Source organism: Sebastes fasciatus, chromosome 1 (genome assembly GCF_043250625.1).
Source record: "Sebastes fasciatus isolate fSebFas1 chromosome 1, fSebFas1.pri, whole genome shotgun sequence".
In the NCBI taxonomy this organism is placed as follows: Eukaryota; Metazoa; Chordata; class Actinopteri; order Perciformes; family Sebastidae; genus Sebastes; species Sebastes fasciatus.
The window spans coordinates 21,209,845-21,354,023 of record NC_133795.1 but is presented as its reverse complement, the minus strand read 5'-3'; the positions used below and the strand labels follow the sequence as shown (position 1 = coordinate 21,354,023).

The 144,179-nt window shown below is 39.9% G+C and overlaps 5 protein-coding genes across 7 annotated transcripts; 1 reads left to right on the top strand and 4 right to left on the bottom strand.

Moving 5' to 3' along the window:
* Positions 1–28,407: 28,407 nt before the first annotated feature.
* Positions 28,408–40,527, bottom strand: gdf5 (growth differentiation factor 5). The gene is made up of 2 exons (XM_074636738.1): positions 39,084–40,527; positions 28,408–31,334 (listed from the first exon to the last, which is right to left on the bottom strand). Exons 1-2 carry the CDS (start codon positions 39,862–39,864, stop codon positions 30,355–30,357), a joined length of 1,761 nt encoding a protein of 586 aa, XP_074492839.1. The 5' UTR covers positions 39,865–40,527; the 3' UTR covers positions 28,408–30,354.
* A 17,337-nt stretch (positions 40,528–57,864) lies between these two features.
* On the bottom strand, positions 57,865–59,398 carry LOC141777321 (nuclear factor 7, ovary-like). The gene has a single exon (XM_074651464.1). The coding sequence runs from the start codon at positions 59,349–59,351 to the stop codon at positions 57,963–57,965; it is 1,389 nt and encodes a 462-aa protein (XP_074507565.1). The 5' UTR covers positions 59,352–59,398; the 3' UTR covers positions 57,865–57,962.
* A 9,576-nt stretch (positions 59,399–68,974) lies between these two features.
* Positions 68,975–73,452, bottom strand: LOC141768804 (E3 ubiquitin-protein ligase TRIM39-like). The gene has a single exon (XM_074637179.1). It carries the CDS (start codon positions 73,450–73,452, stop codon positions 72,055–72,057), a length of 1,398 nt encoding a protein of 465 aa, XP_074493280.1. The 3' UTR covers positions 68,975–72,054.
* Positions 68,975–80,249, bottom strand: LOC141768812 (zinc-binding protein A33-like). 2 transcript variants are annotated; one of them, XR_012594219.1, is made up of 3 exons: positions 80,110–80,249; positions 77,604–80,000; positions 68,975–71,209 (listed from the first exon to the last, which is right to left on the bottom strand). XR_012594219.1 is itself a non-coding variant. In XM_074637190.1 (2 exons), exon 2 carries the CDS (start codon positions 79,981–79,983, stop codon positions 78,595–78,597), a length of 1,389 nt encoding a protein of 462 aa, XP_074493291.1. In that variant the 5' UTR covers positions 79,984–80,000; positions 80,110–80,249; the 3' UTR covers positions 77,542–78,594. The 2 variants fall into 2 exon arrangements, 1 of the variants encoding a protein (XP_074493291.1); XM_074637190.1 differs by lacking the exon at positions 68,975–71,209 and having other exon boundaries at positions 77,542–80,000.
* Positions 80,250–96,714: 16,465 nt separating this feature from the next.
* On the top strand, positions 96,715–122,774 carry sdc4 (syndecan 4). 2 transcript variants are annotated; one of them, XM_074637308.1, is made up of 5 exons: positions 96,715–97,005; positions 116,369–116,615; positions 116,739–116,782; positions 117,632–117,830; positions 119,283–122,774. In XM_074637308.1, exons 1-5 carry the CDS (start codon positions 96,949–96,951, stop codon positions 119,432–119,434), a joined length of 699 nt encoding a protein of 232 aa, XP_074493409.1. In that variant the 5' UTR covers positions 96,715–96,948; the 3' UTR covers positions 119,435–122,774. The 2 variants fall into 2 exon arrangements, with proteins under 2 accessions (XP_074493409.1, XP_074493418.1); XM_074637317.1 differs by having other exon boundaries at positions 96,717–97,005; positions 116,372–116,615.
* The last annotated feature ends 21,405 nt before the right edge of the window (positions 122,775–144,179 follow it).

Sequence of the window (144,179 nt, the reverse complement as noted above, 5' to 3'; positions counted from 1 at the left end):
AATTAGGAGTTATCTGTACGATATCCCCTCATTTCACAAATACCTAAATAAGGAGGCAACTGGTTGGATGGAGATCACCAAGAGATCACCTAAAAGTTTACTCAGGCAACTGTTGGCTGTATTGTATATCATTTTCAGTAAATATCGCAGTATAAAACCTGTGTTTTCTGTTTAAGAAACACAAATGTCGGAAGAGAGCAAGTAGCCTACTACTGGCTATGTCTGTCGTCTGATCTTGACTGCACAGCTAAAAGGTACGTGGTTTGTTTACATCGTGTAACAGACAGTGCATATTTAACGGATTCAGTGTGGACAGAGAGCATCCTATGTTCTTATACTGTAAGTAAATAAAAAGACCACACATTTATTTTCTTATCTTGTTGGTTTCTTATTCTGTCGATATGAAGACACAACAAGGTCGATGTTATTCATTATTACAATAAATGATTAGTTCTGCATTATTATAAAAAATATAAGATGCATTTCTTGGGGGTTCCTCTGAGCCCCCTGAACCAACACAAACTGCACCTGTGACCAAAACATTCTTAGTCTCTTAGGTCACTTAACAAACATGTTCTCATCTCAACACGTCACATACGGCTGCTTTTTCACGCCCCTTGGCATCACTCTAGGTTTAAGCAACAAAACCACAATTAGGTTTAGGAAAGAAATACATGGTTGGGCTCAAAACTACTACGTTTGTACAGTGAAATTAACACTGAACGTTGTGAACACGGGACACAAACAAACAACTGATTGTAACGTGATGCCCGGGACATGAACAGCGGCCTCCTGGATGAAAGCCTTGTTTGTTGGTCCCATCCCGCCCGGTGTGTATCTTTTCGCTCTTAAAACTACCACGATGGGTTTACATTATAGTTAATGTAAAGCTCTGTGCATTTCATACCAGCGGTAAAGGGTGCCTGGTGCGGTGAAATAACTGTTCAAGGTGCAAAGAAAGACAGGCTTTGTTTTATCCATATTTCATTTTATTTTATTTTTTTATGAGGAAAAGAAAAAAAAAAAGAAAATAAGGAAATATATATATATATATATACATACATATATATCCAATATAAAAAATAAAAAAACAAGAAAATAAAAAAATAAAAATAAATCCTCAACTGGCCGGGCATGGACCATGATGCCTCAACACCAACTGGGCTCCTCCTTCATCTCCTCTCTCCTCCCTCCAACGATTTCCTATGGATAGAAAAGTGCATAAGCCCTGAGCTATCAAACCAGGCTCACGAATTTACGAGTTACGAGTTACGAAAGACAGGCTGTCAAAGTTAAAAGCCACTTTTTGCTCAGTCCTTCTCTCATCTTATGTCTCTCTGCGCTGACAAATAACAGTCAAACTCTCCCTCGCTATAAATCATGTTAGAAAAGCCTCTTTCTCTCTCTTTCTTTGGCACCGTCTGCCGAACATGGGGGCGACAGGCGAGGTGACTGAAGCCGGGACTTCAGAGCCTAACATTCGAGGAAAACTCTGCTGAAGGAAATTGCCTCGGAGAGACCTGATATTTTCTTATATGGCGGCGGCTGTGTTTGCCCAGCACCTTGCAGAGAGAGGAACATTGTTTTCTTAATGATGAGCAACGGGTGAAAATGTCAGTGGGATCGGGATCGCCAGGAGGCCCCTCCGCTTTTCTCTAGAAGGAGTAGTAGAAGAAGAAAGAGAAAGTGAGAAATTTGTATTTATTCGAGGCTGAGTGAGAGGGAGAAAAGAAAGGAGAAGAGAAGGAGAAGAGAGACTTTAATAGCCAGAGGAGAAAAAAAAGGAAATAGAGAGAGTGAGGATTACAAATGAGAGACCAAGAGCAGATGAAAAATGAGATGAGAGATTAATCCATCCATCCAATTCTTAATTTGGTCTAAATTGCATGTGGGAGCTGACTAAGCAGAGACGCCCAACTTTCTATTTCCCACAGTATGTCTTCCCAACTCAGCGCACAGCAGTTCTTGAAATAGTCACAAAATTGAATGTATTGATTTGTGTACATAGACACAAATTTCAAATTTTTTTCATGATGGTCAGTACAAAATCAATCAGTATGTAATCCATGTAATCGTGAACCTGGAAGTATTGAGAGTGGCAAATGCAGCGTAGGGAGGAGGTCAGGGTGGATGGGTGGGTCATTAAACACAGGACTTTCGCCCAGGAGACCGGTGTCCATGTCCTGTGTGAAACCATAAGTCAAAGTTGGTTTATTTGTCACATAACCGCCGTACTTAAATTACACTTCCGGTATTATTGTAACCCAAAACATGATCTTTTCCTAAACCTAAGTAGTTTTATTTTGAAAAGACTGGAGTGGATATTCATACATGCGTCACGTTGCTGGACATTCGTAGGAAAACGCATGGAAAATACATTGTTGAAAGTCGTGCTGTCTTTCCAATGGTGCCTGTGATGTCATAGGTATACACTTAAAGCAGCAGTGGGCAGAAATGTAAATATGATTTTAAAAAAAGTTATTTTTATAAAACGGTCACTATATCCTGACAGTAGTGCATGAGACAGGTAATCTGAAAAAAAGCATGTGCCTCTGTGTCCTCCGGTGTCCTCCGGTGTCCTCCGGTGTCCTCCGGTGCTCCTAATGGCATCTGCAAGATTTCACAGACTGGAGGAAAACAACCAATCAGAGCCGAGCTGGAGCCTTGCCGTCTATCAACTGTCAATCACTTGCAAACTCCGATCAAACAGTCAATGTTTTCAGAAACATGTTGTAGTGTACAGTTTAGCTGTAAAATAAGAAAGTTTGTGCAGCCATGTTGAGATCAGTTGAGGAAATAACAAGCACCGCCCACCAGCCGGAGCAAACTTTCTTGAATGACATTCTGCTTTCAATTCCTAAATATTTGTAAGACTCAGCAAGAGTAATGTGAGTGCCATTTAAAGTTTTAATGGCATGAAAGTCAGAGTCACTGGTGGAGGTGGAGAATACCATGTACGAGACAGGGCCTAGGCTGGAGTGGAGCCTAGGGCATATAAAATGGTATCATCAGCAAAGAAATGGACATTGAAATATTGGTAAGAATTATGTTATTTATGTATAATGTAAACAGCAATGGACCAAGTATAGACACCTGTGGCAACCCATTTCTGATGGTAAACTGGCTTGACTGAGTACCATCAGCAATGACAGTCTGAGTTCTCTCTGTAAAGTAAGAGTGTAACCATTAATTGTCATCCAGACCTATAGACTGTAGTATGTGGAGTAGGATTTTATGATCAACGGTATCAAGAGCATTTGATACTGTCATGCCCTAGCCTTTCACCTTTCTAATCTTAATCTCAGGAGTTTAGATGTCCTGCCACGGGGACAGACAGAAGGGAGGCCACAGCAGCCACCTGGCCCTGGTTTGCCCCGATTCATGAGGCCATTGGGGGAGGCCTTCTGTTGTGCCTCCTCTCCTAATGGACTCATGCGGTGGGGAAAACCAGGCACCTGTTGATGCTCTGGGCTCTGAAGGCAGTGGCCTTCTGCGGTGGCCACCTGTCAACCAGCATGTGAAGAGGAGGAGGAGGATGATGAGGAAGAGGCACTAAGCCGGGGACAACTGAGAGACAAGAGGATGGCGAGCCCTGTCCTTCGGCCTGTCCCCGCCCCCTCCAAAAGGAGCAGAAGCAGGCTGGTCCAGGTGCTGGAGGAGCAGGCCCAGAAAGAGGAGGAGCATTTTCACAGACAAACTGAGCATTTTGTAGACCTCTTTGAAGAATTTGTTTGCAAGACTGCAATTGGAATAACCGTTAATTTATTGTTTTAATAGCCTACAGTAGACCCCAAATACTTAAATTTATTACATTGTTTTATTTTTAACCATGTGGCATTTCATTTATTTTGTGCAATCCTTTGTTGTGGTCAATGCAGTTCAGTGCTGAACAACTTAAATAATCTCAATATTCGTCAAAATGTATAAATTTCACGTTTGCAGTGTACAATACAAACAACTTTGACACTTTGTTTGGAGAAGCTTGTTATACTCACAACACATATAAACAGGAGATATAATTTAATATACAGCAACAAAATTAATCAAAAAAACCTGGGTGTTGTATGTGGAATATAATAATAATAATACAAAACTATAAATAGACTTGATAAACACACAAAAAAATAGGCCAAATGCACTTGATGCAGGACCCTGTTCAACCTCATGTTTGTAATGCAAACTGTTTTCAGTTGCTACTTGAATTGTTGCTGCTTAAAGGTATAATACTGTATGTAACCGTTGTCGGTTGTTGATTGTAAACTCACGGCATTAAAAGTTTCCCCATTCTCCTCGGTTCAACGAGCGAACGAGGGAGAGAGAGCAGCGAGGGTAGTGAATGAAGAGAGGGAGCGGCGTTAGTGAGAAGAAAGCAGTGAATCAGAGAAATAAAACATTATAGTCTGATTGTCTAGAAGCATCCCTAGTAAAGCAAAATAAGAAGAGAAAATACAGGCTGGCTCTCTGCAGAAACAGACACCACCACACACTTCTAGCGGGGCAAAAGTGATGATCAAGAGGGATTATTTTTGTCTACATACAGTCTATACATAGTTTTTTAGGAAATTCTTGCATATTATACCTTTAACTGAGCTACAGTACCGTGTCCAGACTTTGGCTTTGTCTGGCTCAGGAACAGCAGTGACCTTCTAAACAACGTACATTGCAAAGCATAGTTCGAGTCACACACAGTGGCATTTTAAAAAAAACTTTTCCTCTAAACTTGAGTTTGCAGCCCGTGTGTCATTCCTGCAGGCGACTGTGTTTTCATTGTGGCATTTTATTATGACAACAACACAATGTTATACAGCACAGCGGAAAAAAGGTTATTGACGGTGAAGGACAAAGTGGGCTTTGTTGGGCTCTGAACGCTGGAAAACACTCACATGGAACAACTTTTGGAAAACATTTTAAACATCATTCAGTATCTCCAAATACCAAAAAACCCAGGTTGAAACAGCAGTGAGTGAGAGCAGGTGCAACATTGTGTTCACCCCACATATTTAATTTTGAAGTTGAACTTTTCTCTGACCATGATGTTGGAGGTCTGAATTCAACAATAGAACACTGTTAGAGAAGTGGGGGTAACAGAAAGGAAAGCCTGTCGACAGGAAGGGATAAAGCGGGCTTTGTTGGGGCAAAGCTCTAAGGAACAGCAACTGCAGGCTGCAAGGTTCAGATGAACAGATAAAAACACTTATCCTGCTCTTTAGCAGTTACCCTCTGATGGAGTCTCCCCTTCATAACAACAGCCATTTCACTTTACTGTTTGAGGTGCAGGGTCGCTGCAGTTAAGGGTTCATCGCAGGTTCTCCAGAGGTCCAAATGTAGCCGATCAAATGGCTGAAGGCTTCTAGCCAGTGCCTGTATGTGTGTGTGTGTGTGTGTGCGTGTGTGTGTGTGTGTGTGTTACCAATAATAATTTTTTTAAAAAGTAGGCGATATCCAAAAGAAAATATATGAGTTGTGTTTGGGGTCATAAAAATAATAGGGGTGCGGAAAGAAGTCTGACGACGTACGTACTGAGTCATGTAAAGTCTAATACATCAGTAATTGTCAGGCATTCCTTGTTAATTTTTTTCCAGCAACCCAAAAATCAAAGAATTAAGACATTTCCCTCACAAATTAATGGCATTTTCATTATAATTTATTTCTTTATAATTTTTAATGATGTTTAAATTATAATATATATAATAATTTCTAATGTTTAATAAACTATTGCCACAACCCAAACCCCCCCCCCCCCAAAAACAGTAAAGCCATAATTTACTTTACAAAATGAAATAGTCTTACTCTTGCAGAGGTGAGGGACACCGGTTTGGTGACACCTTTGCTGCCACTCTCACCCTGTACTGCTGACCTGGTGGTGGCATTGGATCCTCTTCTTCAGCCGACTCCAGGATGTCCCCATGCAGCAGTGATGCAGATGTTATGGGGCACTGTACACACTGCGACGACATTCGGAGCAAAGATGTGATCCACTTCCAGGGCTTTGAAGAAGATCCCTCGCCACCGTGCCTTCATCATGCCAAAGGCACTCTCTATGATGGATCGGGATCTGGCATGGTGAGCGTTGAAGCATACTCTTCCCCTCACCGGCTAATGAGGATGACTGGTGCACTCAGACATGGGTATCCCCAATCCCCCACGATGAAGTAACCAGCTGGTGGGTAACAGTCCCTGACAAACACTGAACTATTTCTTAGTAACCTGGTACCGAACCAGGGTAACCAACAAATATGTCCAGATATTTGCCAATGCTTTCACAGATTGCCTGAAGCTGCAGTGGAAGATTTTTCTGTTCAAGTAATCTTGTGCATGTGGATCATTGGGAAGCCATGGCCAACTTCAGCACACTGTGCCATTGTGGGGATGGTAACCACTTTGTCCAGGGCAAACAGGATTGAATCACACATGCAATGTACAATATCAAACACAGTCGTCTTTGGCACATCAACTACCTGGGAGACAACAGTGTATGACAGACCATGTGTCAATTAGAGTGTAAGTGTTTTCATGTGTGTGTTGCCAATTTCAGGTATGTTTTGCATTTTGAATGGAAGTGTTTTCTCAATGATTGCAAGAGATTTCATTCTTGACTGTCTGTGTCTAATGTAAGAAACAGCATGATAGTGTTTCGCAAGAAGTGTGTTGCAGAATCGGAAAAAAATTGCAAAGCAGAAAATGTGTTTGTACTTTTGGTTACAAAAGTTAAGGTTTTGATGCTTTTGTCCAAGCATTCACTTTTAGTGTGAAAGCAATCGTAAAAAAGCTGTAAGAGGTCATGGTCATTTCATGTTTTTCTGTGTGTGAAGGCCAACTATAACAAACAAAGCAGTGAATGTTGTTAGAAAGTCTCGGGAGTGACTTGGTTTCTTTGGGTTAGGGTTAGGACTTTCGCATTGGAGACTGGTATTCATGTCCAGTGTGAAACCACATGTCAAAGTTGATTTATTTGTCACATAACTTCCGTACTTAAGTTACGGCACTTCCAGAGTTATTTTAATCCAAACTGCGATCTTTTCCTAAACCTAACTAAGTAGCTTTTGTCACGTAACTTCCGTACTCAAGTTACTCCACTTCCGGGGTTATTTAAACCCAAACTACGACGGGAAAAAAAAGGGCAATTTGTTTCTATGTACACAAACTGCTGTGAGACTGTGTTGGCCTATGTGTGTGCTCTTTATTATACCTGTGCCTGTCTTTGTATGTGTGTGTGCATATTATTTGGCTCTTCATTACACCAGTGCCCATACTGTATGTGTGTGTGTGTGTGTGTAGTTGGATGTGTATTTTCTCTCCTCTCTTCCTCTCTATGTTTTTCTAAACATTTGCGACTATAAATCAGATAATCTCACTATAAATAACAGATAAGTTTGTGTTGGTTCGCTTGAGACAAGTCAGTGGATTTATACTCACATAAGGTCATTCATAACTATCAGGAAACGCTTTTTTTTCTTTCGTGACTTTTGAAAAGCTTTTCCCACAATCCTCCATCTTTCCTGGTGTTGCCTTAAGCCAGAGTTCATTCAGTCGAAACATCATTCACTCAAATCTGAGTTATTGTTGCTCGATTGGTTCTGCTCTACACATAAGTGCATGCGGTATATACGGTCCCAGTTACAGATGGAGTCTGTGTGGACGTTGATGTGGCCGTGACTGCAGACCCTCAGTTGCTCTTAGTAGTTTCCTTTACAGCCTGCTCATGTTGAACTTTTAGCCTTTAGCTCCTTCCTGACATTAAGGGGTTTTTAAAGCCATTTTGATGCCAGAAAAGGATCTGCTGCCACTGCACGAAACGCTCAAGTCGAGGACGTTCATCAATATTTCGTTGACTGAGTTGAACTGTGAGGCTCGGGGGCACGCAGTCACATTTAATGCAGGAAGTGACATAATTGTGTACGTGGACTTTGAGCAGTCGTTCAGCCGGTAACGGGAGGGCATTATTGAAAATGGCATGACTCTGTATTTACCCACTGGGCTTAGGTTTCACGCATGGGCCACGTGCAATAAAATTTAACAAAACATACCTGTATTCTGTTTAAGTCCCAATATGGGCGACACTGGGGTTCATTTGAAAGTTGATACTGCTGCAAACGCTCCCAGAGGAAGTGATTTTGTTTCTTTTTGTTACCTTCTCTCCTCGCTGAAATACAGGAAGTTATCGTGTTAGTGCCACAGCGGTCTCATGTTTAATATAGTTCCCTGTGCTGGCACTGAGGGTGATCCCCAATGACATATTTCGGAGGTGAAAAGGGAATTTAGCACCATTAAAATGATATGAATGAAATATCTGCTGCCAATCCTTAATTTTAAAACAAATCCATCCAGAAAATGTTTTGCTAATGATATTCTGTGCACTGGAGCAGACCGGTTGCACGGAAAGGCGTATGAATGGAACGATAAAGCGCAAGGCAAAAATGTGCAATAAGAACGCCGTTCTTGCTTTTGGCACGTCATGTATACGCCATGTAGTCTGTATTGACTGCAAAGTAAATGCATCTGCTCAGAGCTAGTGATATAGAATAAAAAGTGAGACCGCTTATGGCGGGCGGGAGGGGAGGTGGATGGGTCCAACAAACAGACTTTAAACCAGGAGACCGGTGTTACAAGTTATGTTAGTGATGTTTGTGACGTGTTTTTGACGTGTTTTCCATACTTATGTTATGTCGTTTCCGTTTCCGTTTTTTTGCCCACTGCTGCTACTGCACCTTCATACACGTATGTAATATTCATGCCTCAGCAAGGCAAAATGTCACTTATGCGCTATCCTCTGGTGGGCCGGGTCTATTACATGCTTTGCTGTGATATTGGGTTGACTGGAGAGTAAATTGTGTGCTAATAGATATCTTACTTTACATATGACTGAAATCTTTAGCCATCATTGGTTGTATCATAATGCCGAACTGGACTGACTGAGAGGGATCCCTCCTCAGTTGCTCTCCTGATGTTTCTTCAATTTTTTCCTCCCAATATTTACGATCGGATATCCTGTTGTGTGTAGGGAACCCCTAGGACAGCTGATGACGCAGTCACGTGGGAAAGAACGACAGCTAATTGGGGACCAAGCTGACTGAAGCTGGAGGACAACCACTGCCGTCGTGGCGGCCGTGGCTAATGCATGAGCTAATGCAAAATGTGAAGCATAAAGTAGCAGTAAGATGGAGCTCAGAAATGGAGGACCAACTTGTTGATTTATGGCAACAACGCAAGTGTTTATCCGCTAATTCTTGCTGCCCGTCGTTTGCCATGTTTGTTTACACTAAAGTCACGTTTGATTGTGAGAGATTATGCAAGATTTCTGTTTTTTTTAGTCAGGACTCTTGTCATCATGACATGAAGTTCATGAATGAATCTGTTAGTGTGTGGTGTGGTGTGCTGTTTTGACACAAATCGTTGCTCACCACACACTATTGGAAGAAACTTTTAAATTTAACATAACATGTCGTTATGTGTGGGGTCTCTCACATTTTCCAAATCTGTTAAGATTTGAAAAATGTGGGCCAGCCTTAATCCAACGTCAAAACGCAACAAGAGTCTACATATGCATTTAAATGACTTCATGTATACTCTGTTGTATGCTCGTAGCTTCAGTCAACTTTCCAGAAGCTTAGGAAACCTTTCCTTGTGACACTCAAAGGCTTTTGATGTTATGCAACTTATTGTTGGGTGGTTTTGGGGAATTTAAGGGTTCTTAAAAAATGGAGCAATGACTAAAGAAGATGCATACAATATGGTTGAAAAGAAAAAGCTGGAAAACATTATTATATTATCAGGAAATGGTCACATTTCAGCAGAGAGAGACAAAAGAGCTGCGGTTCAGTTACACAAACCAGAGATGGAATCCTTTAATGAGGCTAAAGGTCGGCTAACGAAGAGTGCATGTGGGTAGATGTAACCAGAACTCTGTGTTTCATTTCTTAATCAGTGTTTCGTGTTACGCAATGAGGAGAGAATAGGAGTCTGGAAATGAAAAGTGCCATCCAGAGGCTTCTTTGTGTGCCTCTAAATGTGTGGTTGAGAGTTTATGTCGAATCAAATTTCTCTACTTATGAGAATGAAATGGGCTTCATGAAAGAGCAACTCGTGTAGACAGATTCATTCTGACGTGGCACATACGAGTTATTTTAGAAAACTTGAGGCGTTCACTAAAATGTTCTTGTACTTCCGTACGAAATTCACAAGTGGACCTTTCATACAAGTCGTATACAGCACAAATAGTCTGCCTGTCTGTTTTAAGACATAAAAACACTCTTGGAATAATAATGTGTCCAATATGGTTTTCATACAAAAAAAGTTCAATTATCTAATCAAAAATTTGTATCAATACATCTATTCCTTCTCCCTCATTAAAAGATCCAGAATATGAAATAATGCAAATCATATTCATTTCAAAGGTTTAACTACTGGACACAAGATGAGTCCTACTTCACTGTATGTGCACATTACACTTTAAGTTGCATATTGCACCATGATTGGCTCCAAACTAGGTCTTAAAATTAGTACATAAACAACGTAACAGAAGTACAGAAAACACGTCACAAAAGTGACTCACGTAACTTCAAAATGACTCACCAACACTTTGGAACACAAAGTCCGATGTCTTAGTTGAAAGTCCTGTGTTTGTTGGACAAATCCTCCTCCCCTCCCGCCCTCCACAAGCTGTCTTTCTCAGTTGTTATGCTACATGACTAGAGCATAGCATATTTACACGGATGTGTTTACATTGCAGTACAAATGATAGGCCAAAGGCAAAAACGGCGTTCTTATTGCACGCAAAATGACTTGCGAATTACCGTGTAATTCATGCGCCATTTAGGGCAACTGGGCTGCAGATTTCTTACCCTGTACGGCAGATGTCACGAGATCACGCGAGAATCACAGGATCACATATCACACAAAAATTAATCTTGCCAGGCTTCAAGTAATGCATTTGGTATAGGTAATGCCACTTAAAATCTATATAAGGGCAGGTATTAACATAGGTAACGCCTCCTTAACACTATAATATAAAGGTCGGTATTGGCAAAGGTAATGCCGCCGAAGCACTATAATATAAGGGCAGGTAATAAAATAGGCAACGCCCACTAAACAGTATATAAGGGCAGGTGTTAGCATAAGTAACGCCCCCTAAACACTAGAGAAGGGCATGTGTTAACATAGATAACGACCCTGAAACACTATATAAGGTTAGGTGTTAGCACAAGTATCACCCCTGAAACACTATATAAGGACAGTTGTTAGCATAGGTAAAGCCCCCTAAACACTATGAAATAAGGACATGTATTAATATAGGTAACACCCCCTAAACACTGTAATATAAAGGCAGGTGTTAGCATAGGTAACGCCCCCTGAACACTATATAAGGGCAGGTATTAACATAAGTAATGCCCCATAAACACTGTAATATAAAGGCAGGTGTTGGTATAGGTAACGAACCCTAAACACAATAATACAAGGGCAGGTGTTAGCATAGGTAACGGCCCTAACACAATATAAGGGCAGGTGCTAAAATAGGAAACGCCCCCTAAACACTATATAAGGGTAGGTATTTACATAGGTAATGCCCCCTTAACACTATAATATAAAGGCAGGTGGTAAAATAGCTTACAACCCCTCAAAACTACATAGGGACAGGTGTTGGCATAGGAAATGCCCCTAAACACTACATAAGGGCGGGTGTTGAAATGAGCAATTTACAACAAGTTTGTGCAGTAACGAGAGTTTGGTGAATCTGACTTGGAACACTCGTATAAGCAAACCTCATGCAAGAAAAGATTTAAGAAAAAAATGTTCTTGCATGAAGCCCAATGTCCTCAGAAGGATAGAAAGAGGAGGACAGGTCTCATGTCTTCGGGATTTAGTGTCAGTTATTAACATTAGAGAATAACTGTAATCAAATATGTTCTGCAGTTGTACTGTGATACAGTTACTGTATGTGTGCATGTATTTAATTCAAGTATGTGTGTATAAAAACGTGTGCACGCATGGGAGCAGTCCAATCCTAACCTGTATATAGAAACCTCAGGATATTGGACACGGCCTTTTGATCTGTCTGCACACTTCAGTGCTCTGCCTAAACAAGGAAAAAGTCGGAAATAAATTGTGGTAAGGTGCAGGACTGTGACACCGCGGCCCACACTCCAGATGGCCGGAGAGGCCTGAATATACAGTAGAAGTGAAAATTATAGGTGTGATCATCCACCTTTAAATAAGACCATGATTAGGAGTCTCCCGGTGACTCAGCGGGTTATGGTGCGTGTCCTGTACGTCAGCCGTCTGAGCTCGAAACTTTTGCTGCGAGTCACACGCTCATCAGGACCAATTCAACATTTTGGGAAATACACTTGTTTGTTTTCTTGCTGTGCATCAGATGAGAATACCTCAGTATACAGCCAGCAGATGTTTAGCTTAGCTTAGTATAAAGACGGGAAACTAATTAACACATTATCTTGGTTGTTTAATTTGCACAAAAAACGAAAATATAAGAGCAATTTCATGAATTGATGAATGATATTTTATTTTGCATTCACTGTCACAGACCGCTCTCACACACACTCACACCATACTTGCCAGCCTTCCCAATATTCCCGGGGCAGGGAATATTATAGGCAGAGGGACAGACTTTCCAAATTTGGCCTCTCATTCACCCCGACTCCAGGTCGTCTAGTTTCATATCATACCAAGTATCTTCACTCTAGCTTTAATAATGAGCCCACTACAGCGGGTTTTGCTAGTCGGCCTAGCTCCTCACCTTTGTACGTTCAACTTCGCCTTTCATACCTGGTGCTTTTTTGAATGAGTTTAACGAGTTTGTAGCCAGGCAGCCATGTTGAGCTCAGTTGAGGAAATACCAATCATCGCCCACCAGCCGACCAAATTTTCTCATTTTTTTCATATTTGATCAGCGTTCCCTAGTTTGACCGTTCGATCGGAGTTCACGAGTGATTGACAGCTGCCTCCGTTGAATGAACAGCCAATAGGAACGCTCTCTCTCTTAAATGACTTGTGATTGGCCACAGTCTACCGTCACGGGCTATTTTTTTAAGCCTGAAAACAGAGCCATGAGGAGGTGCAGAAGTTTAGTTTTCTCTCAGAACACTTGAATAACAATTTGCTTTTGCCCAGTGTTGCCAAAAACGTTCTGCCTACTGCAGGTTTAAAGGTAAAATTAAAAGTTTAACATAAAAATGCTGTTGCATTGTACTTATTATTTTGTTATTTTCATTGTTTTAAAGTCACCAGAATGCAGGAAACAAAGTCTCTGAAACTAAATTTTTTTTATTTTTTATTTGGTTTTGGAATCCTCCCTATTTTGAGGTCTTAAGGTTGGCAAGTTTGAGGGTGGGTGGGCAAGGGAGGTGGATGGGTCCAACAACACAAGACTTTCATCCAGGAGACCGCTGTTCGTGTCCTGTGCGTTACGTTTCATTTTAACTTTACAATTTATTTTGTGTCCCATGTTCACAATAGTAAGTCACATTTTCACTGTACAAACGTAGTCGTTCTAAGCCCAACCATGCTGTTTTTTCCTAAACCTAACTATATGGTTTTGTTGCCTAATCCTAAGCAAGTGTTTTTGTTTAATTCACAACAATAATCAGGTGTTTACTGCGAGTAAAAATTGACGCCGAGGGGTCTGACACAGTGTCAGTATGTGAAGAGTTGGGATGAGAACATGTTGAACACATTCAGCGATATTGTAACGATATAAGTGCATCTACAGGTAGAGAGGCACAAAAAACAGGAATACAAAAACACGCTAAAAACTTAGAAATTCTTACACACACACAGACAGACCTGTGGATATACACACTTAAAGTAACCCAGAGATGTGAGTATCTATGTAACACACACGCACCTTCCATATCCTCCTGTTGTCAGTGAAAACCAGTTTCTTATAATATTTGCAGGCCACCCTGTGGTGATATTTATTTTGCCATTTATGTGGTTTTATTGGATTTATTTTAGCACGCCAGCTCCTCGTGGTTTAACGTTGGAGTAACAGTGTTTATGAAGAAGCTAAGAGTGAGAGAGAGGCGTTCACTTTTGTCCAAAGCTGGCTCTGTGTGGGTGTGTGCAGTCTGTGTTTGTGTATCTAATTGTGCGTTGTGCCGGTGAGAAGGTCCAACATCGAGGGTGTTCAAGTTGGCTGCTGTACAGAACTGCATTCATGGGATATTTGACAGGAAGAGCATCCTGAAGCTTAACGAGTGATTCTAACAAACTACATGTAAACAAACAGAGGAAGCTGAAGATGTATAGAGAACACTGCGTATGTTGTCGCAATGCTGGCTTGTAGAAAACAAAATTGTTTCCATTTCCATTTCCGTTTCAAGGTTAAAGCTTGTCACTGTACCACTTCTTTTACTTTGAAAAGTCACAATCCAAATTTCAATGCTGTTCATGTGAAATTTTCAAAGATAGATAGACAGATAGATAGATAGATAGATAGATAGATAGATAGATAGATAGATAGATAGATAGATAGATAGATTCGCTATTTTCCTTCTTGTCAACACGTCCCATGGTCACACCCAAACCAACAGTGAATGTATCTTCTAACACAACCCGGTCTCACGGGAAGGCATATAAATACCAAGACATTACATGGACATTCTGCGTGTCGTGAGTACGCATTTTTGCATTTTCATGTATCATTGGCCACGTAAACGTTTGCAGTTAGGTTTAGGCAAAAAAAACACTTAGTTAGGGTAAGAGTAAACATCACGGTTGGGCTTAAAATAAGTAAGTAAACTAAGTAAATCACATACAGAAACAGCTACGGGAAACAAGTCACAAACCTCAACAAAAAATGTGACAAAAGTACAATACAAATTAATTTTACGGGATATAGACAAATTGCAGTGCATTACTTTCCGTAAGTATAGTCACGAACAGTGTATGAAAACAGCCTGTTTCTTCGTCTGTGCCATAGAGCTCCATTGTTGTCCAAAAACTACTAAAAACACATCAATGAACCACACTGTTGCACTGGGTATCATGTTCCTTCATCACCATGAATACACACACTGTAGTTTATTTTGACTCAATCCCACATACACCGTCCTGCTGCCACAAATACTCACTACAGCACCAAATGTGGATTAATCCGCCATTGAAAATAGTCCCCAACAAATCATGATTTCCTTCTGTTTTTTCCCTCTTTGCTAAAACCTACAATGACCAGCTGATTACTGAGCATTTTAAAAAATATGAAACTATAGATATTAGTGACACTTTGGGCTTAGAGCTGAGGAACCACAGCGGGGACGGTAGTAAAGAACAATAATGAAAATATAGAATAAATCCATATCCTTTATTGCTGTGAGCTTCAGCTACATGCACAAGTCCCGTGTTCAGTGATAATCAGACAGCCCCAAATTAAGATCTACACAGTGGCACATTAATGCATGTGAGTAAATAAATACATGACGACAGAAAAAAAGAATGTTAAGTGTAAAAAGACACCAAACGGACCAAGTGGAGAAGAGTTATACAGTGTGATGGGTGAAATGAAAGAGTTTCTCAAAATGTGGGCGCATCGTATCCGGTGTACACGACACTAGAGAACGTGTTTATGTGTGTGTGTGTGTGTGTTTGTGTGTGTGTTTGTGTGCGTGTATTTATATGTGTATGTAAGTGTGTGTCTGCACTGTTTCTGCAGGTGCTGGCCATATTGAGACCGAGAAGACAAAAGGCGAAGTCGAGGCGACAGGTACTTGGCAGCTCACAACCAGAGTAATGCTGCTTAAATAGCCCTCTCTCCCACACGCATGGACACACTTTCAAGAGTCAGACGATACACACACACTCAAACACACACACAAACAAAAACATACATACCGTAGTGCACAGAAACATATCTTAGCATGTACGTATAGTTACATAGAAGCATGAACACATACAAAAAACACACATGGGATACATGGAAAGAGACTCGCACAAAAATAAGAAAAGTTGCTGTTTACACACACACACACACACACACACACACACACACACACCACCTCCACACAGATGGGAATCACAGATATATAGTTATATAAGTGTGAAACATGTCTGTTAATGTATGTGGCTGTGACCAGCCCAGTCGCACAGCAGTTCGTGATATAGTCACAAAATTTAATGTATTGATTCGTATACATAGACACGGATTTCAAATTTTTTTCGTGATAGACAGCACGAAATTAATTTGTATGTAATCTACGTAATTGTGAACTGGGAAGTATAAAGAGCAGCCAATGCCACATAAGGAGCAAGTCGGGTTGGATGGTTGGGTCAAAGAACACAGGACTTTCGCCCAGGAGGCCGGTGTTTGTGATCCGGGTGAAACCACAAGTCAAAGTTGATTTATTTGTCACATAACTTCCGTACTTAAGTTCCAGCACTCCTGGAGTTATGTTAACCCCTACCAGGATTCTTTCCTAAGCCTGACTAAGTAGTTTGTTGCCTAAGTATAACCAAGTCAGTCTTTTCCTAGGCCTAACTAAGTAGTTTTGTTGCTTAAGCCTAATCAAGTCGATCTATTCCTAAACCTGAATAAGTAGTTTTGTTGCCTAAGCCTAACCAAGTTGATCTATTCTTAAACCTAACTAAGTTGTTTTATTTTGAAAAGACTAGAGCAGAAATTGACATGTGCGTCACGTGTTGCTGGACATTTGTTGGAAAACACACAAAAAATACGTTGTTGAAAGTCGTCACAAAAAAAGGGAAATTCCTGTCTATGTACATGGATGGAATAGAATAGATTTCGTGACTATTTCACGAACTGCCGTGAGACTGTGTTGCTGTGACAGAGCGATCACTGTACTACCCCGTTGTTGCTTTCTATCTTTCTCACAAACATGTGCACACACCTACAAACTCCAAAAAATGTGAATATGCCCTCACATACTTACTCCTGCACATGTAACGCTCACACTTTCTCTTTCTCATACACCTTCACACCATTATACACACACTCTGTCTGACTTTCTTTCACAAACACACACACATGCACAGAGCAGCAGTGTGGATGCAAATAGGAGGAAACAGACAAATTATCTGTCTCTCCTGGAATGCCTTGATGGAGAAGAGCGTCGGCCAAATGCTGCGACTGGAGACTGTTAAAGAATTCGTACCACCCGTGTTTTCTCTCTGCCCTCGTTCTCGAGGAGGGGGCTCGACATGCTAACGTTCTGAATGAAAACAGCTTGTGTGTGTGAAACTTGGATGTGGTGGAGTCTGGGCTCCTTTTTCTCTATATGCTGACTATGATAAATAGACCAGTCAACCGTTGCCCAGCAGAGTGTTACAGACAGACACGGCGGTGAAGTGGCATAAGTAATTATCTGTAACATTTTCATATAAATAAATGTCTGTTTGGCTACTCGGCGTTTCCGAATTGAACGGTGAGTTACAGCCCACTGATTGATTAACGGCTTGTGTTTGGCAAGATACCACAGCAGGAAGAGCAGAGCACCAAAGGTGTCACCAAGAAAATACTGTGTATGGAACGGTTAGTTTGTGTTTCTGTCGTGCCAAACATTTGGTCCATCCCACATGAGATTACAAGACACAGCTATTTATACATATACAAACTGTGCGTTGAAAAAAGATGGCTCAAGGCTAAAGTTTATCCTGATAGTCCTGATTTTTTTTGTCTCATCTCTCCGCCTTTCTACAAATAACTAATTAAATGTTTCATATGTGAACAGCCAACTCAGTCTTTGTGCATCATCCATATTTACAAAATCATTTTCTGTTTTTATTCACTAAACAAAGTAGTGTCTCTCATCTCATCTGATCTTCAACCGCTTATCCGGGGTCGGGTCGCGGGGGCAACAGCTCCAGCAGGAGACCCCAAACTTCCCTTTCCCGGGCCACATTAACCAGCTCTGACTGGGGGATCCCCAGGCCAGTGTGAAGATATAATCTCTCCACCTAGTTCTGGGTCTTCCCCGTGGCCTCCTCCCAGCTGGTCGTGCCTGGAACACCTCCCTAGGGAGGCGCCCAGGGGGCATCCTTATCAGATGCCCGAACCAACTCAACTGGCTCCTTTCAACGCAAAAGAGTAGCGGCTCTACTCCGAGTCCCTCACGGATGACTGAGCCTCTCACCCTATCTTTAAGGGAGATGCCAGCCACCCTTCTGAGAAAACCCATTTTGGCCGCTTGTACCCGCGATCTAGTTCCTTCGGTCATAATCCAGCCCTCCTGACCATAGGTGAGAGTAGGAACGAAGATTGACCGTTAAATCGAGAGCTTTGCCTTCCGGCTCAGCTCTCTTTTCATCACAACGGTGCGGTAAAGCGAAAATAACTTTTCTTTTTCTCATTCACAGCACCACTGCGCTACGTCTCTCTATTTTCTACCGCTCGCCCTCTCAGCTCGCTCGCTCAATCCCTCTCTCTTTTTCTCTCTGTCTTTTTTTTAAATGAGTCAGGAGGCCGACAGCAGAGCCTAACTTTACTTTCAATGTTATCAAACGAAGAGAAATGGTCTCCTCTTGTCCTCAAATGGTCCTAAATCAATACTAGAGTACTTCCTTATTTTATGAATGAAGTGGTACAGTTGAAGCAGCGACACTGTGTGTGTGTGTGTGTTTATGTGGGTGTATATGTTTGACCAATCAGCGATGGTCATCCCGGCAAACTCCACCCGAAAGTTCTGGTACTTTCAAAAAGTACTACCCCCGAACCAGGGCCTTTTTGGGGGGTAAAAGGTCCCAGAAAATGTCCTAAGTACTTAATTTAGACCCTGGTCCCCGCGGTCAAACTGCAAAGAGTTCCTCAAAAGGTTCTTAGTTCCGGGGGAAAGTTCCTGCGGTCGAAACGGGGCTTTAGGAAACCTGCATGGAAGCTTCTGACAAAGTTTAGTTTGTTCTCTGTTCATTTTGTTGCAGTAGATTTTTTTTTCTCCCATTCATAAGTAACGTCTGGGTATCAGATGTCATGATCTGTTTCCTCTTACCCATAAAATGTTACCTTAACTTGGTCATTTCCTGTACTTGCTTCAGGTTACATTCTCCCTTCTGTCAACTGACACTTGCAAGTGCGGACTCACATTTCAGGCAAATATGATGCGGAGGTTTTTCATTTGGCCAGATGTGCCAAAGTTTGAACAAACTGCTGGAAATGTGGCTGATGGTGTGAATGTGTTTTGTGTCTACGGACCTCAAAGCTCAGAGGTGAAAATAATAAAGAATCTGTTCCCATTCAGCTGCTACCCTGACAAAATAATCACTTTCACACAGTTATTTATACAGTACAAATATAGCATATAATAGCACTTACAGATACTGTATGCATGTTTTGACTTTAAAACTGAAGCTTTATCATGACCTTTGACACCAAAAGAAAAAAAGAAATGCCTTTGCAGGGCAGTTCCTAGAACACTACCTTCTCTATGTTGTGACAAGAACTCATATCCTAATATTCATCTTTTTCCTGACATTTTTAGAAAAGTGAAGAATTAGTTTTGGCCGCATTGAGCCGAAGTGCACAGGTGGTCAAAAATGTTTTACATCTTTTTTTTTTTTTTAAAGAGGGACTTCTGGCAACTGGAGGTGCATATGAGGGGAGTTGCGCTGATTGATGAGCAGCGATATCTCTTCTTTTCAACACCTGGTAATGATAATGGTTCACAGAGTGAGGGTGTGTGTGTGTGTGTGTGTGTGCTTGTACATCTATCTTTGTGGGAACCAATTTGAGATTTAGACCTTCAGTGTGAGGACATTTTTGGAAAGTGAGGACATTTTGGCCGGTCCTCACAGACCTTCAAAGACCTGTTTGAGGGTCCAGCCTTGTTTTTAAAGTTCAGGTTAGAATTAGGTTTAGGTTAGGGTAAGGGTAAGTATTGGGGTCAGGCATTTAGTTGTGATGGTTAAGGTAAGGGGCTAGGGAATGCATTATGTCAATGAGTGTCCTCACAAAGATAGAAGTACACGGCTGTGTGTGTGTGTGTGTGTGCGTGTGTGTGTGTGTGTGTGTGTGTGTGTGTGTGTATCTCCAGTAACTATCAGGCTCTGTGTGTGGCCATGAAAGCATGTATGAGAGGGTGAGAGTGAAGAAGACAGAGAGGGGAAAGAGAGAGTCTCATCCCATCCTCGAGTGATAGTGAGGTGATCTGTTTATGGTTAAAGTTTAGTTTTCGGCTCATAAAACAAAAAGCAGTGGTGGAAAAGGGAATATGATATCCTTTGTTCACTGTAAGTGAAATAAGGTACATTTTAAAATACATTATATATAAAAGTCCTGCAAATTGCACTTGCAACATGAGCGTACGTATCTAAACTAAGGCCCTGTTCAGACCTGGTATTAACATACGTCCTCAGTGAACGGATCACAAGTGGACAGCTCTAAGTACAGGTGTGAACGCACTCAAGACGCATTGAGGACGCATTGAGATTGGATCTTGCAGACCACATTCAGAGGTGGTCTGGGCCACATATGGTCACATTCTTTTAGTAGTGTGTACGCCAATGTGTCGACAATGTATTTGATTCAATGACAGAAACTGATAAAAAGAGACGAGACATAGAAATCCATTGTCTCAGCGGTGGAGGAGAAATTCAAACCAGAAGCACGAGGAAAAGGAATCAAGATGCAGCTGTTGACACTGCCATGGAAACAAGTCTCTTCCTCAAAGGTAACAACATACTGTGGCGTGCTTCTGCTCTTACACTCAACAAGTGAATAAAAGTGAATAGACCTACTGTATCTTAACACGAAACATGTACCCCTCAATCAAATGCTTTCCAGGCCGGGGTTTTTGCTGAAAAGAGAGCTATGTTTTCACAGCAGAACAGAAATTGTGTGTGTGTGTTTTTTTTTTTGAGTGATTCCTGGAGTAGGAGGACGAAGGAGCAGCAGCAGCGCGGCACTAACTCATGATAAAAAGTTGGAGGTTAAAATGGACCGAAAATGTACTCAGCTGCTCCTCTGCCAAGCCTCGGAGATGTTGAACTCTGAAGGAAAATACCCCCCTTCTGAGCTGTACATTTAGACTGTAACCTGGTCTGTGTGCTTTAAAAATCCACCCTGTTCAAGTGCACACACACACACACACACACACACACACACACACAAACACACTGAACAAATCTTACTTAAAATCACATTTTTATGAAAAGGAAATGCATGTACAAGTTCACAGATAATATGCAAATAAAAAACATTTACACACATACTCACACAGATACACACCCACATGCATGCTGGGAAAGACATACACAGCTGTGAATGTAGGTGTCATACACTGCGTGCCAGATAAAACGGCTCTGTTTTTCTTTGAGCAGCTTTTGGCGCGGCCACATGATAAAATTCCTCCCTAACATCTGTCAAGGAAAACCACGACCGCATTTACTAAAAAGTTAAACACCGGTCAGCTCGGCCAAGCCAGATCTGATAGCAATAAAAACCAAACAGCGAAAGAGGTTTGGACGGCGATGTGGTGAAAAACACGGCGGGGCAGAAAGAAAGATCGAGAGAGTTGCAGGGTAAATGGACACTTATGATGGGATTAATGTTATTGTCAGATTATAAAACTGTTAATCATCTCCTAATCTCCTGGGTTTCATTTAATGAAAAGGAATTAAACAAAAAATTGTTCAAAACAATGCAGAAGTGTAAGAATTTTAATTTAAAATTCATAATGTTCAAGGTGTCTTTCATGGTAAATGGCACTTATATAGCGCTTTTCTAGTCTTCCGACCAGTCAAAGAGCTTTACACTGCATGTCAGCATTCACCCACTTCATTCATACACAGATGACAGAGGCCGCCATGCAAGGTACCAACCTGCCCATCAGGATCTAATCTCCTAACCTCTTCACACAGTTTAACAGTCCCTCACTGCTGAGAGCACCTAATGATGAAAACCTGTTGTCACTATCAGTGATTTAGCAGCAGGTCAACACCAACAGACACATAATACACTCAGGGGCCACTTTATTAGGTACACCTGTACAGTGTAATGCAATACAACTGTTAAAAAACAAATTCATAGTCCTTTTTTATGATGCCTTTATGTTCAGTTTTTTTTTGTTGTTGTTGTTTTTTACACCGTCAGGGATTTTAGTTCTTAGTTCTTAATTGTAGTGTACTGGACAGCATTATACTCAGAGGTGTTTCTAATATTCTGTCCCCCTAATGTATGTAAATACCTCTCAGAATAGTGTAATCCAGTATAACACCACCTTTAACTATGACTTCAATAACAAACATATAATAGAATTTACACATTTCCAACAATGTCACCAACATTATAAACTTCATTAAGTTGTTATGGCATTTGTATTGGACTGAATTAGATTGTACAGGCATACCTAATAAAGTGTCCACTGAGTATATGTGGCTGAGTGTGATTTTATCCAGATACAAGACACTTGAAATGACAAGTTTAAATGGGGCCTTTGATCATTACACTTTAATCTTGCCTCCCTTCATTGGCTTCCAGTAGAACACAGAGCTGATTTCAAAATACTCTACTAATTATATACAAGGCCTTGCATGACCTGGCCCCTGCAAATATAGCAGAGCTACTCCGATCATCTGATCAAGGCCTTTTATCTGTTCCCGTTCCTATTTTATATTGAGAAGTGACCGAGCTTTTGCGGTTGTAGCTCCTAAACTTTGGAACAACCTTCCCCATTCCATCAGATCTGCTGAATCTGTGGTTTGCTTTAAGTGGCTGCTGAAAACTCATTTCTCTATGTTAGCCTTTTTAATACTCTCTGGTCACCTTTAGTTTTGTTTATTTTGGTCGTGTGCTTTAATACTTGTCTATGCATCATGCATATGTTTGCATGTATGTAGGTATATATGTATACTTATTTGTATGTGTGTATTTCATCCTATGTGAAGGACTGTAACTATATATATATATATACTATAAATAAATTAAATCATTATCATCGTACGGTTAAAATATGACTACAAATTCCACCCGTAGTTACTTGCTAACTTGAAATAATCTAATTGCAGATAAAGTGGGAGAAAATATGTGATTATCAAACTGCAACACTCCATAAAATTGGAGGAGGTGTTGAAAATTGGTGTGTGTGATGGAAATGTGGAACAGTAACCTTGGAGGTTGTTCAGGTCTGGAGCTCTCGGTAGGAACACAAGCCTTCCGGGTGTGTATGGTCCTCTCATGGGACACGCACACACGCACACACACACACACACACACACACACACACACACACACACACACACACACACACACACACAGAAATGCTTTTGCAAGCCTTCCCGAAACATCATTGTTAAATTGTGTAATAGGGGCGACCATTAAAGTTGTGTTCAATGAAGTTAAGCCCTGTTAAACAAGCCTGCCTTTTCAGCGTTGAAGATGGAGGGCATATGTTTCTGATTACATCTGAGCGGGGAAACACAATAGCCCTCTTCAACCGGGTTCTTGATCCTGCTCACTTGGATTCGGCCTGACACTTTGCCACAATTCCCGGCCACAAACAGCGACAAGGAAACCCGAAACCCGTAAACAATCCATGTTTCTGCTTTACTACAGATTTCTGGGAGAACCGCAGAGTTCACTACAACGTAATCTGATTATAGGCTCTGTGGGCCAAAGGCCGGGCGTAGACGGCTGTGGCACCGGGCCAATAGAACTACATTATGGGATAATATGGAGAGTCCGTTTCCATAATGTCCATTTTGAGAAGAGAAGTACTTTAAGTTCATCATTCATTGCCTCTAAAACCATTCATCCAAACTGTGTCTTCAAGGTACAACTTTATCGTTTTTGATTGACATTGTGGATTCAACTGTTGCTTCACTGGGTGCTGAGATTTCCCAAGAAACAAAAGACACTATTGTTGAACTTTGTGATATATTACGCCTTCTTGAGATGTTTCAATTGCATTGCTGCTCTAATTAGCCAGATTAACTTGTTCTATGGCAGAGATCAGTTGTTGTTGTCGATATGATACCTGATAATGGAGGGAGACTGTCCTCCCAAGAAGAACAAAAGCATCAGTTGTTTAAGCAAATGACCAAAAACAAGCAGCCATAAGGACGAAATAGTGTGATGTTATAGAACCCCAAAGTCTGCGCAGGAAGGAGGTCGAGTTACTTCCTTCTTACTGTGTTTATGATCATTCCCCAATTTTAACCTTAAAATTAAATGAACTTGTATCAACCCAATGTTAACCTTCTGAACCTTACAGGAACAGGTCCACATTTTGGGAATTATACTTATTTGCTTTCTTGCAGAGAGTTAGATGAGAACTTCGATACCACTCATATGTCTGTGCACTACTTATGAAACTACAGCCAACAGCTGGTTAGCTTAGCCTAGCACCAAGACAGGAAACAGCTAGCCTGGCTCTGTCCAAAGTTAACAAAATCCATCTACCAGCATCTCTAAAGCTTTGTATTAATATGTTATTATAGCATTATATTTTGTTTTCTAAATCTGTACAAATCGAAAGTGTATAAATGTTAAAATAAATACATGTTTTATGGGGAGATTATATGCCAGACTATTTCTTGGCCAGGAGAAGTGACTTCTTGGGTTCTTGCTAAGTAACCAATACCCATCCAAGAAATACCTTTGGACAGAGCCAGGCTAGCTTGCAGTCTTTGTGCTAAGATGAGCTAACTGCATGATCGTGGTTGCTTCATATTTACATACAGACATGAGAGTGATATTGATATGCTCATCTAATTCTCAGCAAGAAAGCGTACTTCCCAAAATGTTGAACTAAGCTATTACAGAATCAGGTTGTTATTTCAACCCAAACCATGACATTCCCCCGATCCTAATCAAGCTGCTTTGTGACTCAAAATAATCAAACCTTAACTACAGGGAAGAGAAAATGCTTATATGTATTTCATTTCTAAGACTTGTTGGATAGATGTCATAACATGTCAGGAAGACATAGTGTTTCTTTAAGTTTGTAAACTTAAAGAAAGAAAAGTTAATTTCCAGTTAACTTCTGTGCCAGGTTATAATTTCATTAGAAGGACAGTTATAATCTAAAAAAACTGAGCTTGTTATTAATTTAGAAAACAGTACCTGTCTTTCAAAAGGTTTTCTTTAGGCATATGTGCACATGATCTTTAAAATAACAAGTATGTAAATGTTGAGTGGGAGCTAAGAATGCAAAACTGAAGACATGAGGTTTTCCTCTAGGAGCAGTAACATTATACCCAACAAGAGCCTAGCTTCCAAGCCATTGTGTTTCTCCTTAAAACAATCCTATTCCGTGATAGGAGGAAAAAACATACAAGAAAGCATACCGTGAAGTCAATTTCCCAATTATGTTTCATTTCCTGTCGAGCCAGCACACTTTTACACCATCATAAATCATAAGAAATATCAGTCACCATAAATCATACAGGGAGATTTAAATCAGCTGTTTGTATAATCCAGTGCCTGTATCTCAGATGGGCTAATGTGTGGAAATGTGTGATAATTAAAGCCAGGCGCTCTCTCTGTAGGGAATACTGTTTCCCAATGGCCATTTAACAAAACTACCTCAATACCTCCTTCAACTTGTTACAACTCTGCTTAGAGGGCCGCAGTAGCAGTGATGAATAGTTTGACTTGATAGTGACTTCAGGATTTTCTGTGACCAGAACTTTGAAAGTTCTTTGAAAGATTTTGACAAAGATTGTTGAAACAGGCCTATGTTCATTTTTTTACTTTTTGCTTATTTTATATCTAAATATTTTGCAGCCTATCTTGCATGTTTTTGCAACTTTCTGTTTTTGAGTACTTTTAACAAAACACTGGGTTTCTTATGGCATCAATACATTATTAGCCATGCTAGCAGCACAGCTCTCGGGATGGCAATGCAGGTCTGTCGGTCCAACACTTTGGTCCAGATTGAAATATCTCAACAACTATTGCCCTGAAATTTGGTTCAGACATTCATGTTCCTCTCAGGTTAAATTGTAATTACTTTTCATCTTTGTCTAATTTCTAGGTCTGTCAAAGTTAAAGCGATAACAAGTTAACGCAAATTAATTTTAACGGCACTAATTTCTTTAACGCATTAACGCAACTTGCGATTTTTAATTTTCAGTTTCAGAAGATTTAATATACTGGTATCATATAAAACTAGAAAACCTAAGGATCCGTTGGTACCAACTATGTCATACTAGCTTTTCGCAAAGGAGGCTAAATAGCTCTCCAAATGTATGCAAAATTTTGGCCATTTTCAAAGGGGTCCTTTGACTTCTGACTTCAAGATATGTGAATGAAAATGGGCTCTATGGGTGACATTATACCTGCTTAGCATCAGCATGCTAGCATTGACATTTTGAGTATATTATTTTGCCGATATTTGCATGTAGCTAAAATGTTTTGGACCCGATCACCCCCCGATCGGCTCTAAAGTCCATCCTGGCTGCACCGATTTCAAACTGTAGATACAGTATTAAACATGTTATGATATCCTGTTGTGTGTGGGGAACCCCGAGGACAGCCAATGACCCAGTCACATGGGAAAGAACGATAGCTAATTGAGAACCAAGCTGACTGAAGCAGAAGTACAACCACCACTGTCATGGCGGCCGCAGGTAATGCATGAGCTCATGCATTTCTTTTAGTCGGGACTCTTGTTGTTCATGAATGAAATCTCTGTGTGGTGTGCTTTTTGACCAAATCGTTGCTCACCCCACACTATAGGAACAAAGCTGTTAAATTTATCAGAACATGTCGTTATGTGTGGGGTCTCTCACATTTTGAAAATATGTTAAGATTTGACAAAATCTTTTAATGTAGGCCAGCCTCAAGTCTCACAGAGCAGTTGGCATGACTGTTCACTTTGTTATATAAAAGTACAACATATTACACATGAGAACTTGAAATGTACCAGTGACGGTGTATCTGTATGGCATATCTCATATCTATCGATCTAAATAAAGTATTTTTTTAAAAACATACTAAAAGAAGCAATTTGTTTATATGGACATTCATCCATGGGTTTAGCCTTGAATTTTTAAAATGGGTCTCAGGCTGAGAAAAAGATAACACTGTGAGTACTTCTTATCTCTAACTGGCATTTGTTGTACGCAGCTAAATTTAGGTCCGTCAAGTCTGAGTGAATGGGTTCCTTCCCACATCTGAGAAGAATGAGCTGATTGTTAACCAACACACAAATCACAGGAGCTATAAATCACTGCCTTCGAACAAACATATTTATCCTTTGATTCAAAGTCACGATAAGCAAAATATAAATCTGAAGTTTTACATCTCTAGAATTGATAATGAAAACTGCTGCAGCACTATGACTTTATGTAGTTTTATTATGTGTTAATGAGAAAAAAGGGGACTCCGCAGCTGCTATAGGACACATTACCTCCTGCTACAAGTGCTTTCTAGACTCAACTTGTGTCCCGTGGACAAATGCTCTGGGATTAAAATACAACCTGAACAACGCTGATATTCCCAACCTCCTGTCTTCAAAGTCTGTCTAAATACATCTATCCAGACACTTCCTCAAAGGGTCTGCAGTTTGTAATTTTTAATCCAAGATTCCTGGTTTGGAGCTAGCAGCTAAATTGTTGTTTAAGTCCAGTCCTGCTCAGCTTCTCCCCACCTTCGCCTTGTCAGTTCAGGTTTTGAGAGAGGGGGTAATACCACTGGCATGCCTCAGCTTTGATTAAAGGAAATGCTTACATCACTCTGTCTCCAAGAGAAACAAGCCATTCGCTCGGCGCAGATGGCTCCATCCAATGGTTGAGGAGCTTTACAAGGGGCAGGCAGACAGGTGCGCTCGCTGCTGACTGTATGAAACACAGACAGAGAAGTGTTGCTGCCTTTTTATGTGTGACATAGCAACAATAAAGTTGTCTGTACAGCTTTACAGATAGTCAGGTTATTTCCTAAAACCATGTGCTCTTACTAATAGCTTGACCTGCAAGTCAGGGTCCAAAACAGGCCGTGAGGTTGTCTGATAGATCAAGACTTTAGGAGCCTGATGGTGTGTTTAAAACAGACTGTGTCCTGAGAAAAATTACATTTACTTATATTACATTTGGTTTCTAAAATGTTTTTTTAAAAAGCCAAAGGGGCCTGACTAAAGAGTTGCAGTCTTCTACCTTGGAATGACGCTGTGCATAATTAATAATTGATAATGCAAGTTTGTTTTAACGGCACTAATTTCTTTAACATATTAACACAACTTACTCTCATGCTAAATGCAGTACCTCTGAGGGTTTTTGGACAACATTTGTGATTGTTTTGTGTTGCTAATTGATTTCCAATAATAAAAATATGCATATATTTGCATAAAGCAGCATATTTGTCCACTCCCATGTTGATAAGAGTATTAAGTACTTGACAAATCTCACTTTAAGGTACATTTTGTACAGATACAAAATGTGATTAATTTGCGATTAATCATGATTAACTATGGACAATCATGCATTTTAACCGTGATTAAATATTTTAATCGGTTGACAGCCAAGAATCATATGTACACATGTAGCTCTGCAAGAGAGATGCCTGTAATGCCTGAAGTGAGACACTCCTATTGAATTGAGGTTGAATAGAGCTTCATAGATGTCTACAACATCGTATCACATAACATCATTTTTAGGTTATAGTCCAAATACAGTTCAAACATTTATACGGTATTGCTGTTTAGGACAGTTGCCTAGTGCTAGTGAGCCTTTTAAGAAGACAAACATTGGTGTGCAGCAAGCATATTGTCCAAATGTCAGTTTTAGGCTAACTATATTTTTGTAAGTTAAGCTAAAGCATTTTGACACTATGCAACTTGTGTTTTAGTGGAATGTGGATAAATCAGAAAGCTATGCAATATTATGTTTGCAAGTGCCTTAGCTACCTACGGTGGCTTGCTAACACATAGTTAACATTAGCTTGCTAACAGCTAACTTCATAATCTTCATCATCATTTTAGTTATCAACTGTACCACACATAGGCTTCTAAAATAATGCGTTGACATGCTGAAATCTGATATTTTAGTTAGCGTTTCAGCCCTTGGTTGCATATTGTGGTACATTGCACTCTGTAAACAGGAAACCCGATTGAAGATTCAACCACTTCTTCTGACCAATGAAAGAGAAAATTGATCTACATGCCTACTAACAAGCTTGGCATGATCATGCATGAAGATCGAGACCAAAAACACTGTATTTTGCTGAAAATATTATTGTTTTGGGAGATCATTAACATATAAATGGACAGATGGCAAGTGTAATATGCTGCAGGAGTGGTTTGAGACATTTCTATAAACACTTTAGGGAGCATTCAAGCTGACCACCGTGCTCATGGAGGACGGACCACAAAGTTCAAGCTTACAGGGAATGGGTGTGTTTAATTCAGATCCTAGGTAATGATTACATTAACTTATATAGAAAACATGATAGCTATAAATCCACGTTCTTGGATGCAATTAATTAACAGACAGTAATTGAGAAAGAAATGTGTTTTTTAATACCTGTTCTCATAACTAATTTTCATCACCTAACTTCTTGACCTTCTTGTAACTTTCAACCAACCTTGCAGCAGTTAGTGAAGCCAACCACCAGAACAGTTTAAACCAAACCAAACACAGTCATTTGTGGGTTAAATTGAGATTCGGCATCTGGAAATTTTGTGAATTCCTTCTCTAGTTTAGTCTAAAGGGTCTGGGGGGCAGAGGTTCAGACTGATAGGAGTTTGGAACTCAGTCAGTTAGACATTTTTTATTGAAGAGTAGTTTATGCAACTTTCCCACATTTGGAGCAGGTCAGATTAGCACTTCATCACTGGCCTGTATTTATATATCAGAAATTCTTTACATGCTTCATACAAAAGTCTTGGATAAGACACACAAATTACTCTTCATTGTGCATCTGAATGGGCAAAGGCACAATGGCAGATAAGTGCTGAAAAAAGGGCATTTGGGAGTATAATTCACTAATGTTTCAATAGCATTTTCTGTTACACGAAAACTTTTTACACCAATCAGAACATAGATACAAATCTGAAGAGGGAAAACAAAAGCAGTAAAAATAAGTCGAATATGAGATCAGAACTTTAATCCAAAAGTGTCTCTGGTTGTTTTTGGCTTCTCTCGGATGCATCTTGCTCATCGCCATCAACATCACACACAAGTTTTAGTGAGTGGGTGTTAAAGAGCATCACTTCCATGAGTTTATCTTTCTCTGTTTAGTCTTTAACAGTGTGTAACAGTCTTTGGTATGCAGTCTGATAGTCCACTTGAGTGTGAAGACTAATGTCTGTTGCATAGCAGTGAGTTTGGTCACAATCCGCTGAAATAAGCGCTGTTTTGCTTCCCATATTAGGTATGATCAAACATATCTATCTTCCCTCAAAGTGAGAGGCAAGAACTCTCTTTCTTTCTCTTTCTTGTTCTTTGTCCCACCTTTCTTTGCTACCTGCAGCCACACGACTCCACCACCATGTCCTCGTACTGCTTGTAGACGACGTTATTGGCCGAGTCGATGTAGAGTATGCTGATTGGGCTGAGTCGCGTCGGGACGCAGCAGGTGGGCGGCGTCGACTCCGGGTCCATTGAGTTCATCAGCGTCTGTATGATGGCGTGGTTGGTTGGCTCCAGGTGCGAGCGGATGGGGAAGTCGCAGACGCCGTCGCAGTGAAAAGCCTCGTACTCCAGCGGCGCAATGATCCAGTCGTCCCAGCCCATCTCTTTGAAGTTCACATGGAGTCGTCTCCGGTGACATCGCGGCCTCGTCTGCATCTTCACCACTTGATGTTGGGGGAGGGTCTGTGGCGGCGGCTGCTGCTGCAGTGGTTTTTTAGCCGCCCTTGCAGCAGGAGCTCGGCGCATTCGCCGCTGGGTGAACAGGTATTCGTAGACAGTTTTGTTGTCATGGCCTGACCGCGCTTTGATCTCGTTGTAGAAAAGGTCGCGTTTCTTGCTTTTGCCAAACGCCAAGAGGAATGCCTTTTCCTTGTTGGTCCTGCCGGGTCGGGCGAACCCTAGAGTGCGCAGGTCCACGGGGCGACCGCCTCTGTGCTCCAGGGCCTCCAGTTCAAAGCACAGCTGCTGGGAGTGCTGGTTCTGCCGGTTTTTGAACCCCTTGAAGATTTTCCATATGTCAAACACTTCCCATTTGCTGCCGAATCCGCCTCCGCCGAGCAGATCCTCCATGGTCTTCGTCTGAAGCAGAACAGCCTGTTGTTTACCTGAAGCGCAGGTGTACAGCTTCAGGCACGGGGACGAGATTCCTCCACCCCCTCCGTCAGCGGCTGTGGATCCCATTGAGGTCCTGCGGGGGTCAGACAGGCGCTTCCTCAGGATGCGTAGTTCGGCCCCCAGGAGCCCGTCTCGTTCCAGAGAGCTGACATTGAAGTGATACCTCTGCCGTCTCAGCTGGGGCCCACGCTCATCTGTGAGGGAGGACAGAGAAAGACAAAGACACAGAAATATGATTTCCAACTAACGGAAAGGCAAATACACACACATTGAAGCGGACAAATTACTTACGCGCATGAAAAGTGCAGGTGCAAAGATGACTGGGATGAAAGAAGGGACAAACAGATGTAAATACACAAAAGCATGAATGTATAGCTGCACAGACATACGCACATGCATTAAAACATACAAACACTAATAGTCGACGGTCGATCAAATTAATCAGCAGCTTTTTACTTTTTAAGCAAAACTTTGCAAAACATTTGCTGGCTCCAGATCCTCAGACGTGAGGATTTCAAGCTTTTCATAGTCATACAGTACATGATAGTAAACTGAATATATTTTGGTTTTGGACTGTTGGACATTTGAAAACATCACCTTGGGCTGTGGTAAATGTGGTAGTTAGCTGCAGCCCTAATGCACACACATACCACAGGCAGAAAAACACAGTCAAGGGCAAGAATAACAACAATATTTACACATTTCCTTACAGCATGCTAATAATCTTCTTCTGCAGGTAGGCGCAAAAACATCAGGAGGAATGAACTGAATGGTGTGGTGTGTAATGTTTTCTTTTGTTGTCAGTGAGGGAAACCAGTGAACTTCCATGTCTAAATGGAATCCAGCAATGAAATCCACTAAAGTACACACACACACACACACTCACACACACACACACACACACACACACACACACACACACAAAGACAGCAGCAGCAGATCTCTCCACTCTGCTCACTTCTTCTCACGTCATTCCCCCTCCTTCCTATCCAGGACTTAAGCATGCATTGAAAAGTACATTAGAACCAGACAGGGAGACCACATTGGACTGTAAACAGGCCTGTTATTATGGACCTGCAGCTATTTAACTGCCGATAGACAGTTAACCAGCATCTGCTTTAGAGGAAACAAACCATCGACAAAACACACACACACGCATCCTGGCACTTCTCTGTGGAAGATCTGATTAAAGCTCAAACTGAGAGTCACGTACTTTTAAAACAGAAGGGATGAAAGTGTTGCAAGATGTAAGTTTAGATGAACTATCGGGTGTGGCCTTTATTATCACATCAGTCTGTGTTTTAAAGTCAAACTGAAGTGATTAAGTAATCAGTATGTGCACTCAGTTACCAGTTTATTATCAAATAAAACAGTCCTGCAATAAAGCCTACCTTCATGAAGATTAATAATTAACATTAATATTAACTCATTTGGCAGACGCTTTTCTCCAAAGTGATGTGCAAATGAGGTACAATCCAAGCAACAGTAGATCAAGCAGAAGCCTTGCCTCAGCACCTGCCACAAGTGCCACAAGAATTGCAGGTGCATGAAGTAACATATAAGTGCCTAGCATTTGATTTTTTTTCTTTTTGTATAAAAAAAGAGCGAGAGCAGAATCAAGAGATGGCGAGAGAAAGAGCATATTAGGTAAGTAAGTACTCTCGGAAGAGGTAGATCTTAAGGCCCTGACACACCAAGCCGACGATATTTTCGGACAGTTTGGGGCCGTAGATGAGCATCTGTCGGCCTAGTTTTTTTGGTGTGTCCCACAATGTTGGCTCTGGTCTGCCCGTGTTGGCGGCTTTTCGGCCAATTTAGCATGTTGAATCAACGGCGCAGCCTGTCGGTGAGAGAAATCCCTCTGATTGGCGTCCTCAGACGTGAGGAAAAAAAGCCAACGAGTAAAGTCAAGAGGAAAAACACAGGAGGCTCTTCTCATTTTTCATCTTCATCTCATCTGATCATTCCATTACATGAATATTTTCACAACAATATGGCCATCTGAAATTAAGCTAAGTGGGGAGTGGGAGTGGTGTGAAAATGGTCGGCAGACGCCGCTTAATTTCATGTACGTATCATAACAACGGCTTGTATATCCGCAGTATTCGGTCTTCCAGTTTCCCTTTTTGAAAGACAAATACAGACTACTGCGATCTGCTGGTGTTGAGAGTTATTTCATCTCTCTCAGGCGCAGAGCGTTTGTGGTAACTGGCTGTCTGCTGTAGTCTTTGCGGTGTGTTCGAGTGCAACTATTTGGCCAAGACAAAGGCGACGTGAGGCGACGCAACTGGTGACCTTCGTTGCCGCTAGTACTCTGATATCGGGTTGGTGTGTCTGGTTTTTTTTGAAGACAGAGACGCAGTCTGCAGACTGAATCGAGTTTGTAACTTGTTCCACCGCCACACAGGAGAAGAGATTGGATTGGAATTTCCTGCCTTGCAGTGATTGGACTGGACTTCATAGGACTTTTCCATTTGCAGATCGTAGTAAACGAGAAGGATCATAAACCTGAGTGAAGGACTTAAGGTAGGTGAGTACCAAGCTAGTGGCCACTCTATAGGACAGCCTTAGTAACTTGAACTTAATGCAAGAAGCAAAAAGGAGCCAGTGGAGAGTAATGAAAAGTGGAATGACATGAGCTGTATTTGGTTGCTTGAAGACCAGACCTGATGCTGCATTTTGAACAATTTACAGAGGTTTTACTGTGCATGCTGTCATCCTCTGCCGGAATAATGTTACAGTAGTCAAGGTGAGAGATGACCAGTGGCTGTACAAGGAGTTGAGCGGCATACTCAGATAGGCAGATAGGACCTGATCTTTGTAATGTTATATGGTGTGAAGGGACAGGACCAAGTAACAGATGACATGCTCAGTGAACTTTAGCTGGTCATCAATCACGATGCCCAGATTTTGAGCAGAATTGTTGTTAAGTTGTGAGCTATATTTTGTGCTGAACAGAAGGACGGGATGTTTAGTCTTCGAGAGATTGAGTTGAAGGTGGTGGTCCATCATCCATTTGAGACATCACTGAGGCAGGCTGAGATCCGTACTGAAACAGTTGGGTCGTCTAGACAGATAGAGCTGGGTGTCATCAGCATAGCAGTGGTAAGAAAAACCATGTGAGCTGATAATCACACCAAGGGATTATCAGCTTTACTTGGCATTACTTGAAGCCCGACTAGATGGATTTTCGTGTGACATTAGATCCCACGATTCTTGCGTGGTCTTGTGACATCGCTAGAATCCAGCTGCTGTGCAAGGTTAGGTGGCACCATCTCCCTTGAAGAAGAAGAGTGCTGGAGAGTCTTGCATGGGGGCAAAAAACAATCTGGCAATGAGTAAGTGAAACGGGGAGGCTTAAATACTGGCTTGATGACTGATGATTTGCAGCTGTAAGCTCAGGTGAGCTGAGGAGGGAGAGTGGCTGACTGGTGGGGTGAGGTGAGGGCGGAGTCATGGAAAAACACTGAGTGCAAGCATGAAGAGGAGCAGATTGTGACATTGTTCGATTGCTGCTAGCCCGCCCGATTAATACAGGTGTGTCCTTTGTGTTCAGCGAGTGGGAGAGAAAACAGTTTTTTGACGGTAGTGAAAATGTTGTTTTTGAAAGGCTAAACGCCAACAAATAATGGATTGAAGCAGAATATTGCATTAGACGAAAACATGTTGTGAATTTTGGAAATTATTAATTCTATCTTTTTTCTGTAACTGTTGACTTTTGGACTTAACAGCGCTCTAGAGTTATTGGAAATGTTTGGATCACACAGATACATTCTGAGTCGTGGCTCGCTCGGATATGCTTCGGACTCATGCGAAATTGGAGCAGCTTGGAGCTGGAAGGCGACACTCTAACTTTAAAAAAAAAAAAATTCAAGATCTGGGCACAAAAAGGATGGATTGCAGGTATTGTTTCACTGGAGACATTTTAGATACTACCTAATTATAATGTACAGTTTTTGCTGAAACTGCTGCTGTATTGCATTATACAGAGAGATGTTTCTGTTATTTAGCCTACCTTCATTGATAAGTTGGACAAAATAATTTAAAATTGTTTATTTTTCTTCCTATTCTTTACTTTTATTTTTTGTTTACTTCTTTTGTCCTTATTTTCTTTCTGCTTTCTGTCCTTCTTCCACTGATCTGAAAGTATGAAAACCATCTAAGGAACATGTGACAAAATAAAGGAGAGGTAGAAAGGCAAAGAAATAAATAAATAAAAGGGGAAGTGAGTTAATGTGAACAAGTGAGGGGGAAGTGATGTGTCAGGCCATCGGTTACACCTTTGCTCACCCCCTCAACATGCGCAGGAGGTCACCAGCGATTTGCTGAGGACACACTAAACAAATAAAGCCCAAATTAAAAGTACATTAAGTGCTTGAAATGTAAACCTTTAGCAGGGCTAGAAATATTAAACTATGGTCATTTAAACATTGTTTTAAACAGTTTTACACCGTAAAGATAACATTACACAGGGGGGCCACCCTACTTGTGGCTGCGACGAGTGTTTATTTACCCTCCTGAGGCCGTATATCACTGAAAGCAGCAGTGCTGCCAATGACTGACCAGATGGCTGGAAACACACAGCAACCAAAATACGACAGCACACACATATACAAGTATAAATATACACATCTACATGCATGTGCATGGGCCTCTGGAAACTTGGTTTCAAACCCAAAATTTCTCTAATATTAAATAGTCATGACTGAATGAGAAGCAATCACAGTTTAAGTTCAGGGGAAGAAATCCTCATGTATCATTAAAGAGTTCAACAGTCAAAAACTCTAAGCTAATCTTCATCAAGGTTTTAGGAAATATGCAGAGAGTTGCCGAGAGTTTCATGAGAAGATTGATACCACTTGTTTGTAAATGGTAAGTATGAAGCTATGGATAGCAGCTGCTTAGCTTAGATTGGGAACAGAGGGAAACAGCTAGCCTGGCTCTGTCCAAAGGCAACAACACCCAACTAACAGCACCTCTAAAGCTGACTAATTAACACATTATTTCTGTTTGTATTAATTTATGAAAAAAGGAGTGTAAAAATGTCAAGTTGTGATATGGGTTAGAAATAGTTCGGGATATAACCCCCAATAAAACAGCAACTTGACGTTTTCACTATGGGCTGTCACAGTTAACGCGATAACGCGTTAATGCAAGTTTGTTTTAACATCACTAATTTCTTTAAAGCATTAACGCAACTTGCGATTTTTAGGTTGCAGCGGGCTCAGTTTTAAAGCTAGAAGACACTGGCATCATGTGAAACTAGAAAACCTAAGGAATCCATTGGTACCAACAATGTCATACTAGCTTGTTGTGAAGGAGGCTAAATAACACTCCAAACTTGTGCTAAATTTTGTCGAGGAAAAACTGGCATGGCCATTTTCAAAGGGGTCCCCCTTGACCTCTGACCTCAAGATATGTGAATGAAGATGGGTTCTTTGGGTACCCATGAGTCTCCCCTTTACAGACATGCCCATTTTATGATAATCACATGCAGTTTAGAGCAAGTCATAGTCAAGTCAGCAAACTGACACACTGACAGCTGTTGTTGCCTGTTGGGCTTCAGTTTGCCATGTTATGATATGAACATATTTTTTTGTTTGTTTACTAAATGCAGTACCTGTGAGGGTTTCTGGACAATAATTGTCATTGATTTGTGTTGTTAATTGATTTCCAATAAAAATATATAACAGATTAAAAAATGTGCGATTAATTTGCGATGGACAATCAGGGGATTAATCACAAAGTAAATATTTTAAACGATTGACAGCCCTAGTTTTTATTAATTGATAAAAAAAAAAGGAGTGTAAAAGTGTTAAGTTGTGATATGGGTTAGAAATAGATAGGAACATAACTCACAATAAAACCACAAGTTGACGTTTTTACACTTTGGTTTTGCATGGATTTATCTAATCATATAGCATATTAATTAGTGAGCTTTACAAGTGTTATAGGTGGGTTTTGTTGCCTTTGACCAAAGCAAGGCTAGCGGTTTCCCCCTGTTTCCAGTCTTTATGCTAAGCTAAGCTAAACTAACCGGCAGCTGGCTCCAGCTACATACTTAGCATACAGATTGGTATCAATCTTTTCACATACTAGAGTGACTTTTAGATGTGTGATAGCTCGCTCAGCTCGCAGCAGCTTCATGCAGCTTTGAAGTCAGTCCCAGCACAGTTGTGAGCAACAGAGTCATCTCTTTTCCCATCATTCCCTCTGAATGTGTGTAAACGAGCGGCTGACCTTCCTGACTCCCCTCCAGATGCTCTTACCTCATGGACTCCCGAACACAGACATGTCTACATTTAGACAATTTACAGCCCGGTTTCCTGCGCCGCCCTCTTCTAGTAACCCCCAGACTGGTGTTAACCTCCAGTCCGCTCCCTCTGATCTGCCAGCCCTCTCCACGCTCCCAGCCCAGAAATCAGACATAAAGCCCTCCTCCTCATTCACAACCTTTGGGTCTTCTCGCTCAGCACTCTCCTCTCACCTCAGCTCTTACCCTGATCGTGCGCCAGCTCCTGTTGTGTCCTTTCTTTTGTCAACTTTTTTTTTCTGAGAAATAATTCAGTTAGTCATCATACATTTCTCTGCAGTGACACAGATAACATCAATGTTAAAAATGTTTCAAACCAAAGGAAGATAATCATTAGGCCACACTTGTATTTTACTTCTCTAATGCTGACAAAATTAGCCCTCGGACTATAACATGGGCTTTCCTTTAATGCTGAGGCAGTGGAGGTACGATTGACTGCAGCATCCGTCGTGTTAATGTTTATATATCACCAGGAAAGGCTTGATAGTTTATAATGAGTTCAGAGGTTTATTCCATGTGCGGTGCCCAGTGTTTCTATGTAAACAAAGACAATAAAGATATAAGATTGTGTCACATTTCATCAGTTCCTTGCACAGAAATAACATTTGTGTTAGGGTTCAGCTGAATTTGGAAATTTTAAATGTTTGTCCTATGTGGGGAATTAAACGTGAATTTAGAGCCATACATTGCTCAATAAAACCCAATCACCCCAAAAAAAAAAACGTTGTCTGTAAGTGACAAAACGCGTAATTCAAACACCCAAAACAGCATCATGAAAAACTGCTGTCAGAAACAAGAGGAGAATGGGTCGTCAGTGACAGAATTTGACCCGCATGGAGAGATGGTAAATGGTAAATGGACTTGCATTTATTTAGCGCTTTTCTAGTCTTCCGACCACTCAAAGCGCTTTACACTACATGTCAGTATTCACCCATTCACACAAACATTCATACACTGATGGCAGAGGCTGCTAAGGTGCCAATGGAACTTGATCTTCCAGAGGTTGTAGCGGGCTCAGTTTTAAAGCTAGAGTGAACATACGGGCATCATATAAACTAGAAAACCTAATGATTCCATTGGTACCAACCATGTCATACTGGCATGTCCCTAGTGGTCCCTTGACCTCTGACCTCAAGATATGTGCATGAAAATGGTACCCACGACTCTCCCCTTTACAGATATGTAAAGATAATGATAATCACATGAAGTTTTGGGAAAGTCATAGTCAAGTCAGCACACTGACACACTGACAGCTGTTGAATGGTAAATGCTTTGACTTGCATTTATATAGCCGACCACTCAAAGCGTTTAACACTACATGTCAGCATTCACCCATACATTCATGGCAAAGGCTGCTAAGGTGCCAACTTTGCCCATCAGGATCTAATCTAAATACTCATTCACACACCGATGGCACAGACTTCGGGGGGTTAAGTGACTTGCTCAAGGACACATCGACATGGGGATCGAACCACCGACCTTCCGATTGTTGTCCACCAATCGGAAGGTCGGTGGTTCGATCCCCGGCTGCTGCTCTACCCTCTGAGCCACAGCCGCCCTGAATAGAACTAGAAAGAGAGCGGCTGATGGAGAACTATAGAAAGAAAGAGAGCGGGGTCGTGTTTTTTACCTTGTCCTTTATCCACGAAGCTGGTGATGGTGTTGGCCAGACCGGCTTCATGCAGAGCGCTGCTGCTGTTCAGGTCCCCGTTGGAGAGAGACCAGTAAAGCGACAGCATGTAGTCGTGAGGAATAACCAGCGGCTGTTTATTATGATGCGCTTCTTCCCTGTCGCTCACTTTCTTCTGGGCCGCCTTGCTGCTGCTGCTGCTGAATCCCCGCTGCTGCGCCACCGGAGCTGCGCTCTGATGCTGCTGCTGCTGCTGCTGCTGCTGCTTTTGCGCACGGACGGTCCTTTGGAGAGGCCCGGTGCGCACTGGTACTGGTGCAGAAGCGGCTGCGCTCCTCGCTCTAGAAGCAACCTTGCCCAGTAGTTTTTTCCCCGGTGAGCCTCCACCTCCACCTCCAGCCGCAGTCCCAACAACTCCTTTCCCTGCTGCAGCATGTGCGCCAATGTGAGCATCCCAGGAGGAGCGCACTGCAGCCTCTCTGCGTCCCAAGCTCACCGGTCTGTCTCGTTGTTGCTGCTGCAGCTGTGCACTGTTCACTGCATTAAGTTTGCCTTTAGTAACAGTCGTCGCCTCGGCCTTGATTAACGGAGGTTCTGCAGCGCGGATCCGCGTAATCCTCGCCGGACTCACCGGTTGCCTGTCCGCTGCCTCTCCAAGCCGGTGGTGGTGCTGGTGGTGGTCGGTCGGTCTGCTCCGGCTGAGTGAACCGAGGACCGAGGGATGCAGGTAAATGAGAGTCCAGCAGCTCAGCAGAAGAGAGAGACGCTTCACAACTTTCATCCTTAAAGTCCTTTTGCCTTTTTTTGCCAGGCCGTCATTGTATTTTAAACCTGCAAGTCTGTTTCAGAATTAGTCCTGTTTGGTCCGAGTCTTTTTCATCCTCTGAGTTTACTCTGCCAGGAGGTGTGAAATGAATACAAAAAAGTGCTTCTCCTGTCTGCAATATGTGGCTATAGACATATGCAAGGTTGTAAAAGCAAAAGATGTGGACTATAACTGAGTTTTAAAAGTTGAAGAAACAAATCCTGTAAACCTTTATTCTCCCATCCGTCATCTGTAAGAACCATAGTGCCAAAGAGATCCTGTGTGTGATAGAAGTGCAGAAAATCCAAGAAAAAGGTTAAGAAAAAAAAGTGGACTTGCGTTAAAAACCCTCCACGGCTGCGATTCTGCTGGATATCTTGTAAGAAACTTCTTTAAATCCCACTTTTTTTTTTTCCGAGAGAGGCAAGAATGGCGTAATGCCGCTGCCTCCGTTTCTTTTTTTTCTCTCTCTCTCTTTCCCTTCAAAGTTTGAACCCCGTCCAGTGAAAATATTTCACTCACACACCAACCTGCAGGTGCTCGAGAAGAAAATCCTCCAACAAACCTGAGCGCAGGAATTGGAAACGGAATTCCAGAAAGTTGTTTTAATTACCCCGTGATGTCATGCTGTCCAAAGTCATTTAACAGCAATATTTCTTCTCAAATCTTCCTCCCCTCTTTCCACCAATGACTCACTCGAGCTGTAACACAAAATGGCACAACCCCCCCCCCCCCCCCAAACCAAAGTTAAAAAAGAGAAAAAGAAAAACTTTGCATTATGTCATTTGAAGTGAGCAGTTTTTCTAGGCTTCCACTTTGTCCAAACAAAAGGGTGAGAGGGGTGTCAGGTGATGTCAGGGTAGATATCTCTCTCTCTCTCTCTCTCTCTCTCTCACACACACACACACACACATACACACACACATACCAACTATAAGTATTCAGATCCTTTACTTAAAGGGACTGTTTGTAACTTTCAGAAATGCTTGTTAACAGCGACACCTGTGGCTGTTAAGTCAACGAAAGTCATCGCGGGCTCGCTCTTTGCTTGCTCTAAATAGACATGAACGAGCATCGCTCAAAACAGTGAGGTGACACACGTCAGCTAAAACCACAATATCACTCTATATTTCACCTGCTTGGCAGTAATGTTAGCTGACCAGACGAAGGTCTCTCCATGAATCAATGCTGATCCTAGTGTTGGCTTTTCCTGCTTCAGCAAAAGCAGGTCGGTGCCGGGGCTGAAGTAGGAAGAGAAACGTTATCGCCTCTCGACTGCACCCGCAGGGAGACACCGGCACCCGGTCGGAGGCAATAACGTTTCTCTCTGCGGAGCCCCGTCACTTCACAAGACACGGGAAACCTCTGTTGGTCTGGAGGAGCTGCAGCATTTATTTCTGCACAAACGTCCACTGTACATTCACTAGATATTCTCAGAGCTACTAACTCTGCAGTGTGGAGTGAGCGCGCATGCACGTGAGAGTGGAGCGAGCTGAGTGAAGGCAAGCAGAGGAGCAGAGACTCCAGCCACACGCGAGCGCGTATATGCGAGCGCGCATGGGACACCGACCCGGGTGATTTATACGTGTAAGAAGTTACAAACAGTCCCTTTAACTGGTAATGTTAAATAAATTCAACATTTCAGTCAATGTACTTCAATTTAAAAAATGACTACTTTGTTCAGGTTAGAGGAGCATTGTTGACATTGTTACAATGATAACCACTTATCCACTAAAGTCTGTTTTTTGTTGTTGAATTATACATTCACCTCGAACTCCGCCCTCTGAGGACTTTGTGTCTCTACGTCTCCTGACTGATAAAACAAGAGTCATACTTCCTACATCCTCAAGAGGGCGCTGTCTCTTGAACGTAAACAAATGTTGCTGAAACAACTGACGCGGTCGTTTTTCTTCGGAGGACAGTCTCCAGCTTTAGTTTTCATCAGCCTCAGAAAAGAAATTACAAAAAAAAAAAAATTTAAAAAGTAGGGCTGCAAAGTTAACGCGATAAAAACACGTTCACACAAAATCGTTTTAACGTCACTAATTTCTTTAACGCAATAGAGTGAAGATACTGTCATCATATGAAACTAAACCCAAGGAATCCATTGTTAACAAACAGGTCACACTCGCTTGTCGGGAAGGAGATTGGATAACTTTTGCTAAATTTTGGCGTGGAAAAACTGTCATGGCCATCACCTCTGACCTCCAGATATGTGAATGAAAATGGGTTTTACGGGTACCCACGAGTCTCCCCTTTACAGACATGCACACTTTATGATAATCACATGCAGTTTGGGGCAAGTCATAGTCAAGTCATCACACTGACACACTGACAGCGGTTGTTGTTTGTTGGGCTTGAGTTTGCCATGTTATGATTTGAGCATATTTTTTATGCTAAATGCAGTACCTGTGAGGGTTTCTGGACAATATTTGTCATTGTTTTGTGTTGTTAATTGATTTACAATAATAAATATATACATACATTTGCGTAAAGCAGCATATTTGCCCACTCCCATGTTGATAAGAGTATTCAATATTTGACAAATCTCGCTTTAAGGTACATTTTGAACAGATAAAAAATGTGTGATGAATTTTGATGAATCTTGATTAAATATTTTAATTGATTGACAGCCCTAAAATAAAGTCACCGCTTAGAACCAGAGAGAGTCGGCACTGTGAAAATCCACGATTATATTCTCCACTTTTTAATTTTCCTTCCTTTCGCTGGAGGACAGGGGGCTTGGTTTTGATTCTAAAACTCTTTGCCAGTTTAATTTATGATGCCACAAGGAGCGCCAGCTTAGTGTCATAAATTTAGTTTAGACCATGCTCTAGGAATAATTAGCAGCCAGAAAGCTTGGGTTCAAATTTGGAGATTTTGGCAGTCAAGGAGGGTCTCTGGTGGTTTGTAACAAGAGCTGGTGTTCTGGTGCCGTGTTTCTCTATACCTCTGTCTCTCTTAGCTTTCTTTCCCTTTCTCTCGATCTGTGTCTTTCACCGCTCAGCTCCGTATGAGGGCATGATGGATGAACAGAAGTGATTGGATAATATGAGGCTGTCATGGATCACACATAAAATCAACCTGATCCAGTCAATTCGACTAAGCAGCTAAAGGATGTGAGTAACGGTGACTGGCCAAGTCGCTGCAGCACAGACGAGGCTCAGTAACAGCTTTATGTTTGCTTTAATTGTAAAATACGCCTGAGCGTAATACATCTCTGCTGCATTAACAGAGTATACTGTTGTTTTTCTCTCAGCCCTTCAATTTGTAGTTATAATTTCAGCCCAGACTGTGCCAGACTGACTTTATATGCAGATAATTGTGGCTAAGACACATTAGGAACCACAAGTCAAAGCATCAACTCTCTTTGACTTTAATTTGAGTTTATAGCTACACAAGCAGCTGTGTGACGCGGTAATGCTCTTTACACGGCAGAAAACTTGGCTACAGAGATACCAAGTGTGCTTGTATAGGTGAAGAAAGTCGAAAAAAGGTTCAGTTATATGCTCCTTTTTGTGTAGTGCGAAAGATATAGTTATTTCCATCTCTCAAAGGGGAACAAAGCTGTTTTTGGCTATATTAGAGGAATCAACATTCAAGGTACAGATTCGATCCAATTTTAGATCCAGACTCATTTTAGAATCTGGCTTAATTTCTGCTAGATCACTTGTTAAATGTTCAGTTTGAGGTCGAGACGCCTCATTACTCACCTGAACGACCAACAATGATGATGATCGGACGATCAGATGAATTTGAAGCGGGTCAGCTATTTTGGTCCAATTTCCAACATGGCTGTTGTTGAAAGATCTGTTATATACTGACTTTACATGTATAGTAGAATTACACAAGTAATGTTAACATTGAGAATGCGGTTGCCTTCTTGTCCTCTTTAAATTCCTTCCAAACGCTACATTGTTGTTCAGGAGGTCATACTGTTCAAATAGGTACCTTTTAGTTAAAAAAAATGCAGTATACTGTTTTTAGGTTCCCAGATATTACCCCCTTATTAATGTCACATCTTGGAGTCATACAATATTCCCTGGTACTCAGGTACTCTTTTCTTTTCTTTTTTTGATACCCTTTTAAACAATATTCCCTGTTAGCCTTTCATTCAATATTACCTGGTGCTCTTTCATACAATACTCCTCAGTACCCTTTCATTCAATAGTCCCATGTACCGTTTTATACAATATTCCCTGGTACTCTTTTGTGTCGAAATGCCTTCTTGATTTGAAGGGGTGTTAGATCATTGTGGGCTGCACAGTGGTTAGCACTGTCCCCTCACAGCAAGAGGCTTGCAGGTTCGAACCCGGCTTGGGGCCCTTCTGTGTGGAGTTTGCATGTTCTCCCTGTGTTAGCCCGGGTTTTTTTCCGGGTTCTCCGGCTTCCTCCCACAGTCCAAAGACATGCAGGTTAGGTTAATTGTTGACTCTAAATTGCCCGTAGGTGTGAATGTGAGCGTGAATGGTTGTCTGTCTCTATGTGTCAGCCCTGCGATCGTCTGGCGACCTGTCCAGAGTGTACCCCGCCTTCGCCCAATGTCAGCTGGTATCGGCTCCAGCCCCTCTGCGACCCCTAACGGGATAAGCGGTTGCAGATGATGGATGGATGGTAAGACCATTGTTAAAACTATACTGTTAGCCTATATCTCAGCATTTAATTCATTTCTGTGAATAAAACAAAATTAAATTGTTATTTTTAAAGTTTGGATTATTATTTAAGATATAAACTTCAAAAAATCTCACAGGATAAGGACGTTGTGAAGACCTGAACACAAGTTATATTCACAGAAAAGTACGCAGTGGACTACGGTTTTGAATCACGCTGCATTGAAGAGGACTTGAAATTAGCGATTGAGACCATAAACTCCTGTTTACAATGTTTACTGAGGTAATAAATCAAGTGAGAAGTAGGGTCATTTTCTCATAGACTTCTATACAATCAGACTTCTTTTTGCAACCAGAGAAGTCGCCCCCTGCTGGATAAAAAGAATGCAAGATTAAGGCACTTACACATTGTAATATAATTGTAATTTAGGAATTTTAGTATTCACTTTGTCTGATTAGATAATCCTGAGTCTGCAATAAATAGTTAAAAGCCAGATTCTCAGCAGCCTGTCTTTGAATGTGCTCTGTACTGTGCTCTCCTGTCCGCCCCCGGGCTTTGCCATGCAACGACAATAATAACTCAGTGGGCAGACGGGTGTGTAGGCTGCACTGCTGATATTTAGACAGACAGGGGTGAGTGACACTGCTAAAACCGCACAGCGAGACAGCGTCTGCCGTGAGGTTAGACCAATAAAATAAAGAGTCAATTTGTTACCAGTAATCCTCCTTCCAAAACTTTGAGCCAGTGCTTGGAAACACGTCCTGTTGTCGCTGACACTCGGTGGAAATCTGCTGCTGTGTTTATAAAACATCACACCATAGGCGGAAAAAAAAGTTTGTTTAGATGGCAGGAAATATAGAATATTCATGGTTTGGCTGGACAGATGTGTCGGTGGGCCGATATTGGTCTTTTATTATATAATTGGAAATATTAGTCACATTGTCCACTAATGTAATGGTTCCACTATGATTAAAGTTACAAAATGAGTTGCGCTGAACGTGTGTGAATGTGCTTGATTCCATTTATATGTTGGTGACATTTGCTAAATCTTCCACTGGCAGTTTGGGCTCTTCGTTGGTTTATTTATGCTGTCCAGTTAAGAAGGTTAACCCAGTATTGTATATTTGTGTGACCGGAGTCATTGTTTGTGTATTTTAATTCAGTCTTAAAGATTATTATCCCAGTGGTGTGTTTCCATGGAAGGTGTCATTTAACAAGACTGAGAGGCCAACCCCGTCTGCTACAAAATTATGTTCCCATACATCTAAACGGCATTCGTAATTACGTTTCAAAGGAAATGTATTTTCTCCCAGATTGTGCTTGCAGTTTTAAACACGTGGTTAATGTTAAAAAAAACACACAACAAAACAACTTGATTAGGTTTAGGCAACAAAACTACTCGGTTAGGTTGAGTAAAAACCATCATGGTTTAGCTTAAAATTACTACGAAACTGAAACAAAATAAAACAGTAACGCAACAAAACTACATGATTAGGTTTAGTAAAAAGAAATGAGTATGTTTGTTACGTAAGTTATGGATGAGATTGAAATAGGTGAAAATTGATTTTTAGTTTCACACGGGACACAATACAATGACAAAACATGTTGATGTTTAGCAGGCATAATGTAAGGACATTTACTAATCCATTATATTAGGAATTAAAATTTAAAAAAGGGTCAAATGAAGCTTTTCATGTGTTCCCTGTCCATCTGACCTGGCACAGTTAAGGAGGTTTTGGAACAGCAGCTGAAAGAAGAAAACAGCTTGTTTTGGTGAAGGTTCCCTTTAGGACCAGAATAGTTGTCCCTGGTTGCCTCTCCTTGGTTCCCCCTCCTGACTTCAGTTCCACGTCATATGCTCTGAGTTAAGACTGTGTGTGCATGCATGTATGCGTGTTTGTGTAAATGTAATCCTGTGCGTGTTCACCAGGTGTCACACTGTTAAACAGCGCTTTGATCAAACCAGGAGAAGTTGGGATTTGTCCATTAGGAGGTTGGTTTGTGTGTGAACGGTATCGCGTGACCGTGTTTGTCGCCAGCTGGTTAAATTCATCACGTAATCAAGACATTGCAGGCAACGTTTAGCAGGCTGGAAGGTTAGGATACCTTCTGAATCTGCAAGTTATGTCAAGTTTTGTTTTTACTGTTAGATGATACGCTCTTCTCAGGTTTGTTCAAGGGGAAAGTAACTAATTACATTTACTCAAATACTGTACAAATTTGAGGTTAATTTAAATACATAAGTCCTAAGGCCAATATTTATTTTTTAAAAATGAATACATATGTGTGTATCAGAGTTTACTTTCTTCTCCTGTTAATCATCTCATGACCCCTCAGATTTATCCGGTGACCCTTTGGAGGGGCCTTTTGGTGCCCTAGGCAATTTTCATAAATAACTGTATTTATTATGATATAAATAAATAATTGGTCCCTGATATTATTGGCTTAAAAGTGTTTTTTCACTTTTAATTTACACTTTTATTAACAAATAAGTGCATCCGGGCAGATGAAAAAGTGTGAGAAAGAGAGTTACAGTGGTGAAAAGTGTGTTTCTTTCTTTATTGCTTTCTTTATTTGTTCATTTGTGTCCTCAATGCAAAAAAATGAGGAAGGGTGCCCACCGTTATTTTTTTAAAAATTATTATTGTTTCATTATTTTTCTTTAGAGGGCAACCAGCGCACCCCCGAAGGTGGCGCCTTATGGCGACCGCCTACATGGCCTATGCCTTAAGCCTGCTCTGCCGAGGTTGGGAACCACTGGACAAAACTAGCTAACTGTATATAAAGTAGTTAAACTAGCTCCACCTGCAGCAGCTACAACATTAACATACTGCTCTAACATTGATGCTTCACTATTAATTATCTAATAATGTCATATAGAATCAGATATCAGTCACAGGATACATGTACGACAAGTACTTTAGTTTTGTATATTTTGCTGATAATACTGCACTTTTACATATAGTACATAGGAATTTAAATGCAGGATTTTAGATTTTTTTTGGAGTACATATACATTAATGTATGGGTACTTTTACTTCAATAAAGGACCTGAAGACTTCTTCCACCACTGCTTACTTGTGTTGTCCGTTCTTTCTCTCTGAGGAATAGCAAATTTGGTTTTTACTGTTTATTTCTGTTGTTATCATAGATTTTCTCGAGTTATTTAACATGAATTGAGCAAATCACTTCTTGGAAATGATTCCTTTTTCTTTTCACTCCATCCCTCGAAACATTCGAGCTCTTAAAACCTTCATTGTGCCCTGATCTGCCCCGCTCTCTGACAGAAGTTCTGCTCCCCGTCTTGTGGTTTTTCTGGGACTCGGTAATTGACTTGAAACTGAACCCAGAGCCAGCGAGCGTGCTGCTGTATTTACTGCATGCCGCTCGGACCAGATGCTCTTCCAGTGCCCCCTTTAGGCTAATATAAGCCAGGGCCTCCTCGTGGAACAAATTGAGAACATCCAGTCCATGGTGAGGAGTTTACAGGTTGCAGGTGGGCCAAACAATGTGACACGGATCACAACGAGAGTCTGTTTATTAGTTTCTTCATCGCTCACAGAAAACGGTGGTGGAGGAGGTGGTGGTGGAGAGGGGCTGGAGAACGAGTTAACTCCAGTTCAGGGCCAAGGCTCCTCTGACACGGCAGAGAGACACAGAAAGAGAGCAGTAACTGGCGAGACTGTGGCTCAAACATGGAAACTGTGACAAGTTTGGATACGCTAGGTGAACTGTAAACCTTTCGTGGTGACCCTCGCAGTGAGCGTGGAACACGGTGACTTTTCTCAGGCAGCGCTGGAAAAAAGGAGTTAGGGTTAAAACACAGAGGGAGAAACAAATGTACAATCATACTGACCGCATTTACGTCAGCGTATTTTTGTTGTTGTCATGAAGGAATATGTTGGTTATTGTATATACATTGTGATTGACTTGTTTCCTGCAATATGTCTGGGTTGTTGTTGTTGTGTGTCAGAGGGAGTTTATTTGGTCTTTGACATTGCCAAACCATTCAACTGACACCAGTGGTCACATTCACAAAGGTACAAAAGCTCGGACCAAGCCAGAAACCTTGGTGTAGTCATGGACTCTGACCTGAGCTTTAACAGCCATATTAAGACAATTACAAAGACAGCCTTCTATCACCTGAAGAATATAAGAAGAATTAGAGGACTGATGTCTCAGCAGGATTTGGAAAAACTAGTCCATGCATTTATCTTCAGCCGACTTGACTACTGTAACGGCGTCTTTACTGGTCTTCCTAAAAAATCGATCAGACAGCTGCAGCTGATTCAGAACGCTGCTGCTAGAGTCCTCACTAAGACCAAGAAAGTGGATCACATCAGTCCAGTTCTGAAGTCTCTACACTGGCTGCCTGTCTCTCAGAGAATTGATTTCAAAATACTGCTGCTGGTTTACAAAGCACTAAATGGTTTAGGGCCAAAATACATTTCTGATCTTCTGCTGTGTTATGAACCATCCAGACCTCTCATGTCATCTGGATCAGGTCTGCTTAGTGTACCCAGAGTCAGAACTAAACATGCAGAAGCAGCATTCAGTTTTTATGCACCAAATATCTGGAACAAGCTCCCAGAAACCTGCAGGACCAACTCCAACTCTCAGTTCTTTTAAAACAAAGCTTAAAACGTTCCTGTTTGCGGGTGCCTTTTATTAAACCAGATAATGATCTGACACTGCACTAGAGCTTTTACTCTTTTGAGTTTTATGCAATTTTAGCTTTTATTTTTAGCTTGTTTTTATTTTCTAATCTTTAATGTTTTAATGTTTTTATGTTTTTATAACTGTTTCTTAATGTTCTTTTGCATTTTGTCTCAATGTTCTTGAATGTTTCTGTAAAGCACTTTGAATTGCCCTGTTGTTGAAATGTGCTATACAAATAAAGCTGCCTTGCCTTGCCTTGCCTTACTTCTAAGATTTATATTCAGACAGGAAGTTAAGTTCAAAGCATGTGCAATGGAAACAAGCAGAAAAAGGCAGAAAAAGTATGTTTGATGCAATATGTTATCAAGCAATAATATGAACGACATCAGGAACTACAAGCCTTATTGATCAAACTGCTGAAAAGCTCCTTATAATGCTTGATAATTAGTCATTTTGGAACTTTTGCTTCAAGATAGAGATTCTTGTGAAGGTTTCATGACTTTAGCCTGAGGTTGAGAATAAAAGTCTTAAGAATAAGAAAATATTTGGCGGCACATTTGTCAAGTCTATATTGTTAACAACGCTAAACTAAATGTTTCTTTTGTCACCTTCTGTACCGTCCAGTTGGACAGTCCTGTCTTATGAATACAGAAACTTTTTGATTTGACTGTCCAGCAGGCTGAAAACAACAGTCATAATCTGATCAAATTGATATATCCTTTAAACGCACATAGACCCTTCTGTCTGCTTCTCTCAGAAATTTCTTTTTTGTTTTTCCCAAAAAATTGATAAGGGGAAGGGCTTAGCTGAGGGTCAATTCTAAACGGGCAAAGTTGGTCCTAAAAGATGCCCCTACAGGAAAAATCATGGGGTCATTAAAAGTTTTCCTCATTTTCCAACATTACGATTCATCCTCTGGGGACTACAAATATCATAGCATGTCAGTGTCATCTGTTTGTGACACTGACGTGAACCAAGTGTTGTTAAAGTGGAAAACTGGCACAGGTCAGGGGTCACCAAAGTCTTTCCCCTGGGACCATGAATATGTGACATCTTTTCAACACTCCTTTTGAAAAGTACTTTTTTTGTTGCTATATCTGCTCTGATTTTGCAAAAAATACAGGTGACCATTGGAGAAAAAACTATTAATTAAATATAGGTGCATTTCTGTCGATTGTTCCACTTTGTTTCAGTTCGTGTTTCGACATCAGAGGGTTGAAAGACCGTCCCGACATTCTGCAATAAAATTACAGTTTTCACTCTTAAGCTCCCGTAGTGTCAAGTGGCCATATGCTGAGAGGCTTGATCCTGAGAGAAAGAGCTCCTTCTCTCAGCCAGAGAGGCCTTGCTTTTCCACCTGAGCCACAGGTGTTTGCTTAACGTGCCTGTGGTTTGAGCGGCTGCAGCTCCGTCATTTAGCTTCTCCCTGGAAATGTTGACTTTTAGCTCTCCTCCTCCCTGAAGCCTGCCAGCCCAGGGGAAAAGAAAAACCCACTCTGGCTCCTGATAAACTGTGTGTGTAAACATGTCCCCATATGTGTGTGTGCGTGTTTTATGATGATGATGGTGGTGGTGGTGATGATTGTAGCCTATCACCTTCCACAGGCCCCCTTTCCTTTGACGCACTGTGGAAATGTGTGGATGTGGAAACGGCTGCAGGCAGGCGGAGCTCGGTAACATGATGATGAAAAATGGCAGCGTGTGTGCAGGTGTTTCTGTGTTTTCACAGAGGATAAGTGAGGGCAACTCTGGTGAAGCACACAGCTACTTACTGCGTCTCGATCTTGAGTAAATAATGCTGAGGTTGTCATTTAAAGGAATAGTTTGACAATTCGGGAATTACACATCCGTTTTCTTGCAGGGAGATGAGAAGATCAATACCACTCTCATGGCTTTACAGTAGAGTTGTCAAAAGCAAAGCGATAATGCGTTAACGCAAATTTGTTTTAACGCATTAACAGAACTTATGATTTTTAGGTTCTAGTGGGCTCAGTTTTAACGCCAGAGTGAATATACTGGTAACATATGAAACTAGAAAAACAACAAAGAATCCATTGGTACCAACCATGTCATACTAGCTTGTCGTGAAGGAGACTAAATAACGGTCCAAACTTACGCTTTTGAGAACACCCAGTTTTTTTTTAGCGGGGAAAAGCTGGCATGGGGTCCCTTGACCTCTGATCTCAAGATATATGAATGAAAACGGGTTCTATGGGTACCCACGAGTCTCCCCTTTACAGAAATGCCCACTTTATGATAATCACATGCAGTTTGGGGCAAGTCATAGTCAAGTCAGCTCACTGACACACTGACAGCTGTTGTTGCCTGTTGGGCTTCAGTTTGCCATGTTATGATTTGAGCATATTTTTTATGCTAAATGCAGTACCTGTGAGGGTTTCTGGACAATATTTGTCATTGTGTTGTGTTGTTAATTGATTTCCAAAAATAAATATATACAGACATTTGCATAAAGCAGCATATTTGCCCACTCCCATGTAAATAAGAGCATTAAATACTTGATAAATCTCCCTTTAAGATAGATTTTGAACAGATAAAGAATGTGCGATTAATTTGCAATTAATCTCAATTAACTATGGACAATCATGTAATTAATCACAATTAAATATTTTAATGGATTGACAGCCTTATCTTACAGTAAATATAAAGTATGCCCCCGGCAGCTGGTTAGCTTTGCTTAGAGACTGTAAGCAGGGGAAACAGCTAGTCTGGCTCTGTCCAAAGTTAACAAAATCCATATTTCTTGGCCTCGATCAACAAACAACCAACGGAGACTCCAGGAAATATTGCAAAAAGTTTTTTTTAACATTTGGTTGAGGTGGCAAACTATTGATAAAAACAAAATGCAATAAAGTGCATTGGAACCAGACTTAATGAATACATGATGACATGCAATGCATGAAGCATGTGACTTAAACTTCCAGTAAAGAAAACATAAGATGTGTGTGTAGCGATGAGGAGACTGTAACCTTCCTCACATTAATACATGAAACAAACAGAAATGTCATATTTCCGTCATGTTTTCCACATGGTTTCCAGCGTTTAAGCTTTGACTGGAACTTTTTTAATGACCTCATCTTGTTGTGTCCTCTTCTTCTTTTGCTGTGGTTTAATGGCACCAGAGAATTAGCTCCGTCAACTGTTTGTCTCAATCAACCAATGAACTCATATTTACATTTTCTTTTGCAGATTTTCTGGGAATTCAGTTAACATTTGTGCTACATCTGAAAGGAAACTTGACTATTGCCAACTATAGAGCTAGCATGACTAACAAACAACACTGAGAGTTTGAGAAAAGTTTCGTCATAGGAGGTAGGGGAGATTGTTTAACCCCTTACCATTCCGCTCTCTTTTAGAGGGGTATAGGGTGGAGGACAGGGGATGTTCAGGGGTAAATAATAGTCAACAGTAGATGTCACATAGAGGTGGTGTACATCATCTGAAAGATGGGATCAGCACTGTGTGTCAAGTTGTTCTAATCAGTAATAAGAAATAAAAATGAATTGATAAATTACTTAATTAAGTGTATCAGGGTTTAGAACATTATGATAGAAGTATATGATGTTATCCCCGTGCTCTATTGTTTCTCATAAGTTGTTGCAGCAAATTTGGGGTTGATACCATTTGTTACACAGATTTGGTGCTAATCTTAACCATTTGTTACCACTAGAGAATTGATCAAAATGATCAAAAATCCCTCCAAAATACCACATTAAGACACCAAGACATTGAGGAACACCATATAAAAAGCCATGCTGTGACTTGGTATCAAAAATTTTGGACATTTGGAGATTTCTGCAAGAATTGCAGTTTTTGGCGATTGGATGGCGAGCGCTTCAGTTCTGGAAACTGCTCAAAAACCCCCTTATTGGCAATCTAGCTAGGAAAGCCACCCATCCTCTGAATGCCCTATAGATTTCTAGTTTGTGGATGTCAAGTTTCATGAGGCTGTGATTATCCTAGAGGTCAGCACAGGTCATTTTATACAGTGAGGTCAAATAAAAAAAAAATGGTCTCACTACAATGCAATGGCTATTTTGGGGACTAACATCATCACACATTAATACAATTGGACTCATTGGATCCACAAGAGTCTCAGCTTTACAATGATACCCAATTTATGTAACTCCGAGACTGTTGATGGACCCCAGTATGGAGACATATTCAAACACATCATTTTTAGAATAGGCGAAAACACATTTATACTGCATTCAAAACACTGTATGCTTTTTGCCCCAAACTGCATGTGATTATCATAAATTGGGCATGTCTGTAAAGGGGAGACTCTTTGGTACCCATAGAACCCATTTTCATTCACATATCTTGAGGTCATAGGTCAAGGGGACTACTTTCAAAATGGACATGCCAGTTTTTCCTCACCAAAATTTAACTTTGTAGCATTATTTAGCTTTCTTGCCAACAAGCTAGTATGACATGGTTGGTACCGATGGATTCCTTAGGCTTTCTAGTTCCATATGATATCTTCAGGTTTTAATATCAAAATGTTTGACTTACTTTGAGTAACTTACCTTTGAGTAACCTTTGCTTCTCTGTTCCATAACAGGGTTAGTTTCAAAAGCCAGAACTCTCAGCATATGGAGAGGTAATCAGTGTCATTCGTTATGATCAATAACTCTGGTAGATACTGCAGTATTAAAGGTATTTATGTGTTTTTAAATACTCACTTGCTGTCTTTTTCATCCTTACTCCTTCTTCTTCTTCACCTCACCTGTCTGGCCTCCCCTCCCTCCCTCCCTCTCCACCTCCTCTCTATCTGCCCCCTCAATTTTGCAGCACATGGCCCTTGTGTTACCTGGCATGCGAATGCAGCCGTTTATTTTCACGGGGATACGTTTTCTGGCAATCTCTGCCAGAGACAATATTATGCTGGAAATATACAGGTATTAACTGTTAAGATTTCAGATGGTCAAATAAACCGGAGTTGCCGGGCTCTGGCACGGCCCAACAGAGAAGAGATTGTGTGTGGACAGCCCACTCCTAATGAAACACACGAGGGGGAAGCTGCTCAATCACTAATAATTACTCCTCCCTCCATCCATCCATCCATCCATCCATCCATCGCCCTCTCTGTGTCTCTCTTGCCCCCGGTCCAGGTGATTTCCAACCATATCCAACCATTTATCTTCCCTGCCTTTGATTTCAATGTGACATTCATTTCACGCTCATTTCCTCTCAGCCTCTCGCTCCGCTGCCGCCGAGGCCGTCAAGGCCGGCCTTTCATACGCAGCTCAGAGCCACTAAACAGTCTCTTATGCTCTGACCTTTAGCAGGCGGGGAGCTGCTGAGACAAACAGCGCTCAGCAGGGCGTAAATGATGATGGATCTGTTCTGGCAAACTTCGGGGTCGAGTTACGCAGGACCGGCTGCGGTTTACATCTGGCTGCATATGTTCACATTCAGGGTCTGAGGGCAAGACTGCAGAGCTGTTGTTCCACACACAGATATTTAATGACTCTCCAGGGGTTAAAAGTAAGACAAGGTTAATTGTTGAACTGTTAATTAAGAGGTAATTACTACCTTAAGTAAACTATTAATTTAATAAATGATGCAGTTACTTTAACTGTTGCTAAACTTTTATGTTTACATCTACGTACAGTTGTAAATGGAAAGCATACCACCTCTACTACTCCTACTGCTATAGTATGATCAGGGCCGGCTTATGGCATAGGCCATATAGGCGGTCGCCTAGGGCGCCAACTTCTGGGGGGCGCTGGTCACCCTCTAAAAAATAAATAAGTAGATAAATAAATGAATAAAATAATATTAATAATAATATTAATAATAATTTGTAATTAAAAAATAAATGCCGGTGGTCGCCCTTCCTCATTTTCTGCATTGAGGTAACAAATGAACAAATAAAGAAATAAAGAAAGAAATACACTTTTAAACCTCTGACACTCTTTATCTTACTTCTTCTGCCCGGCTGCCCTTATTTGTTAATAAAAGTGTAAATTGTATCCAAATCCGAAATTTCGCCATGGGGCACCAAAAGGGCTAGAGCTGGCCCTGAGTGATAGTAGTACTACTACTACTACTACAACAAATAATTGTGTTACGGCTCCTATTATTGCTATTACAGTTAATATATTAACACTGCTACTGTTACCACAATTTCTGCTACTTGAGTTCATATTTCTGTCATCACTACTGCAAGTACTACTATGAGTATACAATTGCTGTTGTGTTGATTGCTGGTACAAGGATGCAGTCTACAGACCATCAGGCTGATTTATACCATTTAATCCCAAAACTCACAATAGTGTCCCCGAGCCGGATTCGAACCTGTAACTCTCTCGCTGTGAGGCGACAGTGCTAACCACCGTGCACCCCACAATACAAAATATAATTAACAAATAAATTATCATGTAATATTAAAGATTAAGATACAAATGTATTGACCCCTGGTGGAAATTCACAAGCTACCCAGCAGTATATAAAGTAATTAAAATGAGCCTTTACCAGCTGCAGCATTAAAGTGATGAACACATTAATGCATCAACAACTATAATCCAAGAATATAATATATATTATTCTGAATAACGACTACTTCTACCACCACTGGTAATGAGTTAAATATTAAATATGGACACCTAAAAACAAAACTTAAAAATATAGACTAAAACTAACAACTGTTTTTTGTTTTTCTGACTGTTAAAAGAAAAAAGAGCATTTTGTCATTTGAACACTAACATTTGCATGATAAGCAGTAATGATATCATAGGTATATATTTGGATTGAAACAATCAATTAATTTGATATTTGAGTTTATAAATTAAAGGTAAATTATTTAAATCAGATTATCTATGAAAGCAACTCTACTGATGGTTATCGTCATATTAATATATAGTTAAATTAACTTTTTTATAAACTTTTTATTTTTTTTATTTTTTAATATATAATTATAGTAACTTTTAATAACTACTGGTATAATTGTAGCAGCATACCATATATAAAACAGTGAGTGAACAGGTTTACCACCTCTGAGGGCAGCGCTTGCTGTGAGATGAACAGGCAGCTGTGAATGTAAGAGCAGAGCGCCATCCACAGGCAGTGATATTGCATTAAAATGGGTCTAGTACTTGGTACTCTAAGTATATCTGATGTTAATACTTTTGTACTTTTATTTAAGTACATGTTGTACACAAGACTTAGAGTATTTCTACACTGTGGTATTACTATCTTTACTTTAGTAAAAGATCAGAGTACTTCCTCCACCTCTGTGAAACATAAATTCTGAATCATCACTGGTGCAGCCGAGTGGTTTTAGAAATCAAATCATTAGTTAAATGGAGCTCACCTGTGGTTGGTGAAGGGTGGTTGTGGTATAAATGTACCTGTAACTTTATCAGGACAAATCCTCCAACATGAAGACAAAGAAACTCTCTGTTCAGCTCCATCCTTTGGAGTTGAATCAGTCATGAAGCAATGGAAAGGTAAATAATTGTATAGAATATTCAAACTAAACTCATTGTTATGAAATGTTATTTCATCATTCCAAGTTTTATTGGAGCTCATTTTTATATTATTACAGAATTCTTTATTTTAAAAAGTACTTTTCAAAGCCTTGTTTTGTTTCATGATGGCATTTTTTCCCTTTATTATTATTATTATTATTATTATTATTGGCTGACGATGGAGGGGCCGGTAAATGAGCCATTATGAAAAGTGTCATTCTGAAAAATTATGAAATAAAAACAGACTTATGAAAAATGATGCTGTCAGAAGAATCTTTAATGAACTACTACTGTAATTTATTATGTATGGTAAAGGGTTCAGTACATAATATTACTAATATCAATAATAATAATAATACTAATACTAGACAATAACAGCTATTAGTAGAATACATGTTTCTTTTTCTACAATTTTCATCACTTGTTCTTATACTAAACGTTCTGACCGCAACATTGCAATAATATTATTTTTACACATTTTGGTACCTAAAGCTGTTGCAGTAAAGACATGTTGCGGAAATTACATTTGTGCTGATATTGAAGATAAATGGCAGCCAGCAATTGGTCCTATCATAGCCTAACAGTTTTAATAGCAGTATTCAACCAGGCATCACCCAATTTTGTAAAAATTGGGAAAACTTCCAAATTCAATCAATTGAGTCTCATAACCTCGGAGATGCTACGGAGTTCTTGGGCATAGTGTACTGAGTTGTTCTATATGCACACACATCAATAACCAAGTTCTTTAATGTTTATTTGAATAACTACATGACTAAACTACTAACAGAGGATAATTGAACTATGATGAAACTAAAGGAAAAGGGAATAGAATGAAAAAAATTGTCTTCATAGCATCAAATTTAAACTTGTACATATATTTTGGATAATTTCATATGTCTATATTGTATATATTGTAAACATTTCAAGTAATTAAACATTGATTTTAATGTACTGCAAGCAGCACTTCTAGGGGCCAAGCAACGGGCACGCGCTCCAAACAGGCACTGCAGCAGAAATCAAGATGAACAATCTAAAATGAAACAGTATCGATAAAAAAGAAAAGGCTAAAAAAACAACAACATAAAGATCAGAACCTAGATGAAATAATTTTATATATGAAAACGGCTGACAATCGAAACAAAACAACTAAACAACAACAAAAAGAAAATTATGAAAAAAATATTAAGTGAAACGAAAATGAACATCTCTTTGGAATAATGAGTCAGCAGGAGGACAGGTGCAGGTTAAGAGGTTAAATTCAGTGACTTTCCCATTAAGAAACAAACAACATGATGAATATAATCATCCTCTTTAACTGCTCTGTTCCACTGTCACACAGACCTTCAGTGGTAATATATTCACTTTATCCACAGTGCCCATGATTGGAAACAGCTTCTCAGTGAAAGTGTGTGTGAAGGTGTGTATGTGTGTGTTAGTATCAGGATCAGAGAACGACAGCTTTCCTCTGTTCCAGTCCAGATTCACTCTGATCCTCTGGAGCTTCTTCTGGACTCTGAGATTGGTGGGTGGATCTGGTAGTAACCATGCTGAGTATTTACCTCCGTAGAACTGTATTTCCCATAATCCATACCGTGTGAATCCCTTCCTCTGGACAGACTCTGCTGACACACCCAGAAACCAGCCTGTACTGTCTCCAACCTCGACATCCCAGCTGTGAGTCCCAGAGTTAAAGCCCTCAGAGCCCAGGACAGAGCAGTGTTTATCAAACCTCTCTGGATTATCAGGAAGCTGCTGTTTCTCTCCTCGTCTCACACTGGTCAGATCTTCAGACAGGATGAGTTTTGGACCAGCAGTGTTTGGATCCAGAATCAGAGGAGTGTAGGAGACCATCTCCTTCATCTTGTTCCAGATGTTGAAGGTCAGGTTGCCCAGGTGTTTGGCCTCGTCTATCAGAGCTCCTGAGAGCAGCTGTGGATCCTCCAGCAGGGGGCGCTGCTGGACTCTTTCCACTGCAGCCTTGTAGTTGTCTAGGAATGAGACGTCTTCAGCTCTCAGCTCCTCCTCTGTGGCTCTGAATGTGTCTGAAAGAGCTGCTATCTCTTTGCTTAAAGCCTCCATCTTCTCCTTCATCATCTGGCTCTTCTGCTCCTCTTCCTCCCTCAGAGCAGAGATCCTGGCCTCCTCTTCCTCTTCTAGAAACTGGTGAAGCTTCTTAAACTGCTTCTTAATCTTCATCTCTGTGCGTCGGGCCTGGACCTTCATGTGTTCTGCTGTTTGATCAGACTTCACTTTAACTTGTTCAAAAACCTTTAACTTCTCCTTTAAGGGCTCCAGAGTTTCCTGAAGTTCCTTCTTGTGTTGTCGTGCAGCTTCATCGATGGGTCTGAATCTGTGGTTGGTGTGTTTTTCTGAATCTCTGCAGACGAGACACACTGGCTGCTGATGGTCCAGACAGAAGAGTTTGAGTTTCTCAGAGTGCAGACTGCAGAGAGCCTCTGAAGCTCTCTGATCTCTCTCCTGTAAGAAGGCCTCACACAGGTTCTTTAAGGACCGGTTACAAGGTGGTTCAAACTTTGAAGATCTTCTCTTACAAACTGGACACTCGCGTGTTGGTTTCTCTCTCCACCAGTTCTTCAGACAGTCTTTACAGAAGCTGTGGCTACATGACAGAAGAACAGGATCTCTAAAGACGTCATGACAGACCGGACAGCAGAGATCCTCCTCTGATCTGGAAGCCATTTAGTCTCTGAGTGAAGCTGAAAACACAGCAGACAGAAAGTACAGTCAGTCATGGCTCCCCTCCCTCCTCTACTAGCTTCACTGACATTTACTTTCACGTTGAGTCTTGTTTTTAGTCAAACTCGCCTTCAGTGTGTGGAGCGTCAGCAGGTTGAAGCAGCAGTGTTGTAGTTTTCCACTTTTCTCTCCTGTAGATGAACTCACTCGGATGAAGTTGTTAGTTTGTTCTGAAGGTGAATCTGATCGTCTGGTTTTCAGTCTGTGTGACTCTCTTTAGTGAGGAAGAATAACAAACTGTTTCCTGATTTGTCTCAAGTGAGACTGGTGAGGGTGGAGCTTTGTCAGACCTTCTCTGCTAAATGTTGTTGCTTCACATGTAACACGGGGGTGTGTTTCATGCCAACGTTCTGATCTATTACTGGATGTGTAAACTGATAGGGAGCAGCAGGCTGTTGAAACATGTTAATGCTCAAAAGAAGTTTGAACGCAGGTTGAATGTAGTGGAGTTAAACTATAAATTTGTAAAATCCTGGGAATATTCTGGGAATGGGGAAACATGGAACATTGAGGGAAAAGGGCAGCATGTACAGTCAGGAATAATTTATGTAAGGGGTAATATGGAATGGGTCCCATAGAATAATTCATTGAAGGGGTACCATAGAAAACAGCTGCATGAGACACACACAGTCAGTCGATACAACGACCCCACCTTCAAATATCAAAACTCCAGAGACTCAAAGGAACCCTTCACCAATGGCATTTCCCACTGTGGGGAGGTGGCACGCATCACCAGGCGTTGTCTCCTGACCCCCTGCAGGAACCGCTTTATGAGAGGGTGGCCAAAGACCGGTCTATCGCCAAAACCTTCGTAGCAGAAAGAAATGGCCACTGTATACCCTTTAACAGAGGCATGAGACAGCCCTCTACTCACCAAATACTGCAAAAAGGAGAGAATAAAGTGATCCTACCGCTGCTGGTGTCTAATCTTGGGCAGCGCTCGGCAGGCTGGTGGCTGCTGAACTCGGCTCTCTGCATGGTCTCTGTAAAGATCCGTCCCAGCGATCAGGCCGGGACATGACGGGCCCTGACGAGGTTCTTGAAGCGGCGACTCTCTCCGTGGAGATGAGCAGTCAGTGGGCAAATCGCCGTTTGCTGAAAAGAGAAAAGACAGGTTTGCTACCTTTACTGTAGGTACTGTGGGGTCCTCATGTATTCGGGTTGGTACGTTCTGATTGGCTGGCTACGCTTATGCAAATCTTCAGTGGGTGAATGCATGGTGGTAATTGGAGGATTACCCATAGAGTCCAGTAGAGGCCGGCCTGTGTGAGTTAGAACCATGGTTTCATATCAGCATCTTAAAGGAAGTGGCAACCTAAGCCTATGGATACAAAATAACACTCACAACTTTTTATTTTTTTTGAAGGACTAAACATCTTCTCGTTTTTAACTCTGATGTTTATGAGCTGCTTGGTTTTTTATATAAAACACTTTACAATCAAATGAACATATCTATAATTTTCTAGACTAGACGAGTATATTTGATTCTAAATACAATGTAACTTTTAAGTTTTTAATGTCTTTTTGACAATATTAAATATCTATCTTTGTCTGAGCAGTTTACGAGTAAATGTTTACAAACGGGTTTTCACACGGAACTTACATCTGTACGGAGCGTCTTCCATGATGCACACAAAATGCTATTACACATGGTCAGTGGGCTAAACTTAAACTTCATTCTCAAGCTGCCCAACAGTAGGATAAAGTAAGTCAAATGAGCTCCAGCTTTAACAGCTGAAACATTAAAGTGATGAACACATTAAAGACACAGTCACACATGCGCTAAATTAACATTCACCTCCTGCCATAATGCACCAATAATTTTAATCCAGTGATATACTATATATTATTCTGAAATGGGCCATTCTGCATAATGAGTACTTTTGGTAAGTACAGTTTATTTGTATAGCACCTTTCAGATAAAAAATCACAAAGTGCTTTACATTAATAAAAATAATACATCCAGTCAAAATTAAGATCAGCGATGACAGCGCAGTGCTGACAAGCTAAAATCACATCAAAACAAACAAATGAGGACAGAGACACATAAACAAGTAACAAGTTCCGAATATAGTCAATTAAAGGCCAGTAAAAGCAATAAGTAAAATGGAGCAGTTATTCAGACAGATTAACAAAAGTCTGACTGAATAAAAACATTTTCAGCTGCTCCATAAAAATGTCCCAGGAGTCTCGGGATCGCAGCGATAGGGGGATGGCATTCCATAAATTGGGTGTGACAGCTTGAAAGGTACGGTCACCTCGGGTACTTTAAGCATATTTTGATATTAATACTTTTGTACTTTTTACTTCAGTAAAATTTAGAGTGCAGGACTTTTACTTGTAAAAGAGTGTTTCAGTGTGCTTTTACTATCTTTACTTAAGTAAAAGATCAGAGTACTTCCTCCACCTCTGTGAAACATAAATCCTGAATCATCACTGGTGCAGCTGAGTGGTTTTAGAAATCACATCATTAGTTGTATGGAGATCACCTGTGATTGGTGAAGGGTGATTGTGGTATAAATGCACCTGTAACTTTATCAGGACAAAACCTCCAACATGAAACTCTCAGATCAACTCCATCCTTTGGAGTTGATCAGTCATGAAGAAATGGAAAGGTAAATAATTTAATATAATATTCAAACTAAACTCACGGTTATGAAATGTTATTTCATCATTCCAAATTTTATTGGAGCTCATTTTTATATTATTACAAAATTCTTTATTTTAAAAAGTACTTTTCAAAGCCTTGTTTTGTTTCATGATGGCATTTTTTCCTTTTATTATTATTATTATTATTATTATTATTATTATTATTATTATTATTATTGGCTGAGGATGGAGGGGCCGGTAAATGAGCCATTATGAAAAGTGTCATTCTGAAAAATTATGAAATAAAAACAGACTTATGAAAAATGATGCTGTCAGAAGAATCTTTAATGAACTACTACTGTAATTTATTATGTATGGTAAAGGGTTAAGTACATAATATTACTAATATCAATAATAATAATAATACTAGACAACAACAGCTATTAGTAGAATACATGTTTCTTTTTCTACAATTTTCATCACTTGTTCTTATACTAAACGTTCTGACCGCAACTTTGCAATAATATTCTTTTTATACATTTTGGTACCTAAAGCAGTTGCAGTAAAGACATGTTGCGGAAATTACATTTGTGCTAATATTGAAGATAAATGGCAGCCAGCAATTGGTCCTATCATAGCCTAACAGTTTTAATAAGAGTATTCAACCAGGCATCACCCAATTTTGTAAAAATTGGGAAAACTTTAATCAATTGAGTCTCATAACCTCGGGGGTGCTACGGAGTTCTTCGGCATAGTGTACTGAGTTGTTCTATATGCACACACATTAATAACCAAGTTCTTTAATGTTTATTTGAATAACTACATGACTAAACTACTAACAGAGGATAATTGAATGATGATGAAACTAAAGGAAAAGGGAATAGAATGAAAAAAATTGTCTTCATAGCATCAAATTTAAACTTGTACATATATTTTGGAAAATTTCATATGTCCATATTGTACATATTGTAAACATTTAATGTAATTAAACATTGATTTTAACGTCCTGCAAGCTGCACATCTGGGGGCCAAGCAACGGGCATGCACTCCGAACAGGCACTGCAGCAGGAATCAAGATGAACAATCTAAAATGAAAACAGTATCGATAAAAAAGAAAATGATAAAAAAAAGCATAAAGGTCAGAAACTAAAAGAAAACAATTTACATAAAGAAACAAACAAAAAGAAAACTATGAAAAATACATTAAGTGAAACAAAACATAAAGATCTCTTTGGAATAATGAGTCAGCAGGAGGACAGGTGCAGGTTAAGAGGTTAAATTCAGTGACTTTCCCATTAAGAAACAAACAACATGATGAATATAATCATCCTCTTTAACTGCTCAGTTCCACTGTCACACAGACCTTCAGTGGTAATATATTCAGTTTACCAGCAGATCTAATGTATGGAAACAGCTTCTCAGTGAAAGAGGGTGTGAAGGTGTGTATGTGTGTGTTAGTATCAGGATCAGAGAACGACAGCTTTCCTCTGTTCCAGTCCAGATTCACTCTGATCCTCTGGAGCTTCTTCTGGAATCTGATATCAGTGGATGGATCTGGTAGTGACCGTACCGAGTATTTACCTTTAGAGAACCGTATTCTCCATAATCCAGACTGTATGGGTCCCTTCCTCTGGACAGATTCTGCTAACACACCCAGTACCCACTTTGTACTGTCTCCAACATCGACATCCCAGCTGTGAGTCCCAGAGTTAAAGCCCTCAGAACCCAGGACAGAGCAGAGTTCATCAAACCTCTCTGGATTATCAAGAAGCTGCTGCTCCTCTACTCGTCTCACACTGGTCAGATCTTCAGACAGGATGAGTACTGGATGAGCAGTGTTTGGATCCAGAATCAGAGGAGTGTAGGAGACCATCTCCTTCATCTTAATCCAGATGTTGAAGGTCAGGTTGCCCAGGTGTTTGGCCTCGTCTATCAGAGCTCCTGAGCGCAGCTGTGGATCCTCCAGCAGAGGGCTCAACTGGACTCTTTCCACTGCAGCCTTGTAGTTGTGCAGGAATGAGACGTCTTCAGCTCTCAGCTCCTCCTCTGTGGCTCTGACTGTGTCTGAAAGAGCTGCTATCTCTATTCTTTAAGGCCAGGTTACGAGGTGGTTTTGACGTTGAAGATATTGTTTTACAAATTGGACACTCATGTGTTTGTTTCTCTCTCCACCAGTTCTTCAGACAGTCTTTACAGAAGCTGTGGCTACATGACAGGAGAACAGGATCTCTAAAGACCTCATGACAGACCGGACAGCAGAGATCCTCCTCTGATCTTGAAGCCATTTAGTCTCTGAGTGAAGCTGAAAACACAGCAGACAGAAAGTACAGTCAGTCATGGCTCCCCTCCCTCCTCTACTAGCTTCACTGACATTTACTTTGAGGTTGAGTCGTGTTTTTAGTCAAACTCACCTTCAGTGTGTGGAGCGTCAGCAGGTTGAAGCAGCAGTGTTGTAGTTTTCCACTTTTCTCTCCTGTAGATGAACTCACTCAGATGAAGTTGTTAGTTTGTTCTGAAGGTGAATCTGATCGTCTGGTTTTCAGTCTGTGTGACTCTCTTTAGTGAGGAAGAATAACAAACTGTTTCCTGGTTTGTCTGATTTATCAGGTGAGTCTGGTGAGGGTGGAGCTTTAGTCACACCTCCTCTGCTGAATGTTGTTGCTTCTCACAATAGGTTCGTTGAAGATGAGCCAGGCCTGTGCTGAATCGATCACCGCCGATCGCCGTGCAATGCATGCCAGTTAGATTTGTGTCTGACTTGATGACGACTTGCTCTGACGTCATGCACACGTGGGCAACGATAACCTCACGAGATCGAGGCGGACGCAGTTTTTAGAGCCAGGCGCCGCAGTTGTTCTCCACCGACTGCAAGACCCCAGGGCATTATGGGAAACACCTGGCTGTCGCCTGATCAATGATCAGGGCATTATGGGAAATGCCTGGCTGTCGCCTGATCAATGATCAGGGCATTATGGGAAATGCCTGGCTCGCGCCTGATCAATGAGCTGATTGGCTCTTAGTTTTGACAGCAAACACCACGTGTTGTAGAAAGTCACAACTTTGTTTGTAATTGTAATATTTAACGCTAGATTGTATTAGTTTCATGTTGTGCAATGAAGGTTTCATCTGTTAACAAACATATCTTGTGTGGTTGATAATAATTGTTATAATAATGAAGGTTATCTATATATAACACTATATATAACACACAATCCAATGCCAGACACACAAACATTTCCACATATATTTACAAACAAATATAAATAAATCCCAACGTGGTCTGAAAAATACAAGTAGCCTACAGATCTGATCTAACAGGAAGTAACTTATTCAGTGACTTCCTGTAAATTCTGTGCTGGCTGCTTGAATCGGCTGGAAACTGTCTGACTTGACCGCAGCTTTTAGTCACCACCCCCTGCTGCCGCCTGATCTCGTCTACTTTCCAGGCCAGGCGCAGTTCATCTCCAACGAGCCTATTATCATCCCCCTGCAGAGCCGCAGAGCCTCTCGCAGACACACAGTTGTAGACGTACGCATGCGAGACTTCAACAACCACAATTTTAGACGTATGCCGTCCCTAAACCAACAAAGATTACTAAACTCTTATTAAGGCTTCTAACATTAAAATAATAATCCACGTTTCTACGCTTTTATAACATTAAAGTTGTGAATATTGTAATAAACTAGAAAATGCATTTCCTGCTGAAAATGCGTGGGAATGCTGACGGCTGAAATTTATTGCAAAGCTTTGCTGAAAATGAAGAAATGTGAAATGACTTGCCTAAAAATGTTAAAGCTCAAGTGCATTGTACTGCACTGCTGAAAACCCTAGAAGATGAAATGTATAACTGGCAGAGTTGGAAGCTGAACTGCATTAGCTAAAGAAGCTAAGAGCTGAAATACATTGCTAAAAAAGCTGGAAGCTAAACTGTAATACTGTCAAAAGTGGTAAATTTGAATTTTCCTGAATAGGCGGAAAGAAGAAATGCTTTGTATGTATATCAGACAGATGAACCGCATTGCTAAACACAAACAGAGACAGAGAGAGAGAGAGAGAGAGAGAGAGTAGTATTTGGGTGAAATAAACCTTTAAAACTATAAGTGCTTGGACAGAAATAGTATTTTCACTGAATGAACCTTTAAAATCTATAAGTTGTTACACAGAAAGTGGTATTTGGGTGGAAAGTAGCAGTAGGAGTTGTAGTAATAGTAGTAGTAGTAGCAGAAGGAGTAGGAGCAGTAGTAGTAGTAGTAGTAGTTGAGGCACCAGGAACAGCTGCAGGAGCAGTAGTAATAGTAGCAGTAGTGGTAGTAGTAACATCACTGGTAGTAGTAGTAGCAGTAGTAGTAGTAGTAGTAGTAGTAGTATTAGTAGCAAAAGCAGTAGTAGCAGTAGTAGTAGCAATAGTAGTAGTAGTAGTAGTAGTAGTAGCAGAAGGAGCAGCAGCTGTAGTAGTACTAGTATTAGTAGCAGAAGGAGCAGCAGCCGTAGTACTACTAGTAGTAGTAGTAGTAGCAGCAGCAGCAGCAACAGTATTAGTATTAGTAGCAGAAGGAGCAGCAGCTGTAGTAGTAGTAGTAGTAGTAGTAGCAGCAGCAGCAGCAACAGTATTAGTATTAGGAGCAGAAGGAGCAGCAGCTGTAGTAGTAGTAGTAGAATCAGTAGGAACAGAAGCAGTAGTAGCAGTAGTAGTAGTAGTAGTAGTAGTAGCAGCAGCAACAGTAGTAGTATTGTAATAGTTGTAGTAGTAGTAGCAGCTAAAACATTTAAAACTGTAAGTCGTTAGACAAAATATAGTAGATAGAGTTACTCTGTAGAGATTTTATTTTGAAAAAAAAAACTTGTCCTGAGTTCCCTGTTAAGATACAGTAACCTTCTGTGTTTGTGTGTGTGTGTGTGTGCGCGCGAGTGTGTGTGTTAGTCAGCCTGCTCTGATTGGCTAATGTGAATCAGCTGTCTGCAGCAATCAAAGGTTGCCATGGAGCACCCTCAGTGAGACAGTTTATAATAGGAGTTAACCAGAGACATACATGTCATAAAAGTGTCTCTCAGACAAAAAACGTGAGTCCAATTGGCAAAATAATGTCATCATCAGAGAGAAGCGTCTCTGTCAAACGCATTGAGGTCGTTTTTTTTGTGTGTGGAGTCAAAAATGGGATCATGGGAGCAGGTTAGAAAAGTGCCATTGTCAAAAGATTTCAAAGCTTTCCCGCACTCTAACGATGATGTCACACACTCTAGCCCTTAACGACCCACGCAATACACACCCATTATAAAATCTGAAATGGTCTGAGAATTTCATAAAACGTAAACTGAGATAAATGAAAAACTGTAAAAGTTATCAAAAAGCTGAATCATAGCTTAATAGTTCAAGGACTTGTAACCTGTTTAAAGTTTAAATGAAGTCTGTAGCTGAAAGTATGCGGAAGCAGTAGCATTTCAAAGTGGAGTAGGTTTAAGAGGATTTGAAGATTTTCTCCATTGAGTTACATTGTAAAAAAAATTTGGAAAAAGCTTAATATTTTAAAAAGTATAAATAGTTGAAACAAGTCAAGATATAGCAGTAATGTCCTTAAAGAGGTGAATATTTTGATAGTTGAACGGTTTCTGTAGCTGAAAGTATGCAGGACTAGTTAAAGGCCAAAAAACGTACGGAAGAAATAGTTGAAGTTGAATAAACCTTAGAAGAACAATACTGGGAATGCTGAATCAGCATTCCCACAATGAAGGATTTTTAAATCAATATAAACATTAATCTAAAACAGCTGTATACCTACATACCATAGACTAATATATATATCTGTGTGTATGTGCCGACCAGCCGAAGTTGATATTGACTATATTGCAGAATAAAAATAAAACTCCCAACTTCTTATTTTTTTTTGTAGGCCTAAACATCTTCTCGTTTTGAACTCTGTTTGTGAGCTGCTTGGTTTTTATACAACACTTTACAATCAAATGAACACGTCTATCATTTTCTAGACTAGACGAGTATATTTGATATTGACTATATTGTAGAATAAAGTCATTAAAATGAGCTTCACCTTTACAAGCTGCACCAATAATTTTAATCAGTGATATACTTTATATTATTCTGAAATGGGCCATTCTGCATAATGAGTACTTTTGGTACATTAAGTATATTTTGATTCTAATTCTTTTTTATTTTTACTTAAGTAAAATTTTGAATGAAGGACTTTTACTTGTAACAGAGTATTTCAGTGTGCTATTACTACTTTTAAGTAAAAGATCAGAGTTCTTCTTCCACCTCTGTGAAACATAAATCCTGAATCATCACTGGTGCAGCCGAGTGGCTTTAGAAATCACATCATTAGTTAAATGGAGATCACCTGTGGTTGGTGAAGGGTGATTGTGGTATGAATGCACCTGTAACTTTATCAGGACAAAACCTCCAACATGAAGACAAAGAAACTCTCCGATCAGCTCTGTTAAAAGATGATTGAAAAGTCAAGTCAAGTAAATTTGTTTGTAAAACTAAATATCACAAAAAAAGAGGCTTTACAATCTGTACAGGATACGACACCCTCTGTCCTTTACAGTACGACCCTCTCATCGGATGAGGAAAAACTTAACCAAAAAAAACCTTTTAACAGGAAAAAGCTGTGTGAACAGATTATTGAACAGCTCACATCAGAGGAGAAAATGTCACTGAACTTCCTTTGGAGTTAAATCCATCATTAATTAACATAATATTCAAACTAAACTCATTGTTATTTCATCATTCCAAGTTTTATTGGAGCTCATTTTATTTTAATTACAGAAATCTTTATTTTAATAATCTTTTTCAAAAGTCTGTTTCTGTTTCATGAAGGTATTTTTCTCCTTTATTGTTATTGTCTGAGGATGGAGGGGGGCGCTGACTAGTGACAACGCAGCTGTTGTGAAAAGAGACATTATGAATAAAAGTGTCATTTGGAAAAATTATGAAATAAAAACAGACTTATGAAAAAAGGATGTTTTCAGAAGAATCTTTAATGAACTAAAATCAGCTGTAATCTGATATGCATGTTAAATAATATTAATACTAAGTAAAGACAATAAACTATATTGATCCCAGGAGGGAAATTTAGCTTTACAGCAGCACGAGAATATCAAAGAAAGACAAGAACAGTTATGAGTAGAAAAATATAGACCCATATGCAGATAATAAAACATCACATTTAGAAAGCTATTAAACCAGTGTGCATAAATGTAATGTAATGCAAAACCAATAGTGCTGTTTACTGATTATCCAAATCAAAGTTTCATAGTGGTTACAGTATATTTGGAATGTGTTTATATATGGATTAGTGTATATGCAAAATAAATTAAATTAAGCACCAGATGAAAAAATAAAACATTATTAATAATATTAATATTGAGAATAATAAAATGATTGAAGTTAAACAATTGTGGTGAAATGTTCATCAAATTATATAAATATGAATTGAACATGTAACAATTATTATACAGATATTTTAATCCTGTTCAGTTGAACACACTTTGATCAGCAGATGGCGGTAAAACATCATTAAAAGAAGTCCTGCTGCAGGTTCTTCTCCTCATTACACAACATTTAAAAAGACCTCCAGACTGCAGTTTACCTGCTGAAATTAAAGATGTTAAACTAAAGTCGGTAATACTTCATTTAACAGGTCTGCAAATTTCATGGTAATTAGGTGATAATTAGCAAATAACCTATGTGAAATTTATTTTCAATTACTGCCAAATTACCCCAAAATGTACCTCAAAATCTATCAAAAATTACTTTATTATAAACATTATTTAATAATTATATGCTACAATAGCATATAATGGTTAAAATAGGGCCCTTAGGCTTGAGAAGCGGCTGTGTGCTGCTCTTCATCAGAGGTGGAAAACCAAAACTAATAGAAGACACTTCTGATCAGACACAAATCTCACCATTGTGTGACTTATTGATTACACAAATGTAACCTGGTAGCTAATGTAATGATTCAGGGAGTTTTTAAAGACATTTCAAAGACGATATTTGCTAATTATCATCTATTTATCAGCAGACATGGAAATAAAGCATATCAATCAACTTTGTATTCTTTTCCTGGAAATATATTAAATAAATTACCAGCTATTGGGAAATAGCAGAATATAATTATTAAATAATGTTTATAATAAAGTAATTTTTGATGAATTTTTGAGGTAAATATTGGGGTAATTTGGCAGTAATTCCAAAGGTTATTTGCTAATTATCAACTAATTACCATGAAATTTGCGGACCTGTAAAATGAGGTGTTACCCTAAAGTCATGCCATCGCTTCTCATCATTTGTGGATTATACAGTATGAAGTAAAGACAATATGTTCCAATTCAGTTCCAGTCAGTCGTTTGATATGATTCATTCAGGGAAATTAAGGAATATTAATAAAGGAGATGCTTTCATCTGATAGTCTTCAGCCTCCCTGTCTCAGCCTGTGTCTCGAGCTATTGCATCTATTTTACACTGTGGCGTCAGTTATCTTTTAGTTCCAGTTTGTAGCTTTGTAAAATTTTGGTTTTGTCTAGAAGGTAACCCCCAAATTGCGAAACTCTTGCGAGATAGTTAAGGTTAGGCCAAGGCTTATTTAAAGAGGCTGGGACACGGTCTTGAGCTATGGGGTATGACACATTTGCAGCGTATGAATGAATGAATGAATGAATGAATCATTTATTTTCTTGTCTGGTCATTTACATAACCCATCCCTCATGGGATTATTCAGACACATTAACAAACAACAAAACAAACAAACATCCCAGCATGTTAGACCACCATCATCTAACAGCACAATACACCAGCATCATCCAAACAGAAAATTAAACATCATCCAGACATAATCGCACACGTGAACCTCCCACAAATAATGCTCCAGGATACATCCCACAATGAAAACACAACAAATAAACAGTCACAGATATACAATCACAGCCCCCTAAGCACAAGACACATACACACATCCAATCATGACAAAAAAGGCATCAGAGTCGGAGGAATTTATCTATCGTATGTTGCTTTTCTTCTCCTGTCCCATGCTTTAGAAAGAAATTCAGGAAATACAAAAACATTATCAAAAAGATATTCAGTTAAGGCTCCAGTCTCCATACCTATCAAATCTAAACCAGGAACATGAACTTTTGTAAATAATATTTGTCGTAAATCATGATACAAAGGAAAAAATATAATAAAATTAATTTGAACCTCATTTAGTTCACAATATTGGCACAGCCTTTCATCTTCATTTGCACCTCTGTATATCCCTGTTTCAATGTGTAGTGGTAATATAGCACATCTTAACTGTGCAAAAATTGACCTCTGACTTTTAGGCAAATTATATTTAACACATTTTTCACATTTTGAATCTTTCTTAAATAAACAATAAGTTCTCGCCAAGACAAGCGCATATTTATGAAGTCCCAAAAATAATCAAATTGCCCGATTATGGACCTGTTCGTTTATCTGAAATCTTTTATAATACATTACATAGAGTCTGAACCTAAACTGATAAATCCACCTTAAAACTGACATGTCCACCTTAAATAGAACGACTACTCCTCTGACTAAACTGTGTTTTCATTCAGTCATCTTGTCTTCATGACATCAAATAGAAACTTGTACATATATTTTGGATAATTTCATATGTCTAAATTGTACATATTGTAAACATTTCATGTAATTAAATATTGATTTTAATGTACTGCAAGCAGCACATCTGGGGGCCAAGCAACGGGCACGCGCTCCGAACAGGCACTGCAGCAGGAATCAAGATGAACAATCTAAAATGAAACAGTATCTATAAAAAAGAAAATGCTAAACAAACCAAACATGAAGATCAAAAACTAAATGAAATAATTTTAAATATGAAAACGTCGACAATCGAAACAAAACAACTAAACAACAACAAAAATAAAACAATGAAAAAAACATTAAGTGAAACAAAAATAAACATCTCTTTGGAATAATGAGTCAGCAGGAGGACAGGTGCAGGTTAAGAGGTTCAATTCAGTGACTTTCCCATTAAGAAACAAACAACATGATGAATATAATCATCCTCTTTTACTGCTCTGTTCCACTGTCACACAGACCTTCAGTGGTAATATATTCAGTTTACCATCAGTGATAATAAATGGAAACAGCTTCTCAGTGAAAGTGTGTGTGAAGGTGTGTATGTGTGTGTTAGTATCTGGATCAGAGAACGACAGCTTTCCTCTGTTCCAGTCCAGATTCACTCTGATCCTCTGGAGCTTCTTCTGGACTCTGAGATAAGTGGGTGGAGCTGGTGGTGACTCTGCTGTGTATTTACCTTTATAGAACCCTATTAACCATAATCCAGACTGTATGCGTCCCTTACTCTGGACAGACTCTGCTAACACACCCAGTAACCAGCCTGTACTGTCTCCAACCTCGACATCCCAGCTGTGAGTCCCAGAGTTAAAGCCCTCAGAGCCCAGGACAGAGACAAATTCATCAAACCTCTCTGGATTATCAGGAAGCTGCTGTTCCTCTCCTCGTCTCACACTGGTCAGATCTTCAGACAAGATGAGTTTTGGATGAGCAGTGTTTGGATCCAGAATCAGAGGAGTGTAGGAGACCATCTCCTTCATCTTGTTCCAGATGTTGAAGGTCAGGTTGCCCAGGTGTTTGGCCTCGTCTATCAGAGCTCCTGAGAGCAGCTGTGTATCCTCCAGCAGGGGGCGCTGCTGGACTCTTTCCACTGAAGCCTTGTAGTTGAGCAGGAATGAGACGTCTTCAGCTCTCAGCTCCTCCTCTGTGACTCTGAATGTGTCTGAAAGAGCTGCTATCGCTCTGCTCAGAGCCTCCATCTTCTCCTTCATCATCTGACTCTTCTGCTCCTCTTCCTCCCTCAGAGCAGAGATCCTGGCCTCCTCTTCCTCTTCTAGAAACTGGTGAAGCTTCTTAAACTGCTTCTTAATCTGCCTCTCTGTGCGTCGAGCCTGGACCTTCATGTGTTCTGCTGTTTGATCACAGTTTCCTTTAACTTGTTCAAAGAGCTCCAGTTTCTCCTGAATGGGCTTCAGGGATTTCTGGAGCTCCTGTTTGTGATCCTGAGCAGCTTCATCGATGGGTCTGAATCTGTGGTCAGTATGTCTCCTTGAATCTCTGCAGACGACACACACTGGCTGCTGATGGTCCAGACAGAAGAGTTTGAGTTTCTCAGAGTGCAGACTGCAGAGAGCCTCTGAAGCTCTCTGATCTCTCTCCTGTAAAAAGGCCTCACACAGGTTCTTTAAGGCCAGGTTACAAGGTGGTTCTTCCTTTGAAGATCTTCTCTTACAAATTGGACACTCGCGTGTCTGCTTCTCTCTCCACCAGCTCTTCAAACATTCTTTACAGAAGCTGTGGCTACATGACAGGACAACAGGATCTCTAAAGACGTCATGACAGACCGGACAGCAGAGATCCTCCTCTGATCTTGAAGCCATTTAGTCTCTGAGTAAAGCTGAAAACACAGCAGACAGAAAGTACAGTCAGTCATGGCTCCCCTCCCTCCTCTACTAGCTTCACTGACATTTACTTTCACGTTGAGTCGTGTTTCTAGTCAAACTCACCTTCAGTGTGTGGAGCGTCAGCAGGTTGAAGCAGCAGTGTTGTAGTTTTCCACTTTTCTCTCCTGTAGATGAACTCACTCAGATGAAGTTGTTAGTTTGTTCTGAAGGTGAATCTGATCGTCTGGTTTTCAGTCTGTGTGACTCTCTTTAGTGAGGAAGAATAACAAACTGTTTCCTGATTTTTCTTGGGTGAGTCTGATGATGGATGGAGCGTTGCCAGACTTCCTCTGCTAAATGTTGTTGCTTCATATGTAACACATGATTTATTAATGGATGTGTAAACTGATAGTGAGCAGCAGGCTGATGCAACATCTAAATGTTCAAAAGAATTTTGAATGTAGGTTGAATGTAGTGGAGGAGATAAAATATAATTAAGTAAAATCCTGGGAGTATTCTGGGAATGGGGGACCATGGAACATCGAGGGAAAGGGGCAGCATGTACAGTAAAGAATAATATATGTAAGGGATATCATGGAAAATTGCTTGGTTTTGATGGATCAGAAAGTGATGTGATGGATACAAATGATCGTGATTAATAATGAGAACCTGATTCACCTTACCCATTACAACTCAGCTGCATGAGACACATACAGACAGTCGATACAACGACCCACCTTCAAATATCAAAACTCCAGAGACTCAAAGGAACCCTTCACCAATGGCCTCGAGGAGGGGCAAGATGACTTTGGTTTTCATTAAGGAGACAAAAAACAAACTCATCACTAGGGGAAGTCCTGGCGGAGAGATGTCGGCGCCGGCCTTACACGGGATGCTGAGGTATCCAGACACCGATGACATATTGTCGTCATCGCAATCATCGGCAGATGAAACTGGTGTCTCAGTGATGACCAAAGGCACTGAGGACTTCACGACATGGATCTCAAACTCCAGCTCGCTCTCATTTCAACGAAACATCACATCGAAGCGTCAGAAGTGATCCTACCGCTGCTAGTGTCTAATCTTGGGCAGCGCTCAGAAGGCTGGTGGCTGCCGAACTCTGCTCTCTGCATCGTCTGCACTGAGGCACTCGAAGCAGGCGTCGTAAGGATCCGTCCCGGCGATCAGGCCGGGACATGACAGGCCCTGACGAGGTTCTTGAAGCTGCGACTCTATCCGTGGAGATGAGCAGTCAGTGGGCAAATCGCTGTTCACTGAAAAGAAAAAAGATAGCGGACATGTGTGCTACCTTTACTGTATATACTGTGGGGTCCGCACATATTCGGGTTGACACTTACTGATTGGATGGCCAGCTTATGCAAATTTTCAGTGGGCGAATTCATGCTCGTGATTGGAGGATTAACCAGTAGAGGCCGGCCTGTGTGAGTTAGAACCATGGTTTTATATCAGCATCTTTAGGAAGTGGCAACCTAAGCCTATGGAGAAAAATAGCACTCCCAACTTCTTATTTTTTTTTTTGTAGGCCTAAACATCTTCTCGTTTTTAACTCTGTTTATGAGCTGCTTGGTTTTTATATACAACACTTTACAATCAAATGAACATATCTATCATTTTCTAGACTACATACGTATTTTTTATTCTAAATACAATGTAACTTTTAAGTTTTTAATGTCTTTATGACAATATTAAATATCTATCTTTGTCTGAGTAGTTTATGAGTAAATGTTGACAAACGGGTAGTCACACGGAACTTACATCTGTACGGAGCGTCTTCCATGATGCACACAAAATGCCATTACACATGGTCAGTGGGCTAAACTTAAACTTTATTCTCAAGCTGCCCAACAGTAGGATAAAGTAAGTAAAATGAGCTCCAGCTTTACCAGCTGCAACATTAAAGTGATGAACACATTAAAGGCACAGTCACACATGCACTAAATTAACATTCACCTCCCGTTCACTTCCATTCTATACGAGCGAAGAGATGAAAAAACATTCACTTCCGGTTGCGAAGCAAATTCACATCTTCACATTCGTGTGGAGTTCAACTTTGGTGAACTTTCAGTTGGAAAATCGCCTCGGTAGGCGATGGTCACTCGCCTGCATTCGCACATGTGTGATCGTGCTATAATGCAGCAATAATTTTAATCCAGTGATATACTATATATTATTCTGAAATGGGCCATTCTGCATAATGAGTACTTTTGGTAAGTAAGTAAAGTTTATTTGTATAGCACCTTTCAGATACAAAATCACAAAGTGCTTTACATTAATAAAAATAATACATCCAGTCAAAATTAAGATTAGAGATGGCAGCGCAGTGCTGACAAGCTAAAATCACATCAAAACAACAATTATTATACAGATATTTTCATCCCGTTCAGTTGAACACACTTTGATCAGCAGATGGCGATAAAACATCATCAAAAGAAGTCCTGCTGCAGGTTCTTCTCCTCATTACACAACATTTAAAAAGACCTCCAGACTGCAGTTTACCTGCTGAAATTAAAGATGTTAAACTAAAGTCGGTAACACTTCATTTTACAGGTCTGCACATTTCATGGTAATTAGGTGATAATTAGCAAGTAATCTATGTGAAATTTCTTTGGAATTACTGCCAAATTACCCCAAAATGTATCTCAAAATCTATCAAAAATTACTTTATTATAAACATTATTTAATAATTATATGCTACAATAGCATATAAAGGTTAAAATAGGGCCCTCAGGCTTGAGAAGCGGCTGTGTGCTGCTCTTCATCGGAGGTGGAAAACCAAAACTAATAGAAGACACTTCTGATCAGACACAAATCTCACCATTGTGTGACTTATTGATTACACAAATGTAACCTGGTAGCTAATGTGATGATTCAGGGAGTTTTTTAAAGAAATTTCAAGTAAGTTATTTGCCAATTATCATCTATTTATCAGCAGACATGGAAATGAAGCATATCACTTAACTTTGTATTCTTTTCCTGGAAATATATTAAATAAATTACCAGCTATTGGGAAGTAGCGGAATATAATTATTAAGTAATGTTTATAATAACGTAATTTTTGATGAATTTTAAGGTAAATATTGGGGTAATTTGGCAGTAATTCCAAAGGTTATTTGCTAATTACGACCTAATTACCATGAAATTTGCGGACCTGAAAAATGAAGTGTTACCCTAAAGTCATGCCATCGCTTCTCATCATTTGTGGATTATACAGTATGAAGTAAAGACAATATGTTCCAATTCAGTTCCAGTCAGTCGTTTGATATGATTCATTCAGGAAAATTAAGGAATATTAATAAAGGAGATGCTTTCATCTGATAGTCTTCAGCCTCCCTGTCTCAGCCTGTGTCTCGAGCTATTGCGTCACTTTTACACTGTGGTGTCAGTTATCTTTTAGTTCCAGTTTGTAGCTTTGTAAAATGTTGGTTGTGTCTAGAAGGTAACCCCCAAGTTGCGAAACTCTTGCGAGATAGTTAAGGTTAGGCCAAGGCTTATTTAAAGAGGCTGGGACACAGTCTTGAGCTATGGGGTATGACACATGTGCAGTGTATGTATGAATGAATGAATGAATGAATGAATGAATGAATGAATCATTTATTTTCTTGTCTGGTCATTTACATAACCCATCCCTCATGGGATTATTCAGACACATTAACAAACAACAAAAGAAACAAACATTTCAGCATGTTAGACCACCATCATCTAACAGCACAATACACCAGCATCATCCAAACAGAAAATAAAACATCATCCAGACATAATCGCACACGTGAACCTCCCACAAATAATGCTCCAGGATACATCCCACAATGAAAACACAACAAATAAACAGTCACAGATATACAATCACAGCCCCCTAAGCACAAGACACATACACACATCCAATCATGACAAAAAAAGGCATCAGAGTCGGAGGAATTTATCTATTGTATGTTGCTTTTCTTCTCCTGTCCCATGCTTTAGAAAGAAATTCAGAAAATACAAAAACATTATCAAAAAGATATTCAATTAAGGCTCCAGTCTCCATACCTATCAAATCTAAACCAGGAACATTAACTTTTTTTAAATAATATTTGTCGTAAATCATGATACAAAGGACAAAATAAAATAAAATAAATTTCTTTCTCAACCTCATTTAGTTCACAATATTGGCAAAGTCAGGACAGACAGGACAAACACATGTTTGATACAGTTTGGAATATGTAGAATAACCCATATCGCTCATCATTAAGTTTTACCTATAAACCCCCCAATGCTCTACTTGCTGAGTCTGCTAGAACTGATGCACCATGTAAACAAGACATACTATCATCTAAAGAAAGCCAAGATACTTCTATTTATCTGTAAACTCAAGTTGTTTCTCACCAACGCAAAACTGAAAACTACTCCTTTCTCTACCTGGTTTTCCGAAATGCATAATTTGTCTTTTTTTTTTTATTGATATAAAATATCCACTTTTTAGACCATCCATCAACACATGTGAGCATTGCTTGTAAATCTTCCTCAACACAATCAAAGAGTGTTACTGGAGCTGTAGTAATTCGTTGCTATTGGCTCAATTTCGGCGAATGCAGACCAGATTTTACTGCACATGTGTTGAGCCCGACTACGACTACTCTTCTGACTAAACTGTTTTTTTCCATTCAGTCATCTTGTCTTCATGACATCAAATAGAAACTTGTACATATATTTTGGATAATATCATATGCCTAAATTGTACATATTATAAACATTTCATGTAATTAAATATTGATTTTAATGTACTGCAAGCAGCACATCTGGGGGACAAGCAACGGGCACACGCTCCGAACAGGCACTGCAGCAGAAATCAAGATGAACAATCTAAAATGAAACAGTATTGATAAAAAAGAAAAGGCTAAACAAACCAAACATGAAGATCAGAAACTAAATGAAATAATTTTACATATGAAAAGTTCAACAATTGAAACAAAACAACTAAACAACAACAAAAAGAAAACAATTAAAAAAACATTAAATAAAACAAAAATAAACATCTCTTTGGAATAATGAGTCAGCAGGAGGACAGGTACAGGTTAAGAGGTTCAATTCAGTGACTTTCCCCTTAAGAAACAAACAACATGATGAATATAATCATCCTCTTTAACTGCTCTGTTCCACTGTCACACAGACCTTCAGTGGTAATATATTCACTTTACCAGCAGAGCAAATGAATGGAAACAGCTTCTCAGTGAAAGTGTGTGTGAAGGTGTGTATGTGTGTGTTAGTATCAGGATCAGAGAACGACAGCTTTCCTCTGTTCCAGTCCAGATTCACTCTGATCCTCTGGAGCTTCTTCTGGACTCTGAGATCAGTGGATGGATCTGGTAGTGACCATGCTGAGTATTCACCTTCAGAGAACCCTATAAACCATAATCCAGACTGTATGCCTCTGTTCCTCTGGACAGACTCTGCTGACACACCCAGTAACCACTCTGTACTGTCTCCAATCTCGACATCCCAGCTGTGAGTCCCAGAGTTAAAGCCCTCAGAGCCCAGGACAGAGATGTGTTCATCAAACCTCTCTGGATTATCAGGAAGCTGCTGTTTCTCTCCTTCTCTCACACTGGTCAGATCTTCAGACAGGATGAGTTCTGGATGAGCAGTGTTTGGATCCAGAATCAGAGGAGTGTAGGAGACCATCTCCTTCATCTTGTTCCAGATGTTGAAGGTCAGGTTGCCCAGGTGTTTGGCCTCGTCTATCAGAGCTCCTGAGAGCAGCTGTGGATCCTCCAGCAGGGGGCGCTGCTGGACTCTTTCCACTGCAGCCTTGTAGTTGTGCAGGAATGAGACGTCTTCAGCTCTCAGCTCCTCCTCTGTGGCTCTGATTGTGTCTGAAAGAGCTGCTATCTCTCTGCTCAGAGCCTCCATCTTCTCCTTCATCATCTGGCTCTTCTGCTCCTCTTCCTCCCTCAGAGCAGAGATCCTGGCCTCCTCTTCCTCTTCTAGAAACTGGTGAAGCTTCTTAAACTGCTCCTTAATCTTCCTCTCTGTGCTCCGGGCCTGGACCTTCATGTGTTCTGCTGTTTGATCAGACTTCACTTTAACTTGTTCAAAAACCTTTAACTTCTCCTTTAAGGGCTCCAGAGTTTCCTGAAGTTTCTTCTTGTGTTGTCGTGCAGCTTCATCGATGGGTCTGAATCTGTGGTTGGTGTGTTTTTCTGAATCTCTGCAGACGACACACACTGGCTGCTGATGGTCCAGACAGAAGAGTTTGAGTTTCTCAGAGTGCAGACTGCAGAGAGCCTCTGAAGCTCTCTGATCTCTCTCCTGTAAGAAGTCCTCACACAGGTTCTTTAAGGCCCGGTTTAAAGGTGGTTCTGACGTTGAAGATATTGTTTTACAAACTGGACACTCGCGTGTCTGCTTCTTTCTCCACCAGTTCTTCAGACAGTCTTTACAGAAGCTGTGGCTACATGGCAGAAGAACAGGATCTCTAAAGACGTCATGACAGACCGGACAGCAGAGATCCTCCTCTGATCTGGAAGCCATTTAGTCTCTGAGTGAAGCTGAAAACACAGCAGACAGAAAGTACAGTCAGTCATGGCTCCCCTCCCTCCTCTACTAGCTTCACTGACATTTACTTTCACTTTGAGTCGTGTTTTTAGTCAAACTCACCTTCAGTGTGTGGAGCGTCAGCAGGTTGAAGCAGCAGTGTTGTAGTTTTCCACTTTTCTCTCCTGTAGATGAACTCACTCAGATGAAGTTGTTAGTTTGTTCTGAAGGTGAATCTGATCGTCTGGTTTTCAGTCTGTGTGACTCTCAAAAATGAGGAAGAATAAAAAAACTGTTTCCTGGTTTGTTTCAAGTGAATCTGGTGAGGGGTAGAGCTTTGTCACACTTCCTCTGCTGAATGCTGTTGCTTCACATGTAACACAGGAGTGTGTTTCATTGCTGGATATGTAGACTGGCTGTTGCAATGTTTATGTTCAAAAGACGTTTAGTACGTTGACTCTAGTGGAGGAGGTAAAATTTAATTTAGTAAAATCCGGTTATATATATAATATTCTGGGAACAGGGGACCATGGATTAAAACGGAAGGAGGTAACGTGGAATATTGTTGGAAAGGGGTAATAGCGATGTCAAAATACCAGTTGATACCAACACCTGTGAAATTTCACGATTCTCAATACAAATTTGAAAGCGCAGTAAAAAACAGTGAATAGAGCCTGAACGCATCATAATGTAAATCAATGGCACCTCCGGTGTTGACAGAGGCAGGACGAAAGATAGTTAACGTTAGCTGTTAGCAGCCGGTACGCAGCACAGTCCTGCAGCTAACAGCTAACGTTAACTAGCTCTCCTCCCGATTTCAACACATATTTGTTGTTCACAATGTAGCATTATCAGAGAAAAAATAGGGTGCGTCCCCTGGACGCCTCGCTAGTGATACATACAGTATGTCCACACATAGGCCTATGTCCTCGACACTCACCCCACTGAACAAGGTCGCCGACACTGCCTCGCTATGTGTAGAGTGTGCGCAGACCACAATGGGAGGATCTCTTCCCGCCTAGGCTTGGGAGATGTACTCACAAAGCCATCCAGCCAGGCGTTTCTTGGATAGGGCTTTACCGGCCACATTATCCCAGAAGCATTGGCCATCGCATCGCATTTCCTCCAGTGCACCAGCTCTAGGTCGGCTTGGAAAGGCCCGTGGTGACGGTGGCTCGCGGCACCAACCGTTAGTTCCCACGCCCGGACCTCAGCGCTTCCCGGGGCCGTGGAGTGCTCGTTGCACTGTGCGCCCTCTCTCTCTGCGGGAAGGAACGGGGCTACTGGCGCGACTGTTAACCAGGACGGACTGTCCTCAGTGCGTCAAGGGTCTACGGGGATGTCGGCAACCCACGGTCTTGAAACACAGACCCTGTCTCATTTACCATGCTTTATGGGTCGGACTTTTTGTCGTGTCATCACCCATAAACAACCGATGTGTTTATGATTATTAACTAGCCCATTCCTTTTGCTCTCAAAGTGTACCAGATTGATGCATTTAACTTTAAAATGTAAAAAAATGTCTTCCGAGGGAGCATGCCCCCAGACCTCCCTAGAGGGACTGAGGTCCACCCACTACAGTCTCACAAAATCCTGTGGGAAACACTGTATTACGTCATCCAAATCTGGGTGTCCCGTTGTTTGCACTTTTTCTGGATAAAAAACACTATAACGTTAACATTTCTCAACCGATTTATGATCTACGAGGAGTAGAAAAAGAAAGTTTTGTCTCTACTAACTTATAATCTCGATACTAGGCTACAATCGTTGCAAGATGCTCGAAAAAGGGTGTATCAACGTTCGCTAAGCAACGTTACATGAACTGAATTACTTACATGGTGGAAAATAATTAATGTGTCATAAGGAATTGAAAAACTCACATGTGTCATTTATGGCTTTGGCTTATTTTCCTTTGTTAATACTTGTAGAGATGTCCCAATATAATGTAATAAACTGTAATATAATAGAATAGAACATAACATATTAGCGCACCTAAAGTAACTTAAGATATTGTTGAATAAAAATGGTTCACTAAATATTGCTGAGAAATAATGTTGCTGTTCCAAAACCCAAGACATTACTTCAGCTTTATAGTTTTTGATATTAGACACATATTCTATTGTTAATTTCAAATTTTAAACACAATATTATGTTAGATATTAAGATCTATAAGCTATCTCTGGCTTTTGTCGAGGATTAGCTAACAATAACAAACACTAGCTAGCTCTTATCTGATGACCTACAGAAGCAAATGTTTTGTAAATAAACTCGGAAAAAAAGGTTTGGAAACTTGTGTTTGGTGGATTATTTCTCTGTTGTTACAATGCTAATTGTCATTGTATTTTACATCGTTGGAAAGCCTGTTTATTTACCTTCACAATGATGTCCAACTTGTTAGGATCATGCATTTCTGGGATGAGCAGCACAGCTGATTATGTGGGTAGCGCCCAAGAAAAATTTGCCAAAATGCTCTGCCAATGGTAAACAGTGTATTCTCCTGTTGGTATTGACTCTTGTTTTGAGTTGTTTGGTGGATTGGATGATTGAACTCTCTATCAGTAACAAGGAACAAACAGAGAAATAATCCATAAATTGTAATGTTGATGATGTGAAAAATTCTTAAAGGAAAATGTGTGATGAGAGTACATCTTTTTAATAGCATATCAACACAGACTGGCCAGTGATCCATGAACCGAGACCAGTAACGTAAAAAAAATAACCGCTTCAATCCCTGAGGACCTACATTAGCATTAGTGACGGTTGCGTCCAGTTAAACGTTGTAATGTTGTAGCTCCTTCAAACAATGTATAACGAAGATGCTCATCAGAGGGGATACATAATGCCGACTGAAAAACAAGTAGGTATACGCCATATAGCCTACCTGCATATTCCTGCGTATACCTGCGTATACCTACCTACTGCCTAGATGACAAGCATTACCTAAAACTAGCTAGCCATATCCTACGGTCACCATAGATTACTTTACAAGAATCTTGAAACACCACCACACAAACTAAAGACCTTTGCACAGCCAAGTCCATATTTTTTGTACAACATTTTCTCACACGTTTAAAAATAAATACAACCTCACGTTGTTTCAATCACGATTACACACCGACTCCGTCATTGAAGTTTCTGGAACAGGTTTGATTTTCTGCATTTTTTCACATCTGTCAAAAGGTAAAAGAGAGTTGTTTGACCACTACGTGCAACCGTCATCATCCCAAATGACATGATCAACATTAACTTTGTCTCCCAGCATAAAGCCCTTTACGATAAAGAAATAAAAGAATACAGAGATGCAGAATTTAAAGATAGATTGTGGCAGGTGATTGCAGAACAGCTTGGAATCGGGCATGGTTGTGAAACAAAGATGCACGAAAGATTAGACGGTGTTGATTGTTCCCTGGGCAGCTAAACAATAGCATCTTGCTAATGTCATTGTTATGTTGTGTTTTTGTGCCCTCTACTCTGTCTCCTCAAGTGCCGCCCTCCTCCCCAGTGCAGCTGCAGTCCATGGAAGCATGGGGAGCTGATCAGCAATCAGGGCAGAGTATAAGAGAGCTGGAGAACGGAGCAGAAGTTGCTAGTGGACCAAACGGCAGTATTCAGTACTGTGTGTGGTGGTTGACGTTGTGGTTGGCGGGTGTGTCGGAGTCGGCAGGGGTTTATTGTGGAGAGTTTATTGCTATATTTTTGGGAAGTAGTATTAAATTGTTTACACCCTGATTGCTCGCTGTCTCTGTGGAGCAATAGTTTTAAGTTAAGTACTTCTGGGTTGTTGGTCGCTGCATTTGTTAAGCAGTAGCTTTAATTTGAGTGTTTTAATATTGGTTACTACCATATTTATTTAGTTGTGTACTAATACCTCCCGCTTTCTGTTTGAGAGTATAGTTTTCATTTGGTGTACATTTTTTTTATCATATGTGTTTTTGTTAATAAATTGTATGATTATTGTTCACACAATCTTGTTGCCATTCCTCTCATTCCCGGGTTTACAAATTTATTTTGTTACTCCCTCCATCCCTTGGAACTTAAACGAAGGGTAACGTGTAACAGCCCCGTTTGGGACTATAGTGCTATCCGTTGCACCCACACATTAATTCAATTTTGTCTCGTATTGTGAATTTTTGCAACGAATAGAATAATAAAACACATCGGACTCAGTGTGCAAGGTTTCTGTGCGTAACGATTTTTATTGGATGACGGATTTTTAAAAAACGCATACAAAAAAGATGGACTTGGTGTGCAAAGACCTTAACCTAAATCTATAGCTAATGTGTAGCTACATACAGGGATGTACTGGGATTGAAATTCAGCCCAGGACTTTGAGATGGAGAGGCCTTTGAGGCTGAAATTTTAACACAAATACAGTTTTTGTGGTATAAAGAGAGTCTGATGATACCGAAGACCTTCAAGACACTTGAGGATTTCTTGCTGGCACCTGCCTCAGTTTGTATAAGCACGTCACCACTGCACTGGATCAAAACAAGACCGGCCAGGCAAGGTGAGCTGGAACTAATCACAGTTCATCATGTTCACGATGAAAATGACTGAGCCATTCAGATTTCAACAAAAACGAGGATCGGTCCAAATTGGGAGGGGCCGTTCGTTCTGTGAATATAAGAGCAGAGCGCCATCGACGGGCAGTGATGTGTCATTAAAATGGGTCTGGGTCTAAAGACTGCTGGTCATCACCGCCCCAGTTCTCCTGCTACTGCCCAAATGCAAGATACAAGATACAAACTGAAAACCCATCTCATCTATAAACTGATAAAACTCTGCCTCAAACACAAGCTTTCTATTTCAACAACATTTAGTTTAAGTTTCATTCCTAAGCCCAACAGAAAATGAGCTTCACCTTTACCAGCTGCAACATTAAAGTGATGAATACATTAATTAATAATTAATTGTAACCCAATAATATAATATAGTGCTTTTACTTTTGGTACTTTAAGTATATTTTGATGCTAATACTTTTGTACTTGGGTGAAATTTTAAACGCTGGACTTAAAGTATTCCACTGTGGTATTTCCATCAGAGTACTTCTTCCTCCTCTGTGAAACATAAATCCTGAATCATCACTGGTGCAGTCGAGTGGTTTTAGAAATCACATCATCAGTTAAATGGAGATCACCTGTGGTTGGTGAAGGGTGATTGTGGTATAAATGCACCTGTAACTTTATCGGGACAAAACCTCCAACATGAAGACAAAGAACCTCTCTGATCAGCTCTGTGAAAAGATGATTGAAAACGTCAGAGGAGAAAAAGTCCTTTTCAAAAGCCTGTTTTTGTTTCATGATGGTATTTAATTTTTTCCATTATTATAATTGGCTGAGGATGGAAGGTGACAACGCAGCTGTTGTGAAAAGAGACATTATGAATAAAAGTGTCATTTGGAAAATTGTGAAATAAAAACAGTCATGAAAATGGATATTTTCAGAAGAATCTTCTGCTGTATTTATTATAAAGATAGTTTAATCCTGTTCAGTTGAACCCACTTTGATCAGCAGATGGCGCTAAAACATCAGTAAAAGAAGTCCTGCTGCAGGTTCTTCTCCTCATTAAGCCGTGGGCACACTGCCCGCATGAGGCTCGCCTGACGGCAGCATCGCGTCGTGGCTGCGTGATGCCCACCTAGGGTGTTCACACTAGACGCGAGTAAGCTGCCTGAAATTGACAGCATCATGTGTTGCTGGACATTTGTAGGAAAACACACGAAATTTATGTGAAAGTCATGCTGAGCTCAGCAAAAAAAAAAGGGGAAATTTGTGTCTATGTACACGAATCAAATAGATTACATTTAGTGACTATTTCACAAACTGCCGTGAGACTGTGTTGCGACTGCAGGGGCCTGGGATTGAAACACTTACCTTCCGATTAGTGGACGATAAAACTGTCCCTTATTTATCATTGAGTCATAGACATTTATTCTGATGAATCCCAACCCTTATGATTCAGTTCCTGTTACTCACACTGGTCATTTCACCCCATGTCTCGCTACCTTCACTCCTTTCTTTTCATTTTATGTAAGCCTCCCTTGTTCTCAGTCTCATATCTCTCTCACACATTTTGTTTTCTAAACATGTAAAGTTTAGTAGGTCAAATCCCCATCAGACTGATTAGTTTCACACTCATATGAACATTTACTTTTGACTGTGTGGTTTTTGGCTCGTGGCCTTTGGGGCTTCCTCATAGTCATGGGGTGATGTAGCTGGGTTTCACTTCTCTGTTTCTCATCTCTGTGGTATCATGGGACCTTTCGAAATGTCATTTAAGATATGTGTGTGCACTCCGGCCCAAACCCACACACTTTCACTTGGACTTTGCCTTTAGGTCTTTCTCTGTCAGGGTTAAGTGGTATTTCCTTTTATACCATTCTTAAATTATTTGCTTTTCCCCGTCAGCTTTCACATGGAAGTCACTCAGGGTTGCCAACCGTTGTTTAAAATAAGGAATCATCCCGTAATTGGAAACTAAAAGACTGGTTCCGTATTGAACTGAAAGGATGTACTTTGTTCTGTATTTTTGAGAATTATGCAGTGCAAATCTTTGGGAGAGAAATATTCAACTCAGTCTCACGGTAGTTTGTGAATAGTCACGAAATCTAATCTATTTGATTCATGAACATAGACACTAATTTCCCTTTTCTTTCGTGACGCTCAGCACGACTTTCAACAACGTAATTTTAGTGCATTTTCCTATGAATGTCCAGCATCAAGTGACGCATGTGTCAATTTCAAAATAAAAGTACTGAGGTTTAGGAAAAGATTGACTTGGTAAGACTAAGGCAACAAACTATGTAGTTTAGGAAAATATTGACTTAGTTATAGGTTTAGGCAAAAAAAAGACTTATTTAGCTTTAGGAAAAGATCGCGGTTTCGGTTAAAATAACTCCAGAAGTACTGCTGCTTAAGTACAGAATCAACTTTGATAAATCAACTTTGACTTGTGGTTTCACACGAAAAACGAATACCGGTCTCCTGGAAGAAAGTCCTGTGTTTTTTGATACACCCATCCACCCCGACCTCCTCCATATGCGGCGTTCGCCGCTCTCTACTTCCCGTTTCAGGATTACGTGGATTACATACAAATTGATTTTGTGATTTCATTCAATTTCGTGACTACTTCACAAACTGTTGTACGACTGGGCTGAAAGTACACATGACATGCCAAAACTAAGAAGGGCATCCTTATTGCATGCTAAATGCCTTGCGAATTATTGTGTCGTGGCCTTTTCATATTCAACCGGGCTGCATAAACACACACCGGACTTTTCATTCGCACCTGAGCAGTGATTTTACATGTCCCCTGGAAATATTGAGCCCGTTCTCATTCCCAGGGCGTCAAATACCGACACTTTTTCACGGCCGTCGGTGGTCAATACTGACGCACATGGCACCCTTTAGCTTCGGTATGAAACACACCAACTTTCCATTAACTACAATGTAAACCCATCCGCGTCAATATTAAACGCTTAGGGAAAGTGCTGTGGTGACGTAGTTTAGAGAGCGAAAGAGACACACCAGGCGGGAGCGAGGTGAAGTGGATGGGTCCAACATATACAAAGCTTTCATCTAGGAGACCGCTGTTCATGTCCCGTTTGTTAATTTCACTTTCACGTTACAATCAGCTGTTCGTTCTGTCCCGTGTTCACAACGTTCAGTCACATTTTTGCTGAACAAACGTAGTAGTTTTAATCCCATCCACGTAGTTTTTTTCCTAAACCTAACTATAGTTGTTTTGTTGCCTGAACCTAATCACGTGTTTTTAATTCACAACATTAAGTGCGTGTTTACTGGGACCGAAAATTGGCGCCGAGGGGTCTGACAAAGTGTCAGTATGTGATGAGGTGGGATGAGAACGCGTTGAAATATTACACAATCCAGACATCTCCCTATCTCACACACACAGGCTCCTGGTTTTCCCTCCTTCTCCACCTGAACAGGGAATTTACCTGCGTTATCTCGTTTTGGCAGCTGCTAATCTGATCGGACTGCAGAGTGAAAACAAGTGGAGCTGCCAGCTCCTGCCGCCTCTCTCTGACTTCTTATTGGAAGGACAAGATGGTTGACATACATTCTGGATATTGCCATAAGAAATGTGGAAAAGTTGATTTGGAAAGCAGCTTTATAAGTGGTGTGGACTCTTTGCATGCTGATGACTTTAGACTATCTATCTGATATCATGTAAGTAGCCATCAAGTGTAGGCCTATAGAGAGGCGAAGTCCCTCACCGGGGACCTTATTACGGAAGCAATTTGTACATAAGAGACAAATCTTTTTTGAACCCGTTTGAATTGCGCCATGAATCACACATATGATGTTTGTCAATTTAAAACATAGTTTTGCAGAAAGTCGTTTGTCATAAAACTGTTGAAGTTGAAAACTGCGAAAATACATAAAGACACACCCAAAAGGCGCTTAAATGACGTCTCTCGCTGAAGCTACGATGCCTGTGTTCAATATGTTCTCATCCCAACTTGTCATATGCTGACACTTTGTCAGACCCCTCGGTGTCACTTTTTAGTCGCAGTAAACTCATGCTTAACGTTGTGAATTAATCAAAAACACTTGCTTAGGTTCAGGCAACAAAACCACTTAGTTAGGTTTAGGAAAGAACAACATAGTTGGGCTTTATTTTGCTATGTTTGTACAGTGAAAATGACACTGACTGTTGTGAACACGGGACACGAACAGCGGTGTCCTGGATGAAAGCTTTGTGTTTGTTAGACCCACCGACCTCCCCTCTTGCCCGCCCTGTGTGTCTCTTTCGCTCTTTAAACTACATTACCTCAGCACTTTCCCTAAGCGTGTACTGTTACCGTGGATGGGTTTACATTGTAGTTAATGGAGGGCCCGGTGCGTCTCATACTGACACTAAAGGGTGCCTTGTGCGTCATTATTGAACGCCAACGGCCGTGACAGAGCATGTGTCTTACTTGTTCTTTTGCTTCCCGGCTGATAAAAAGACTAGGAGTCGCTGGATAAAACACATCAGGTAAGAATACGTTACATTTGCGCGTGGAACATAGCTAAGTTAGCTAGCTAGTGTTGGTGACGCATCAGGCCCATGCACAGATAGACCCCATGTGGTGCTCAAGCATTTGCCCCAAAGAACTTATATTGCCAAGAAGTGAAAGTCAATTGTTCGTCCCATTGTAATATCAGTGCCCAGCAGGAAAGCTACGCTTCCGCCATTTCGGACTGAAAGTGCAGTAAAACGTCTGCCTAAAAAGTGCCGTACAAAAGTAAAACAAAATTATTTCTATTCTATTGTCATATTCTAAACACATTCTCAATGAAAAGCGTGTTGTAATACCTGACAACTGCATTAGAGTTCTGGTGGTCAGCCCTGAGTGTTACAATAGAGGAGAAATTGCAAAGCGCACACTATATCTTGACATCACAATTCATAATTAATCTGTAAAGTAAACGACAGTTTCTCAATCGATTAAGACATGTACTTTGCATGTAAATAAGGTGCGAGAGTGCAGAAAAAAAAGCATCAAAATAGAGCTTGTTTATCAACAAAATTCCCGGGGGAGGATCCCCCCAGACCCTCCTACACAGGTCTAGGCTAAGCCCCAATGTTTATATTTACTTGTATCATCTATTGAGTATTAAACATATGTATGGTTTTACGGATATTGAAACAAATATGTAAGTAAGTACGGGTGCCCTTTTTTTCACTTGAGCACCCGCCCCCAAAACTAAATGATTCTACGACAAACTGAGACTTTCTTGACTTGCAAAATTCTCTTTTTGATTGACAAACATAATATGTGTGATTCATGGCGCAATTCTCTCACCATTGACTACCGTGCATATTTTTTTCCAAATTAAGGTCCCATGGGGGACGCCGGAAGGGGAGGGACTTTCACCTATATATTTAAGACCAAATTTACATGCATGGTTCTTGTTTTAAAACGAGTCAGCTGGTGATTAAAACATCAGCCGTAGACAACGTTTTCAACCAACTGCTCCATGGCCTGTTCCTGAAACCTAAACCACAACTCATCCTTTGTAAATGTTTCTTATATAACACTGTGTGACTGGGGAAAGTCCTTTGCTTCTGTTCATCTGACTTGAGCAGGTGTGACCAACCAGGTGAGGAAAACAAAGCAAAGCTGGAAACTCCTACTTCCTCTTTGAAGTACAAACAATACAGTGACAATATTTCCTTTATGAAGTGACCTCATCTAACTAGCTTTACAAGGTGTGTCACCTTTAATTGTTTATGTAAGCACACACACTCACACAGTACCAGTGGTGGAAAGTGCTAAATACAAATCAAGTACACTTTGGAGGTAGTTGTACTTTACTTGAGTATTTCCATTTTATGCTACTTTATACCTCTACTCCACTAGAAGGAAATGTTGTACTTTTTTTACTTCACAAAATTCATTTTAAAGCTTTATTTACTAATTACTTTACAGATTCAGATTATATTTCATATACAAAAAAGAGGTCTGTCAATTGATTAAAATATTGAATTGCATGATTGTCCATTGTTAATCGCGATCAATCAAATCGCAAATTAATCGCACATTTTTTATCTGTTCAAAATGTACCTTAAAGGGAGATTTATCAAGTATTTAATACTCTTATCAACATGGGAGTGGGCAAATATGCTGCTTTATGCAAATTTATTATTATTGGAAATCAATTAAAAACACAAAACAATGACAAATAGTGTCCAGAAACCCTCACAGGTACTGCATTTAGTATAAAGATATGCTCAAATGATAACATGGCAAACTGCAGCCCAACAGGCAACAACAGCTGTCAGTGTGTCAGTGTGCTGATCTGACTATGACTTGCCCCAAACTGCATGTGATTATCATAAAGTGGGCATGTCTGTAAAGGGGAGACTCGTGGGTACCCATAGAACCCATTTTCATTCACATATCTTGAGGTCAGAGGTCAAGGGACCCCTTTGAATATGGCCATGCCAGTTTTTCCACGTCGAAAATTAGTGTGGAGCGTTATTTAGCCTCCTTCATGACAAGCTAGTATGACATAGTTGGTACCAATGGATTCCTGAGGTTTTCAAGTTTCATAGTTTCTAGCTTTAAAGCTGAGCTCACTACAGCCTAAAAATCACAAGTTGCGTTAATGTGTTAAAGAAATTAGTGGCGTTAAAACGAATTTGCATCAACGCCTTATTATCGCGTTAACTTTGACAGCCCTAAACAATATGTATAATTAACAACAAATTCTGATGTATTATTATTGATTACCACTACTCGGCAGAATATAAAGTTATTATAAAATTAGCTCCACCCTTACAGCTGCAACATAAATGCATCAATAATTATAATCCAATAATATAATATACTGTACATTCTGATATTAGTCATTCTACATAATGAGTACTTTACTTTTGGTATTTTAAAGGAAAAGTGTGTAACATTTAGGGGATCTATTATCAGAAATGGAACATAATATTCATAACTATGTTTTAGTGTATAATCACCTGCAACTAAGGATCGTTGTGTTTTCGTTAGCGTATAATGAGCCGTTTATATCTGGGAGCGGGTCCTCTTCACAGAGTCCATCATGCTATTCCACCATGTTTCTACAGTAGCCCAGAACGGACAAACCAAACACTGGCTCTATAGAGAGCCTTTCACGTTTTTACATTACCTGAAGGCCACTGTAGTTCTCCAACTCACTTGTGAAACTGCGGTAACGTGAGCAACAGAGTGCAAAACCGTGGTACCGCCAGCCACCGTCTGACTTCCGTTGCTCCTAAAGTCGTTTTATTATGGTAAGGATGACCTCTGAGCGAGGCGAACGGTGTTACCACGGTTTTGCACTCGGCGTCTCACGTTACCGCAGTCTTGTAAAGGGAGGAGCGAGCATAGTGGTACTCAGTTGGTTGCACACAGTACTATGTTACCAAATCCACTGTGCTTTTAAGTATATTTTGATGCTAATACTTTTGTACTTTTTCTTTACTTAACTTTTGAATGCAGGACTTTTACTTGTAACTGAGTATTTCTGCACTGTGGTATTGCTACTTTAACTTTTAATCTGTGTACTTCTTCCTCCAGTACACACTGTACAAATGTACGATGACGCTCACACTTAATTTCCTTTCATGTATGTAAACATATTACTCTGCTGAAAATGTACTTAAGCTTGCAAAACAAATAGACACACACACACACACACACACACATACACACAGTTACAATCTGGCTTTGTCTTGGGTTTTTCCAGATTCACCTTATCTTTTATCTGTGTGTGTATGTGTGTGTGTGTGTTCTTATCTCTACTTTGTGAGTTATCTTTGTGTTACATCATCCTTTAAATGAGCAGAAAATCCCCATACTATATGCTCAAGGCAACTTAATTAAAATATATATCCACTGTAGATGTGTATCACTGGATAGCTGCCTGACATGCAGCAACTTTTACCACTTCATTCCTTTCTGCTGACATAAAAAACACACAAACGTGCAAGTTTTAAATTGCACACATTCTAATCACAAATATGTACTCATGAGTAAAAGTTGTAGACTAGTATTTCCAAACCTATGTGGCTTGTAACCCTTTAAAACAAAGATACTACTTGACACTGGTTGATATGTCCACTGATTGAGACCAGTTCATCCAAAAGGTGATTTCCCCCTCTTTTTTCTCTGTTTCTGTCCTGTTAGTCATCTCAGGATCTTGCATTTTTATGGGTACAGATGTTATTTTTTTTCCGTCTTATTAATGCCTCCTGGAATAATGGGTAAAAAGGATAAATGTTTACTTTGAATAATTAGAAGAATAATTAATTAAAAATAAAGTGAAATCATGCAGGTAATGGATTAAATGAATGTGTACAGGTGTATGTAGACGAGTGGATCTTCACTATATTAATGATACATCTTTATTTTTATATTTTTTATACTTTTCTTCTACTCTATTGCAGTTTGAAAAATATAATACTTTTTAAAAATAAATTTTTGATAATTGTGTAAAATATATTATAAATATAAATACAAACATTTGCATTTAAAATTGTACTGGAAATTGTACTTCAATTCAATAACACTGCAATGTACAATTAAGTATATTGGGGTTACAATCAGTTTTAACCCACTGACTATAGACAATGAATAGAAATGCTGCTGCTAATTAAATATATCATCAAGTTGCTTACATAATGTCTCTATAGCCAGCGGTGGAATGTAAGTTAATTTACCCAAATACTTACATACAAATTTGAGGTACTAGTACTTTACTTGAGTCTTTTCTTTTCATGCCATTTTCTATTTCTACTCCACAACATCTCAGAGGGATGTACTACTTTTTACTTCACAGCAAGTATTTTTGATAGCTTTAATGATCGTTAATTGGGCATTTCTCACTATTTTCTGAATATTTTACCACCCAAACAGTCAATCGATTAATGGAGAAAATAATCAGCATATTAATCCATAGCCTAATGGAAATGATGTTTTACTGTTCTCTTTTATCTTTATTGATCTGTCTTGTTTCTTCTCTGTCTTAACTCTTTCCTTTTAATCAATGTGCTGTAATGTATTGTTCTTTTTAGGGTGCCTATTGTCATCGGGCCGGGGACTACAGCTGGATATTAGCCATGTTGGCTAAAGCTGCCCTTTTTACTGTTATTGCTACAGTCAATTAATTGGGATTGTCCACGATATAATAAACTAATAAACTAAAACTAAACTAAACTAAACTAAATATTCCTTAGTTGCAATCCGATACAAAATAGTTCAACATGAGCTCCACTTCAACCAACTACAACAGTAAAATATATTAAGGCATCAGAAATAATAATCTAATCTATAGCCTGGATATAGCCTAATCATAGCCTATATCATTTTCTATTTAATTTTTAAATAATTTTCTGTATACTTGTCAGTATAAGACAAGTATAGTTAGACTCTCTTATTTTAAGTTTAAAAGAAGCATAGCACACTTGAATAAACTTCTTTTTGGTAAGGGATAGTACTGTATAACAGTCACAGGGAACATTTTTCTGCATTGAGTACTTTTACTTTTAATACTTTAAGTAACCCTGATTATACTTTACTTTCAAGTAGTATTAGTACTTTTACCTTCCTCCACCACTTCTGTTTATAATGTGGTCTCGGTGCAACACAGAACATACATTCCAAAGATATGAGTCATCTAATCAACAGGGGAAAAAGACAAGTCTATTTATACTTAATTTAAAAAAACATGAGTAATCCTATCTAAGTACATATCACTTGTTATTTAACATACAACAAACACAAGATTCACAGCCCATTGCACAGTATAAGTATTACAACACACCAGAGTTTATTTCATCAAGATGCTCAGGAAAAGTGAAAACACCGATGATGCAACATCGTAAAGCAACCTGGAGAGGAAAATAGAAACAGAAACACGGTGACTAATGTTGTTGTTGTTAGAGATAAGTTCTGGGGAGTGAGCATGGTAAACCCCGCAGAGAGAAAAAAAAGAGGAAGAAAGTGAATGAGAGGAAGAAAAGGAGAGAGAGGAAGTTTTTACCGGAAGATTTCGTCACTGAAAGAATTTCCACGAAGCAGCACAAACACCCGCAGGCATCCAGCTTCCCTTTTACGGAAACAGAAACCAAACATGCTGGAAATGAAACATGACTTCATGCAGATGCAGTAAAATATTCCTAATGAGAAATAAGACTGTTTGTCTTTTACATAGGGTCTTTACCAAACATCTTGCTTTACAACTTCTGTAGGCTGTGGCACAAAAGAGACTCATATTTTTATGGGCCAACATAATAATTTGACTAGAACAAAATCATGTGACAAATGCAGGCTATTGTTCAAAGTATATTGGATGGAAAAAAAGATACTTACAACAACGTTTAACACCATTATTTACCTCAAGCTTATCCTCCTCTGGTGGGTAAACAATCACCTTTAATCAAAGTCTAGTAGCCATCACACACACTGTGTTAGATAAGATAACACCCGGCTTATTGGCAAATGGTACGTTATAAAACGACCCATTATTAGCTTGTTATCAAATAATTAATGAAGAAAAATAACAGATGTTGGTCACAACACTGGACAATATACAGTATACATATATATTTAAAATGTGTATCATATTATGCCCACATGTATTTTGAGAAAACTTTAGAGATTATGTTTTGTATACCCCAAACACATGAAATCAGTGGTGGAATGTATGAACTAAGTACATTTACTGTATGTACAGGTACTTATACTTTACTAGAGTATTTCCATTTTATGTTCTACTTCTACTTCTACTCCACTACTTTTTGGAATCCAATATTGTACTCTTTACTCCATTACATGTATTTGACAACATTAGTTACTTTGCAGATGCAGATGATGATTACAAAATATAAATCAACTAATTCATTATGAGATATTATTATGGATTAGGCTACCTGGCAGCCTATAGAGTAATTAATTACTAGCTCCACCTTTACCAGCTGCAACATTAGTGACTTTTACTTGTAACAGAGTATTTTTACACCCTGGTATTGCTACTTTTACTTAAAGGGACTGTTTGTAACTTCTTACACGTATAAATCACCCATGCGCGCTCGCGTGTGGTTACGCTGTTCAGACTCAGACTCCAACACAAACTACACGGAAGCACCAAAACCGCAAAGTTATATCTAGTGAAGCCCGTGGTGTCCGCGGTCGGAGGACGCGGGGGAGACCGTAGCTTTGGTCTCCAGGGCCGGAGTCTCTGCTGTACTCTGCTCCGCTGCCTGCTTGACTTCACTCAGCTCGCTCCATCTCACGTGCATGCTGCACACTACACACTGCAGAAGAGATAGTTTAGCTCTGAGAATATCTAGTGAATGTATAGTGGACGTTTGTGCAGAAATAACTGCTGCAGCTCCTCCAGACCAACAGAGGTTTCCCGTGTCTTGTGTGAATGAGTATTTAGATTAAATCCTGATGGGCAAAGTTGGCACCTTAGTAGCCTCTGCCATCAGTGTATGAATGTGTGTGTGAATGGGTGAATACTGACACGTAGTGTAAAGCGCTTTGAGTGGTCGGAAGACTAGAAAAGCGCTATATAAGTCCAAGTCCATTTACCATTTTACCATTTACACAGGTGTCGCTGTTAACAAGCATTTCTGATCCGACTACTTCTTCCACCACCGCATGTAATGTGCAACATGCTCATTTTAAATTATTATAAATAAATAATAAATAATTATATTTTTTAAATATGTAATAAAGTTTAAGTTAAGTTTAAGTTGAAACACCTTTAGTGCATTAGTGGAGCATTAGTGGAGTAAAAAGTACAATATTTCCCTCTGCAATGAAGTATAAAGTAGCATAAAAGTGAAAATGCACCTCAAGCCTGCACTCAATCATCTTAGTTACATTCCCACCTCTGTAATCGACAGTGTTTATCATTCATGTGGGGGAAACTGTATCACTTGTAATCAGAGCTCCTTGCCCATAACTCTTAATAAATACTGCTAATGTCCCTATGTACAGAAATGCACACAGGCTAAATATGTATTGACAATCATTAAACTTCCTGAAACTGATATATATATACTTTTATTTTGAAGCACACCGGTGTTTTTCATTGTCTACATCCAGGTAGCGTGACGTGCAGAGGGGGCGTGGCCTACCTGGTTGAATGTGAAGGATTTACCGTAAATTATGAAGAGGTAGGGAGGACGTCGACGTCACAGCTCGGCCGCTGATTGGAGGAGAGCTGGTGGGAGAGTGCGATATAGAGCAGATGAAACCGTGCAGTCCTCAGTGGAAGACAACCGGTCACCGGAGAGAAAGAAACAGATAAAGAAGACACAGTCTAGGAGGATAAAGTGGAACATTTCTCAACAACTTTTTTTTGCTTTTGTTGGACTATATATTGGGGACCCCAAAAAAAACTCCTGCCTGAAGCAACACTAGTGTACTGTACTTTTAAATCTCCTTTTAAAAAAAAGAAAATAACTTTAACCATGCTCAACCTCTGCTGCCTCGTGTTGATGTTATCTGCCTCCGTTTGTTCAGAATCGGTAAGTTGTTTTTACTAATGTTTTAATGCTTTTTTTCTTTTACATGTTTGGTGTTGTACAAAGTTAGTTGGATAATAATCCACAGAGGCTGAATGTTGGTAGCCAGAGTTGAGGCTAGAGTCCAGTGAGGCATCTACAAGCCTGCTGCTATTATCCAGTATACATGGGGCCCAGTTTGGGGGGCTGGCTGGCAAGTCACTTTTCCTGTCTCTGATGGGCAAATCACTGGGACATTTGGGCTTTTGTTTATTTGTTTTGCAGAATTTAAGACTATACAACATAACAAAAACAAAAAAAAGAATAATATACAGTGCAGGAAGGGGCAAAATACCCCACTGGGCTTATCTGAAGCCTCCACCTATAGAGACAAGATTAATATAAAGAAATAATATGACTACATACATCAACATGACTGTGCATGCTGTCCAGGTGTCCCTCCTTGTATAAGCTGACCTACTGACTATTTTGTTTATTTGTTTTGCACAATTTAAGACTATACAACATAACAAAAACAAATAAATGAATAATATATACAGTGCAGGAAAAGGCAAAAAAAACACTGGGCTTATCTGAAGCCTCCACCTATAGAGACAAGATTAATATAAATAAATAATATGACTACATAATAGTGATAACAAACAATTAGGACAAGATATATATATATATATATATATATATAATAACAACAATAACAATACAGTAAATATATAAAAAAAAGATAAGTGTGTGTGTGTTGTGAGGAGGATATTGATTTAAATATCTATAAAGACTTCTGGGTAATCGTAACCAAACAACATTGTGAGTGGGAAAAAATAAGAAACATAAAAACAGATACATGGGGAAAAGCAATTTACAAGACAGCAATTAAATGATCCTTTAAGCGACTTTTGAAACATTTGACAGATGAACAGTTTATTGATATATGTGAAAAGCTACTCCATAATTTGGTTCCCCTAAATCCCCTAAATTTAAAGGCTTTTAAATGAATGACTCTCTTTTGATCAATTAGCCAAAGAAAAGTGCCCCCACTTTTAGATTTTAACCCCTCCTCCACTCTCCCTAGTCAAAGAGTAGGTAGGTGCATGCTAGACTTGTGTAGTCCTTCATGTGTTATGGTTGTAGTGTCTTTTTTTTCCACACTTGTTGTTGCTGGATATGATTTGTGAAGAGATTGACAACTGTTTAGAAACTTCAGATGAGAGTTTATTCTCTTGGCATCTAAAATCACGTTGACTCAGAATAATCAGGTTTATTGCCAAGTAGTTTTTTCCACATACAAGGAATTTGTGTTTTGGTGCATAACAATAAACATAGTAAGTAAGTAAGAGAAAAATAATAATGAAAGCAAGTACAGCAAAAAGTCAAGAAACATAAATATAGAATAGAAAACATCACAATAAAAATAGGCCCACAATACTATGAAATGGGTACAATAAAAATAGTATAAAATAAGTACAACAATATATGTTTTAAAATGAAAGGAATGTGCAAACGTTCCCAGTATGATGTATAAAGAATATGTGCAGTGTACAGAGATACTAGTCCAAAAGATGTGCATTAATGTACCGCATCAAGACAGATGTGAAGCCTTGCATTTTTCAGTGGGCGTCCCACTAAAAACGTCCTCCAGGGACCACTAATACTTGGGGAGATAAGTTAAACAGTGTCTTGCTGTGTTGTGAAAAGCAAAAGGCTGACTTAATGCCAAAAGAATGTGTGTGCTGAGGAGCGTCACTGAACTGGACGTGGCTGACAACTACAAATGTTATTTCCCAAGGACTGCAGATCTTCCATGTCTAGTTTTCTGAATTTAGAATCATGACGTGCTGTAATTATTTCTCCAGGATATGACCTGTCCTGATTTGTTTGCGTTGGCTTTGACACATATTATGTCACATCTATTTTGTTCTCCATCATTTTATGAGACTGCTGTCTGGTATATTATTGACACCTTTATTTTACTGCCACCAAAGCTTAGCTTCTTTGTTAACTATTCATGAAATGTGTGTTATTCAAACACCTGAGAATGTCATGCTTTTTGGCCCATGGCTTGATGCCGTCCACCCAAAGGAAAGAATTGCCATGAGATAAGAGGATGTGTGTTAGAATAAGTGTCATGTGTGAATGGGGAGAGAGGATCATCATATGTATTAGATTTATCTCAAGGCTGGCCCACAGTAAAGATTTTTCAAGTCTTAACAGACTTTGAAAATGTGAGAGACCCCACACATAACGACGTGTTATGTTCAATTTAACAGTTTTGTTCCTATAGTGTGTGTGGAGAGCAACAATTTGGCCAAAACAGCACACCACACACTAACAGATTCATTCATGAACAACAAGAGTCTAAAGAAAACGGAAATCTCGCAAAATCTCTCGCAATCAAACGTGACTTTAGTGTAAACAAACATGGCGGACGACGGGCAGGAAGAATTAGCGATTCGTTTTTGCGCTACTTTATACTGAAAATGAACAACGGATGGATGAAGTCATGGAGACACATTAAATAAACACTTGTGTTGTTGCCACAAATCAACAAGTTGGTCCTCCATTTCTTAATGCAAAACGCAAAGTAGTAAGATTGACTAACTCATGCATTAGCCGCAGCCGCCAAGACGGCGGCGGTTGTCCCTCCCGTCAGCTCGGTTCTCAACTGGCTGTCGTTCTTTCCCACGTGACTGCGTCATCGGTTGTCCTCGGGTTTCCCCTCACACAACAGGATATCCTATCGTAAATATTGAAAAAGTTTGATATTTACGATTTGAAATCGGTGCGGCCAGGATGGACTTCCGATACCTATACTGTATGTACAGATTTAAAAGAGTAGTGACAGACCAAGTATTTGATCAGTGTGCTTTGTACCTTTTCATTTAGCGTAGATGGAAAACAAGAAGGGGTCATTAAATCAAGCAGCGATTATTGTATGTTTGGGACTGAATTAGTGTCCATACAGTACAGGACACATCAAAATGTGCAGTATGAAATTCATATATGGTGTCATCATATCTGTGAGGAGGCTGTCATTTATGTCCAACCTCACATTCTGCAATACTTATTTCTAATTGTGTGCATACTGGATTGCTAATACAGGCTGTCTGGATGCCACCCACACACAAACGCATGCACCCTTTCCCCCCCAGTTAGCCCAGTTGGTCAGTAAATGGGGTGAAAGGGTGACTAGCAGCAACACATCCAGGCTGGAGCACATTCCTGAAATATACCTGTTATTAAGTGTTGTCTAAAAATGATTTAAAAGGAAGCAGGAGTTGAAATATGAAAGTCATATGCTTCACTGTGACGTACTATGACATATTGAAATTTCCCATGTGGAGCCAGAAACTCTCGAAGACACTAATCCCGGATTGTAGACCTGAACTTCGTCTGCCTTCGGGCTGCTTCTTTCCACCAACACGTTGCTGTCATGAGCCAGCGACTCCCAACGAAGCGCTCCCAGTCGGTCGGATCCACCTCGCCTTTACAATCCGTTACATTCCTCAAAGCCTCGTAGCTTCTGCTCGCTCACTCTGCCTCATCTCGTTGTCACCCCCCCACTCCCTTCCCCTCTCTTCTTCTTCTTCTTTTTCTTTTTTTTTTTTTGATTTCCACACTGGAATGTGACCTTTGGTGACCTTGACCGGCCCTCTTGGGGATTTTGCACACTTGGAGGGATCTCAATAGGGCCCTGGGGCCTTTTCATAAGGGACACTCCTTTCCTCTAGCTTAGCCTAGCGTGGTTACACCTACAGCTTTCCCACCAAGATATACTACGTTTCTATTTTTTTCTGCTCTTTAAATGAGCTGTAAGTTTCCAGATTTTGACTTGTTGCTTCTTTATTCGTCACTCAATCAGTCTCCCCGCCTGTTCCCACTGTCCCTTTCTGATCAGTTGTCATTCTTAGGTCAGCCTCAGCGGCTTTTCTCCCTTTTTCCTCTTTTTCTGCTGCACTTTCCTTTGATGGATACTTAGCCTCTGAGCTATGACGATCCTTCCCTCCGCGCCCCTCCCTCTTTCCAGCCTTTTCTTCTTCTCTACCCACTGAGGTCATTATTGGTATGTGGGTTTGGCGTTCCCAGCTAATCGATAACAATGTTCTGCTACCTGACAAAAGAACACGCTCTGAATGCTAAAAAAGGTTGGTGTTTTTTTTGGAGCCGCAGGCATGATTGGAATGTTTACATCAATGGACTTTCTTATCAAATGGATGCCAAGAGACTTATACTTGTTCTAATCCTGGGAAGTTATTGCTTCATTTAGAAAAGCCTTTTGCTGCCAGAGCTAGAACAAATCTTTCTAAGTCGACCATTTTGATTTCAGTCAGATATGCTGAGCTGTGGTCAGGCTGAGGCCTCGTGTGCAGTTTTATCAGTTTGTCCAAGATAGACCGGGCCAAACAAATCCTGTTCTTCATGCCTTTTTTTTTTCCATTGACCTCAGCATTTCTTGCCCATGTATGGGAGCACAAGTCACTACAAGTCCTTCATGACCATGTGGGTGAAGGTGAAAGATAAGAAAGTACAGTAACTGTTTCTTTTTGTGGCTTAAAAGCTGCACTGTTGGACTAATTGTCTCATCTTTATCGGACAAAAGTGAAACAGTCTTTTCAAACTTTGAGTTCATTCCAATTAGTAGTGTCGAATCATCTTAATTTACCAAATGTGCTTGTGATGGCAACTGCGGTGGTTAATCAGGGTTAAAAAAAAAAATCCTCTTTGCCCCAGAGTTAATCCATGTTGCACCACCAAACCTCAGCTTCTTGCCTTTTGGAGCCTCGGGGCTGAGTCCATTTGTTATATCTTGTTGGAATGTCACTGGTTTTGCATTTAGCCCTGAATCATTTGCACGAGAATGAGCCAGGTTTTTTTTTTTTTTTTTTTTGAAGTTCTTTTTTTGTCTCTTTTGCATGATGGGGTGCACTGAAAGCCTGTGTGGTGAAAAGAGCGTAGGGAAGGAGGGAGCATGATAAATAGTATCACTAGGATGTAATAATGGTTCCTGCATTGCTGTCCGCTGGTCTATAAAATCCCTTTGGGCTGAGGAATGTTGGCACAGAGAGGGGAGGTTTTTGTCCTTCCTGCCTGTGATGGAGAGCAGTCGAGAACCTGATTCCCCCCCCCTCCCTCCATCCCCTTTCAACCACTACATATTCTGGCAGTTGTAACGGGAACTATATGAATACATTTAAGGCAGAAGTCGACCATAAAACCCCCCTCCCATTCTGGTTATATCACTTTCATCCAACTTTTTTGGACTCTTTTGTGCTTGAGCAACTTTCTAGTTAATCATAGGCTGGACCTTTTTACAGCGGGGCACAAGTATAATGTAATAATGACTCCCTCTTTATGTCTTCAAGTTGCTGACCCAAAGACATCCAGTTTATTCATGTATTTCCAGCATTTACCCATTGAGAACATCACTATCTTTTTGGACCAATCGATTCATTGACTAATCATTTCAGCTCCACAGGTGTGTCTGTGTGTATATTTAAACACAATTTTAACCCTCATAAAATAAATTGACCAACAGCACGTTCTTATTTACGCTGACAGCCTGGGAGACGTGCAGCTCAACGCAGCAGTTTCCTTCAGATCCACCTCCCCCATTCTTGAAAAGAAAAGCTGTTGTGGCTTTGTGGTGGACTAGTAAAAATATAGAGGGCCATGGCAGAACATGGAATATGAGCCTTGCTGCGTTTCCATTGGGAAATGTATCGGCGAGCCTGGAGGGAGGCCGTTTGATGTCGGTCCTGCAGCCCCTGCCTCTGCTGTCCCATGATACCCTGTCATACTCTGACAGATGGTTATTCCAGGCCTGAAGCCAGACTGTTAGCAACTATCAGCACTGATGCACTCAGTGTTTTTTTCCCCCCCAAGCAGAACAGATGTATCTGACTTGTAAATTGGAGGGAGGGAGCATGAAATGTAATAATCAAAATGCTCCACCCTAGGGCTGGGCGACAAAATCAGATGTCCCAATAATGTTGACTTAATATCTCTATCTGTAATGTGACAATATTTTAGGGGCCGACACTTTTGCACACAGAAGAAACAGTCAGTCTAACGTGACAGAAGTTTGTTGTGAAGTGTGTGTGCTGTATGGTTAGAGGAGTATGGTCTGTTTTTAGTTAATCTTGCATTATGTGGACTAGAGCTACAATGATTAGTTAATCTGCAGTAATCATTTCAGTTATTTTTAAGTAAATCTGCCAAATATTCTCTGGTTTCAACATCAATGTGACACTAAATTAAAAATCAAAGATGTTAACAAAAGGGAACTTTATACACAAAATACGTACATGGAAATAAGATTGATGGGATTATATTCATCAGAAGTATAAATCATTACATGTCCCTTATAAATTAAAAAGAAAATACCACTAATTTGTGAGGGGAATGTGTTTATCCTTTGATTTTTGGGTTGCTGGGGGAAAAAAACAAATATATAATGCCCAACAATGACTGATGGATATGACTTCAGGACATCTCTGATTACAAACATGCTGAAAATCAAACATTTACTGTATCAATTTAGATATTTTCGAAAGTAAAAGTCCCTAGAAGTGTATGATTCAAGCATTACATTTTTTTTCCATGGACTAGTGTTAAAAACGTTGACAAATTACAATAAATCGTAATGTTGAGTCGCAATACTTGTAGACTCACAATACTTAAAAATCGCAATACATATCGGATCGGCACCCAAGTATCATGATAGTATCGAATCGGGAGATATGTGTATGGTCCCAGCCCCACTTCCTATGGCACATGCTGGCTCATTAGAATATACCACCCAAAGCTTGAGAACTACCTTTGCGAAGACGCACCAGATGCATTTTTTGTTTTGTTTTGCGAGCCAATCAGAGCAAACTGGGCTTTTTCAGGAGGGGGTCTTAAAGAGACAGGTGCTATAGCGGGAGCTTTTCAGACAGAGGGTGAATACAGGTATATTCAGACAGTCAGTATGAGAAAAGATAATGGTATGATCCTGGAAATAAGCATGACATGTCCCCTTTTAAGCTTTTGGACTGTTGGATGGACAAAACAAGCAAATTGAAGATGGTAACATTAGTCAATAATGTAAATAATCATTGGTTGCAGCCCAAATGGGGACTTTTGCAGCTGTTTTTTGCAGCTCTTCTATGGTAAAGACGTATTTGTGTAAAGTAGAAATTCTTGTGCTGTTCTCTAGAAATGTACATCCTGCGAACAAAACAAAATTGACGGAATTTCTGTCAAACTTCTCTTATGCCACACACACACACACACACAGTGAGAGAGAAAGCCACCAGAGATCATAGAGTGCTTTTGGGTGGTATGAGGGCTTCCCCTTGTTCAGACATCCTTCCTGACAAATGGTTCTCAATACTACAGTACCTCTTTGATGTGGTCTGTGCCGCAGGCAAATGTGTCTCAGCATTAATGTGTGTGTGTGTGCGTGTGCCCCTGTGTCACTCTGTGTATCTGCACTTTGCATCACAGTGTGTGAGGTCTACCTCTCTACATTAGACCACCAGTAGCTCACTCAGCCAGCACATGTGGACACCACAGTCCCTAATCTGATTGTCGTACAACAAAGGCCGCCTTCGTGTTGTGAAATATGTTGTGAATTGGACAAAAATGCCAATTTAATACTGCTGAAGATCATAACCACAAATTGTTTGAGTAGAAATGAAAAGAATGCTGTTTTAATCTGCATTTTCTTTTGCATAAAGTACCAACTATGTGAACTTTATGTAAGGAGAAGGGGAGAGTTGCTGACTCCAGCAGTGCTGTTACCGCCGGCCGTCAGAAAAGATTACAGGGAGGTGTGTAGAATATTCCCAGTATAGGAATTTACCCTTTAATGCATCAGGAGCCATGCTGCGTAAATGTGATCCTTCCCTAAAACCAAGGCTCATTTAAACATACTTAGCACTAGAAGAGGGTGGGGCTACTTTAGGTGCTGGCTGACCACTTCACTGCAGGATATCGCAGCAGTAGAAGTCAAACCACGAACCTAGAAGAACCATCACAGTCAGTCGTTGGTGGCTTGGCCCAGGCTCTTAATTGTGTATCTCTCTGTGCAGAGTGCCATGGCTCCATTGTAGAGAGGAGAGGAATGTGGTGGCTGGCTGAGTAGCCAAGGTCTTGGCTACTTAGCTGACCCACACGGAGAGACACATTCCTCAGTCTGCCAAGCTCAACAGCAGCATGCACAGCTTCATACAGTCTATCGCCAATCTGTTTTTATTTCTTTAAAAGGAGACATTTTGATAATAACAAGCACATACTAACTCACATTTCTCAGAAAATCTGATGCAAAATATTTTGAAGGAATATAATTTGAAGATTGTGGTTTTCTTTTTACATCACACTTTACATTACAGCTCAGTTCAATGCAATTAACAAGCGGTGTATATATGGAAATCTATATTTTTCCCTATAATTTCGTTTGAAACTTATTATTTAAATGATAAAATAATCACTTTTCATTTGTCAAGTATTTAACATAGAACTTTTATACTTCACATAGAAGTATACAAAATAGGCTTCACCATGTGGTTATTTCAAATAGACTATTGAATTACCAGAAAACATGGTATATCGTGGAATATATCGTTATCGGGATGTGAAATTACCTATATCGGGATAGAAGTGTTTGGCCACATCGCCCAGCCCTAGCTGGTAGATTGATTTCTGTTATCTTTGGACGGAGTCATGCTAGCTGTTTCTCCCTGATGAAGAAAACGGCGCATCCTCGGCCGATTAATCAGTACCAGAAATGCATACCAAACAAGTTGTACATTAAAGTTTTGTCTCAGGTAGGTATTCATAATGTGACTTGCACTGTGTGTTATGAGTCAGGCCAGCTCATGCATTAATATGTGCTGGATGAAGTTGAAGATTAACCACCCCAACATAAGAAAGAGATCTCTCTGCCATCACGTTAACCAATGTCTGAAGAACATTCAGTCTGACTTGAGCTGTAATTTAAATTAACTTGTTCATGGTGTGTCTGGCATCTTTCTCGGGAAATACAAAGTCCCTTTTTAATATGTAAATGGAGCTAAAGAGAAGCTTGCTTACTGGTATTATGAACTAGAAATTGGACTGATCCACAGCTATGTAGGATAAAGAGTCGAGTTAAGCATCTTCTCTTGGAAATGAATTGGGGTCTTTGTGACTAATATCCAACAATGAATGAATGGACATCCTCACGTGTCCAAAACACTTAAAAGTCTAAAAAAAAAAAGTCAGTTTATCAGCATGAGTCATATTCATGCTTTTATTCAACACTGTCTTTGATGGATATTTCCTGTTTCCCTGCCTTTTTCTCATTATTTCCTGCCATTTAAAGCCTCAAGCCGATCGTGTAGCTGATAATAACTCCTCAGTAGCTTACATTTAGTCTATTGGGCGGTAATGTCTTTGATGTAAGGCAGCGATATGCTTGCCTGAGGGAGTGACATCAAAGACATGGAAGAGCAGGGAAGACATTAGAGAGGCACGGCTTTTCTAAGAGCTCGGCTCGCTCCAGGCATTCGGCTTATTTGCCCATCAGTCGTGGATTTGGTAATAACGGGGGAATCATCCAATTGACATGGCAGGATGGCGTCATCGGTGGGAGGAAGTGACCAATAAAGGGCATTACAACAAGACCGGGGACGTTCCCTCAGGAGGTGCTCATCAAAACTCGATTAGGCTTATCAGTGGAGACTGAATCAACACTGTCTGCTGCACAGCTGGCCCGTCTGTACAGCTTCAGTCTTATCTCCAATGGGCAGGAAAGGAGTTAAATTGAAAAAAGTGTTCCAGGTCATTGTCAAAGCTGAACGCAACAATGTTACTCACTTTACTGAGTAATATTTGTCTTTGTGATAAAGACGGAACAGCCCTGATTGACTCAACACGTTCATTATGTACTGTAGTTCAGTGCTTCTAGCTGTGTTGTAATTATTCAGGATGCACTGATGCCAAATCCGGATCGGATATCGGGCCTATACTGACTCAAATGGGTGGATCGGGTACAGGCGACAATGGGGACGATCTATTCAAGTACAATATATACTGGAATGTGAATTCCTGTTTAAGTTTTGACCAATTTGTTGCTGCATTAAAAACACTTTACACTTGAATTGTAATTCCTGTTAATTTAGAAGATATTTTACCAAGTTGCTGGTGTACGATTTATTATTTTAATAATAAGTAATTCAATTTATTATCAATTTACTATGTATGTATTTTATTCATTGGTTACATTATGTTTACAAAGTTAGGAAAGTAATGTTTAAGTCAAGCCTGGTTTGCCTTACACACAAAATGATCCCAGTCACTTCCACACAGTGAGGCATACAGCTTATCAATTAAACACTGGTATTGGATCAGTACTCGGTATCGGTCGATACCCAAAGCCTATGTATCACTATCGGTATCGGGACTGAAAAAGTCGCATCGGTGCATCCCTAGTAATTATTACGTCAATAGATCTCGTCATACAAGCCCAACCTCTCCATCTGTATGTTGTTGGGATCAAGTCAGCTGTGTGTCATGTTGCCATAGAGTCTCACATGGTGCTGGTAGGTGGAAATACTGCTATAGATAGACCGGGCGTAGGTAGAAGGAATCTAGAGCTCGGCTGTCAGAGCAAAAGGCAAAGGTAGGTGTGTGTTTGAGTTCCAGTGAAGTCCAGCATGCAGTACGTGTTTATCAAAGGACAAATGAGGCCCTATAATGGAAATAGTCAGTGGCTGGTTTTCAGGCCCTGTGAAGGACTGCGTGTAGGAGCAGCAGCAGGGCTGTGCTCTGAATAAAACACTCAACTTTATGATTTTAACAAAGTAATGACCCCATAATGGATCACTCCTTATTATAGGGCTCTTTGGATACTACAAACTCAAGAACTTGGACTCCTGAAGTGAGTGTGTGAAGGTTCAACTCACATATGTATGTGTGTGTGTGTGTGTGTGTCCTGTAACAGAGTTACATCAGGGGTCAGAAGTGCATCTTACAAGCAGACCAGGAGACACAATAAATGGTGCAAATCCTGCTGGTTCAAGTATCACCCAGCAGCGGGAGGGGGAGGGGGAGGGGGAGAGGTTGAAAAACAGGATGGGAAATGGAGGGAGTGAAATGTGAAGGGGCAAAGGAAAAAAGGGAGTTAGCAAAGACAAGGACGTAGGGAAGGGAGATTAAAGAGTTGACTTCAGATCCTGATCAAAAAACCACATCTTCCATTTCAGTTTATTTTGGCTCCTGGGGTCATATCGGGCCAAAAATGGCAGCTGAATATTGCATGAAAGAGGGGAAAAGGTTAGAAAACAACAATAATTGTCTTTTCTTGAAAAGGTCAAGAGACGTTGGACATCACAAAGAATAAGGAAGCACATTCCTGCGTGCTGGTGTTTCTTTTCTGTCTTTTCATACTTTGTACCTCCTCCACGCCACCGTGTGAATGGACCAGATGCCTCTCTGTGTGCCGGCAGATGGAGGGATTGTTTCCCCAGTTTAATGAAGGGAGGCTGCTGGAGGCTTATCCCCGGTTACCTTGGTCATTGATATGCTCTTGAGGAGTCCACTGGCATTGTTTGGTGTCAATGGAAGGGACAGACCCAAAGGCTGGGTGGCGGGTGTCTTGACAGACTGCCTTTCAGTGAATGTGGACAATTGGGGAACTGGAAAGTTTAGGACCTCCATGCTGAGATAGGCAGGATAAACAAGGACAAGACGGGACAAGAGGCTAGACTGAGGGGTGAAGTGTGCGGCAAGACGCGAAACAACGCTTTTTATTATTGTAGAGCTTTTATGAACTGTGGTTTGACAAGAGAGTGTCATCAGCCAAACATAAGATGCTCCTGAACAAATTTTAATTTCCTGCAGAGTCAACCAAATTACAAATTGTATGAACTAGGGCTTTCAAGTTAAAATAATTAATCGCATGATTGTCCATAGTTAATCGCTATTAATTGCACATTTTTTTATCTGTTCAAAATGTATCTTTAAAGGGAGATTTGTCAAATATTGAATACTCTTATCAACATGGGAGTACTTACTTAATACTTTATAATGAATAGAGCTGAAATGGTTAGTCGATTATTTTCCTGTTGATCCATTTAATCTGCAAATATATTGATAATCGTTTTAATGCCAAACATTCTCTTCTATAGTTTCCTTTTTGTGAGAAAATGCTTTTTTTCCTCAAACAAAACAAGACATTTGAAGACGTCACCTGGGCTTTCAGAAAGATATAATGTCAGGTCAGATATGATGATGTCGAGGTCACGTAGTCGATGGTCTCTACAGTCTTGGGGGTGTTTTTGCTTTGACACAGCAAGGCCAAATGAGCTCTGTGATTAAGAGGCTTTTCATTGAACAAGGGAAAGCTTTGTTTAGCTGTTAGATGACCCTGACCTTGTAGGTAGACTAGTAGTCCCAGATAAAAGGTCATCTGAACTGATAATAACTATTTTATTTAAAGTCTTTGAGAGCAGGACTCCCATAAGACAATGAAAGGAAAAGCAAGAAGTTAAAAAATTAACAATTTTTCTAGAAGTCGGAGGTTTGATGAATGCCAATATTTTTACTGACTTGCTCCTTCGTGCTTTGGAAACCGAGAGCGGTGAACTGAACTCCATTGTTGCTGCGTGTTTTGGTACAATAGCTCGATTAAATGCTTAACACAGAGTGCGTCACTACCACAAACGGAAATATTATTTCCCAATTCTCTCCATTAAACCCATTTAGTTTGGCTGTAATCCATATCCGGCTGCTTATCAGCTGTTGCACATTAGGCAGAATATATGAGGCACTGGTGGGAGGACAAATGATCTGTTTTGCGTCATAAGTGGCTTTTCAAAATGTCTGACAAATAATGTGGTTGACCAACTTTGAGTCGAGAGTTTTCCCTGTGAAATGAGATTTAGATTTTGCTCTAATGACAGGATATTTCATATTTCCTTTGGTTTCTCCCAAAAACAATGGTTAGCAGAGATAGCAATCATGGGCTTTTAGGATATCCACATTCTTGGAAATCTTTTGTTAAAAGCATCAACATCACCCACATGCATTCTTGCACGTTTACTGTACATGAAGTATGTTGTTGTTCAGTCCTCCAGGATGTTGAGTTAGCCTTTTGTGGCCTCCCTCTGAACCACAGTGTGCTGCGCTTTAATTAAAGCGCGTAGCCAGTTTGTGTCGCTAAGCCCATTAAGGCTGTGTTTGTTGTGAACAAATTAGGCTTAATATGAGGGTGACAATATTTCCTCTCCTATTTTATGTGTCAGTGATGCTAGGAGATAATGATAGTGTTTGGTTACACATCTAATACATTTGTATGTATCTTTTAGAGTTTGAAAAGGAATCCTGGCAGACACTTATTTCCATTTTGTCGTGAGGATCTTGTCATTTTTTTTCAGTTTATAAAACTGAATTAATACTGTTTATGAAATGTATTGACACTTAAGTCCAATACTTGGCCAGCAGGCAACCATTACTGGACGGATTTGGGTTTAACAAATCAGACAGGCCCTCGTTCACTGTAAAATTACCATGTGAGAGCTGATTTCCATGTTGACTTGGTTACATAACCACTGTTCAGGCTGTTCCCTACTTTCTCTTCACCAGTCTGTGCTGGTTTAGATGATAGTTGGTGTAATATGCATGCATACTTTAGTTTTGTTTGTACTGTAATACAGTAACGCATCACTTCCATCCTTTGTAGGGTTTTTTAATAAGTCTTCAGGCTGTTCTGGCACACAGACTTTACTTGTGTGAAACCGAGACTTCCTGTGTCATCCTCTGCTCTGTGTTGTGGGTGTGCTGTGTTCCTGAATACGTTCTTGGATTTTGGAACAGAGTGAGCTTGTTTTTGTCCGAGGCAGACTGGGACTTGGCCTGAATCCCATCCTGGCTTTGCTTCCTGGGAGAATATAGTAAAGATGAAATATCCCCCACATCTGATAGTAAATTCAGTCATCATAACAAAAATCCTTCAGCTTTTGATCTTGGTCTTCCTGCTCTTTCTTACGGAATAAACCTGGCCTGTTGGGACAGGTCTCAGTCAGCCTCTAAGACAGTATGCTGTTGTTTTAGAGCACACAAGGCGGCAAATGGTGGAGTTTCTTTTAGCGCGTCTCTCCAGGACACACATGTATGTCCACATTTCACCGTAGGAGGGTTTAAAGGTCAGGGGCAGTCAGGAGGAAGGGGTTTATTGACACTCCAGGACACTGATAGGGACGAACATATTGACTTTTCGGGTATTGAACCTGTTGTCTTTCGCTTATCAGACAAACTCTGTGTGAAACTCAAATACACAAATAGTACTTTTTTGTTTTTTAAAACTCTTGGGCTGAACAGAAAATATGTTTTTATCCAACAAGGCAACAAGTGGAAGGCAAGTGTACAATGAACATATATGGAGAATAGCTGAATAAAGAATGGATATTAACCTGGATGTTTCAAGGAAAACCTACTTTCCCTGTAATTAGTACCAAATTATCTGTTTTTTCCCCCCAGGAAAGCCATTAAGAAATAATTCAGAAAATACAGATCTGTGAAATAAAGTGTATACGCAACAATCAAAGTTAGTGTTTTTTAAAAACTTGAAATACCAGGTTATTTATAGAGTGCAACACTCAAAAACTATGCTAATCTGTTTCATCAGGACTGTGTGGGTGTGGTTTGATTCATGATCATCACTCAAAGCAAAAAGCTGATTGAAAAAAAAAAAAGGTTTTCGGGGCTTTAAAACCTGCTCGCCTCAAACCATAAAGTAGTACACAGAGTGAAACATGCCTCAGGGAATGATTTTAAATATTAGCGTTTGAATGAATATGACTCATGCTGACATACATGATTGAATAAGCCTGACTCGGATGGATCCATATTATCATCTGATTGAGTGGGATTCCTATAAATGTGACTCAGCGGGCTTGTCCCAGCACGCCGCAGCAGCAGTCGACCTCCATCTGAATGGCAGCGAGGAAATGAAGAGCTAGTAGTCACCATTTTAAGGCTTAGGATTAGGTACACACACACACACACACATACACACTCACAAAGGCACACAAGCATGCACACACACACACAGGATCACAGCTCCCCTGTGTCCATGTATAGGGTTTAAATGAGGACATAATGGAGCAATGATCCCCAACTAGGGGGACTTGTACCCCAGAGGGTTACTCCTATAGTTGCCAGGGGATACGTGTAAAGATTGTGGAGAAGCTCAACTAATTATGATTTGATTAAGAAAATATATTTACATATTTGTTTTAAGGAGGAAAACACACACAAATAGGATTACATATTGGTATGATGTTGATTTTAAGTATGTGTGTAATAAATTACCAGCTACGACGGACTTAACAGTACATGCCTCCACCAGACAGTCGGCTGTAACGTGAAAACTAGTTAGCAAGCAAACACATAAGTTAGAATAGTTCAATAAAAGTTAACACTATAAATAGTTAGAAGCCAGAATATGTAAGTATTCAAACACACAGAGCACACATGCCCTCATCAGCCCACCTTGTTGCTGAGTGGAATCACAGTAAAATGGCGGCCCTTGTTTGAAGCCCTTGTGTAGTCACAATGGGGCATTCCCACCCCTCCTTCTTGTCATATAGGCTACTTTTAAAAAGAGAGGCAGAGGGGATTACCTTCAAACACACACATAGTTACTATGCCAAGTATTTGAGAACACACACACATAATGCATGGAGGCCCCGGGCTGGCTTAGCCACCAGCTAACGCTTAAAATGAACTGAAGACTCAGATGGAAGCAATTATGGGGAGAACTCGTGATGTCAACATAAACTCAGTCTCTGTGTGTGTTTGAGGGACAGTAAATGAGGATGTTGTTGGATGGCCAGGCATGTTTCCAGTGTGATTTGTGGTCCGCTTTTGTTCTCAGTAAATGGAAGGTTTCATTGGAAAAAAAAAAAACTTCCAGCACTGCGCTGCTCTCTCTAGTATCTTCAGTCTTCTTTCTGTTTAACAAAACACAACGATCGGCTGCCTCCTATCACGTAACATCCTGTCAATCTGTCGGTGATCAATTTTAGTTATCAGTCAGGCCTGGTGCAGTAGTTGAATGTGTCACAAGATCACAGCCTTTGAAATAAGAGTGTAGAGTCCATTTCAGTACGCTTCGTGTTTCATTGATGTAGAGCTGCTGCTAATGATTGTTTTCATAGCTTAATCTGCCGTCTTTTTATATCAATTAATAGATCAATCATTTAGTCTGATGAAACGTTTTTAAAAACTGTTGAAAAAGTCTCACAATTTGCAGTCCAAAACCCTCAACATATTTCATGTAAGATTTGAAAACACAAAAAGTAGCCAATTTACATTTAAGAAGCTGAATCCAGAGAATATTTGTCATTTCTGCTTTAAAATTGTATAGCAATTTAATTCAAATTGATATAAGAAAAACAGACATACTGTTAATCTTTACATTTGAGAAGCTGGAATCAGATGTTATCTGCAATTTCTGCATTTTTAAATGACTGAAACGGTTAACTGAATTGTAAAAATTACTGCCAACTAATGTTCTCTCAACTGACAAAACAATTGACTTGTTTCAGCTCTGCATTGATTTAATTACTGCCTGATGGGATTACAATGTTTTAAGATATCAAGGTCTTCACCATGTATTGTACTGTTTTTAAACATTAACCAGGGTGATTTAAAATGGATGTGACAAAAGAGAAAGACGCAGCACCATTTCCTTCTTTCTCAGTCGTACCATTATATTGCCATTTAATCTCTTGTGTCTGATTGGCCCTTTCTTGAGAGACCATGTTTGCTGGTGCACTCTTATCTCCACTCTTTGTAGAAAACATGGAGTACAAAGTAAAAAGCTGCTGTAGTGTGAAGGTATTTTAGTTTGTATGGAAAAACTTGAAAGACTTTAAAGCTTTTGAATGAGCTGCTCTGCAAGTTAAGGACCTGGTGATAAGCTTTTCTCACCTCGTTTTACCTCCCCGTCCCCTCTGTTTAGTGTAGCCCTTATGCTGATTAAATGTGTGTGTGTGTTGCAATGATAATTAGGCTGATGGAGGTGTGTGTTTTCGACCCATTCACCAGTCTTGTGTTTTAATCCCATTCACGCTGCTTACTGAGCAAATGGTCAATGAAATTAAGTGTGCTAATGTGATTAGAGGAGGTTGATGTGTCTTCATTATGTTAATCTTCATAGTGATTAGAGCGACCGTGGCTTTACGGGCAGGCGAGGGAAGTCCCCTTATTCATGTAGGGCTGCAACTAACCATTATTTTCATTATGGCTTACTGTGCCAACTATTTTACAATTAATTATTTGGTCTATAAAATGTCTGTCTACAAGGTAGAGTAAGTATGTGTGTGTATATATATACTATATATATATATTAATTCAATAGCAAAAGAAAAATATTGCAATAAATCCATTTAGGGCTGCAACTAAATTATTTTAGTTTTTAATTAAACTGCACATGATTTTCCCGATCAATCATTTGATCAATAAAATGTCAGAAAATTGCGAGAATTTTTTTTTTTTTGTGGAAAAAACCCCAAAGATATTCAGTTTACTATCATATCTGACAAAGAAAAGCAAATATTCCCTTTGAAGAAGCTGGAACCACATAATTTTTTTGTCATTTTTGCTTGAAGCATGATTAAAACGATGAATCAATTATTGCAATATTTGCAGATGAACTTTCTGTCAATCGACTAACCGTTTCAGCTTTCAGTTATTCGTTACAGTTGTTTAAAAAGCAAAAATGGCACATATTCTCTGGTTTCAACTTCTCATATCTGAATATTGGATGCTTTTATGTGCTTTAGATCATTGTAAACTGAATATTTTGGGGGGTTTTGACTGTTGGTTGGACAAAACAAGACATTTAAAGACATTGTAAATGTGTTCACATGTATCTGCAGTCTCTTGGAAAAAGAACCAAACATTAAGGCTTCTACAATTGATTCACAGACCACTTAACCCTTTACACATTGTGTTCTGTTGGTCCTGTGAATCCCATCACATGTACCGTATGTATACCGGTATGTAATTTCAATGTCGGGCTCTTAACTGACACTTATCCAGCTTGGAAACATTAGGAAGGAAAAATAACCGTCTTATAACAGTTAGTGAGATGTTTTTTTCATTACGCTGACGTCTTTATTTCCCATCATATCAAATGGAGACGAACTCCAGAGTAGTTGTGGCCACAGCAGTCGCCAACTAATAGTGGCTTTTTCCCCGCCAAACCTCTGTTTTGGTCTGTGTGTGGCATCAGGACATCACGGAGAGACGTGGATGTGTGTTTTATTTACCCCAGCATTCGTCACTCTGTTAGTCTTTTAGCATGTAAACGCATATTAATGAAATTTAGAGGACAGTTTGTGCTTATTTTGATGACGCTGTGGGTATGAGTGGTACTACAGTGACTAATGAATTTAAAAACTATTTTATTTTAAACTTCTAAACTTTGGAGTGATCTCTGGTTAGTCTTGTAATATGCAGGTTTGGTTTTGTCAGGATTTCCGCTTGTCTCGGGTCATGTAACCACCATGCAATTGGAAAGGGTAATAACAGTTTTTCTTCTTTTGGCTCTCCTGATCGTTGCTCTGTACAGTTCATCCAGGGCGAGAGACTTTTCTCTAGTCTGTGGTTTAGAGTAGAAAAGGACCTCCAGATGATGGCTGGTTACCTGCCATCATGGCGTGCGGAGCTGGTTGAACTTGCCGTGAATTCTCCGGACAAGGAGCGGCTCTATTCACACATGGGCTCAATTGGACATCATAAGCCCGGTTCTTTTTTCTCTCTAATGTTACTTTTAATGTTATCAAACAAAGAAATGTCCTAAATACTAGAGCACTTCCTTGTTTTATGACTAAAGCGGTACACGAGTTGAAGCAATTGAAGCAGCAGTGCTGTGTATGATTTACTAATCAGCGACAGTCATCCCTGCAAAAAGTTCCTGTACATTCAGAAAGTACTTTCCCCCCCGATCAGGGCCTTTTGGGAGGGGGGGTAAAAAGGCCCCGTACAATGTCCCCAGAACTTAATTTAAACCCTGGTCCCTGCGGTCGAAAGGCAATGAGTTCCACAAAAGGTTCTTAGTTCCAGGTGGAAGTTCCTAGAGTGGAAACGGGCTATAGCGTCTTAGCACTAGGGAGCTGGCAGGGTAAAGTCCGTTTAGTGTCCGGGCCAAATGACTCAGACATTTGCGTTCTCACATGCATTTCCTCCGGGTAATATCCAGATAAGTTCAGGGTTGCAGTGAATGTGTGAAAGGATCTTTAGTCTTCTCTTCACCTGTGTTAAATGTCAGAGTAGCTCCTCCATGTTGTAAATATCCAGACAGTGTATCCCTCTGACCCCTACTCTGTTTCTGGTATCCCAGCAGATGAGGGAGACAGAGACATGGATGCCCATGAAGACCACACAGACGGCCGCCATGTCAACACACCATGACGGCCTGGAGTCGTCGGGAGACTCCCCCAACGGCTCCGACTTCGGCTTCACAGACGATGACGAAGACGAAGAAAACGTCGGATACGACGAAGCAGACGACGACTACTACCCCGACGAGATGTACGATGATGAGGATGAGGACGAGTACGACGAGTTCTCTGGATCTGGTGACAAAGGTCGGTCTTTACAAATGCTTTATAACATTTAATATCTATTTAGATTAAAACCGGAGGTTTATCTTGTAATTATGGTTATATTCTTGAATTAAGATTAAATGAAGAATTTGTTTCTTTCCACAGCAACAACTGTGTCACCTGGAAGAGAGTCCAAGCCATCAGTTAAGGTGAGAAAATTTCTAGATTTTGAGATTTGATTTAATGTAAATACAGCACATCAGACCGGCAATACGTCATCTAGAGTAGGATTGCATGACCACGCCCCCCTTTTAGGGGAAAACAATCCCATATCTCTCATAGAAGGTAACAGCATAAACAGAAGAAGTTGAAATATGTCTCCAAATGCCCAAGAGTTGCTGTAGTTGGTTGAACCAACAACAAATCCAACAACGCTGATCTCCGAATTGAAATCACAACCTATAGGTCAAACAGTTGGCTATTAACACGTTGATTATTTACAGACAACACTTAGCCTAGAGGGATTCAATCAAACATTTATAGAACACTGGATAAGCAATATCAGGCCACTGTGTTGGACGGGGGAAGACCGAAGGGACATGGTGGCGATCGACCTTCCTTTATTAAGGTATCGCGAACGCTGAGGTTCAGGCAAGATTGCAAAATAATTATTAGACATGTGTTTAAACAAATGTTTGTATAACAAGAGATGAATGCATGCGAACTTGTCAAAATTACAATCCACACATGCATAAAAATGGCATTGAAATCTATGGGGTTTTTCTATGCCCCAAAATCAAGCGCGGCCTTGACTTTCTGCGAAGTACCCGTATGTGCCGGTCTGATATATATATTAGAATACTGGAGGAGAAACCCGTCATTCACTGGATTGAATTCCCAATTGTTGTATAATTTTTATAATATTATGGTTTGTAGACTGAATCAAAATGATTAAAATGCGGTGTCATGCTGCTCAAGCTTTAGGGTTCAGTTTATTGACTTTATGTATGCCAAGACGGCAGGATGGTGTTTTTAAGTCCCTCTCTCTTCATCCTCAGCCTGATGTGAATGACAACAAGATCCCAGAGGTGGAGCGCCCGGTGCAGCCAACCGTCAACGAGGTGGACATCGTCCAGAACCGTAACGAGATCCCCCTGCTGACAAAAGATGCCGAGCCCGCCGAGGAGCACCCATCCAACGTCCTCATGTCCCACGCTAGCGACGACAGCATCTTTAACAAGACGGAGGTCCTCGCAGGTCAGTACCCATCCTGAATGGTTGTCCACGTCTCGATTTTTTTTTCATGCAGTGGTGAGGGAAAGAGAAGTGAAAATTAGGAGATCAGAATGTTGAAGACATGTTCTGGTTTTTAAAGTCACACATTAACAGGATCGCTGGTTTGGTTTTGATTCAAATATTTTTGTATTCATGAGGACATCAGCCGCCTGATTCAGAGTAAAAACAAAACAAATTGTTGTGTTTTGGCTGAAAACTATGTTGTGTTTGAAAGGAAAACTAAATGTTTTCTTCAGCCAGACAAAAGTCCTTGAGAAATAAGTTTGTTGTCCGAGGATATCCTGTTATTTTCATTCATGATGAAAACAACCACTTCAAGAAAAGAAGAATTTAGAAATCTTTACAGGTCGAGAAAGAGAACCATAAAAGCATGAAAACATATCCTCAGCTGTGTAATTCTACACAAGGTCATCAAGAAAGTGTTATCACCAAAAGTTTACTATAATTTCATTTGGATTCAAACTTTAATATGAAGGAAGTGATGTGAGAGTTTCATTCCAACCTAAAGTTAATAGTTAATACACTTATAATTAGGGATGTGCTGATCAGGTTTTTTATATTTTAATAAGGGCTGTTGATTAAACTATTTAATCACATGATTGTCCATAGTTAATCGCAATCAATCAACAATTAATTGCAAATTTTTTATTATTTATTATATTACTATTATTTCAAAATGTACCTTAAAGGGAGATTTATCAAGTATTTAATACTCTTATCAAGTATGAGTGGACAAATATGCTTCTTTATGCAAATGTGTGTATATATTTATTTTTGGAAATCAATTAACAACACAAGACAATGACAAATATTGTCCAGAAACCATCACAGGTACTGCATTTAGCGTAAAAAAAATGCTCAAATCATAACTCAAGCCTAACAGGCAACAACAGCTGTCAGTGTGTCAGTGTGCTGACTTGACTATGACTTGCCCCAAACTGCATGTGATTATCATAAAGTGGGCATGTCTGTAAAGGGGAGACTCGTGGGTACCCATAGAACCCATTTTCATTCACATATGTTGAGGTCAGAGTTCAAGGGACCCCTTTTGAAAATAACAATGACAGTTTTTCCTCGCCAAAATTTAGCGCAAGTTTGGAGCGTTATTTAGCCTCCTTCATAACAAATAATAATAATTAATATTGGGAGTTCAATATGATACTTATATATTGACCTAAATGACACAGCTGACAGTCAAGTTACAACCCCAAAACAAGATCAGATGGAACTAAATTCATTCCAAAATACTTTATTCTGTGCCAAAGATGCTCAGTACTCATAGTAAAAATAATTAAATGCATAGCAGCATAAAAATGTATCTGACACATTGAGATAACGGCTGTAGATACCAATACCAAATCTTCTCAAACTTTAAAAACTCTAACGTGTCTCTCTGTCATTCGTCTCTTCCAGCTCTGATCGCGGGCGGCGCAGTCGGCCTGATGTTCGCCGTCCTCCTCATCCTCCTCCTCATCTACCGCATGAAGAAGAAGGACGAGGGCAGCTACGAGTTGGGGAAGAAGCCCATCTACAAGAAAGCCCCCACCACAGAGATCTACGCATAGACCCTCATCTCCCCCACCACACACACACAAACACACACACCTCACTCCCTTAACCCCTAAAAACCCCAATCAGGGCCAGCGTCTGGCCTCACAGTGCCTCATCATCATCATACCTCCTCATCCTCACTTTTCTTCAGCGGATTGACGCTCGATAACAAATCAGGAGAGAAGCCCCGACAACACAATCGATTGACTGACTCCTCCTACCTGATGTATGCTAATGTTATTGGTGCTCTCTTAACCAATCGGAGCCTTTGTTGGTCCTCTCGTCCCTCTCTTTTGTTTTTTGTCAAACAAGGAAAAAGGAGCAACAAGAGTGGACAATTTTCAGCTGCGGTACACGGTGATCATTTGTGTTTTTTATTATTTTGTCCCCATGTCAAGAGAAAAAAACAACAGAACTTACAACTGAGGACTTGGAGAACTTTCAACTCCGCTTTCTCAGTGTTTCCCTTCCTCTTTTCTTTCCCCACCTTCCCGTTAAAAACACTAACACTGTGCAATGATTCTTTGTCTCGGTATGGTACACATCAACAGTCCAGTTATTTATTTTCCCTCTCTTATTCCTCTGAACCTGTTTCTTGGACTGCGGCTTCTCACGTTACTGTAGCAAATGACTTTTATGTGAACATTTTTAGTATCATTTTTTTTAAAGAACTCCTTGTAATGCAGAGAGATTTCAGAATTTTTTTTTCTATTAAAGATCCCTTCATGATGGGAATGAATTGAGCTCATGTCGTTCAAATTTATTTTGATTTGAGAAAATATACATCACTGTAACACTGTAGATTTACTCTCCATCGTCTGATAGAACTGATGTTAATAATTACAAGATTTGTTAATTTTTATCCTCACAGTGCTCCTACTATTACAGTGAGAGGAGAGACTATTTTCACCAGCACAAAGTGCCGAACGAACACCGTAAGATAATAAAAATACGTTTATACTTTTTCTTTAAACCTTCTGGCATGTTTTGTATTTCCTCCTGTGGGGAAAGTCCCATCAGTCTGGCACGTAGAGTCTGATAAGTAAGCTATACTAATCCAGAAAAAGAATTTGCAAATACTGTATGACTAAGGTCACACACACACATACACATACACAGCTACACAGCCACACAGTTGCATAGCAGTGTGTTGAAGATGTTTTACCACTATAATAATTACCGCTGTGCCTCCAGGGTATGTTTTCTGTTATTGTGGTGAACTCGACTGGAGTCAAACCAACATGCTCCTACAAGGTGACACACCTACATTCCTCACACACACACTCACACACACAGCTCAGTCATGTGCAATGGGAGCAAAGATTCAACACCATGACAACCGAAGCTGCTGACTTTCTTTCACAGTGACATTCAAGCTTGAAGGAATAGTTTGACATTTTAGCGGAGAGTTGGATGAGACAATCGATACCTCTCTCATTATCAGTCTGTTAAATATGACTCTACAGCAAGCAGGTGGTTAGCTTAGCTTAGCATAAAGACGGGAAACCGCTTGCCTGGCTCTATCCAACAACTCAAGACAGTTGCATGATCACAGAGTTGGCCGTGTGAGAGTTGAAGATACTGTACGCTGACGATATAACACTATCTATCAAATTTGGGTTTAATTGCATGTGGAAAATTTAGTTTCCTGATCATAATTACAACTTGGAAGTTGACATGAACGCTTGTTGAACTGTCGTTTTTACACAAATGAGATATAACCGGTTCATCACTGAGCTTTAGAGGTCCTAGTAGATGGATTCTGTCACCTTTTGGACAGAACCAGGCTAGCTGTTTCCAGTCTTTGTGCTAAGCTAACTGGCTGCAAAAAAACACGAGTGTTATTGATCCTCGTAAAGTACATAAGCGTGTTACCCGAGATGTCAAACTATCCCTTTAACTCTGCCTCTTTAAGTCTGTGAAGTTTTCCCCGTCATGGTGCTTATCATCCATTAACTTGTAATAACTTTTCTATTCATGGATCCAGTAAATTATGTGATTATTTGTCCAATGAAAAGACATTTTAAGCTCTGTGATCGGAGAAACTGGTAGTTTTGGTACTTTCTGTTGTTGTTTTTTTGTTCTTTTAATCATGGGGTTGATGTTTTCTCAATAAGCTACACCGACAATGTGTTGTTAGGTTTATATTTTCATTATGGGGTCTATGAGCAATCACTATGAACAGGTTTGATGCTTACATTTCATAGCTGAAGACAGCAGCACACAGACTGGTCTACCAAGGATTTGTATATAGTCATTAGATAAAAATAACAAAAATGGAAAAAAAAGTTTAACTTGGTACTTAGCCACATCCTGGCAACAAAAAATATCTACCAAATATTTAAATGCCAAATTGTTTTTCCTGTTTAATTTTTGTTTCCCCCAACAGTAACGTTCATGTGATTTACTGTAAATGTAAATGAGAAAACTGTTTTGATACTACCAATGCTAATACTAACTCGCCTTCTCTCATTGATCTCCAGTGTTTGTTTTTTTTCCTCCAGTAGATCAACTTGTTCCCTTTTTTTGTATTAATTTAACTGTCAAATTATTTTATTGCCTTCTTTCAGGTTGGGGTGTTTCCCCCTTTTTAAGCTGTTGTATATGTGATTTTAAAAGTTTTATATACACTAGTTTGAGATTTTCAGAGGCAAATAGTTTTGAAACTTTTTATTTTGTAAGAGTTTCTATTATCTTTTAGACTTTTTTGTTTTTTGCTTTTGTATTTATGTTTTTTGTTTGTTTGTAGAAGGATTGCTTATGTGGTTGGTGTTCATCTCGTTGTTCAGGGGATGTGATGAGCCATGTTGTCCGTAGCAGACCTGGGTTGATTACTAGCTGACAACTTTCAGCTTTTCTTTTGTTGATCTTGATTTTGCTAACATGTATTTGATAATTCAAGGTCGCTGCCTACACGAGCTGCCACGCAGTTATTGAAATGTCTTGACATTGGGTTCAAGGCTTTTTATCTCCCCAAGGAACAAAAAGAATTTAATCCAGAAAACACTTATACTTGTTTCAGCAACTATCAGATGACCTTGACCTCAGACAGAAAAGTAACTGATTAGATTTAGACATAATCTGTCAACTTCAGCAAATTAAATAACTTCACTGTCTTTTTTTGAGGCAGTAAACACTTTCCAGGTCAGCTGTCTCGAAAAAAAAAAAACTTTCAGTTGGTAATCATCCCCAGGTCTGGTCAGTGAGCATGGGAGAGATACGTATGTTCTGCTGCTTAATGTCACAAACACCACATGTGAATCACCAATGGAGTGGAGAAGCCAATGAATCATTGGTTTCTGCATGCAGGTTCTGATTTATTATTGGAAATAAAGCTATTTTTATGCACATTAACATTTGAAAACGCTGTCTTTGTTTTTATATTCTATGTTTCCTGAGTGAGAGAATCATGTGGGAAGACTCATTAGACACGGTGCCTCTTGAGCCCTTATCTGACTTGTTAACAGAAAACAGGTAATTCCATATATTTGAATTGGAATGGCGGACTCCGCCACTAACCATGAAAACTACTATATAAAGAGGTAATTATACATTTAATGGCTATAGACCCTTTTACAGCTGACGTCATAAGAAATATGCGTGTGCATATTGGCAACAGAAGTGACCTTTTGCTCCAGCCATCCAGACGAGTTTGCTAGCTTTTAACATTGAATTAAAACAAGGGCTGTAAATCGATTAAAATATTTAATCACGATTAGTCGCATGATTGGCCATAGTTAATTGGAAATTAGTCACACATTTTTTTATCTGTTCAAAATATACCTTAAAAGGAAATTAGTCAAGTATTTAATACTCTTACTCAAATATGCTTGCTTTATGCAAATATATGTATATATTTATTATTGGAAATCAATTAACACAAAACAATGACAAATAGTAGCATTATTTGAAGTAATAAATATTGTTTTGTTCTTTTCAAAATGCTGCCATGTGTAATTGATTGCTTATCAATTGCAGGATCACATATAACCTCAGCAGCGGTGGAAGAAGTACTCAGATACTTTACTTAAGTAATAGTAGCAATACCACAGTGTACAAGTCATGCATTCTAAAATTTTATTTGAGTAAAGCACTCTTTATGCAGAATATTATATATTGTATTGATGTATTAGGGCTGCATGGTGGTGCAGTGGTTAGCACTGTCGCCCCAAAGCAAGAGGGCTGCAGGTTCGAATCAGGCTTGGGGCCCTTCTGTGTGGAATTTGCATGTTCTCCCCGTGTTAGCGTGGGTTTTCCGGTTTCCTCCCACAGTCCAAAGACATGCAGGTTAATTGTTGACTCTAAATTGTCCGTGGGTGTGAATGGTTGTCTGTCTCTATGTGTCAGCCCTGCGATAGTCTGGTGACCTGTCCAGGGTGTTCCTCGCCTTCGCCCAATGTCAGCTGAGATTGACTCCAGCCCCCCCGCGACCCCGAATGGGATAAGCGGTTACAGATAATGAATGGATGGATGGATATTATTGTATTATAATTATTGATGCATTAATGTGTTCATCACTTTAATATCGCAGCTGGTAACAATTTAGCTAAATTGAACTACTTTATATACGGCTGTTTAACTTAATCTAAAATAATGCATCATACTTTATTAGTTGATTATATTTTGTATTAATCTGAATCTGCAAAGTAAGTTAAGTTTTAAAATAAATGTAGTGGAGTAAAATTCATACAATATTTCCCTTTGAGATGTAGTGTAGTGTAGCAGAAAATGGAAATACTCAAGTAAAGTACAAGTACCTAAAAATTGTACTCAAGTACAGTACTTGAGTAAATACACAGTTATTTTCCACCACTGAACCTCGTTAATGTGGTGCATGAGAGCCGGCGTATGAAGCCACATCGTGACTTTCCCAGCCCTTTGACGACATTCCAGGTGTCAGGTTTCCTCCATTGTCCCTCGTGGCCGGGACTCACCTGTGTCTTTTTGTCTGCCGTTTGCTGTCACGGACACAAAGGAAGGACATGAGACGAACTGCAGCAGAAGTATGGATGTGATGAAAGAAGGAACAGTAAAGAAACTATAACTTGGGATAAATTGTAGAGAGTTTCAGGGAGATGTGCAACGCTTGGAGGGTGTTGATTTCAAGTTATCAAAGCAGTTTTAGGTTACAAACAATTCGAGTTTTATGAGAAAGACACTGAATCCCGGCCAGCTTCAGGGTCACTGACCTTTGACCTCTCTGCAGAACAACAGATTTTTCCCTAAAAAAAAAATAGGATCACAACGAAGTAATAATGTGCAGAAAATAGTTGGGTGAGAATTATATACGTGTGTATAACTTTAAAGCAGAGATCGAAAAACTAGAGCCCTGGTTTCTGTGTGTGTGTGTGTGTGTGTGTGTGTGTGTGTGTGTGTGTGTGTGTTGTTGACATTCATATAGAACCATCAGACAAGCTGTTGCCTGTCAGCCTCTGTGCTGCAGGGAAAAACACTCACAGGTGACGCCAAATGCTGACGAATACAGCCCACACACAAATTCCAGCATAAACACATATTCATACATCATCTTTTATCCTCATTACACACACACACACAGTCATGCTTTCTTTCATACTAATACACAAAACACACAAGTTGAATCACACCGGTCTGAGGGGCAGACAGGGTAAACTTTGCAGTGGACTTGTTTGTTTGTTCAGGCTCTGTAGAGTCAAAAATAAACACAGGCGAAGGTTAAAGCGCAATTTAGACATACATTTTTCTCTTTTTAAAAAAAAATCTTTTCTTTCATCCAGCTCCATGCGCACGCTCTGCTGCTGTTGGATACCGAGCAGGTACAGTATATGTGCTTCACTCAGAGTGAATAGAGATACATGTAATAAGTAAATTGTGGGGACACGGGTTGGACAACAACATTGTCGGGACCCACGTCCCTTCCTCCCATCTTGGGACAAAACTCTGGTCCTCACAGGTTATTTTATGGTTAAGACTGTTTAAGGTTAAGGTTACGGTTAAGTGTTGTGGTTACTGTTGAGGTAAACCTCCAAGGAATAAAATAAGTAAATATACTCTTTACAAATTACAATAAGACTAAGAGTCAAGAGCCATTCTAGCAGTTCTGTGAAGTTGTACTTAGACCATGGACTGTATATCAGAAGTGGATGTAGTCACCGTGATGTCACCCATTGGTTTGTAGATCACGGTTTTGAAGCCTCAAGTTCTGCATTTTTGCCGTCACCATCTTGGATTTGGCTGTCGCCATCTTCGTTTTAGCAACCAGAAGTGACACAAGAAGGTGGAGTATTGAAGAAGACTTAATGGGGTAATAAATCAAGTGAGAAGTAGACTCATTTTCTCATAGACTTCTATACAATCAGACTTCTTTTTGCAACCAGAGGAGTCGCCCCCTGCTGGCTATTAGAGAGAATGCAAATTTAAGGCACTTATGTATTGGGCTTTGAGCTAAATGCTCATGTTTAGCAGGTATAACGTTTACCATGCTCACCATTTGAGCATGCTACCATGTGTGCGGGAAAGCAAAAGCCAGCAGATAACCAAAGTCATTAAGATACATGGTCTGGGAACTATGATTACATATATTGAGGTATCAAGAGAAAACTTTGACCAGCAGGTGGAGCTGGAAGAATAGTCAAGGTATTCCTTAGGTCAATAGGATTCATCCTCTGGGGACCACAAACAATTCATCCAATAGTTGTTGAGATATTTCAGTTTGGACCAAAGTGGTGGATGGACCAGCACCGGCATCCCTGGAGCTGCAGCTCTAGCTTGGCTAAAATCAAGAGTACTGTGTATGTTTGGTAGTTTGGACTTGACAACTCTTCACATATACAGTCAACACATTCTTTCCTTATCTCGGTCTGTTTTGATAATCTTTGCCTGACAGCACACACATGTGTTCACACATACACACACTTTCACACACACACACACACACTATCCTGTTTGTGTCTCTTGAAGCATTTATGGGAATTTCCAAAACGTGTTTCACCAGGCAGAAAGTGTTTTTTTTCCCTGTGAGCTCTTCCATCACTTCTCTTTTATCCACTGGGTATCTCAAAGAACATTTCAACATCTCTTTGTCATTTTATCTGTCTCTATCTCTGCTGCTCTTTGCTTTTATAGAGAAGAAAAAACGATCTGTCATGACTACACATTTGTTTGATTACGCATTGTTCCCAGAGCCTGGGGCAAATAGAAGAAGAAGGTAGAAAATTATAAAAACAAATTGCACCAAATTAAGTCAAATTGTATGTTGTATGGTAATTATCTTCAACATCTTTTGTTTGGGGGTTTTCTTCTTCCTCTTTTCTTCTCAGCAGTTAGAGTTAGGGTAGAGTTAGGGCTAAACCTAACTCTATCCTAGAGGCCTGGTTAAACCAACCTCTAAAATGCTGAAATGTGGCAAGATCAGTTCACTTTAATGGATCAAACTTGAACTCGAACCATACACATATTTGTGCTAGAAGAATCATAGCTTCTCAGCTATGTTGCATCATCCACTTTTATTTAACCTCCTGTCGGAGTATGGACGGCTCCACAAAAGAAGAATGGTTTCCTAATAGTTTGAAATGACTGAAAACCAGGTGTAGGAAATAACTAACTTTGAGGTACTTACTGGAGTATTTCCATTTTAAGCTACTTTATACTTCTACCACACTTCATTTCAGAAACAAACATTGCACTTTTTACACCTTTCAAACTACGCAACAGTGTATTATATAAGTACTTATAATTAGCTCTACCTTGTCAACATAAAATGCTGCTTATATAGATACACCAGTACCTGCACCTATATACTATATATATACATAAAATCATTAGCTTTTTCCTCCAAATGATGGAACTGTATGGACATTATAGCAGGCTGTGTTTGGTTACCGATCAGTCTCTGATCTCAAAACTCACCAGCAAGTTATTTTTCACCAGTCTCTCTCCATTTTCCTGTTGTCTCTGTATGTTCATGACGAAGAGTTGTGCATCGTCAGGATAAGTGCGAAATCTTCACTTAATGTTAAAATATTTTCAGCTCATGCAGCCTCAGTTTGCGCCACTAAAAAGCACTTAGCCAAGTCTGTTCGTGTCAACCTTGGAAATTTGCATGGTGCTCAGTCTGAACACACCTTCAGCCACTATTTCTCTTGTCTCCCTCTCTCTCACTCTCTCTCTCTCTCTCTCTCTCTCTCTGATGTCTTTAGCAGAACTGGAGGCTCCATCGGTGGTCAGACAAGTTCAGTCATGTTGGATGTTCGGCCGGCCCTTCAAAGTGAAAACTGTTTTTGACCTCTGTGGCATTGACGTCATCTAAAAGTACCCAGCACGTATCAATTTGACTGTTTCTGATTATTTGCATCTGGACAAATGTCGCTCTTCCTGCTGCCCTGATTTGAATGTGAAGAGGAAGTAAAAGGAAACAGGTGAAGGTTACAGGAAAATGTGATCTATTCTTTCTTGACCACATTTCTCTAGAACCTCTGGGGTTGTTATCACACATCATCACTGTTCTTGATAACTGTCCAAATTTGCATCTGCTTGTTCTCCCCACTGAGCGACATTAAAGGGCCACGTTTGATGCTTCTATTACTAACTCTTCCTCATCCATGACCCAAACAGCCTTTCACCTGCAACTGGGACATTCTAGTTTCAGAAAACTCATTGAAAAGCACAACTATTGGTCCCACTGACGCTCCAAAACCAAACTGACTCAGAAGCAGATGTTATGTTTGTTGACTGTTATGTGCCACTCGACCCAGTCGCCAGAAAAAATTTCGGCATTGTAGGTTTCTGCAAACCATGGGATACGTTGAATGTCGACGTTTCTGAACCACAAAAAAAGTTTCATGAATACATTTTATATCAGCCCTGTATCACGCTTAAAAAAACGCACAAGGACTTTTACTTGTAACAGTGTGGTTTACAGTGTGACACTAATTGTTTGATTGATTTCTTTATTTTCGTGTCATGCACACAAAGTACCCAACCCTCATGGGTTTACAAGAAGACACCAAAAAATACAGTACAGTAGCAGTGGCCAAACATTCATTCCATTACAAAATGAAATGCCATTTTACCTCTCGGTCTTAAACAAAATTTTCTGCCTTCTCTCCCAAGCTTGATGATATCTCTGATAAAAAGGTTCCCTTCCTGAAGCACAACTCAAGTTTTACACAATAAATCAACATAAATGGAGGTAATTTTCTTAAACAGTACCTCCCTTATGTCCTCGTAGACAGGACAGTATAACAAAAAGTGAACCTCATTCTCAATCTCACCGTGCTCACACGACAAACAATTAATATTAGTACTTCTCCTTAAGTTAAGGATCTGAATGCTTCCTTCACCACTGCCAATCAAAGATAAGTAAGAGTATATAATAAGTAAGTACTGATAAGTCAGAGCAATACTCTGCATTTAAGGGGTTTGGGGGATTGTGTCTAACGTCATTTTAGCTGACAAAATCGATAATTGCCGGCTAGAAATGAGAAACTGCTTAAGTCTACTTCTGTCTGAAATAAAAAAAAAAACAATGTGTCGTAATATGCCACTAAAAGCTTTGTTTTAGTTTTGATAAAATGAACTATATCTACACAAGCAAATCAGCATTGGCAAAAATATTTGCTCTTTAATGCCACATGTGAGACACCTACTATTCAAAAACACATAACTAGATCTAAATCAAAATAATGACAAAATAATCACATTATAAATTTGTATAAAAGTTGCAAAGACCTTAACTAAAAATATATAATTGCAGATCAATTAGTGCCCATTCAGTTCAGTTCCAGTGTTATTCAAAACTGCTGCCATGTTTAAACGACATACCTGACACATCTGTTTCACATTACAGACTCATATAACTAACGATTATTTGAGTTTTTGAAATATCTTACTAAATTCATGGTCACGCTATTTTCCGCAATGAACATATATTAGTTTACTCGCATTTTGAAATTCACTCAGATAATTGCATGAGAAACAAAGTCTTCGAAAACCCCAAAAATCACGTTTGTGACGGTTTTAGTACTCTTAGTTTGATGTGATCGTTTTTTAAAAGTGTCTCCACACAAGTGAGGAGTGAGACCTCTTTACAAAGCATATCACACAGACATGGAGGAAGTTGGGGGTCTTAAATCTGTCAACACCCTCACAGAGGTCAGAGGTCAGGTGACAGGGGATTACAGGAAATGAGGTTATGTGTGTGCGTGCGTGCGTGAGTGCGTGTAGGCTGATGGATAAGTGTGTGTATGTTTATATACATGACTTGATCACTGCCCCGTAACATCAACACTCATGCATTTCTCTTCATTTTCTGCACTTTATACCCTCTAAACGATTTGTATTATGTTGATGTGGCTTTACTTCCTCATTGTTTGGGGACCCAAAGACCCCCCTGCTGTATGTGTGCTAATAAGAAAACATGGACATTCTGACCTTGGTAAAACCCAATATGTAGAGGTATTGAAGTGCTAACTCTTTACTTTGATACAAACTGCAAAAAAAAATATGGAAATTACATTAAGCATTATTATTACACCAAATAAGCCTGGTTACAGCATCATTTAAATAGTAAATAAACAGTCTGTAAAACCAAAACGATGAGCTAAAAGAGGCTAAAAAAATGTCGGGGACCAGGCCGTTTGGGACCTGGCCGTTCGGGACCTGGCCCTTCGGAGCTTGTGCCCATTCAGAATTGCCCGATATGCTCCCGGTATTGATGCTTGCAGTGGTGTTGGGGGCGTGCCCATTCGGAGCCCGTGGTCGTTTGGAGCGTGTGCCGGTTCAGAGCGCGTGCTTGGGTCGATTGCTTGGCCCCTATTACTGCTGCTTGCAGAGTTGTCGGGGGCGTGGCCCTTTGGAGGATGTGCCCAATTGGAACTAGCCAATATGCTTCCGGTATTGCTCCCAGCATTGTTGGGGGCGTGCCCATTCGGAGCCTGTGGTCGTTCGGAGCGTGTGCTTCTTCATTGCTTGGCCCCTAGTACTGCTGCTTGCAGCGTTGTCGGGGGCATGTCCATTTGGGATCTGGCTGTGCGGATCACATGCCTGTTCGGAACTGTCTGATATGCTTCCGGTATTGCTGCTTGCAGCGTTGTTGGGGGCCGTGCTTGTTAGGAGCGCGTGGCAATTCGGAGCGGGGTTCGCAAGCAGGCAGATTGCTTGGCCCCTGGAAGTACTGCTTGAAGCATTGTCGAGAACCGCTCATCACTTGTTGACTCCTACTCCGGAGGGTCGCCACCTTGCGACCAAGAGCGATGCTGTCTGGAGTGTACCAGACAAAGCGCGACTCAAGAAAGACCTCCACAGCAGAGCAGGCGGAGTATGGTGTCCAGGAAAAAACAGGTGTATCGCTACAACGGCTGTGAAGGTGGAGAAAGGCTGCAGGGGGGGGCTCTAACTGTTATGGAGTCCATGCCGTTGGTTGCAGGTCTGTCCCTGTCAAGGACCGCGTGGTGGCTGTCCGCTCTCCACGTTAAAAGAAGTCACACACAGGCGTCCACCTATAGGGGATAACCCACACCAGGGATAATAGTTAGTATTAGTTTGTACTAGTAGTCTGCAGAGCCCCCGCTGCTGAGCAGAACGCTGTTCGCTTGTTTATTCGAAGATTATTAATATTAAATGTTTCAAATGTTCAAATTGCAACAAATTGGACAGTCACTCCTTTGGGTCCTCAGCAATACACCCGCCAAATGTGAAGTAGAACGGATGAGTGGTTCTCGAGATATGTGAAGGACATACAGACAGACAGAAGAACAAACAGACAGAGATTCCTTGCTTTATAGTTAGATAAAACATATTAATTGGTGGAGTTTTAAAGAGTAGTCACCTCACTTTAAAGTGCTAGCATGGGGACACATGAATGGAAACAGCTACTGTCTGTCTCTGTGTTGCTTTCTTTCTGTTTCCCTCTTTGTGCCTCATCCTCTCTCCCTCTCTTTCTCTCGTCTCTACCAGTCATAGGCCACCTTTTGTCTCCATGCAAAAACTCAAATTCCTCCCGGCCTCTGCCCACACACACACACACACACACACACCCAGGCATTCCTTTGCCCGGCAACAATGAGGTCTTTGTGTTGCACACCGCCCATGTTTTCATTTCATTTTTTATTGCTTTTGAACTCCTCGCATGGAGAATTTAATCATCTCTCCACTGGTTCCTGAGGTTGGTTTTGAAAAGAATTTTTTTTGTTTGACGGCTGGTAGTCAGGGAGGACGGCAGCTGCGGTGTGTGTTCCCATAATGCACACACACCCCCACATGATCCAAGGACAAAAGGACTACAAGTTTTCAAAGGCACCTGACTTAACTTTTGTTTTTGTTTCACTTCTTATCCTCACTGATGAAAACCAAAAGGTCGCTAGCTTTGAAAACTTGAGGAAAGGAGCGTTGAAAGTGAAAGAAATTAGGCTAAAGAGAAGAAAGAAGAGGAAATGAATGTGAAACTGCAGATTATAATTAAAGTAATAGTTCCACATTTTACTGCTGAACCCATCAGCCTAGTTGTACTCATTTATGACTGTAGGCTCAAGGACCTCTCGTGGTTTGCGGTAATTCACACTGAGAGCTGGGCCTGACCAATTTTGATGCCCTAGGCAAGATTTTAGCTGGTAAAAGCGCATGCAACAATTTTATTTTGTGCACCCGCAAAGCGCACCCTGCCAGGTTCTTAAACAGTGGTATTTTTGTGCATACAGGATTGACATATCGTCTTGACCTGCTTATAATATAGCTACCATATTGACCTTGATTGTGAGACATCCCCTTTTTTCAAGACTCCTTGTTTGAAAAATATTTTTTGAAGATCAAATCTTGTTTTTATAAAAAAAAAAAAGAATCAAATTTGACCCGAATACATCAGTAAAGTGACAAACTGAAAAAAACAAGGTAAGCTGATATAAATCTTTTAAATGAAAAAGAAATTGTTGAAATTAAACTCCAGCCTACTGATAGGCCTATTTCTAAAATAATTATCATACCTATCTAAAAGTGAAAAATAGAACCGTATTTATAATATAATATAATATAATATAATATAATATAATATAATATAATATAATATAATATTATATTATATTATATTATGTTATGATGTGGTTGCTATGCATCTCTCTCTCTCTCTCTCAACCCAACCGGTTGAGGCCGCCCACCCAGATCCTGGTTCTGCCCAACGTTTCCACTTGTTAAAGGGGAGTTTCTTCTTGCCACTGTCACACCTGGGGGACCTCCTGTAGGGTCTCTAAATTATACAGTATACGGTCTAGACCTGCTCCATATGAAAAGCGTCTTGAGATAACTTCTGTTGTGATTTGATGCTTTATAAAAAGAAATTTCATTGAATTGAGACTGCTGTTTGTGCCCTGTGCGAAACTAAAAGTCAATGTTCATTTATTTAAAATTATGTCTATAGCTTAATAACTTAACAAATGTAGTAATCTCAAGCCAAACCATGATATGTTTTTTTACTAAAGCTAACCAAGTAGTTTTATTGCCTAAACCTAACGAAGGAGTTTTGTTGCATTTTTTTGTTTTGTTTTCTTTCTATTTACGTTAACCATGTATTCAAAACTGTTTAAAACTGCAACCGTAATCCGGAGGAAAATATGTTTCTCTCAAAACGTAATTAAGACTAGAGTTCAGAACGTAATTTTGAGGGTTGGAAATGTTATGATCCACTAAAGTTAGGCATGACACGAGATGAATAAATCCCCATTTTTGTTATCTTCGTCGCCATCTTGACTGTAAGGGAGCCTGGAGGGACAATTGAGTGAGAGGGACACAGCTGTATTTTGTATTTAGTAATAGTTGGTAAATTTTAGCTAAAATTTTAGCATGCTAAAACACTAATTAGTAAAAAGAAGTATTTCCAAAAATGTCAAACTGTTCCTTTAAAAGGAGATGTCCAAAATCCGAGTTGTATGATGTCGTAATTTTCATTTCAGCTTTGGAAGAGACATCTGCTGGGAATCCCTCAACACACAACACATACACTGAGAGCATCTCAATTTATCATTTTATGAAAACCACAAACCTCTAAAACTGATCCAGATCAAACTATAAACAACACGTCTCCCTGTCTCCCCATAAAAAGACACCTGTAAGGATACGTGCTTACTTTAATTTTTTCTTTCATTGACATTGAAAAGCGTGCTGCTACGTGCTTACATAAGCCAGACATAAAAGCCCCATCAGCAGTTACAGCTTTCTCTTTTACAACAGCGGAGAACAAAGGTAGGTATTTTGATGACAGGACACCTGTGAAGCGTTTGATATTTTAGCATCTACTCAAACATAAAAGCTCGGTCAGTTAACCCAGTTCCTGAGGAGCTGCATACCTGTAGAACTGGGAGCTCCTGCTCCGCTTCGCCTCTGGCTGCTTCCTTCTCAGTGACGGGTCTTTGTGGTCCTCCTCAGTCTTTCAACATCTCTGCTGAAGAACTGAAAGTATGAATCCTGTAACTTCCTCTGAGGCCTTTTCTCACTGAAGATGTAAGAGGAAGAAAAGCTTTTGTGAGAGTTAAAAGACGGTGCTGTGATGCTTGAGAGAAGCAGAGGACATCCAGGAATTAGCAGCAGTAGATGCAGTAGTGGAAGTAGACGTTTTTGTAATTGTAGTATTAGTTGTACTGGTTGTAGTAGCTTTATAGTCACACAGTTGATAGTAGATCCATTTTAATTTAATTTTATATTATATTAAATGATAAAAAAAAGTTTTGAAGAGTCACTCAGTGTGGGTCCATTGACATTTTTAGGTCGGCTAGTTATGAAAAACATTGTATCTTAGAAAACAGAAATAGAAGTTCAAGTTATAGGAGTAGTTGTAGTAGAGGCATAGAGTGTATACAATAAATGGATGTAGTCAACGTGATGTCAGCCATTGGTTTATGGACTATGGTTCTGAAGCCTCGACTTCGGAGTTTGGCTGTCGCCATCTTGTTTTTTTGGAACCAGAAGTGACATGGGAGGGTGAAGCTAAGTACAACCGAACGCTGACGACATTTTCAGGCGACCAAAATGTTTCAATTAACTTTCATGAACTGAAAACACACTGTGAAAGGGTTAAAGTTCTAGGATGAAAACACGGACAACTCCCAGACCGGACAATGCCTTGGTAGCGACCTGTCAATCACAAGGTAGCCACGCCCTAAAGCACGCCCTGCTTTATGGTCTATTTGACTCTAAATGGGACCATAATTTACTAAATAAACATCATGCTGTATTGAAGAAGACTTGAAACTAGCGATTGAGACCATTAACTCTCATTAACTTACAATGTTTACTGAGGTAATAAATCAACTGAGAAGTAGGCTCATTTTCTCATAGACTTCTATACAATCAGACTTCTTTTTGCAACCAGAGGAGTCGCCCCCTGCTGGCTATTAGAAATAATGCAGGTTGAAGGCACTTCCACATTGGCTTCACTTTATAGACCCGGAGATTGCCCAGAGTAGAGGTAGTGATAGTGATAGTAATTTGCTATAGTAATGTTAGTAGAGTCAGTAATATATCATAAGAATTCAATGAGTATTCATACTGTTATGGTGGATTCAATTTATTTTACCCAGTGAATAGAAATCACAAAGACTTTATAATGTTGACAACAATTTTCCCAAGAAAACCAAACATTCATGAGCTCCTTTCAAGCCAGCTGTCAACTTCTATTCATTTTACTACAACATGAAAATCCACCCATAGAGTTGAAACATAATGTGAAACTAAAATATTCTTTCTTGATGACCAAGTATTTTTTATTCAAGAGATTTTGTTCCCTCTGGAGACTTAACCTGTCTTATTTACCATGTAGCATATCAGACTCACTGAACCAAGCTGACCAAAACTTGTATCACTTGCAAGTATCACACCAGTTACATTTTATTCTCTTGTCTCTGATGTCTCATTCCTTACAAAACAATCATTTACATCTGTGAACCAAGGTCCTGTAGATGTCTTTGGGAACACTGAGCACTTGCTAATGTGTCATCTCTGTAACAAAACTCTGCTGTGTCTCTTCTACACACAGTATGTTGAAACAGTCATTAAGTCAAGTCTGTGTTTTTTCAATCAAACCGCTTGCTTTGAAACAACATCAGCAATAAGTATGTGTATGATTGGTAGTATAACTTTTACATGTATTATACTTAAGTTTTACATCTTTCATACTTAAGTTGTATATGTTTTATACGTAAGTTTCACATGTTTCATACTTAAGTTTTATACTTAAGTTTTACATGTTTCATACTTAAGTTTTACTTGTTTTATACTTAAGTTTTACATCTTTCATACTTAAGTTGTATATGTTTTATACGTAAGTTTCACATGTTTTATACTTAAGTTTTATACTTAAGTTTTACATGTTTCATACTTAAGTTTTACTTGTTTTATACTTAAGTTTTACATGTTTTATACTTAAGTTTTACATGTTTAATACTTAAGCTCTACTTGTTTTGTACTTAAGTTGTACATGTTTTATATTTAAGTTTTACATGTTTTATATTTAAGTTTTACTTGTTTTATACTTAAGTTTTACATGTTTTATACGTAAGTTTTACAGATAATTTTTACATGTTTTGTGTAACCTCTTGCACATCAACTCATCAGTGTGACTGAAACTTAGTGTGGAATTAAACAGATCTCCGAGAACACAATGATGAGACTCCAAACAGGCAACCAGCCAAAACAGAGTCTCAGAGAAAGACACCTTGTCAGCTTCCCCGAGTTTGTAAAGCTGCTTACCTGGATTAAAGGGACAGTGACAATCTGGAGGCATCTCTGTTTGTGTGTGTGTGTGTGTGTGTGTGTGTGTGTGTGTGTGTGTGTGTGTGTGTGTGTGTGTGTGTGTGTGTGTGTGTGTGTGTGTGTGTGTGTGAGTGTGTGAGTGTGTGCGTGTGTGAGAGAGAGAGTGAGGGCGAGTGGACACAGTGGGCCACTCCAGCAGCAATTTAACTTCATAATAGTGGAAAGAATGACGAGGCGTCTGCAATAACACCATTATAAAGTCTACAATAACAGTGAAAGCACTATTAGCCCTCTGTTAAACCTCACCACCTGCTCCTCTCCTCTTATACTCTTACACTCCCATGAAAAGTGATTATTCCACCCTGTTTTCCATGTCATTACATAAACCTATTGATACATGCTATTCTTAAATAGGCAAGCATTAAATTCCAACCAGTAATGAATGTATTTTTGAATAATCCTCCATTTCATAAAGAGTTGTTCCTCCTTTTCTAGCAAACCCTCACACCGTCGGCCATACTGGAATGATTCCTTCCTCAGTTTCATTTAAAAACCATACACTGCATACGTATAAGAAGTGGACGTAGTCCCCGTGACGTCACCCATTTGTTCGTGGACTGCTGTTTTGAAGCATTTTTCACCATGTTGTTTTTTTGCAACCAGAAGTGACACACGAGGGTGGAGCTAAATACAACCGAACGCTGAATAAGACATTTTCAGGCGACCAAAATGTTACAATTAACTTTGATGAACTGAAAACACAGACCAGACAATGCCGTAGTAGCAACCTGTCAATAACAAGGTAGCCACGACAGCTGACTCCAGATCAGCTCTGACTGCTTGTTGTCCTGCGGTCTGTGAAATCTTGCAGATGCCTTTAGGAGCACTGGAGGACACCGGAGGACACAGAGGCACATGTTGTTGTTTTTTTCAGGTTACCTGTCTTAGGCTCTACTGTCAGGATATAGTGACCGTTTTAGAAAAATTACTTTTTTTAATCATATTTGCTCCAATCTCGCCTACTTCAGCTGTAATTCCCTTCTGTCATCATCATACCTGTTGCAGTCTATCAGTACATATTTAACAGTTTCCAGCTCATTACAGGCTTTATTGCATATAAATGTAGTAAATCATTATTATAAAATAATGATTTGATGAATAATTACCACACTTGCACATAAATAGAGTAAAAAGAATATTATAAAATGCATCAATTTATGTTGTGATAAACTATCATTTGCAAAAAGGTTGAACGCCACAATAAGAAACATGAAAGCCAGAATGCCCTCGAGGGTCAAACACAAAGAAGGGGGCGTAACTTGAAGTGGGTCCAAGGCCTATGGAAGGAGGCTGGGTCACGCGTCATATCTTTGGGGTTACAACACATGCGCAGTAACATCTGGTCTGCCCTCGCCGAAATTGAGCCAGTCGCAACACAGGACCGTAGCGTCAGTTACACTGCGCATGTGTTATACCCCATGACCCGTGTCCGCCCATGTCCCATCCTCCTTCCATAGGCCTTGATTGGGTCTTGCAGGCCTTGATTGATACTATTGTTTTGGACTGCGAGGTATTTAAGTGTTGCAGTACCGTGAGGGGCTACTGGGACAAATTGGCAGCGAGGCTGACTGGCAGCACCATATCAAGCTTTCTTAATACGAAACTAATGAGACTACGTTTTACAGCAGCTCTGAGTAATATTACAGAGTTTTATGATCTGGTTTCTTATTTATTGGCGCAAGTATTTTTATACATACAGTTCATAAGTGCTTGTTTCTGAACTCATTGCAATCCACTGATGTGTCGTAGCACACAATGAATCCATAACACTTGATCCTAGTTAGACTAACTATGAACGTAAATCTGGTATTATTGTTCAGTGAACAGGGTTTAGGGTTTTGTTCAAGTAACTGTATTTGTCATTTGCACAGGAACAGAGTACAAACACATTGATTTTTGCACTGTTGTCAGTAATTTAGATGAGAAACAAAGAAGAAACAAAGAAGAGGTGGAGGGTTAACGAGCGGTTAAAAAGAAGAAACACACAAATTATATTCTTCATGAATTTGTGGATGTTAAATTTGTTTTTGCAAATTTGATCTACTCAGATGCTATTAATTTAGTTCATACAACAGCCTGTAAGTCTATACATTCTGTGTTCCTGCCTACTTAAAAGCATTTCCTACTGAATTTGTATTTACTTATTTGAGTCTTATGTCACTTAATTCATTCAACCTTGTTTTTCTCTTCAAGCTGCATTTCTCTGTTCTGTTGAATCTGAACGTTTTCTATGTCAAGTCAAGTTCTTTCTTCACCCCGTTTCCACTTTCCCGTCCCGCTTGTTTCACCCACCCTTTTCCCGTTACTGCTTCTTCTCCCACTTCGCTTCAAGGGCTGCTCTTTCTTTTCTTTAAAATGAGTCACTGAGTAATGGTAGGTGGAGGTGGAGGAGGGAGGAGGCTGTTGAGTAGGTGAACGTCAAACCCACCTGAACTTTGGACTTGCTCACCCGACACACTCACTCCGTCTTCCCTCTGCAACATTTTTCTCCAAAGTGCTAAACAAACACATGTTAGCACAAGCGCGCGCACACACACAACTTCTGAAAGGTAATATTCACATCTTTGCAAGGCAAAACGTGACACCGACACACTGTCCTCTGATGGACAGGCGGGTCTATTACACGCTTCGGTGTGATATCGGGTTGTCATAGTATATGAATTTTGTGTATGTGAGAAATGATATATAATAACTAGCAAGAATTTCTGAGACGTGAGCTGACTGGACATACTCAACCGCCTCAAAATGCATTGCTACTCTTCAGACTGTCCAATGGCAGACTGCAAGGTAGATGGTTTGAATAATCACTCGTTGGATAAAATAATTACGAGTGATGGCGAGTGACATTAAGGTACAGTTAAGAGGAAAAGCGCGGTGAGCTCACATATTTAACACTATAATATTTAATCATTTTAATTTGCCTTTAAATATATATATATTATATTTAAAAATTGATACAGACAAACACCAAGTATCATTACTTAATACTGTAGTTCAGACTGGTAACGTTGTGATTGAGTATGTAGTATGCAGTACATACTGATGAGTGTATAGTATGTAGTACGTTAGTATGTAGTACGTTAGTATGTAGTACGTTAGTATGCGATTTCGAATGCAGCCCAAAACAATATTGACTTGACTTGACTTTGACATGCTACATGTATTTCAGCTGTACTTGTTTTGGACTTCCATCTGCTCTCTAGTGTGACATCAGTTCTGAATGTTGCCAACGACAACGCTGTCCTCGCCTCGTTTTTCTTCCCACCGCAGCAGCCGCAGCAGGGAGTCAATCACTTCCTGTTATTAAGACTGGCTGAGGGTCAGAGGTTAAGGGTGAGAGGTGGAAGACAGACGCAGTGTTGACAAGGAGGAGGGGACAGACAGAGACACAGAGGGAAGCTCTGTGTGTGTGTGTGTGTGTGTGTGTGTGAGAGAGAGAGAGAGAGAGAGAGATAGAGAGAGAGAGAGAGAGAGAGAGAGAGAAGCAACTGCAGAGATAGACATGAGCAATGAGAGGAGGAATTACTGGGGAATGACTGGAATTTCCTGAATGGCACTGATGGAGTCTCTCTCTCTCTCTCCAAAAACTATAAGTGACGTCTATATGATGTCTATATTTTTATGAAGACGAACTGTAGTCAAAGTCATGATAAGATAAGAAGCCTTTATTGATTCCCAGAGGGGAGATTCAGGTAGTTTAGAATTCAGAAAAGTACACGAAATAAAAACAAGAATATAAATAAAAAAACAGAAACTAGACAAGAGCAGTCAAAAATTACAAGTCAAGCAGTACACGTACACACCGTGTATTTAAGTGTGTACTTAAAATACTGCAGTACTGTCTCAAGTGAAGTGACACAGTGGTGTGATTAGTAGCAGCAAAGTCACCAAAGTATAGTCCATGTAAGAGTAATATGATACCATCTACTCTAACGGCATACACCAGAATAATATAGAATAAAGCGTTATAGTACAGTATTAAGTAATGATACTTGGTGTTTGTCTGTATTAATATTTAAATATAATATATAGGGCTGGTAATCTATTAAAATATTTAATCGCGATTAATCGCAAATCAATCACACTTTTTTATCTATGTGTCTTTATTTATTTGATCAAGTATTTAATACTCTTATCAACATGGGAGTGGGCAAATATGCTGCTTTATGCAAATATATGTGTATATTTATTATCGGAAATCAATTAACAACATAAAACAATGTCAAATATTGTCCAGAAACCCTCACAGGTACTGCATTTAGCATAAAAAATATTCTCAAATCATAACATGGCAAACTGAAGCCCAACAGGCAACAACAGCTGTCAGTGTGTGAGTGTGCTGACTTGACTATGACTTGCCCCAAACTGCATGTGATTATCATAAAGTGATCATGTCTGTAAAGGGGAGACTCGTGGGTACCCATAGAACCCATTTTCATTCACATATCTTGAGGTCAGAGGTCAAAGGACCCCTTTGAAAATAGCAATGACAGTTTTTCCTCACAAAAATTTAGTGCAGTTATTGATTCATTCACTTATCTTGAGGTCAAAATTTAGCGTAAGTTTGGAGCGTTATGTAGCCTCCTTTGCAACAAGCTAGTATGACATGGTTAGTACCAATGGATTCCTTAGGTTTTCCAGTTTCATATGATACCAGTATCTTCACTCTAGCTTCAAAACTGCCATCCTGCTACACCTTAAAAATCGCAAGTTGCGTTAATGCGATAAAGAAATTAGTGGCGTTAAAACAAATTTGCATTAACGTGTTATCTTTGACAGCCCTAATTTAAATATAATATAATATAATGTAATAAAACAATATAACATGTACTTCATAATGAGCAAATGTGTTACATGACACCCCTCCCACTGTCTTGGAAGCCAACAGGAAACTGGCTGACATGTGAGGGTCGACAGCTGATCTAGTTTAACTGGGCCTTCCAGGCTATAGAGAGGCAAAGTCCCTCCCCTTCTGTGCCATGAATCACACATATGATGTTTGTCAATTTAAAAGATCATTTTGCAAGTCAAGAAAGTCACTGTTTGTTGTAAAACTGTTGTTGTCGAGTTGGCAACTGTCTCTCTAGATTTAGGGACTTTTGGAGCTAGTGCTGCGAGCTACTTTCATTTGAAAAGAATTGGCAACACTGGGCTGGGTTTTTGGGTTTTAAAAATCTAGCGTACTCTTGCTCAAGATTACCAACCCTACCTTTAGGGCAAGAAACGACCAAATTCATGTCATGCTTTTCACAACATTCATGTCTGATTATTGTTTTTCTTCTGGGTTTCATTAAAAGGATAGTTCGGTTGTTTTGGAGTGGGGTTGTATGAGGTACAACCTTTTTCTGCCATCTTCCGTCCACAGCACTGTATTGCTTTGCTTCGGTGTTGGTACTCCTGTCTGTTTCTCCAAGCTGGGGGCGTGCCGACCGTCATCTACTGTAAGTAATACACCTACCATGGATAAGTACCTCATACAACCCCACTTCAAAACACTGGAACTATCCCTTTAATGTAAGACTTTTCATACATCCTAATAAAGCAGTCCAGGCAAGTTTTTGCACAACAAATCTATTGAGTTTGACTGGAATTAAATAAATTATCAAACATAACATCTATTTATGTCATTTTCTTGTGTCAGTAACGGTCCCTCGGAGACAACCTTCACATATAAGATTGCATATTGTATAAAATGGAAACAGAGAACTGTCAAATTAAAATGAATCATTATGAAAATAATATTTCAACTATTTAAAAATGCCTTTTTTTTATTCCTCAGAGGTTGTTGTTCCCCTTCCTCCTTTGAGAATGATTCCTCTGTGTTTCACCTGTAAGTGAGTCTATGTGAGCTGGTCTGCAGTAATAAGGATCATATTATAGCTCATTGAGGCACTCGAGCAGCCTGCTCAGGCCGTTAAAAGCTATGTGGACGTGTTACACCTCCTGCATTGTTCCCCGAATCAGCCTGAGCTCTGGGAGGATCCCGTTACACGGCGGTGTGACCTGCCAAGCAAAGTACAATGAAAGAGTGCACAAACACACATACAGTAATACACACTGTTTAACACAACTATAGCTCGTTCTCACCAATGCAGCAACATCCAGAAAGCCATGTTTTTCCTGTAACGAGGAAGTAAACACGAGACCAGATGGTTCTCGTCTTTGCTGTGAAAGGACAACATGCGTTACTCCACACAGTTTATATAGTACAAAGAAAAATACTTTACAAAAGAGGAAGCGAGAAATAAGGCAGAATTTGAACCTCTTTGTCAAGCTTTCATTTCTCATTCTTCACTCAATAGATTGGTTTTCCCGTCAACAAACAATTGAAGGGGTAGAAACTTTAATTCCTCTGAGACCCACATTAGACCTGTTTTTGTTTTTTCTAGGGGATCTTTGGGGAGAGACAGCAGGTCAGCAGTAGATGTCACATAGAAGTGGTGTACATCATCTGAAAGCTGGGAACCTGAAGATTAATTTGAGATGCAGCTCAGCACTGTGTGTTAAGTTGTTCTAGTCTATAAATCAGAAATAAACATTAATCGATTAATTAAAATAAATTGTGAAAGTGTATACGCTCTTAGAACATTATGATGGAAGTATGCTGGCCATTCCCTTACAAAAATAACTTTATTCAAGTATGCTATTAGTATACTTCTTTTAAAACTTAAAATAAGAGAGTACCTTTTATGTACTTATCAGAGATGAACTTAACAAAATTATACTTAAGTATACTTGGCTTATACTGAAAAGTTTACAGAAAAGTGTAAGTATATTTGGCTAAGTACTATAAATGAACTTAAAGAAAACTTACAAGTATACTGGCAGTAAAAAAAAAATAGTAGTTTACTGAGAGTATTCTTTAAAGTATACTTTCATAACCAAGAAATTGGGCTACAAGTATATAACTAGTAAACTAACAGTATACCTATAAGTTCACTTGTAGTATAGTTCATAGTAAAGTTGCAGTAAAAAATACAACTTTGATGTAAACTAGTTGTGTACTCAAAGTTTACTACTCTTATACTAAAAGTATAATTTTATAAACTGAAAAGTGGGCCAATTTAGTCCCAAGAAGTATTGAAGTAGTACAATAACAAGTATACTACTAGTGCATTGATTATCAGTACACTTATTACATAAAGTATGCTTGGGATTATACTTGAACTATACTTAACACTACGTCATAAATAAACTTAAAGTATATTTCTTTTGTAAGGGTTCCCATGCTCTATTATGTCTTATAAGTTGTTGCCACAATTTTTGGGTTGATACCATTTGTTTCACTGATTTGGTGCTAAATTTAACCATTTTTTAACACTCAAGGGTTGATAAAAATGACCAATAATCCCTCCAAAATACCACATTGAGACACCAAGACCTTGAGGAACACCACAGAAAAAGCCATGCTGTGATTTGGTATCAAAAACTTTTGACATTTGGAGATTTCGGCGATTGGATGGTGAGCACTTCTGTTGGGTAAACTGCTCAGAAACCCCCTTATTGTCAATATACCCAGGAAAGCCATCCATCGTCTGAATGCTCTAGGTCTGTACTTTGTGGCTGTAAAGTGTCATGAGGCTGCGATTATCCTAGAGGTCACCACAGGTCATTTTATACAGGGAGGTCAAGTTTCAAAAAATGGTCTCACTACAATGAAATGGCTACTATGGGGACTAACATCATCACACATGAATACAATTGGCTCATTGGATCCACAAGAGTCTCAGCACTACAGTCATATCCAATTTATGCAATTCCAAGACTGGTTATGGTCCCCAGTATGGAGAAATATTCAAACACATCATTTCAAAATAGGCGAAAATAACACATTTAAAATTCAATGCATTAAAAAAAACTGTTTGGTTTTTGCCCCAGATTGCATGTGATTATCATAAAGTGGGTATATCTATAAAGGGGAAACTCGTGGGTACCCATAGAACCCATTTTCATTCACGACAGCAAAGTCTTTCGGGATCTCGCGGG

Coding starts and splice junctions, on each gene's coding strand:
- sdc4 (XM_074637308.1), top strand. CDS start 96,949: ATGCTCAACCTCTGCTGCCTCGTGTTGATGTTATCTGCCTCCGTTTGT. Junction 97,006..116,368: donor CCTCCGTTTGTTCAGAATCG/GTAAGTTGTTTT, acceptor CTGGTATCCCAG/CAGATGAGGGAGACAGAGAC. Junction 116,616..116,738: donor CTCTGGATCTGGTGACAAAG/GTCGGTCTTTAC, acceptor TTCTTTCCACAG/CAACAACTGTGTCACCTGGA.
- LOC141777321 (XM_074651464.1), bottom strand. CDS start 59,351: ATGGCTTCCAGATCAGAGGAGGATCTCTGCTGTCCGGTCTGTCATGAC.
- LOC141768804 (XM_074637179.1), bottom strand. CDS start 73,452: ATGGCTTCAAGATCAGAGGAGGATCTCTGCTGTCCGGTCTGTCATGAC.
- gdf5 (XM_074636738.1), bottom strand. CDS start 39,864: ATGAAAGTTGTGAAGCGTCTCTCTCTTCTGCTGAGCTGCTGGACTCTC. Junction 31,335..39,083: donor CTTCGTGGATAAAGGACAAG/GTAAAAAACACG, acceptor CCTCCCTCACAG/ATGAGCGTGGGCCCCAGCTG.
- LOC141768812 (XM_074637190.1), bottom strand. CDS start 79,983: ATGGCTTCCAGATCAGAGGAGGATCTCTGCTGTCCGGTCTGTCATGAC.